Raw genomic sequence first — 121896 nt, forward strand, 5'->3', positions numbered from 1 at the left:
AGGAATTGTGTACAGATGCTTGTGACATGGGGCCGTGCATTATTATGCTGAAACATAAAGTGATGGCGGCGGATGAATGAAACGACAATGGGCCTCAGGATCTTGTCACTGTCTCTGTACATTCAAATTGCCATCAATACAATTAAATTGTGTTCGTTGTCCATATCCTATGCCTGCCAATACCATAATCCTACCCCCACTATGGGTCACTCTGTTCACAACGTTGACATCAGCAAACCACTCACCCACATGATGCCATACATGCTGTCTGCCATCTGCCTGGTACAGTTGAAACTGGGATTCATCCGTGAAGAGCACACTTCTCCAGTGTGCCAGTGGCCATCGAAGTTGAGCATTTGCCCATTGAAGTTGGTTGTGACGCCGAACTGAAGTTAGGTCATGACACTGGTGAGGACGATGAGCACGCAGATGAGCTTCCCCCAGACGGTTTCTGACAGTGCAAGCATTTCTGATCACTTTTATAGTAAAATAAATGATGCAGTAGCTGTTTTCATAGTTCTGACAGAACATATTTTGGTCACAAAAATGAAAAAAAATATACCACATTACTTCTTACTAGTAATACATTTGTTTTCGAAACATTACAAAGCATTATCATCCGTTTCTCTGTGTTCTATTGGTGTAATTTTCTCTGGTAAAAAGTCTGACTGGCTGGTAGATTGTATTGATCTACCTGCCACAGTGGCTGGTGGACCAAAAAGTACATTTGATGCCCTGTCCCAAGCACAAGGTCCACCTGTGTAACGATCATGCTGTTTAATCAGTTTCTTGATATGCCACACCTGTCAGGTGGATGGATTATCTTGGCAATTGAGAAATGCTCATGAACAGGGATGTAAACAAAGTTGTGTACATTTTACTTGAGAAATACACTTTTTGTGCTTATGGAACATTTCTGGGATCTTGTATTTCAACTCATGAAACAAACATGGGACCAACACTATTTGTTGCGTTTATATAGGTAGGCCTACATGTGAGTTTGGTTACAATGTAATGTTACTTTTGGTGTTGATGAGTTAATCTAGTGATAAACTGCAGCAAATAATTAGCCTAGGCACAGAAGATGTAGTGAGCTTAGCCAGCTGCACAGAAAGATAAATGGGAAACATTTTCAATTCACTGGTATTGTCAAATGACTGCCTCGCCTGGTTCACCAACTACTTCTCAGATAGAGTTCAGTGTGTCAAATCAGAGGGCCTGTTGTCCGGACCTCTGGCAGTCTCTATGGGGGTGCCACAGGGTTCAATTCTCGGGCCGACTCTTCTCTCTGTATATATCAATGATGTCGCTCTTGCTGCGGGTGATTCTCAGATCCCCCTTTACGCAGACGACACCATTCTGTATACATCTGGCCCTTCTTTGGACACTGTGCTAACAAACCTCCAAACGAGCTTCAACACCATACAACCCTCCTTCCGTGGCCTCCAACTGCTTTTAAATGCTAGTAAAACTAAGTGCATGCTCTTCAACCGATTGTTGCCCGCACCCTCCCACCCGACTAGCATCACTACTCTGGACGGTTCTGACCTAGAATATGTGGACAACTACAAATACCTAGGTGTCTGGTTATATTGTAAACTCTCATTCCAGACTCATATTAAGCATCTCCAATCCTAAATTAAATCTAGAATCTGATTCCTTTTTCGCAACTAAGCCTCCTTCACTCATGCTGCCAAATATACCCTCGTAAAACTGACCACTGGTCATCCCCGAAGCCAACACTTCCTTTGGCCGCCTTTCCTTCCAGTTCTCTGCTGCCAATGACTGGAACGAATTGCAAAAATATCTGAAGCTGGAGTCTTATATCTCCCTCTCTAACTTTAAACATCAGCTGTCAGAGCAGCTTACTTATCACTGTACCTGTACACAGCCAATCTGTAAATAGCACACTTTCATTTTTCATATCATCATAGCACACTTTCATTTTTCATATCATCATACAGTCCTTCTCTCACCCTGGGATTTATGGTATTACTGGTTTAGTACACAAATGGGGGCAATAAAATGCAAAAAAGTAATAATTTCCATGGAAGCTGCTAGCTAAATATGCTAACAAGTGCAAATGAAAATAAATGAATCGCAAAGACAGTCAATCCAGGTCATAAAGTTATACATACACTATCGTTCAAAAGTTTGGGGTCACTTAGAAATGTCCTTGTTTTTGAAAGAAAAGCAATTTTTTTGTCCATTAAAATAACATTAAATTGATCAGAAATACAATGTAGACATTGTTAATGTTGTAAATGACTATTGTAGTTGGAAATGGCTGATTTCTTATGGAATATCTACATAGGTGTATTGAGGCCCATTATCAGCAACCATCACTCCTGTGTTTCAATGGCACGTTGTGTTAGCTAAGTTTATCATTTTAAAAGGCTAATTGATCATTAGAAACCCATTTTGAAATTATGTTAGCACAGCTGAAAACTGTTGTCCTGATTAAAGAAGCAATAAAACTGTCCTTCTTTAGACTAGTTGAGTATCTGGAGCATCAGCATTTGTGGGTTCGATTACAGGCTCAAAATGGCCAGAAACAAAGACCTTTCTTCTGAAACTCGTCAGTCTATTCTTGTTCTGAGAAAGGAAGGCTATTCCATGTAAGAAATTGGCAAGAAACTGAAGAAAAAACTGAAGAATGTCATTTTTGGTGAGTTTGGACATTTGAACAAGAGATATTGTGCAAATGAAGAAAGTTTTGACGCATGCAGTACTGGCTCTCTAACAACATGTCTACAGGCTGTGTCTGTGTGTAGTCTGGAGTTGCTAGGGCAACGGGCCTGACTGCTTGGAGAATAGGGGGAAGGAGAAGACCATGGAGAACTGAGAGGAGAAAAACGCAAGGTAATCAAGATAGCAGTGGCAGCTGTACAAATAATTAATCCAAAGGCCTTTGACTTCTCAAACACGGCAGAAAGCTAACACAATATGATGCCCTGTCACCTTATTAATTTAGCCACTTAAAACGCACAAGTAATATCTTGCTGCGTTTTGTAAACACAGATCTAAAATTCTTGTTATTGTAATTTCTGCTCGGTGTCAGACTAATTTTGCACTTCTAAACTCTGATGAGAATTCACGAACAGGCATTCTATCAGCAGAATGCGCTCTGAATGATGTTTAGCTACTTTTCTCCTGTATGTTTCTCTGTGTAGCCAGCCTATTTATATATTGTTTTTTTACGCAAGATTAACTTTAAGCAAAACATTAGGAAATGTAACTGGCTAAATTCTTTCTATGATAGGGCTAAACGTTACAAATATGATGGCCATGCATCGTTTCTGCATTGTAAGCTCATTTATTTGTATGGCTGCCAGCCAAAATACTATTACACTTCTGTTGTCATCTGATAAAAATGAAGTTATTTTATTTCAAATATGTTGCACTAATGTATTTTCTGTGAAGGAAAACTATAGTTGCACGTCCCTGATCACTCGATTGAAACAAAAACAAAACTTAATTTTCAATATAAAACACTACCCCTGTCAATACACACCTGGGCTCACCTGCTCCCGCTTTCTCCTGTTGTGCTATTTACAAACAAACAAGTGACTGGCTCAACTGTTCTGGGGAACTAAGTCATCTTCACAATGTGAAATAATGTGACAGGTGAAATTAAGAATGTGATCAGCTTTATCTCCTAACGTATTGCACAAATTGACTGCAGGTATTCACTTAGAAAATAGCTACAAATATGAAAATGTATTGAAAAACCATCCCTTGGCTATTTCCAAATACCCTGGTATACGGTATACCGCCCAAGCCTGTTTCGTAACCTAATACAGTACATCCAATAATAATTACTGAGCTTTGTTGACATAGCGGTGCAGGTTTCTCATAACAACTCTTGAGGATGTTACATTTTGTGGTCGTCTTAAAAGTTGTTTCCGTGGGTTGCAAAATTAGTATGACATGAGCTGAATCAATTATAAAAGGCTTTGACATTTTACAGAGATAAGCTTGTTTTTGTGACAAATCTTCGAAAAATAACAGGAAATTCAAATTAATATGAAAGCGCATACTAAAATATGAAAACATGTAATGTCTCAAAATCTATGTCCATCTTACGTCCTAGCCTCTATTGTTTTATGTTCTGCGGATTCCAGAAGAAAGATGACGAGTTCAACGGGAGAGTGAGTCTATCAGGTAGCCAGTAGAAAGATGATGAATTCAACGGGAGAGTGAGTCTATCAGGTAGCCAGTAGAAAGATGATGAATTCAACGGGAGAGTGAGTCTATCAGGTAGCCAGTAGAAAGATGACGAGTTCAACGGGAGAGTGAGTCTGTCAGGTAGCCAGTAGAAAGATGACGAGTTCAACGGGAGAGTGAGTCTGTCAGGTAGCCAGTAGAAAGATGACGGGTTCAACGGGAGAGTGAAACTATCAGGTAGCCAATAGAAAGATGATGAGTTCAACGGGAGAGTGAGTCTGTCAGGTAGCCAATAGAAAGATGATGAGTTCAACGGGAGAGTGAGTCTGTCAGGTAGCCAATAGAAAGATGATGAGTTCAACGGGAGAGTGAGTCTGTCAGGTAGCCAATAGAAAGATGACGAGTTCAACGGGAGAGTGAGTCTGTCAGGTAGCCAATAGAAAGATGACGAGTTCAACGGGAGAGTGAGTCTATCAGGTAGCCAGTAGAAAGATGACGAGTTCAACGGGAGAGTGAGCCTGTCAGGTAGCCAGTAGAAAGATGACGAGTTCAACGGGAGAGTGAGTCTGTCAGGTAGCCAATAGAAAGATGACGAGTTCAACGGGAGAGTGAGTCTATCAGGTAGCCAGTAGAAAGATGACGAGTTCAACGGGAGAGTGAGTCTATCAGGTAGCCAATAGAAAGATGACGAGTTCAACGGGAGAGTGAGTCTATCAGGTAGCCAGTAGAAAGATGGCGAGTTCAACGGGAGAGTGAGTCTATCAGGTAGCCAGTAGAAAGATGACGAGTTCGACGGGAGAGTGAGTCTGTCAGGTAGCCAATAGAAAGATGATGAGTTCAACGGGAGAGTGAGTCTATCCGGTAGCCAGTAGAAAGATGACGAGTTCAACGGGAGAGTGAGTCTGTCAGGTAGCCAATAGAAAGATGACGGGTTCAACGGGAGAGTGAGTCTGTCAGGTAGCCAGTAGAAAGATGACGAGTTCAACGGGAGAGTGAGTCTGTCAGGTAGCCAATAGAAAGATGACGAGTTCAACGGGAGAGTGAGTCTGTCAGGTAGCCATTAGAAAGATGGCGAGTTCAACGGGAGAGTGAGTCTGTCAGGTAGCCAATAGAAAGATGACGAGTTCAACGGGAGAGTGAGTCTGTCAGGTAGCCAGTAGAAAGATGGCGAGTTCAACGGGAGAGTGAGTCTATCAGGTAGCCAGTAGAAAGATGACGAGTTCAACGGGAGAGTGAGTCTATCAGGTAGCCAGTAGAAAGATGGCGAGTTCAACGGGAGAGTGAGTCTATCAGGTAGCCAATAGAAAGATGGCGAGTTCAACGGGAGAGTGAGTCTGTCAGGTAGCCAATAGAAAGATGGCGAGTTCAACGGGAGAGTGAGTCTGTCAGGTAGCCAGTAGAAAGATGACGAGTTCAACGGGAGAGTGAGTCTGTCAGGTAGCCAATAGAAAGATGACGAGTTCAACGGGAGAGTGAGTCTGTCAGGTAGCCAATAGAAAGATGACGAGTTCAACGGGAGAGTGAGTCTGTCAGGTAGCCAGTAGAAAGATGACGAGTTCAACGGGAGAGTGAGTCTGTCAGGTAGCCAGTAGAAAGATGACGAGTTCAACGGGAGAGTGAGTCTATCAGGTAGCCAATAGAAAGATGACGAGTTCAACGGGAGAGTGAGTCTGTCAGGTAGCCAATAGAAAGATGACGAGTTCAACGGGAGAGTGAGTCTATCAGGTAGCCAATAGAAAGATGACGAGTTCAACGGGAGAGTGAGTCTGTCAGGTAGCCAATAGAAAGATGACGAGTTCAACGGGAGAGTGAGTCTGTCAGGTAGCCATTAGAAAGATGACGAGTTCAACGGGAGAGTGAGTCTGTCAGGTAGCCAGTAGAAAGATGACGAGTTCAACGGGAGAGTGAGTCTGTCAGGTAGCCAGTAGAAAGATGACGAGTTCAACGGGAGAGTGAGTCTGTCAGGTAGCCAGTAGAAAGATGACGAGTTCAACAGGAGAGTGAGTCTGTCAGGTAGCCAGTAGAAAGATGACGAGTTCAACGGGAGAGTGAGTCTGTCAGGTAGCCAATAGAAAGATGACGAGTTCAACGGGAGAGTGAGTCTGTCAGGTAGCCAGTAGAAAGATGACGAGTTCAACGGGAGAGTGAGTCTATCAGGTAGCCAGTAGAAAGATGGCGAGTTCAACGGGAGAGTGAGTCTATCAGGTAGCCAGTAGAAAGATGACGAGTTCAACGGGAGAGTGAGTCTGTCAGGTAGCCAATAGAAAGATGACGAGTTCAACGGGAGAGTGAGTCTGTCAGGTAGCCAATAGAAAGATGGCGAGTTCAACGGGAGAGTGAGTCTATCAGGTAGCCAGTAGAAAGATGGCGAGTTCAACGGGAGAGTGAGTCTGTCAGGTAGCCAATAGAAAGATGATGAGTTCAACGGGAGAGTGAGTCTATCAGGTAGCCAGTAGAAAGATGACGAGTTCAACGGGAGAGTGAGTCTGTCAGGTAGCCAGTAGAAAGATGACGAGTTCAACGGGAGAGTGAGTCTGTCAGGTAGCCAGTAGAAAGATGACGAGTTCAACGGGAGAGTGAGTCTGTCAGGTAGCCAGTAGAAAGATGACGAGTTCAACGGGAGAGTGAGTCTATCAGGTAGCCAGTAGAAAGATGACGGGTTCAACGGGAGAGTGAGTCTATCAGGTAGCCAGTAGAAAGATGACGGGTTCAACGGGAGAGTGAGTCTATCAGGTAGCCAATAGAAAGATGACGAGTTCAACGGGAGAGTGAGTCTGTCAGGTAGCCAGTAGAAAGATGACGGGTTCAACGGGAGAGTGAGTCTGTCAGGTAGCCAATAGAAAGATGACGAGTTCAACGGGAGAGTGAGTCTGTCAGGTAGCCAGTAGAAAGATGACGAGTTCAACGGAGAGTGAGTCTGTCAGGTAGCCAATAGAAAGATGACGAGTTCAACGGGAGAGTGAGTCTATCAGGTAGCCAATAGAAAGATGACGAGTTCAACGGGAGAGTGAGTCTGTCAGGTAGCCAGTAGAAAGATGACGAGTTCAACGGGAGAGTGAGTCTATCAGGTAGCCAATAGAAAGATGACGAGTTCAACGGGAGAGTGAGTCTGTCAGGTAGCCAGTAGAAAGATGACGGGTTCAACGGGAGAGTGAGTCTATCAGGTAGCCAATAGAAAGATGACGGGTTCAACGGGAGAGTGAGTCTGTCAGGTAGCCAGTAGAAAGATGACGAGTTCAACGGGAGAGTGAGTCTGTCAGGTAGCCAATAGAAAGATGACGAGTTCAACGGGAGAGTGAGTCTGTCAGGTAGCCAATAGAAAGATGACGAGTTCAACGGGAGAGTGAGTCTGTCAGGTAGCCAGTAGAAAGATGACGAGTTCAACGGGAGAGTGAGTCTATCAGGTAGCCAGTAGAAAGATGACGAGTTCAACGGGAGAGTGAGTCTGTCAGGTAGCCAGTAGAAAGATGACGAGTTCAACGGGAGAGTGAGTCTGTCAGGTAGCCAGTAGAAAGATGACGAGTTCAACGGGAGAGTGAGCCTGTCAGGTAGCCAGTAGAAAGATGACGAGTTCAACGGAAGAGTGAGTCTATCAGGTAGCCAGTAGAAAGATGACGAGTTCAACGGGAGAGTGAGTCTGTCAGGTAGCCAATAGAAAGATGACGAGTTCAACGGGAGAGTGAGTCTGTCAGGTAGCCAATAGAAAGATGACGAGTTCAACGGGAGAGTGAGTCTATCAGGTAGCCAGTAGAAAGATGACAAGTTCAACGGGAGAGTGAGCCTGTCAGGTAGCCAGTAGAAAGATGACGAGTTCAACAGGAGAGTGAGTCTGTCAGGTAGCCAATAGAAAGATGGCGAGTTCAACGGGAGAGTGAGTCTATCAGGTAGCCAGTAGAAAGATGACGAGTTCAACGGGAGAGTGAGTCTGTCAGGTAGCCAATAGAAAGATGGCGAGTTCAACGGGAGAGTGAGTCTATCAGGTAGCCAGTAGAAAGATGACGAGTTCAACGGGAGAGTGAGTCTGTCAGGTAGCCAATAGAAAGATGACGAGTTCAACGGGAGAGTGAGCCTGTCAGGTAACCAGTTGATTATTATTGGAGTCAGTTGTGTTAGCTGGGGCTGGAGGAAAAGTGTGACAACAATCAGGCCCCTGAGGACTGGAGTTGCCCATCCCTGATCTACACAATTAACATATGTGTTTTTGATTGGACACCCTAGAATGTTGAAAACTGTCATTTGAACTTTCCTCGTTTTCCTTATTATGCCGTAGTTAATATCACACTTCAAAAGGCAGGTCAGTGTGTGGCTCTCAGGGTTTGTTGATCACCTGAGGCATGAGAATATAGCACATGGGGATGTGTGAAGCTCACTCCTCAGCCTGAAGTGTCTCCACTTGCGCAGCTGAATAGCTAGCTTTTCACTTTGTGCGACTGCTATGACACTTCAGGAGGGCGGTCACATGTTCTAGCAAGGCAGAGGTCCTGGGTGTGAGCCAAATTAGGAGGAAGTAGTACTCGCTAAGCAAGCGTGATGCCGCTAACAGATCTGACTCAGATCTACAGTTGCACTCAGTCGCTCTGGGGTCGCTGTGGAGTAAGTTTGAGGGGTGAATGTAGCACATGGGGATGTGAAACTCACTCCTCAGCCTGAAGTGTCCCCACTTGCGCCACCGAATAGCTAGCTTTTCACGTGGATCGACTGGTAAGACCCCAGTAGGGTGGTCTCGTGTGCTAGCGAGGCAGAGTACCTGGGTTCGAGTTTGGTGTGAGCCGAATCGGTGTGAGCCAAATCCGGTGGAAGCGATACTCGCTAAGCAAGCAGCGTGATGTCCGTTTCACACGCACAATGTAAGCTAAATACATGCACGCGATGCATGTGTACTAGCCAAGCTTATTCAGGTGTTTACATGGTTTTGTGTCTGTTGGGTGATATAAATCATAATGGCAGTAAAAGTATGTTTGATAAAACTCCTGTTTTTTGTGTTAAATTTCCAACGGCATAAGGACTAAACAGGTGGACAACTGTCAGAATAAGTTTAAAGGACGGTTTCTGGCTATACAAAGCAAATTACAAAAATGTCTATTGCTAAGGTTGTAACATTGGCTAAATAACAGCTATATGCACTGAAATAATTTTCCTTCCTTGTCCAGACATTTGCCTGAAGATGACAGACTGTCACGTTCTGACCAGTAAAGGGGTTATTTGTTATTGTAGTTTGGTCAGGACGTGGCAGGGGGTATTTGTTTTATGTGGTTTGGGGTGTGTTAGTATATGTGTTTATGTAGAGGGGTGTTTGGTTAGAGTATTCCCGGGGTTTTTGGGTTATGTTCTTTATTTCGTATTTCTATGCTCTGTCTATGTTGTGTATTTCTTTGTTGACCTGGTATGGCTCTCAATCAGGAACAGCTGTACATCGTTGTTGCTGATTGAGAGTCATACTTAGGTAGCCTGTTTTCACCTGTCCCTTTGTGGGAAGTTGTTGTTGCACTGCTGTGTGTTAGCATGCAACACTGTTCGTTCAATCGTTTTCTTGCTTTGTTTGTTACGTGTTCAAATAAAGTTAAGATGAGCACTCAACCCGCTGCGCCTTGGTCCATTACGTACGACGACCGTTACACAGACAGCTACAACATTCACAGCCAATTGGAGCATCCTCAACCTAAATACTATGGAACAGGCTATGCGGACACCAGGAAGTGGGAGTGGTTGGTGAACCAACATCGGGACTCATACTATTCATATATGGGTCACTTTGACCTGTTGAATTACTTCTCTGTTGCTGAGAACGAGAGAAAAGCCTGAGTGCGCTTCAATCTCATCCTGGGGCCCCCCTTCGGACATACCTGACAATTCCTAGGCTAAGGACTTAAACTGAGAAGATGTAGAACATTGTGTTTTTACTGTTCGGCTGTTCATAGTTATCCATTGTTGATAAGAAGCTTGAGGCTCGAGATGCATGACACGGTGTGTGATATTTGCATAGAAAATAACGTCGGCCGATAAAGTGGTTGTGGTCAGGTGTCCTTATTTGTCCCCCCAAAATGTTTATTTTCCCTTACCGCCATCATCTTGTGGTTACAACTGACAGTGAGGTTTGAGAATGATAATTGTAAAATGTTCTGTACATTGCACCCCTATAAGAGCTCATTATTAATGACTTCAACAGCTATCTAAACAGTTACTGTTTCTGAATACAGTTTCTGTCAATCTGAGAGTATGTTCCTTTAACTGATATTGATCAAATTTGGCTTAATACCCAGACAACTGGATAGACAGCGCTATGACCACAGACCTGGGTGGAATCTGTTAATACTTGAGGTTCACATGATTTATCTTGCCTGGCATGAATTTGCACTTTTGAGATTATTTGATTGAGTTTATTTGCAGCAGGTATCCTAACTGTTAAAAGCATTGGGCTTATAACCAAAAAGATTCTGGCTCGAATCCCTTAGCCGGCTAAGTGAAAATTCTGCCTATGTGCCCTTGAGCAACGCACTTAACCCTTGTTAGTCGCTCTGGATAACAGAGTCTGCTAAAAGACAAAAAATGTAAATGAAAAAATATACAGACAGGACATACATTAAAAAGTAAATGAGTTATTTCCATTGCAGACATCCTATGGTTCAATACATTATATAATTACATCAACAAACATCAACAGACATCAACAGACACGCCACTGAGCTGCTATGAGCATTCAGTCATAAGCCAGATTTTGACATTCTTTTAAAAATAATTCCTTGTTGTTATTGCTATGAGTTGTTGTGGTTTTGTTCCACTGTGCTGGTATACAGAAAGGTGTTTGAAACAATCAATGTTAGAGTCTCTGGCATGTGTATTGAACTGGTGAACATCTCTAATAAAAGAATTGGCTAGGTAGTTACCTGTGGGCTTAGTCAGTAATTCTGTTGAATTTGTACAACCATTTCCTCCAACTATAGCCAGCATAGATGATTAAAATGTTGACTAATGTTGATTAAAATGTCATTGTTTCTATTGTGTCTGAGAAGCTTAATCAAGCAAAAATATTTAAAATGTCTGAAATACATATTTGACCCAGGTCTGCATGACTGGTTTCAGAAAAGGTTATGATTTCATTGCATAAAGGTGCAGCATACGAGGTGCATTTCAACCTATCCAGTGTTTCCCTGTCAACCAGTGAGATTATTATTGTGGAGGCGATAAGAATCTGTATTATTATTATTATTATTCTGGGGTGATAGCTTCATTCGCTGAAGATGTGGGACTGAAAATTCTCTCTTTTTACTCCCAGTTTGAGGGGAACATGTGGAGGGACAGAGTCATCCAGTTCTAGTTACATACAGGAAGTCAGTGATTTAGCTTCAGTATTCCTGTTAGTTTGTTCATGCAGAAAGTTATCGCCCTGTCTATTCTTGGCCATTTCATCTATTGTCTATTAAACTGTAATGGTTGTGTTGGTTCTGGTTGAAAATATTCACCTCATTATCTTGTCCACCCACACACTACATCTGACCATTCAAACGCCTACACAGAACCATTACTTTGACATGTGTTGCCCTACTGAAAAAAAAGACTGGTTGGTTTTCATTAGCATTTCTTTGCCAAGGAAATGGAGGTACATAGCAGCGGGTATCTTGTTATTCAAGCTAACCTTGTCAGAGGAAAGTATGATTTTAAAAAGTAATTCAACAATCTAAGAGGTGTAAAAGTGTAATGCCTCCCCTCAGATATGTTTTTTGGGGGAAAGTCGTGCAAATCAATATTTCATTTTCGCATTGGTTAAAATTAGGTTACCGTTACAGGGTTTAAGATGAGAGCCAGACTGTCAATGGGATGCTGGTCATCAAAGTCTGCTTGGTCTCTCTCATGTTTTGTCCAAATATCCCCAGGCGAGCGGAAGAGAGGACATTGATGATTCAACATTGAATGGAGCGAGAGGGAGAGATTACGTCTTGGTGCCCCCACTGCTGGGGAAGTCTCCTGTGAAGTGTATGAGTGCCAATTGGCAGGAACATCACCTAGCCAGGTTAAGTCCTCACCAGCTGTCCCCGCCAGCTGCCCCTACAGTTTGAATCATGGATGTGGCGATGCTATTTCTGCTGTGTCAGGGCTGAACACATTGGGATGCTGCAGCATTTTCTGTCCCACTGGGCTCCCTGAGGCCAGATTACGTTATTGTTAATGTTTTCCATTTTCCCAAGCTTGGAAATATGTACGCAATAAAGCCAAGTAAATAGTTGGAGCAAGATCATGAGGTTTCACTACAAAGTATTCTCCATAGTAATTATGTTTCCTGTAATATCTAGGTCTCTAAAGTATATACACTACTGTTCAAAAGTTTGGGGTCACCTAGAAATGTCCTTGTTTTCCATGACAACATACATGAAATTAGTTGCAAAATGAATAGGAAATATAGTCAAGATGTTGACAAGGTTATAAATAATGATTTTTAATTGAAATAATAATTGTCAATTTGTAATCTGGTAATCTGAAGAGATTTCACCCCATGCTTCCTGAAGCACCTCCCACAAGTTGGATTGGCTTGATGGGCACTTCTTACATACCATACGGTCAAGCTGCTCCCACAACAGCTCAATAGGGTTGAGATCCGGTGACTGTGCTGGCCTATCCATTATAGACAGAATACCAGCTGACTGCTTCTTCCGTAAATAGCTCTTGCAAAGTTTGGAGCTGAGCTTTGGGTCATTGTCCTGTTGTAGGAGGAAATTGGCTCCAATTAAGCACCGTCCATAGGGTATGGCATGGCGTTGCAAAATTGAGTGATATCCTTCCTTCTTCAATATCCCTTTTACCCTGTACAAATCTCCCACTTTACCACCACCAAAGCACCCCCAGACCATCACATTGCCTCCACCATGCTTGACAGATGGCGTCAAGCACTCCTCCAGCATATTTTCATTTTTTTATGCGTCTCATGAATGTTCTTCTTTGTGATCCGAACACCTTAAACTTAGATTCGTCTGTCCATAACACTTTTTTCCAATCTTCCTCTGTCCAGTGTCTGTGTTCTTTTGCCCATCTTAATCTTTTCTTTTTTTGGGCCAGTCTGAGATATGGCTTTTTCTTTGCAACTCTGCCTAGAAGGCCAGCATCCCAGAGTCGCCTCTTCACTGTTGACGTTGAGACTGGTGTTTTGTGGGTACTATTTAATGAAGCTGCCAGTTGAGGACTTGTGAGGCATCTGTTTCTCAAAATACACACTCTAATGTACTTGTCCTCTTGCTCAGTTGTGCACCGGGGCCTCCCACTCCTCTTTCTATTCTGGTTAGAGCCAGTTTGCGCTGTTCTGTGAATGGAGTAGTACACAGCGTTGTACGAGATCTTCAGTTTCTTGGCAATTTCTCACAAAGGGCTTTAATTTCTCAGAACAAGAATAGACTGACGAGTTTCAGAAGAAAGGTCTTTGTTTCTGGCCATTTTGAGCCTGTAATCGAACCCACAAATATATACAGAAGCATAAGACCTTTAAGCATAAGGGGGTTAAGGTCTCTATTAAATCCGTATAACTGAATCAAATCAAATGTATTTGTAAAGCCCTTTTTACATCAGCAGATGTCACAAAGTGCTGATACAGAAACCCAGCCTAAAACCCCAAACAGCAAGCAATGCAGACATAGAAGCACGGTGGCTAGGAAAAACTCCCTAGAAAGGCAGGAACTTAGGAAGAAACCTAGAGAGGAACCAGGCTCTGAGGGGAGGCCGGGGGGAAATTATAAGAGTAAATGGCCATTAAGGCTAGATCGTTCTTCAAGATGTTTAAACGTTCATAGATGACCAGCAGGTTCAAATAATAATCACAGTGGTTGTAGAGGGTGCAACAGGTCAGCACCTCAGGAGTAAATGTCAGTTGGCTTTTCATAGCTGAGCATTTAGAGGCCGAGACAACAGGTGTGGTAGAGAGAGAGAGAGACACAGAGAGAGAGACACAGAGAGAGAGACACAGAGAGAGAGATACAGAGAGAGAGGAGCGCTGACGGGCCACCCCCAGGTGGTAAGGGTAGGTAACAACACATCCACCACACTGATCCTCAACACAGGGGCCCCTCAGGGGTGCGTGCTCAGTCCCCTCCTGTACTCCCTGTTCACTCATGACTGCACGGCCAGGCACGACTCCGACACCTTCACTAAGTTTGCCGATGACACAACAGCCTGATCACTGACAACGACGAGACAGCCTATAGGGAGGTCAGACCTAGCCGTGTGGTGCCAGGACAACAAGCTCTCCCTCAACGTGATCAAAACAAAGGAGATGATTGTGGCCTACAGGAAAAAGAGGACCGAGCACGCCCCATTCTCATCAACGGGGCTGCAGTGGAGCAGGTTGAAAGCTTCAAGTTGGTTGGTGTCTGCATCACTAACAAACTAACATGGTCCAAGCACACCAAGACAGTCGTGAAGAGGGCACGACAAAACCTATTCCCCCTCAGGAGACTAAAAAGATTTGGCATGGGTCCTCAGTTCCTCAAAAGGTTCTACAGGTGCACCATCGAGAGCATCCTGACTGGTTGCATCACTGCCTGGTATGGCAACTGCTCAGCCTCCGACCGCAAGGCACTACAGAGGGTAGTGCGAATGGCTCAGTACATCACTGGGGCCAAAATTCCTGCCACCCTGGATTTCTATACCAGGCTGTGTCAGAGGAAGGCCCAGAAATTGTCAAAGACTCCAGCCACCCTAGTCATAGACTGTTCTCTCTGCTACCGCACAAGTCGAGGTCCAAGAGGCTTCTAAACAGCTTCTACCCCCAGGCCATAAGACACCTGAACACCTAATCAAAGGGCTACCCAGACTATTTGCATTGCCCCCTCCCCTCTGCTCTCCCCCTCTTTTACACCGCTGCTACTCTCTGTTGTTATCTATGCATAGTCACTTTAACAACTCTACCTTCATGTATATATTACCTCAAATAACCGGTGCCCCCGCACATTGACTTTGTACCGGTAGCCCCCTGTATATAGTCTCGCTATTGTTATGTTACTGCGGATCTTTAATTACTTGTTACTTTTATATCTTATTCTTATCCGTATTTTTTCTAACTGCATTGTCAGTTAGGGTCTCGTAAGTAAGCATTTCACTGTAAAGTCTACACCTGTTGTATTCGCCACATGTAACTAATACAATTTGATTTGATTCTCTAAACTCAATAGTAAGTATTGGAAAACATTCGAACGGATGAATCTCAGGTTCACAAAGAGGTATACGCTTCTTGTCTTCATCTGTCTGGGTGAAAAACTGATTGAACCAAGATGGCATATTGACGTAGGCAGAGTGCCAGAGGGAAAAAAAGTCCTACTGCCTGTGAAATCACATTTTCCAGGTGCATGACATCTACAAGACACACTGAGGTTTATAACAATAGCTCTAGAGCTGATTGAGCAAACATAACATCATTTAGCAGGGCCTTAGCTAAGATACGTTTATTCACTCACATTGTTCACAAAGGCACTAACATTACACACAGGCCGCCGACGCCCTGAAGATAACTGGCAGGCTGATATGGCAGATGAGCTGTTTCAAAATTCTGTTCTCAATTTATCCTTTCAAACTTCTTCAGGATTGGTGGGTCCCCTGCGGGATTGTTGAGCTAACGTAGGCTAATGCGATCAGCATGAGTTTATAAGTACACAAGAAAATTTACCAGGACATAGACATATCTGATATTGGCAAAAAGCTTAAGCTTCTTGTTAATCTAACTGCACTGTCCAATTTACAGTAGCTAATACAGTGAAATAATACCATGCTATTGTTTGAAAAGAGTGCACAGTTTTGAACGTGAAAAGTTATTAATAAACAAATTAGGAACATTTGGGCAGTCCCTGATACAACATTTTGAACAGAAATGCAATGGTTCATTGTATCAGTCTAAAACTTTGCACATACACTGTTGCCATCTAGTGGCCAAAATCTAAATCGCACCTGGGCTGGAATAATACATTATGGCCTTTCTCTTGCATTTCAAAGATGATGGTACCAAAAAAATGCAAAAAATAAATGTTTTTTTGTATTTTACCAGATCTAATGTATTATATTCTCCTACATTCCTTTCACATTTCCACAAACTTCAAAGTGTTTCCTTTCAAATGGTACCAAGAAAATGCATATTCTTACTTCAGGGCCTGAGTTATAGGCAGTTAGATTTGGGTATGTCATTTTAGGCAATTTTTAAAAAAAAGGGTCCGATCCCCTTAATGTATTTTAGTAGCAGTCTGTGACCTATTAAAGTGTTATGCAGTCTGTGAGGAGCACAAAGAGGACTTGCGGTTCCTTTAGCAAGCTTTAAAAAGAGCATTTACCTGCTACAATACAGTAACTTTCAAACTTGTATAGTGGTATTTAGTAGGGGGAAGAATTGATTTCTCTTGTAAATTAATTTGCAACCTGTTCAGGGCAGTATATCACCATACCATAGATTTAGCTAATCTAGTCTGAAATTACTACCAAGACCATCTATTCATATTCACGCTGGATTTGTACCGACTTTGGAATTAGCCTTTCATTTTTGTACTTGATTAATTTCACTCCAGTGCCGTCGTTCATTTAATTAAAATGTAAATTGCTAATGGGAAAGCACAGAAATTATTTTCATGGCATGGGATTTTTCATGCATTGGTGTATATGTAATTGCAAGCTTTATCAACTTCAATTGGAGTGGGCCTGCATTGAATTTGTATAACTATTAGTCAAGGAATGTTTACTCCTCCTACTCAAATATGAACTACACAATTCTATTGTAAGGACAGACATTAAAAAAAAACTGACAAGAAACAAAAAAGGACAGCATCTGGACAGGGAAAACATAACGACAATAATGCTGACACAGGGATCTAACCGAGGAACAGACAGATATAGGAGGGGCAATCAACAAACGTGAAGGAGTCCAGGTGAGTCCAATGAGCACAGATGCACGTAATGATGGTGACAGGTGTGCATAATGAAGGGCAGCCTGGCTCCCTCGAGCGCCAAAGAGAAGGAGCAGGCGTGTCATCTATTTAGAATATTATAACTAGTTGTACAAATGTTGCATCAGGAAGAGCAGTGGTCTATGTATGGTTGTACTGATAACTTTCCCCAAATTTGGACGATTACCGGAATCAGGAACAAACAGAAAATCCAGAATGCTCCAACCAAGAATTCTGTAAAACCTTGTATTTTTGGGAATGTTACCAGAATTTTGCAACCTTATGTCTGTGTTATACACTACATGACCAAAAGTACGTGGACACCTGCTCGTTGAACATTATATTCCAAATTCATGAACATTAATATGGAGTTGGTCCTCCCTTTGCTGCTATAACAACCTCCACTCTTCTGGGAAGGCTTTTCACCAGATGTTGGAACATTGCTGCAGGGACTTGCTTCCAATCAGCCACAAGAAAATTAGTGAGGTTGGGCACTAATGATGGTCCTTTAGGCCTGGCTCGATGTCGGCGTTCCAGTTCATCCCAACGGTGTTTGATGGGGTTGAGGTCAGGGCTCTGAGCAGGCCAGTAAAGTTCTTCCACACCGATCTTGACAAAGCATTGTCATGCTGAAACAGGAAAGGGCCTTCCCCAAAATGTTGCCACAAAGTTGGAAGCACAGAATTGTCTAGAATGTCACTGTATGCTGTAGTTTTAACATTTCCGTTCACTGGAACTAAGGGGCCTAGCCCGAACCATGAGAAACAGCCCAAGACCATTTTTCCTCCTCCACCAAACTGTACAGTTAGCACTATGCACGGGGGCATGTAGCGTTCTCCTGGCATCCGGAGCCAAACCCAGATTTGTCTGTTCGGACTGCCAGATGGTGAAGAGTGATTCAACACTCCAGAGAATGTGTTTCCCCTGCTCCAGAGTCCAATGGCGGCGAACTTTACACCACACCAGCCGACGCTTGGCATTGCGCATTGTGATCTTAGGTTTGGGTGCGGCTGCTCGACCATGGAATCCCATTTCATGAAGCTCCCGACTAACAGTTCTAACAGACATGTTTAAAAGAGCGTTAAATGACCATGAAACACTAAACATCGTAAAGGTCAATGTATAGTCTAGGAGGTCAAATAAAACTTTCTATAGTTGTGAAATAATTCGTACAATAATTCAAATGATCAAGTCAGGCCACAGTTATTTTTAAATTCAATTTCACTCTTCAATCTCCACCTGAACAAATTGTTGCGATTTCAGAAGCAGGGGAGTAAACAGTGTGGCTAACACCAAGCTGTCTTCCTGCCTTCAGAGTCTGGCAAGGCTCCTTGTTGTAGGCACGACGTGTCGATAATGAAGGGGGCTTTGCTTTTTTACTGATTTGGTTCTCTCCACAGTCTTTCTCACACAAACACCCACATGGCCCCCCACCCCCTAACAATACAACCAGGTATGTGCACAGATAGGGCACATACTCCTTTGCCCTTCCAGTCTCCAGTGGCGATTTTAGCATGTAAATCTTGGTGGGGCAAACAAACAAAAAAATGCCAGCAAAGACACTACACAACACTAAACACTAAACAAACTAAACAACAAGTGGTGCCCACAAACTGTTAGGGCACCTAAAGCTGTCCCAACAGCAGAGCTTTCTTTCCAGCATGATGGAGTGAATCCTTACCACCGCTACACCTGGCAATCAGCGGAGCCTTGTCTGGCAGCGAAACAATTAAGCCTTGTTTACTGCCTTTTTAAAAAACAAATGTACAGTGACTGAATGCAGAACATGGGCTGCTCTTACAGTATTTTCCCTGTACACTAAGTCAGAACTGTAGGATAAATGAAGGGGCATATAAGCAGACAATGAAACCTCTTACAATAGATTACATTTCTCAGAAACAGGTCATCGGCTACATGTGCAGTACCACCGAGTCAGAACAGTAACATTAGGCGAAATTAAGAGCTGAAAATAGACCAAATTAATAGCACATGGGCTACCAACAGCTTACTTCCCAACATACAGTTGAAGTCGGAAGTTTACATACACATTAGCCAAATACATTTAAACACAGTTTTTCACAATTCCTGACATTTAATCCTAGTAAAAATTCCCTGTCTTAGGTCAGTTAGGATCACCACTATTTTATGGATGTGAAATATCAGAATAATAATAGGGAGAATTATTTATTTCAGCTTTTATTTCTTTCATCACATTCCCAGTGGGTCAGAAGCTTACATACACTCAATTAGTATTTGGTAGCACTGCCTTTAAATTGTTTAACTTGGGTCAAACATTTCAGGTAGCCTTCCACATGCTTCCCACAATAAGTTGGGTGAATTTTGGCCCATTCCTCCTGACAGAGCTGGTGTAACTGAGTCAGGTTTGTAGGCCTCCTTGCTCACACAAGCTTTTTCAGTTCTGCCCACAAATGTTCTATAGGATTGAGGTTAGGGCTTTGTAATGGCCACTCCAATGCCTTGACTTTGTTGTCCTTAAGCCATTGTGCCACAACTTTGGAAGTATACTTGGGGTCATTGTCCATTTGGAAGACCCATTTGCGACAAAGCTTTAACTTCCTGACTGATGTCTTGAGCTGTTGCTTCAATATAGCCACATAATGTTCCTGCCTCATGATGCCATCTATTTTGTGAAGTGCACCAGTCCCTCCTGACGGCTGCGTGGTCCCATGGTGTTTATACTTGCGTACTATTGTTTGTACAGATGAACGTGGTACCTTCAGGCGTTTGGAAATTGCTCCCAAGGATGAACCAGACTTGTGGAGGTCTACAATTTTTTTTCTGAGGTCTTGGCTGATTTATTTTGATTTTCCCATGATGTCAAGCAAAGAGGCACTTAGTTTGAAGGTAGGCCTTGAAATACATCCCACGTCATCACCTAATTTGCATAATTTGCCATGTGTGATGGATGCTGTAGGAAAGAGGAATAATGTCGTGGGAGAGACAAAAAGTGAGTAAAAAACACCCTAAATATGTTTACAACTACAAATGAACTTTCTTCTGTCGATTCTTGTTTTTATTTATGTCACAATTCCAACCCTCCTCCTTTATCCAGGCTTGGGACTGGCAAAAGTGACCCAAAAGAGACACTCTGGTGGAGTTACTTAGTTTTTAATTTTTTGTTACATTTTTTTGTTTAGTTTTCTTAATTTGGTTTGGTTTTTAACCTTATGGTCCACTTAGGAGCCTACAACAAGTCACAGTAAAACATAAACATTTTTAAGCATAACATTTAAAAAAAAAATTGTATACAATCTACATTAACAATCTAAATGGACCAAAAAGAGACAATAGACAAAACTGTCAATGGCAATGTGAGAAAATTATGGTAACTAGTCTGGCCCTAATTCAGGTATTTTTTATATTTTTTTATGTAAGCCAGGGTGGGATCAGCCAGCGGCAGCTTCCCGCATGCGCGATTCATTTGCAGTCTGGACGCGGAGGGGTGAAGATCTCCTGCTCTGACTGCAGCTGGGAGGGACTGCTGCGCGAGGACTGGGCCGCCTGTGAGTGCTTTGGGACGGGGGTGGGGCCCACGGCAGCACCCGCTGCTCGTTGAGAAGAGCAAGAACGACACGTGCTTTCACGTCAGAGTCTCCAAAAGTCTCCAATAACACCAGAAAAAGTGGCTAGATTTGTCACTAGTCGCTTTTTTGAAAATGTGTCGCTAGAGGGGTCTGAATACTAAATATAGCGACAAAGTCGCTAAGTTGGCAACACTGTGACCACAGGTACACCTCCAATTGACTCAAATTATGTCAATTAGCCTATCAGAAGCTTCTAAAGCCATGACATCATTTTCTGGAATTTTCCAAGCTGTTTAAAGGCACAGTCAACTTAGTGTATGTAAACTTCTGACCCACTGGAATTGTGATACGGTGAAGGCTTGGAAAATTGTGATAAGTGAAATAATCTGTCTGTAAACAATTCTTGGAAAAATTACTTGTGTCATGCACAAAGTAGATGTCCTAACCGAAATTGTTGCATGTTGCGTTTACGGAATATATACTGTGTGTATATATAGCCTAATCGAGGTGTAGATTACATCTCGCATTCCAGTGTTTGTACTTGTAAACATGGCTGCATGGGATTTCTCTTAATGTGTAGCCAATATCAATGTCCAGGTATAATGCCAGGAGCCGCTTGTGGATTTTACAGCTCTAATGCAGTTCCACCTCTTACATCATCAAAACATCATCTATGCGGATGTCGGCTAAAGCGTATCTAATGTGGTTCCCAGCGTTGTTGGACATTAGACTGTCAAAGCGCCAGCAATTCAGCTCGCAGTGATTTTAATTTGGGCATTTTGTTTCAAAGTATTCCCACGCATAATAGGCACGTGATCATATACAAATGTAAGCAAGGCTTTAAATTATTATGATTTATTCATATTACATCTGTTTGGGCTTCTTGTGGTCAATTTGCAGTCTACAAATGATTTCTAATTATGTTCTGCACCCTTGAACATTGGTTCAAGTAAAAATCAGCCTGCACTGAATTTAGTTGATGATCCCTGGACTTGTGCATCACGGCTCTCCTTAGCTGTGTACCATGTGAGTCGCGTCAGCCAGGCTAGTAAACAACAGGCAGATTCTTTCTACATATCCATGAAATCTTCTATTACAGGCCTGGCGCCTCTGACGATAGAAGGGTACGCTGTTTTGATCAAAACAGATTTGATAGGGGAGTTAGTAGAAAGAGTTTCACTATTTCAAGGGAAGGGTGTACAATATGGACATTGTCTCTTAGGTTTCTCCACTGGTTACAGCTTACTCATCAGTATGACATCCTCTGCTTATAGAGGTCAATAACCAATCTGCCAAGTCTGCTGCTATTGGCTCTTGCCATTGTAGACATGGAGGGTGCAGTTTGGAAATAGTTCCACAAATATAGTGCCTTTTCTGCCCCTTTGATATTCTAAGTAGAACTTGTGCACTAATAAGGCTGTTATGTTAAATTAAGTTCAATTTAATATAGACCACATGTACAATTCAATAAAATAGATTTTGCTATATGAATAAAGACTTGCTAAAGTGCCAAATTTCAGCATTTGACATCCCCCCTGCACCCTCTGACTTCCAGGAAGATTTTAACCCACTTAACCACTCTGAATTCTCAATTGCCACTCCATGTTGCACACAACAAGCTTCCATTCCCCCTTTCACAAGGGGGTTTATGGCTGATTTAAGATCATCAACCCTGTTACTTTATTTGGCATTAATAGGAACTTATAGTATATTTTTTATTTAACCCTTTGAGATGGGAAAACTATTTTTTTTATTAAGTTGAACATATGTGCTTTATGACAGAATGTTAATTAGGTGAAATGAAATTATTTTTTTTACCAAGTTACGCTCTTCCAAACGGCACCGAATTGGTGGAACGACCCAGGCAATAGAGACAGTTTTGAATTGGGCGAGCTTGTTTTGCATAACCTAATGTAACAGGCGTAAAAGAAACGCCTGAAGCTAGATCCCTTAGAGCAGCGTTTCCCAAACTCAGTCCTGGGGACCCCCCTGGGTGCACCTTTTGGTTTTTGCCCTAGCACTATACAGTTGATTCAAATGATCAAAGCTTGACAATTAGTTATTTGAATCAGCTGTGTAGTGCTAGGGCAAAAACCAAAATGTGCACCCCTTGGGGTCCCCAAGACCGTGTTTGGGAAACCCTGCCCTATATTCTGGTCAGGTTCTCTCTCCATTATTTCCATTTCTCCTGAAAACCGGAACATCTGGTTGTTGGGGACTGCGAGGGGTGGAGTTGGAACTAGATTTGCAATTAAAGCCTTGTTTATATCTGGTGCTAACATGCATCCTTTGTCCTGATATTGTCCACATTCTGATTGTGCCCACATTGTATCTGTTGCACAAATGTGTCTCATTTCCCTCCACTGTGCCTGCATTGTAATCAGATATCGGTCCCCCCGTATGCAAATTATTTGACATATTCTTCTAAAATAATATTTAATTATTCATTTTAAGACATATATTGATGCCATAAGTCAATGGCGTCACAGGGCAAAGATGTTAGAAGACGGGATAATGATGATTTAAATGGTTTCACTGTCTTAAACCGTCTACACTTGTAAGATATCCAGACACAATGGATCCCTGACAACCTTCGGATCTGATCACAATCAGATCACAATGAGATTTAATCGTCTACACCTGTCTAAAAATGTGGGCACAATCAGAATGTTGACAAGATAAGGACAAAGGACGCATGTTAGAACCAGATATAAACAGGGCTTTAGGGGCCCGGCGGTGTACACTGACCATCGACGACAAGGCCAGCTATCAGGGGTGGTGGATACAAACCAACTTCTAATCATTGATTGACAAACATTAACAGTCATTTGCATTGTAGACAAATGGAAGTGTCATGGTGGTGTCTGAGACGCAAGTCTTGCTTTTTTGATCTCTCTGACAGTTTTTCATTATCTGTCGTGTTTTAGTTTGAGTTTGAGTTTATTTTATTTTTACAGGGACAGTGCACATTAATCAACGTTTCAGTAAAAGTGCCGGTTTTAGCCAGCCGGCTAATTTTCAACCGCAGTCCCTGGGCAGGTTATTAAAAACAATTACAATATAGACAATCATAGAACAGTGAGCACACGCAGAGTAACATAGGACAAGCAAGACATAGCATACAGACAGAGCAACATAGGACAAGCAAGATGTAGCATACAGACAGAGCAAAATAGAACAAAAAGCAACAAGACAAAATCCATAAAAACAACAAAGTGTTTCCACACCTCACAAGCTACAGACAACAGACAACATGGAAAGCAGCAATACACAGCTAGGGATTATGTTCACAAATCTGATTGACCTTTAGCCATGTCTTTATGCATTTTGTGAAAGTGTGATATGTAGTGCAGTTATGTGTGTCTGATGGCAGTGTATTCCAGAGATGGGATGCTCTCACAGAGAAAGCGGATTTACTAAAGGTGCTTTTCCTTAAGGGAACTATACAGTCACCTCTCATGGCAGACCTTGTGGATCTGCTGCCATATGTTTGGATTTTCTGTTTAACAAAAATACTGAGTGGAGGGGGAGCTAGGCCATTTAGGATCTTGAATACAAGACATGCGTCTGTGTATTGCACCAGATTTTCCCAACTCAGGAGCTCATGCTTTCTGAGGATGTAACAGTGATGATGGCTATTGGGCTTCCTATCGAGCACTTTGAGAGCCTGTTTGTAGACAGACTGAATAGGTTTTAATGTTGTATAGCAAGCTTGGGTCCAACTAGTCAAGCAGTATGTTAAGTGGGGGAGTATCATCGATTTGAAGTACAGTCTTGCTACCTCTGTGGTCAAACAATTTCGTATAAATCGGAAATTAGCTAGGTTGAATTTGGTTATTTGAATTACCTTTTTCACATGCTTTTTAAAAGAGAGGTTGGAATCAAGTATGATTCCAAGGTACTTAAAATCAGATACCACCTGGAGCTTCTCCCCTGACACATAGACATCTGGCTCAGTAGCATCTGTTGCCCTCTTTGTGAAGAACATGCAAACAGTTTTTTTCACATTGAGATGCAAACACGAGTCACTGAGCCACTTTGTAACCTGGACCATTACAGTAGTGAGTTCTTGTGCAGCTTGTTGTTTGCTCTTTGCATGCACATATATCACTGTATCATCTGCATACATTTGAACTTCAGACCCAGTGCAGACGGAAGGCAGATCATTAATGTACAGGCTGAACAAGAGGGGCCCCAGTATTGACCCTTGGGGCACGCCCACATCATAGCTAAGAGTGGGCGACAGCTCATAGCTCACTCTGACACACTGAGTTCTGCCTTCAAGGTATGATTTCATCCATCTCAAGGCATCGGGGGAAAAGTTGAACTTGGACAATTTTGTGATGAGAATCTCATGGTTAACAGTATCGAAAGCCTTCCTTAGGTCCAGAAACACAGCCCCAACAACGCCCCCTTTGTCCATCTTGGACTTTCTGTGGAGTGTTTCGCTCTGAAGCCAAACTGCATGGAGTGTAATGTGAAGGGGCTGTTGTTGAGGTGGGAAATCAGTTGTTCTGCTACACACTTTTCAACAACCTTCGACACTACAGGTAGTATACTAATGGGCCTGTAGTTACTCACGTCAGCAGGGTCGCCCGATTTAAAGATGGCCGTTATTATTGCTGACTTCCATACCCTTGGAAACACCCCCAGACCAATAGATGTGTTGGTGACCTTAGTAATGGGGCCAATGAGTGACTCTTTGTAGTTTTTAAGAAAGGTAGAGTCCAGCCCAAACACATCTTTGGATTTAGAGTTCTTTAGTGAGCTAATCACCTTGTTCACCTTTGACTCAGAAACCTCCCTTATGATGAAGACAGGTTCAGCGTCATTCACTAGCACTGAGCCCAATAAACCAGTGGAGGGGTTCTGTGTCAGTATCTTGACAGAGTGAATAAAGTAGGAATTGAAGGCTATTGCTATTTCGACTGCATCCTGTGTTAGATTGTTATTCACCATGATTTCTAGTCTTTTTGCAGTGTTACTATGGTCTTTCCCTGTTAACTTTTTTAGATTCTCCCAGATCAATTTTGAATTTCCCTTTGCCTCACCAATTATGTTAATAAAAAAGTTTGCCTTGGCCTGTCTGATTTCTTTCATCACCTTATTTCTCAACATGGTAAACCTACGTCTGTCATGCTCTAATTTGGATTTTAGGGCTGTTTTTAGAGCATAATCTCGTTCTTTCATCAATTTCCAAATTTCTCCATTTAGCCAAGGAAGAGTGCTCTTTTGGACAGGTTTGGATTTGATTTTCTTTAGGAAACCATTTATTGTAGCCTGGATTGTGGATAGAAAAACCTCACTATCAGCTTCCAATGTTAGTGACCATCATTTGCCGCCCCCGGGTCTACAGCATTCGATTACAACGGCAAACTCCGCCTTGGCCGCTTACATAGTTCCGGGTGCCCCGGCTGTGCAAAATGAGCTTACCCACTCTGTTGTTGTTCATGGCTGTAAACAGGAAGTCGCCTGGCTGTGTACCGTATGATGATGTTATATTGCTGAGCTTGGCAACCAGTGGAAAATGTGACATATGTACACTAATGTAAGTGCAAGCAATGTCTGTTTGACTGCTTCTCCCACATTAACCTGAAACCAATAAACCCCAACCCCATCCGAGTTTTATTGCTGTAACCCAATGGAAAGTGATACAAATTGACATACTCCATCTACCTTAGGATACTTCTAGTAAAATGAGACATTTAAGTGAGTTTTAAACCATCTGTTAACATAAAATGTGGGTTTAGCAGTTGTGACAAAAGGCTGGCCAGTAACCCACTCCAGTAGATGCCCACACACATATTAGCTACTCATATTTCCCTCACAGAGATATGCTGCTTCAAAATATTACGCAATTAATATTACTTGAAAACTTGTGTTTTCATGGCTTGGTCTGTCAATACACAAAACTTTACACAATGATGGTGAAACAGTGTGTCTATGTATACATAGTTGAAGTCGGAAGTTTACATATACTTTGGTTGGAGTCATTAAAACTCGTTTTTCAACCAATCCACAAATTTCTTGTCAACAAACTATAGATTTGGCAAGTCAGTTAGGACATCTACTTTGTGCATGACACAAGTAATTTTTCAAACAATTGTTTACAGACAGATTATTTCACTTATAATTCACTGTATCACAATTCCAGTGGGTCAGAAGTTTACATACACAAAGTTGACTGTGCCTTTAAACAGCTTGGAAAACTCCAGAAAATGATGTCATGGCTTTAGAAGCTTCTGATAGGCTAACTGACATCATTTGAGTCAATTGGAGGTGTACCTGTGGCACTTCAAACTCAGTGCCTCTTTGCTTGACATCATGGGAAAATCTAAAGAAATCAGCCAAGACCTCAGAAAAACAATTGTAGACCTCCACAAGTCTGGTTCATCTTTGGGAGCAATTTCCAAATGCCTGAAGGCACCACGCTCATCTGTACAAACAATAGTACGCAATTATAAACACCATGGGACCACACAGCCGTCATACCGCTCAGGAAGGAGAAGCGTTCTGTCTCCTAGAGATGAACGTACCTTGGTGCGAAAAGTGCAAATCAATCCCAGAACAACAGCAACGGACCTTGTAAAGATGCTGGAGGAAACAGGTACAAAAGTATCTATATCCACAGTAAAACGAGTCCTGTGTCGACATAACCTGAAAGGCCGCTCAGCAAGAAAGAAGCCACTGCTCCAAAACCGCCATAAAAAAGCCAGACTACGGTTTGCAACTGCACATGGGGACAAAGATCGTACTTTTTGGAGAAATGTCCTCTGGTCTGATGAAACAAAAATAGAACTGCTTGGCCATAATGACCATCGTTATGTTTGGAGGAAAAAGGGGGAGGCTTGTAAGCCAAAGAACACCATCCCAACCGTGAAGCATGGGGATGGTAGCAACATGTTGTGGGGGTGCTTTGCTGCAGGAGGGTCTGGTGCACTTCACAAAATAGATGGTATCATGAGAAAGGAAAATTATGTGGATATATTAAAGCAACATCTCAAGACATCAGTCAGGAAGTTAAAGCTTGGTCGCAAATGGGTCTTCCAAATGGACAATGACCCCAAGCATACTTCCAAAGTTGTGGCAAAATGGCTTAAGGACAACAAAGTCAAGGTATTGGAGTGGCCTTCACAAAGCCCTGACCTCAATCCTATAAATAATTTGTGGGCAGAACTGGAAAAGCGTGTGAGAGCAAGGAGGCCTGACTCAGTTACACCAGCTCTGTCAGGAGGGATGGCCCAAAATTCACCCAACTTATTGTGGGAGGCTTGTGGAAGGCCATCCCAAAACGTTTGACCAAAGTTAAATAATGTAAAGGCAATGCTACCAAATACTAATTGAGTGTATGTAAACTTCTGACCCACTGGGAATGTGATGAAAGAAATAAAAGCTGAAATAAATCACTCTCTCTACTATTATTCTGACATTTCACATTCTAAAAATAAAGTGGTGATCCTAACTGACCTAAGACAGGGAATGTTTACTCGGATTAAATGTCAGGAATTGTGAAAAACTGAGGTTAAATGTATTTGGCTAAGGTGAATGTAAACTTCCGATATACACACACACACACACACAGACACACACACACACACACACACACATATATATATATACATCGGAAATATATATATATACACACACACATACACATATACACACATATATATATATACATACACATATACACACATATATATACTGCTCAAAATAATAAAGGGAACACTAAAATAACACATCCTAGATCTGAATGAATTAAATAATCTTATTAAATACTTTTTTCTTTACATAGTTGAATGTGCTGACAACAAAATCACACAAAAATAATCAATGGAAATCCAATTTATCAACCCATGGAGGTCTGGATTTGGAGTCACACTCAAAATTAAAGTGGAAAACCACACTACAGGCTGATCCAACTTTGATGTAATGACCTTAAAACAAGTCAAAATGAGGCTCAGTAGTGTGTGTGGCCTCCACGTGCCTGTATGACCTCCCTACAACGCCTGGGTATGCTCCTGATGAGGTGGCGGATGGTCTCCTGAGGGATCTCCTCCCAGACCTGGACTAAAGCATCCGCCAACACCTGGACAGTCTGTGGTGCAACGTGGCGTTGGTGGATGGAGCGAGACATGATGTCCCAGATGTGCTCAATTGAATTCAGGTCTGGGGAACGGGCGGGCCAGTCCATAGCATCAATGCCTTCCTCTTGCAGGAACTGCTGACACACTCCAGCCACATGAGGTCTAGCATTGTCTTGCATTAGGAGGAACCCAGGGCCAACCGCACCAGCATATGGTCTCACAAGGGGTCTGAGGATCTCATCTCGGTACCTAATGGCAGTCAGGCTACCTCTGGCGAGCACATGGAGGGCTGTGCGGCACCCCAAAGAAATGCCACCCCACACCATGACTGACCCACCGCCAAACCAGTGATGCTGGAGGATGTTGCAGGCAGCAGAACGTTCTCCACAGCGTCTCCAAACTCTGTCACATGTGCTCAGTGTGAACCTGCTTCATCTGTGAAAAGCACAGGGCGCCAGTGGCGAATTTGCCAATCTTGGTGTTCTCTGGCAAATGCCAAACGTCCTGCACGGTGTTGGGCTGTAAGCACAACCCCCACCTGTGGACCTCGGGCCCTCATACCACCCTCATGGAGTCTGTTTCTGACTGTTTGAGCAGACACATGCACATTTGTGGCCTGCTGGAGGTCATTTTGCAGGGCTCTGGCAGTGCTCCTCCTGCTCCTCCTTGCACAAAGGCGGAGGTAGCGGTCCTGCTGCTAGGTTGTTGCCCTCCTACGGCCTCCTCCTCCATGCTCTGGACACTACGCTGACAGACACAGAAAACCTTCTTGCCACAGCTCGCATTGATGTGCCATCCTGGATGAGCTGCACTACCTGAGCCACTTGTGTGGGTTGTAGACTCCGTCTCATGCTACCACTAGAGTGAAAGCACCGCCAGCATTCAAAAGTGACCAAAACATCAGCCAGGAAGCATAAGAACTGAGAAGTGGTCTGTGGTCACCACCTGCCGAACCACTCCTTTATTGGGGGTGTCTTGCTAATTGCCTATAATTTCCACCTGTTGTCTATTCCATTTGCACAACAGCATGTGAAATTTATTGTCAATCAGTGTTGCTTCCTAAGTGGACAGTTTGATTTCACAGAAGTGTGATTGACTTGGAGTTACATTGTGTTGTTTAAGTGTTCCCTTTATTTTTTTGAGCAGTGTATATATATTTATACACACACACACATATATATACACACACACACACATATATATACACACACACACACACATATACATACATATTTTTATATATTTATATATACAGTGCATTCGGAAAGTATTCAAACACCTTGACTTTTTCAACATTTGTTACGTTACAGCCTTATTCTAAAATTGATTAAATTACTTTTTTCCCTCATCAATCTACACACATTTACATTTTTTCATTTACGTCATTTAGCAGACGCTCTTATCCAGAGTGACTTACAACACACATTACCCCATAATGACAAAGCAAAAACATTAGAAGCTTTGCAGGTAGCCTAGTAGTTAGAGTGTTGGGCCAGTAACCAAAAGGTCACTGGTTCGAATACCCGAGTCAACAAGGTGAAAAATCTGTCAATATGCCCTTGAGGAAGGCACTTAACCCTAATTTGCTCCATGGGCACTGTACTACTATGACTAACCCTGTTAAACAACACATTTCACTGCACCTATTCAGTGTGTGATTTTTTACAATTTTGAAGCGGATCTGATTGAATAGAGCCCTAAGTCAACATATCACACCATTTCAGTGGCCATGGGGTCACTTTTAGTCTATGTAGCTAATACTGAAGGGTTATGGCATCTTCTTCCTGAGCATACACATTTGATGTTTCGCATAAATGGTATCTATGTATGTGATCAACAATGGAACAATAAATCAATTTAGAGGCATATAATGCACGTATAGACCTCCTACATGCATGATGGATATGGGAGTGGCAATACATGTACAGTACCAGTAAAAAGTTTGGACACACCTACTCATTCAAGGCTTTTTCTTTATTTTGACTATTTTCCACATTGCAGAATAATAATGAAGACATCAAAACTATGAAATATCACATCATGTTATAACCAAAAAAGTGTTAAACAAATCAAAATATGTTTTAGATTCTTCAAAGTAGCCACCCTTTGCCTTGATGACAGCTTTGCACTCTTGGCATTCTCTCAACCAGCTTCATGAAGTAGTCACCTGGAATGCATTTCAATTAACAGGTGTGTCTTGTTAAAAGTTAATTTGTGGAATTTCTTTCCTTCTTAATGCATTTGAGCCAATCAGTTGTGTTGTGACAAGGTAGGGGTGGTATACAGAAGATAGCCCTATTTGGTAAAAGACCAAGTCCATATTATGGCAAAAACAGCTCAAATAAGCAAAGAGAAACGACAGTCCATCATTACTTTAAGACACGAAGGTCAGTCAATAAGGAACATTTCAAAATTTCTTTAAGTGCAGTCGCAAAAACCATCAAGCGCTATGAAACTGGCTCTCATGAGGACCGCCACAGGAAAGGAAGACCCAGAGTTACCTCTGCTGCAGAGGATAAGTTCATTAGAGTTACCAGCCTCAGAAATTACAGTCCAAATAAATGTTTCAGAGTTCAAGTAACAGACACATCTCAACATCAACCGTTCAGAGGAGACTGCATGAATCAGGCCTTTATGGTCAAATTGCTGCAAAGAAACCAGTACTAAAGGACACCAATAAGAAGAAGAGACTTGCAGGGGCCAAGAAACATGAGCAATGGACATTAGACTGATGGAAATCTGTCCTTGGTCTGATGAGTCTAAATTTGAGATTTTTGGTTCCTTCAAGACTGTTGGAAAAGCATTCCTCATGAAGCTGGTTTAGAGAATGCCAAAAATGTGCAAAGCTGTCATCAAGGCAAAGGGTGGCTACTTTGAAGAATATAAAATCAAAAATATATTTAGATTTGTTTAACACTTTTTTGGTTACTACATGATTCCATATGTGTTATTTCATAGTTTTGATGTCTTCACTATTATTCTACTATGTAGAAAATAGTAAAAATAAAGAAAAACCCTTTAATGAGCAGGTGTCCAAACTTTTGACTGGTACTGCATATACATGAATATTATGTACTGACATAATTCAAAGATACAGTACTCACATATGAACAGCACATAGCGCCATCAATACGAAACTCATCCTGTACATCACATCAATGTAAAAATCTATCGGATAATTGGCAGTAAACTTGTGATCATGCATCTGATATACATTATGTACAAAAAAATCCATAGAGTGAGAAACACATTGGCATGAATACTATGGTTCTCCTCCTATATTCTACAGCTGCCGTTAGCAGTCTGAAATGAATGTAAATTGATTGGTGCACCTCATCACAGAAATATCAAAGAAATGCTTCACATTTTATGACCAGGAAAAAAGCTTAATGGATTCATCTGGGACCGTAAAATACTAACATTTATCATATACTTTCAAACTACACAGACCATCCATTATTAACAGCTCAGTATCCAATCTGAAGGGCAGACCAACTGAACTTGCTCTAAATTAGGAGAGAGAGAGTAGAAGAATAGCCCACATAGATCAGTAGGGTCCACTCTGCTCTGTCCCTGTAAAACATATACTCAATAATGGTAAGTGTTCCAGAAAACATGACAAATACAGTAACAATACATATTCCTTACTATCTAGGCAAAATTCATGTAGTCCCAGCCACTTTGAGATCAGCATCAACAATCACCCCTTAAATCAAGACCCAAACACCTTCATTTCCACCATCAAGACCACATGGCAGTAAAAGTAACCATTTCTTCTTAACACCTTGCCATGCACTTCCATGATTACGTTAAGTTAAGGACTATGTGTCTGATTTGGTTATATTTGTCATTGCACTGTTGAGGAAGCTTGCAAGTAAGCATTGCATTGCACGGTTTACGTTGTATCCTGTGCATATCACAAATAAACATTGATTTTATTACTGTTACCTTTGGCTGGACTTGCCTAACCTACAACATTGTCATAGTTGCAAAACCACTTCCCTTCCAGTCCATGGGGACTTGGTCAAGGCCTGTTAAGGTGCTTTAGGGAAGCCAAAAAGGTATGTGGGTAATTAAATCAGTGCTGTGTTACAAAGTGCAACAGTTTTGTCCTTCATGGATACTGGCCTCTCTCTCTCTCTGTCTGTCTATCTTTTCACACAGCACTAAAGCCCAGTCTGGTCTGGTCTGTGTAAGCAGGTGTGGCCCAATGTAATCAACCTCTATTGATCTGTAGAGCTGGAGACAGGTTGGCCCTGGGAGACGGTGTCCATGTGTCCGTGCCTAGGGGCATCCAGGCCCGAGGCCCCGGGGAAAAGCCAGATGGTGAAGCCCGCAGCGGGGAGACAGAGCCTTTAGGCAGTGCCGGCAGCCGACCAGCACCCCCACTGGAGAGAGAAATGCCTCAGGGCCGATGGAATCTGCCAAGGCACAGGGAAACAGACACTGTTGGATCAGAACTGCAGTCTGCACCTCATAGCACACTGTTACTCGGATTAAATCAATCAACAGTTTATTATCTTGTATGACTCATAATGAAGTGTAATGGCTGGGGATCAATAACGTTCAAGTTGTCATTACCTGGTAAATTGCTTGCTCTCTTCATGAACTTCCATCTCTTTGCTTTTGAACTCATTCAGTTCTTTACGGATAGCAGCCTGCGGGAATATAAACATTCAGTTCTTTATGGATAGCAGCCTGCGGGAATATAAACATTCAGTTCATTACGGATAGCAGCCTGAGGGAATATAAACATTCAGTTCTTTATGGATAGCAGCCTGAGGGAATATAAACATTCAGTTCTTTATGGATAGCAGCCTGAGGGAATATAAACATTCAGTTCTTTACGGATAGCAGCCTGAGGGAATATAAACATTCAGTTCTTTATGGATAGCAGCCTGAGGGAATATAAACATTCAGTTCTTTATGGATAGCAGCCTGCGGGAATATAAACATTCAGTTCATTACGGATAGCAGCCTGAGGGAATATAAACATTCAGTTCATTACGGATAGCAGCCTGAGGGAATATAAACATTCAGTTCTTTACGGATAGCAGCCTGAGGGAATATAAACATTCAGTTCTTTATGGATAGCAGCCTGAGGGAATATAAACATTCAGTTCTTTATGGATAGCAGCCTGAGGGAATATAAACATTCAATTCTTTATGGATAGCAGCCTGAGGGAATATAAACATTCAGTTCATTATGGATAGCAGCCTGAGGGAATATAAACATTCAGTTCATTATGGATAGCAGCCTGAGGGAATATAAACATTCAGTTCTTTATGGATAGCAGCCTGAGGGAATATAAACATTCAGTTCTTTATGGATAGCAGCCTGAGGGAATATAAACATTCAGTTCTTTATGGATAGCAGCCTGAGGGAATATAAACATTCAGTTCATTATGGATAGCAGCCTGAGGGAATATAAACATTCAGTTCATTATGGATAGCAGCCTGAGGGAATATAAACATTCAGTTCATTATTGATAGCAGCCTGAGGGAATATAAACATTCAGTTCTTTATGGATAGCAGCCTGAGGGAATATAAACATTCAGTTCATTATGGATAGCAGCCTGAGGGAATATAAACATTCAGTTCATTATTGATAGCAGCCTGAGGGAATATAAACATTCAGTTCTTTATGGATAGCAGCCTGAGGGAATATAAACATTCAGTTCATTATGGATAGCAGCCTGAGGGAATATAAACATTCAGTTCTTTACGGATAGCAGCCTGAGGGAATATAAACATTCAGTTCATTATGGATAGCAGCCTGAGGGAATATAAACATTCAGTTCTTTATGGATAGCAGCCTGAGGGAATATAAACATTCAGTTCTTTATGGATAGCAGCCTGAGGGAATATAAACATTCAGTTCTTTATGGATAGCAGCCTGAGGGAATATAAACATTCAGTTCATTATGGATAGCAGCCTGAGGGAATATAAACATTCAGTTCATTATGGATAGCAGCCTGAGGGAATATAAACATTCAGTTCATTATGGATAGCAGCCTGAGGGAATATAAACATTCAGTTCATTATGGATAGCAGCCTGAGGGAATATAAACATTCAGTTCTTTATGGATAGCAGCCTGAGGGAATATAAACATTCAGTTCATTATGGATAGCAGCCTGAGGGAATATAAACATTCAGTTCTTTATGGATAGCAGCCTGAGGGAATATAAACATTCAGTTCTTTATGGATAGCAGCCTGAGGGAATATAAACATTCAGTTCTTTATGGATAGCATCCTGAGGGAATATAAACATTCAGTTCATTATGGATAGCAGCCTGAGGGAATATAAACATTCAGTTCTTTATGGATAGCAGCCTGAGGGAATATAAACATTCAGTTCTTTATGGATAGCAGCCTGAGGGAATATAAACATTCAGTTCATTATGGATAGCAGCCTGAGGGAATATAAACATTCAGTTCATTATGGATAGCAGCCTGAGGGAATATAAACATTCAGTTCATTATGGATAGCAGCCTGAGGGAATATAAACATTCAGTTCATTATGGATAGCAGCCTGAGGGAATATAAACATTCAGTTCTTTATGGATAGCAGCCTGAGGGAATATAAACATTCAGTTCTTTATGGATAGCAGCCTGAGGGAATATAAACATTCAGTTCATTATGGATAGCAGCCTGAGGGAATATAAACATTCAGTTCTTTATGGATAGCAGCCTGAGGGAATATAAACATTCAGTTCATTATGGATAGCAGCCTGAGGGAATATAAACATTCAGTTCATTATGGATAGCAGCCTGAGGGAATATAAACATTCAGTTCTTTATGGATAGCAGCCTGAGGGAATATAAACATTCAGTTCTTTATGGATAGCAGCCTGAGGGAATATAAACATTCAGTTCTTTATGGATAGCAGCCTGAGGGAATATAAACATTCAGTTCATTATTGATAGCAGCCTGAGGGAATATAAACATTCCGTTCTTTATGGATAGCAGCCTGAGGGAATATAAACATTCAGTTCATTATGGATAGCAGCCTGAGGGAATATAAACATTCAGTTCATTATGGATAGCAGCCTGAGGGAATATAAACATTCAGTTCTTTATGGATAACAGCCTGAGGGAATATAAACATTCAGTTCTTTACGGATAGCAGCCTGAGGGAATATAAACATTCAGTTCATTATGGATAGCAGCCTGAGGGAATATAAACATTCAGTTCATTATGGATAGCAGCCTGAGGGAATATAAACATTCAGTTCATTATGGATAGCAGCCTGAGGGAATATAAACATTCAGTTCTTTATGGATAGCAGCCTGAGGGAATATAAACATTCAGTTCATTATGGATAGCAGCCTGAGGGAATATAAACATTCAGTTCTTTATGGATAGCAGCCTGAGGGAATATAAACATTCAGTTCATTATGGATAGCAGCCTGAGGGAATATAAACATTCAGTTCATTATTGATAGCAGCCTGAGGGAATATAAACATTCAGTTCTTTATGGATAGCAGCCTGAGGGAATATAAACATTCAGTTCTTTATGGATAGCAGCCTGAGGGAATATAAACATTCAGTTCATTATGGATAGCAGCCTGAGGGAATATAAACATTCAGTTCATTATGGATAGCAGCCTGAGGGAATATAAACATTCGGTTCATTATGGATAGCAGCCTGAGGGATTCATAGATTAATTGTCAAATTTATAGATTCATTGTCAAACTATCAGACCATCAATAGCTTCAGACAGGCAACATATTTAATATAACTGAAGATTAAATGGTAGATAACTCATTATCTGTGAATAATGTATTTACAGCATTGTTTAGGTAGCTGGAATACATGAGGAAGAAAATGCTAACAAAACATTTTTTAATTATGCCTTTTTATAACCTCTCTTATTCCAAGTATTTAATGGCATTATGAATGTCATGTGTTTTAGTCGCTTTAGCAATAACATTATACGGTAGGAGTCTGGGACCCACTTTGTCAGCTGGCGTGAGCCTGGTCCAGGGTTTGTCTGCACGGCGGTCATAGTCCTTAGCATCTGTGCACTCCACATACTCATTGAAGCGCAGAATCCGCCGAGCCACCAGCTCTGCTACTGTCGGCCTCACACTCAGCTATGCAAACACAAACGAAATAAACAGAGTGGACAAAACATTAGGAACAACTGCTCTTTCCATGACATAGACTGACCAGGTGAATCCAGGTGAAAGTTATGATCCCTTATTGATGTCACTTGTTAAATCCATTTCAATCAGCGTAGATGAAGGGGAGGAGACAGGTTAAAGAAGGATGTTTAAGATTTGACACAATTGAGACATGGATTGTGTATGTGTGCCATTAAGAGGGTGAAAGACCAAGACAAAAGATTGAAGTGCCTTTGAACGGGGTATGGTAGTAGGTGCCAGGTGCATCAGTATGTGTCAAGAACGGCAACGTTGCTTGGTGTGTATCAAGAATGGTCCACCACCCAAAGGACATACAGCCAACTTGACACAACTGTGGGAAGCATTGGAGTCAACATGGGCCACCATCCCTGTGGAACGCTTTCGACACCTTGTAGAATCCATGCCCTGACGAATTGAGGCTGTTTTGAGGGGGTGTTCCTAATGTTTGGCATATTCAGTGTAAGTAGCCAGTGATTGACAACTGTAAAGTGTGACTTGTAGACAAGACAGCTGGGGCATGGGAGATGGATAGAGAGTTGTTGGAAGAGTTTAAGTCCTTCCACAATGCCATACAGGAGCATTGTGTTGAAACTACACTCCAGTTCTCATTATATCTAAGGTCAAGCAGTGTTGGCCTAACCCTGGAACCACAGGGGCGAGAAATCTGAGGAATTTCAAGCAGCCCGATACTACACTGAGGCATGCTTCTCACACAGAGCTGGAATGCCCTACAGTATGCACTGTGGCAACTGAGTCATACAGTTGCTGCAATTTGGCTTGTCAAAAAACTCTAAAATTATGAGTTTGTTATTTTCTATTATACTTTTTTAAAACAATGGAATAAACACAATCATCTTCCTCCACCTTCAATGTGGGTTCTGAATGTGACATTGTGTGTACCCCCCCACGTTGTGTGCACCCCCCCACATTGTGTGCACCCCTCTCACATTGTGTGCACCCCCTCACATTGTGTGCACCCCCTCACATTGTGTGCACCCCCTCACATTGTGTGCACCCCCTCACGTTGTGTGCACCCCCTCACATTGTGTGCACCCCCCCACATTGTGTGTACCCCCTCACATTGTGTGCACCCCCTCACGTTGTGTGTACCCCCCCACATTGTGTGCACCCCCCCACATTGTGTGTACCCCCCCACCACATTGTGTGCACCCCCCCACATTGTGTGCACCCCCCCACATTGTGTGCACCCCCCCACATTGTGTGCACCCCCCCACATTGTGTGCACCCCCCCACATTGTGTGCACCCCCTCACATTGTATAACCCTAAATGAGTTTGACATTTGTTTGGTAATTCATAAATCGTTTGGTAATTCAGTCAATGAGATTAACATTGTATTGCTAATTCAGAAACGAAGACATTATTTGGTAATTCAGTGAATATGAGTCTGAAATGTGTTTGGTTCCAGTTAATTCAGTTCCGGCTATGTCCACCAGATGGATCTGTGTACCACAAATATCATCAGACATAAAATCAATGAGATGCAGACATTCAGCAGGCTTACCTAAACATAGTATAAATGACAGTACCTTTCGGGAGAGTCTCCTTTTAATCTCTTGTATGGCTTCATGTTGATCAGCTTCATTTGTCTCTGTAGTGAAATGAAAAAGAAGTTGTAAGTAGGCTGGGGTGGTACTTTACGACCCAATATAGCGATTATTAATTAAGCAATGTGGTCATCTACAAATGGATGGAAAAGATAGATCTGGAAATGCTACGGTGCTTATCTTTCCAATTGATGTTGGAGTGAGCCGTATGGCTACATCTACAAAACAGATGTCCTGGAATATGGAATTATCTCAACAGAAGTCTGCTTTTGAGGTCTGAAAACATCTGACAAACTTTGATTTTAGAGTTGTATTTTGTTAACCATACATAGTCAACCCTTTAAACCCGAGCCCAGCATAGACCATTGTTCTATTCTTCAACAGGTCGTTGTTGAGTGTCTAACAGATGTGCACCCTGAGAGGCTATGCGACCTTTGCCGTTAGCAGTTCCGCTGGAGGGCTACTCATCTGCTTTCAATAAGGCAACAGCCAGTTAACTGTTCTCTCTCTCTCTTAGTATTATGATTCCACTACAAAGATCTCATAAATAATGCAGTAACACCCAAGCAAGATGACAACAACAAAATGGCCCCCTTTCACTGCTTCCTGTTTAATAGACAGGAAGTCTCCATGTGAACATTGACCGTATTACAGGAACATGTTTGTGCCTGTTCGTCAAATGGTACTAGGATTTTTCTGTGAAGTGTTCCGATGCACTTCAGATAAAGTTTGATTTGATTAGAACAACGTTAGCTTCTAGCAGATATAGAGCATGATCAGGTAAACATACAGATGTAGGATCTTTATTTGAGACAGTTTGCTACATTAGGAAAATAATCCTACAGCAACAGAAAATTTGATTCATCATGTGGATTACACTTAATGGACATTATTCTAGGGGTTGATACATTTTTCGTAAGGGAAAATCTATCAGAAATGTCAAAGTGGAAATTACAAACTTCAGAAGCCTTTTAAAACCTAATATGCACTAAGTTCTACTGCAACTGGATGGTCAAGTTAAGATTGTAGATCTGTAAAGAACACATTCCTATTGACTTTTATCCTGCCATTCTCTGACCAACAATGTTTTAACACTGTCTGGCACAATAAGAGCTCAAGATGTTGTCCTCTTAAATTGTTTTATTTTGACTGGTCATGTTCAATCTGCTGTAATGTGTTTCCCCACATTGATTTACTAACCAATAAACTGGGCAAGCAGATGGGCCATCAGTCAATAACTGGCCCTCCCTCCATATCAATGGACCACAGGAGGTACGTGGCACCTTAATTGGGGAGAACTGGCTCGCGGTAATGGCTGGAGCGGTTTCAGTGGAATGGTATCAAATACATCAAACACATGGTTTAATGCCATTCCATTTGCTCCGTTCCAGCCATTATTATGAGCCGTCCACCACTCAGCAGCCTCTACGGCAATGCACCGATAGACTTTGATACACAACTGTCCAAGCCAGAAGAACAACTTCACCTTTGTCTTGGATTCCAGCCGGGCTAATTTATTCACATACAATGTCTTCTAACGAAAACCTGTAAGGATAATTCATTCACATACACCCTCTCCTTATGAAAACCTGTAAGGCTAATTCCTACACTACCGGTCAAAAGTTTTAGAAAGCCTACTCATTCAAGGGTTTTTCTTTATTTTTTACTATTTTCTACAATGTAGAATAATAGTGAAGACATCAAAACTATGAAATAACACGTAGTAACCAAAATGATGTAGTAACCAAAAAAGTGTTAAACAAATCAAAGCATATTTTATATTTGAGATTCTTCAAATAGCCACACTTTGCCTTGATGACAGCTTTGCACACTCTTGGCATTCTCTCAACCAGCTTCATGAGTTCATTGGTTCATTGGTTCTCCCCAGACCTGACTGCCCTTAACCAACACAAAAATATCCTGTGGCGTTCTGCATTAGCGATATGCAACTTTTTAGGGAAGTTAGAAACCAATACACACAGGCAGTTAGAAACGCCAAGGCTAGCTTTTTCAAACAGAAATTTGCTTCGTGCTACTCCAACTCTAAAAGGTTCTGGGACACTTTAAAATCCATGGAGAATAAGAACACCTCCTCCCAACTGCCCACTGCACTGAGGATAGGAAACTCTGTCACCACCGATAAGCCCACTATAATTGAGAATTTCAATAAGTATTTTTCTACGGCTGGCCATGCTTTCCACCTAACTACCCCTACTGCATTCAACAGCACTGCACCACCCACAGCTACTCGCCCAAGCCTCCCCCATTTCTCCTTCTCCCAAATCCATTCAGCTGATGTTCTGAAAGAGCTGCAAAATCTGGACCCCTACAAATCAGCTGGGCTTGACAATCTGGACCCTTACTTTCTAAAATTATCTGCCGAAATTATTGCAACCCCTATTACTAGCCTGTTCAACCTCTCTTTCGTGTCGTCTGAGATTCCCATAGATTGGAAAGCAGCTGCTGTCATCCCCCTCTTCAAAGGAGGTGACACTCTTGACCCAAATTGCTACAGACCTATATCCATCCTTACCCTGCCTTTCTAAGGTCTTCGAAAGCCAAGTCAACAAACAGATTACCGACTATTTCGAATCCCACCGCACCCTCTCCGCTATGCAATCTGGTTTCAGAGCTGGTCATGGGTGCACCTCAGCCACGCTCAAGGTCCTAAACGACATCGTAACCGCCATCGATAAGAAACAATACTGTGCTGCCGTATTCATTGACCTGGCCAAAGCTTTTGACTCTGTTAATCACCACATCCTCATCGGCAGACTTAGTAGCCTTGGTTTCTCAAACGATTGCGTCGCCTGGTTCACCAACTACTTCTCTGACAGAGTTCAGTGTGTCAAATCGGAGGGCCTACTGTCTGGACCTCTGGCAGTCTCTATGGGGGTACCACAGGGTTCAATTCTTGGGCCAACTCTTTTCTCTGTATACATAAATGATGTCGCTCTTGCTGCTGGTGAATCTCTGATCCACCTCTACGCAGACGACACCATTCTGTATACTTCTGGCCCTTCTTTGGACACTGTGTTAACAACCCTCCAGACGAGCTTCAATGCCATTCAACTCTCCTTCCGTGGTCTCCAACTGCTCCTAAACACAAGTAAAACTAAATGCATGCTCTTCAACCGATTGCTGCCTGCACCTGCCCGCCCATCCAGCATTACTTCTCTGGACGGTTCTAACTTAGAATTTGTGGACAACTACAAATATTATTTTTTTCTACCATATTATTGACTGTATGTTGTTTACTCCATGTGTAACTCTGTGTTGTTGTATGTTGTCGAACTGCTTTGCTTTATCTTGGCCAGGTCACAATTGTAAATGAGAACTTGTTCTCAACTTGCCTACCTGGTTAAATAAAGGTGAAATAAATAAATAAAATAAATAAATAAAATGAGGAGTGCTTTTCCAACAGAGTTCCCACATATGCTTTTCCTTCACTCTGTGGTCCGACTCATCCCAAACCATCTCAATTTGGTTGAGGTCGGCGATTGTGGAGGACAGGTCATCTGATGCAGCACTCCATCACTCCCCTTCTCTGTAAAATAGCCCTTACACAGCCTGGATGTATTTTGGGTCAATGTCCCGTTGAAAAACAAATGATAGTCCCACTAAGCCCAAACCAGCTGGGATGGCGTATTGCTGCAGAATGCTGTGGTAGCCATGCTGGTTAAGTGTGCCTTGAATTCTAAATAAATCACAGACAGTGTCACCAGAAATGCACCCCCACACCATAACACCTCCTCCTCCAAGCTTTACGGTGGGAAATACACATGCGGAGATTATCTGTTCACCCACACCTCGTCTCACAAAGACACGAAGGTTGGAACCAAAAATCTCCAATTTGGACTCCAGACCAAAGGACAAATTTCCACCGGTCTAATGTCCATTGCTTGTATTTCTTGGCCCAAGCAAGTCCCTTCTTGTTATTGGTGTCCTTTAGTAGTGGTTTCTTTGCAGCAATTCGACCATGAATGCCTGATTCACGCAGTCTCCTCTGAACAGTTGATGTTGAGATGTGTCTGTTACTTGAACTCTGTGAAGCATTTATTTTGGCTACAATTTCTGAGGCTGGTAACTCTAATGAACATATCCTCTGCAGCAGAGGTAACTCTGGGTCTTCCTTTCCAGTGGCGGTCCTCATGAGAGCCAGTTTCATCATAGCGCTTGATGGTTTTTGCAACTGCACTTGAAGAAACTTTCAAAGTTCTTGAAATATTCCATATTGACTGACCTTCATGTCTTAAAGTAATGATGGAATGTCGTTTCTCTTTGCTTATTTGAGCTGTTCTTGCCATAATATGGACTTGGTCTTTTACCAAATAGGGCTATCTTCTGTATACCACCGCTACCTTTTCACAACACATCTGATTGGCTCAAACGCATTAAGAAGGAAAGAAATTCCACAAATTAACTTTTAACAAGACACACCTGTTAATTGAAATGCATTCCAGGTGACTACCTCATGAAGCTGGTTGTGAGAACGCCAAATGTGTGCAAAGCTGTCATCAAGGCAAAGGGTGGCTATTTGAAGAATCTCAAATATAAAATATATTTTGATTTGTTTAACACTTTTTTGGTTACTATATGATTCCATATGTGTTATTTCATAGTTTGATGTCTTCACTATTATTCTACAATGTAGAAAATAGTAAAAATAAAGAAAAACCCTTGAATGAGTAGGTGTTCTAAAACTTTTGACCGGTAGTGTACACCGTCTCCTTATGAAAACCTGTAAGGCTAACTCATACACCATCTCCTTATGAAAACCTGTAAGGCTAACTCATACACCGTCTCCTTATGAAAACCTGTAAGGCTAATTCATACACCGTCTCCTTATGAAAACCTGTAAGGCTAATTCCTACACCGTCTCCTTATGAAAACCTGTAAGGCTAACTCATACACTGTCTCCTTATGAAAACCTGTAAGGCTAACTCATACACCGTCTCCTTATGAAAACCTGTAAGGCTAACTCATACACCGTCTCCTTATGAAAACCTGTAAGGCTAATTCATACACCGTCTCCTTATGAAAACCTGTAAGGCTAATTCATACACCGTCTCCTTATGAAAACCTGTAAGGCTAACTCATACACCGTCTCCTTATGAAAACCTGTAAGGCTAACTCATACACCGTCTCCTTATGAAAACCTGTAAGGCTAACTCATACACCGTCTCCTTATGAAAACCTGTAAGGCTAATTCATACACCGTCTCCTTATGAAAACCTGTAAGGCTAACTCATACACCGTCTCCTTATGAAAACCTGTAAGGCTAATTCATACACCGTCTCCTTATGAAAACCTGTAAGGCTAATTCATACACCGTCTCCTTGTGAAAACCTGTAAGGCTAATTCATACACCGTCTCCTTATGAAAACCTGTAAGGCTAATTCATACACCGTCTCCTTGTGAAAACCTGTAAGGCTAATTCATACACCGTCTCCTTATGAAAACCTGTAAGGCTAATTCATACACCGTCTCCTTGTGAAACCCTGTAAGGCTAATTCATACACCGTCTCCTTGTGAAAACCTGTAAGGCTAATTCATACACCGTCTCCTTGTGAAAACCTGTAAGGCTAATTCATACACCGTCTCCTTATGAAAACCTGTAAGGCTAATTCATACACCGTCTCCTTGTGAGAACCTGAGATGCTAATTCATTCACATACACCGTCTCCTTATGAAAACCTAACTATATACTCTAGGTCCTGTTAGCAGACGCTTTTATCCAAAGCGACTGACAGTCATGCGCACATGCATTTTTCCCGGGACTACCTCAATCCAGCCATTATTATGAGCCGTCTTCCACTCAGCTGCCTCCACTGCAGTGCACCATTAGACCTTGATGCACAAGCCAGAATAACAACTTATTATGAGCCGGCCATAATAATGGCTAGATTGAGGTAGTCCTGGGAATTGAACCAACTATCCTGGCATTGCAAACTAGAGGACCACTAGTCTAGCATCAACCTTTGACTGAATGGGATAATGTCATCAGCCTATTAAGGTCATGTGGAACTGAACTGATCTATAATGACCAAAGACAAACAGACCTTGGGGGAATGTCTTGTTGTGCTGCTGTAGCCTGACTGGGGCCAGTGTGGTCCTGTCTATCTGTAGCCTGACTGGGGCCAGTGTGGTCCTGTCTGTCTGTGGTCTGACTGGGGCCAGTGTGGTCCTGTCTGTCTGTGGTCTGACTGGGGCCAGTGTGGTCCTGTCTATCTGTAGCCTGACTGGGGCCAGTGTGGTCCTGTCTGTGTGTGGTCTGACTGGGGCCAGTGTGGTCCTGTCTATCTGTAGCCTGACTGGGGCCAGTGTGGTCCTGTCTGTCTGTGGTCTGACTGGGGCCAGTGTGGTCCTGTCTGTCTGTGGTCTGACTGGGGCCAGTGTGGTCCTGTCTGTCTGTGGTCTGACTGGGGCCAGTGTGGTCCTGTCTGTCTGTGGTCTGACTGGGGCTAGTGTGGTGCAGTCTGTGGTGCTGTCTGTCTGTGGTGCTGTCTGTCTGTGGTGCTGTCCGTCTGTGATCACTCACGTTTCAGAATGTTCCTCTGCTCCAGTTCCTCAGTACTGGGCCTCTGACTAAGTCGTCTGTGAGGCACAGAGAGGGAGAAGGAAGTGAGACAACACCACTGTGATTTGTTCCCCAAAAGCTTTATAGCACTAGGATCATTTTAAGTCCCTTGGATGAAAGATGATTTTAGTGCTACCAAATTTTCAGGAATATCACACCAGAACAGTTATTTCAGATTAGATACAATCTTGATGACAAACAAATACTGTTATGAGAAAGTAGGTTTAAGAGACTTGGCTCCATCACATCTCATCATTCTATCCACAACTTTAATAGCCCAGGGTAATGTTATCAACCCCCCGCTGATGAGTGGAATCTTCGGGTTATGGTGGATCCCAAAGCTAGAGATACCTACTGCTGCTTCACACAGTGGTGTGTCAGTGTTTCCTCTGGAAACATGTGTAGCAGTGGGGGGAAAAGGTCGCGGAGGGGGGTTGAAAGGGGTGGGTCCCTCCTATATATATTTTTATGTAGAAGGACTGAGAAGCTCAGTTCTGGTGACTTTTTAAAATGATTCATTAAAATAATTATGCTGACACCATCTAAAGTAGAATTTCCACCTCCAAAAATTAGCCCAATAACACATTAGTAAAATGATTTTAACATATTGGGCCATGTACAGTATATAGCCAATGCATGGTCCATATTATCAGGTATGCTATTAGCAATAAACATTATCACCTTTTGCCCAACTGATGCTGCCAAGCGCAAATAAATAGGCTGAAGCATGGGTTTGCCTATCTGCATTTACCCTATTGGGCTAATCATTAGCCAGATCTCAAATGTGATCTTTTAACTAGTTATTATCATATTGATTCATTTTATGTCCCAAAATACTTGCATAAACACTGAATATAATGTAGGCCTACCTGTTAGGGTAACTTAGGGTAACTTGCCACCTGGGGTAAAAAGCCCCCTGGCTGTATTTCTCACAGAAACCACTTCATGTCACAATTTTTCCACCAACACTTTCCCTGTTTCCACTACTCTTGCTCAACAAAAAATATTATCTCATCACAATTTTTTATGTCATTCCAAATAAATTATTTTGAGGTAGAGGCCTACAACTAACCAGTGTTACATTTAGCCCCACTCTCCCCTATGCACACTGCAAATTGCGGAGTGGTAATGTGTAACCATGCGTCTGTTAAAAACCCCAGGTTTAAAATGGCGTATTTCGCACATATTTATGAGTTGAGAAATAAATAAAGTAGGAATGGAAAGCTGGGATTCCCAAACAAAAGCCATTAAAACGGTTGTTTTCATGATTGCAAGAATTGTTGTGCATTGACTACTTGTCAGAATGCATGTTTCCCTCCCTGTGGCACTTATAACATGAATGCGCCACGAGATGAATATTTATTTATCCGACTAGGTAAATAGATTTATATAGCCGACTAGGTAAATAGATAAAATATTCTACTATGGGGTTGTTCGATTTTTCTATGAATTGTTCGTTTTGTTTTCACAAGATTTTTTTTTTCATGTTCCATTGTTGCGTGGCGGCAATGATTTCCTGTTGAGCAGCACCACAGGAAAATGAGTGCAGCGGAAACACCGGTGTGTGTGTGTCTGTGTGTGTATATGTGTATGTGTGCATGACTCCAGGGGTGTACTCTGTACCTCACTAGCTTGGAGTGAATCTGCTGGCGGAGTTCCTGCCTCTCGGTCTCAGAGGTACGAGGCAGGATGTTCTTCTCCTCCAGCTCTCTCTTGCTGGGCCGGTTGCCAAGTCTGATGGCCAGGGTGTCCCTGCGGTGGATCTTATTGGCTAGAGAGCCTACAAAACCAATAATAATCATGTAAATCCAGCTAGCCCCCCCAGTTTTATACTGTAGGAATGTGTTCTGTGCAGTAAATATAATAGTACATATAAAACCTCACAGAAAGAAACACAAGGAGTGACATTGTTTTCAACTGTGTTTTAGTTGTTTCTAGTCCATGTGTCTAGTCCATGTGTCTAGTCCACGTGTCTAGTCCACGTGTCTAGTCCACGTGTCTAGTCCACGTGTCTAGTCCACGCGTCTAGTCCACGCGTCTAGTCCAGTCCATGCGTCTAGTCCATGCGTCTAGTCCATGCGTCTAGTCCATGCGTCTAGTCCATGCGTCTAGTCCATGCGTCTAGTCCATGCGTCTAGTTTAAGCAAGCCTAAATATCTAATAGAGGGATAATTCATTTAAAATATGTTTATTTTGTTTTTTTACCAAGCTAAATTATCTCACATCATTGGCAGATCATTTTTTGTTGTTAATTAAAATAAGCAAAATTAAGATATTTTTCAAGATTTTTTACCTTAAGGCAATTAAAATATCTTGGTTAATAAAATAAAATAAAATAAGCAAAAAGATCTGCTGTATGATAATTTAGCTTGGTAAGAAAAGAACAACACTTATTTTAAGTTAATTATTCCTCAATATAAGATATTTAGGCTTGCTTAGATTTCACGTTTTGCAGTGAGTGCACTAGTGGCTATGGATTAATTTGTTGCAAAGGCTGGACAGCATACAAGACTGACTGACTAAAGGCTAGAATACAATTAGCTGTAAGCTTCTATATCTGCGACGGATTCCTTACTTGTGGTATACTCGTCCTCCTCATCCTCGTCCTCTTCTTCGTCTCGGTAGAGGATGGGCCCATCTGAGTCGGAGTCGCTGACTGTGGACTGGTAGTCAGACTCCGTAGTGCTGTCTGGGATGACTGTAACCTCTGGGCTCTCCAGGTTAACACTGTGGAGCTTCTCACCAATCCCATTGGTAGGCCTGGAATCATATCATCAAAACTCTGATAAAGCGTTCTTACTTGATTGATTCTTGTCTATTGATTGATTTATCATGTCCATTGTTGTCCTTGTTGCATAATGGAAAATGGCGATTAAAAAATTCAGATGAAGGGTGTATTGACCAAAACGCTGGTGAAAACAGGCCTTTTCTATCCCAAAAGGTTTTTCCTCATGAACCTGGCATCATGCAAGATAAACTATCCTCTTTCCAATGGTTGAAGGCATACATCACAGACAGGGTTCCCAAACGTTTCACTCAAGCCCCTCTTCCAGCACTGGAGAACATCCCATGCATGACCAAGTGCAATACCCCTGGGAAATGATCCAGCTTCTCTGGGAGAATAAGTGTATATCAGTAAATGATACAGTACAATATTCCACACAGAATAGCTTTTTACACTGCTGTGCTGTCTTCTGAATCTGCAGTACTGTTTGACTCCCAATGCTGCTAACCATCTCAAGCTGGAAAACACAGACAATGAGGGAACAACGTTGTTATTGGGTAGGTTGCCACACCGTGCTCCATCCCGTGATCCTGTTGGAACTGTCTGATCCATTTACACCTGCAGTAAGACTTACATCATCCCTTCAATGGAGTTTTGTAAAGCATACTGTATGATTATGGTAATCGTGATTGCGGTAAAGAGCTTTCCCACCAATACCACCTGATTTCATTCCAAAGTTTCGTAAGAGTAATCATGATGGAAGACACCTTTTTATTTTCTTCAGTTACTACCAGCCTGGGTCAAATATATAACTTAACTACTTTCAAATACTTGAAATGCGCTTGATTTAATTGGCCTGGTTTGATGGAACCAATGGAATGGTCCCAAAAGTGCAGAATTCAAGCGACATCAAGTGTACCTCAAATATCTCAAATACTTTGAAGTATTTCTGCGTTTGACCCAGGTCTGCTTCACTTTATGAACTCAGACCTGCTATATGGATGCAAAGTGCACAACTCAAAAGCCTTGTAGCAGGAGACAGCAAGAACTTTCCCTTCCATTCCTGCATGTACAATATGACGGAGTGTGTTTCCCGCATACAGATGTAAGATCTTAATTTGAGCCAGTTTGCTACAGAAGGAAAAAAATCTTGCAGCAACAGGACATTTACATTTTAGCAGACGCTCTTATCCAGAGCGACTTACAGTAGTGAATGCATACATTTCATTTCATGATTTTTAATTTTTTTGTATATATTTTTTTGTACTGGCCCCCCGTGGGAATCGAACCCACAACCCTGGCGTTGCACACACCATGCTCTACCAACTGAGCCACAGGGAAGCAGGAAATGTGAAATATTATGTGGATTATAATTAATGGACATTTTTGTAGGGGTTGATAGATTTTTCGTAAGGGATAATCAGGTCTAACATTTGGAAATTACAAACTTCAGAATACTTTTTAAACCTCAAGCACACTATAAGTTTAATATGTCCTGCATTGCAGGAAAGTTCTCAAGTAACAGGGTGATCAAATTAAGATCCTACATCTGTAGCAGGGTGCTCATGATAAACAAGGCCATGCTCCACAGATGCGCCACAAAACTCTCAACCTTTTCTGATGAATGTCGTTCTCTGAGATGAACGAACATTGCCATGCCTCAATATAGATTTTCAGCAAGCATCTGTTCAGCTGCTCCAGTAGGTGTTCAGAGTACAGTAGCTAGCAGAAAACCACAGTACAGCCTGGGAACATACTTCAAATATAATGAAACTTCAACTATATGGTTCTGTCTGCAAGAATGTTCATACAATATAAATGTAATTCAAATTCTGTTTTTCATACCCTTATGAAGTGGCTTTGTGGCATTGCTGAACAATAACATTTTCTGTGCTGTTTTTTCTCTGTCTGAAACCCCATAATAAGGCTTTTCTGCACTAGATACATACCTCCGATTTTTCTCTAAGTCATGGTCTTCATCCTCCGACTGTTTCTCATGGTCACCTCCTCTACCTTTCCCAGTCCCCAGGGCTTCATCCGTGGAGCTCTCGCTTTGAGACTCAGTGAAGGAAGTGTCCTCAGTGGTGCTGTTGACAAGGGGGGCTTTCTCTCCAGGGTCCTGAGGACCAGCACCTGAGGCATTATCTTTATCCACCCCAGGTAGAGAGGAGTCATCCTGAGCAGCAGGCCTGCCCTCTGGGCCAGAAGAGGGATCCTCCATACCCCCCTGGTTTTCATCCCCAGGACCCGTGAGCTGTCTCTCGCCTGGTAGGCTGTCTGTGTCTGGGGAGGCCTTGGGGGCTCCAGAGAAGCGGGAAGGGTCAGTTGCTAGTTGGAGCTCGCGCTTGTTGGTCTTCTCTGTCCCGGTTGGATTGGCAGGCCTGTCCTTGGAGATCTTTGTGGTACACGGTGTGGACGATGAGGAGGATGAGGACTGGGCCGTGGTCTTGGATGTGCCTCCAGTTTTCTTAGGATGAGAGGATTTGGCTAAGAGGAGAGGAAACTGCATTAGGTTTATTTTAAACAACAGCAAAAACTGGCTGATGTCCTGTTGTATTTTATGCGTTTTTGTTTCTGCTGTCATTTTAAATGACGAGCCCAGGGACTTCAGACGAACATGAGCCTTTTGTTTAAATCTGGAACATTAACAGTCAATGATATAACAAATGTATATATATACGTTCTATAGAATGTTGTGGTCATGTGATAGAAATAGAAGAGTAAAATAATAATAATAATAATAATAATAATTTGGGTGTATTATAAACATGCATTTTTTGCATATCCCAACTCTCCCTGAGACACCCTCGGAGAGTGGGGTCACAGCCAGGGTCAGGGTAAGATTATTAGTGGCTGTGAAAGAGATCGTATTGTGTATAGTGGTCATATTGTGGATAGAGATCATATTGTGGACAGAGGTCGTATTGTGGACAGAGGTCGTATTGTGGACAGAGGTCGTATTGTGGATAGAGGTCGTATTGTGGACAGAGGTCATATTGTGGATAGAGATCATATTGTGGACAGAGGTCGTATTGTGGACAGAGGTCGTATTGTGGACAGAGGTCGTATTGTGGACAGAGGTCGTATTGTGGACAGAGGTCATATTGTGGACAGAGGTCGTATTGTGGATAGAGGTCGTATTGTGGACAGAGGTCGTATTGTGGACAGAGGTCGTATTGTGGACAGAGGTCGTATTGTGGATAGAGGTCGTATTGTGGATAGAGGTCGTATTGTGGACAGAGGTCGTATTGTGGACAGAGGTCGTATTGTGGACAGAGGTCGTATTGTGGATAGAGGTCGTATTGTGGATAGAGGTCGTATTGTGGACAGAGGTCGTATTGTGGACAGAGGTCGTATTGTGGATAGAGGTCGTATTGTGGATAGAGGTCGTATTGTGGACAGAGGTCATATTGTGGACAGAGGTCGTATTGTGGACAGAGGTCATATTGTGGACAGAGGTCATATTGTGGACAGAGGTCGTATTGTGGACAGAGGTCATATTGTGGACAGAGGTCATATTGTGGACAGAGGTCGTATTGTGGACAGAGGTCATATTGTGGACAGAGGTCGTATTGTGGACAGAGGTCATATTGTGGATAGAGGTCGTATTGTGGACAGAGGTCGTATTGTGGACAGAGGTCGTATTGTGGACAGAGGTCGTATTGTGGACAGAGGTCATATTGTGGACAGAGGTCATATTGTGGACAGAGGTCATATTGTGGACAGAGGTCGTATTGTGGACAGAGGTCATATTGTGGATAGGGGTCGTATTGTAGACAGAGGTCGTATTGTGGATAGAGGCGTATTGTGGATAGAGGTATTTGTATTTGCAATTATTATGGATCCCCATTAGCTGCTGCTAAGGCTGCAGCTACTCTTCCTGGGGTCCAGCAAAATTAAGGCACTTACACAATTTTAAAAACATTACAAAACATTCACAACAGATTTCACAACACATTAAGTGTGTGCCCTCAGGCCCCTACTCTACTACCACATACAGTTGAAGTTGGAAGTTTACACTTAGGTTGGAGTCATTAAAACTCGTTTTTCAACCACTCCACATATTTATTGTTAACAAACTATAGTTTTGGCAAGTCGGTTAAGACATCTACTTTGTGCATGACACAAGTAATTTTTCCAACAATTGTTTACAGACAGATTATTTCACTTATAAATCACTGTATCACAATTCCAGTAGGTCAGAAGTTTACATACATTAAGTTGACTGTGCCTTTAAACAGCTTGGAAAATTCCAGAAAATAATGTCATGGCTTTAGAAGCTTCTGGTAGGCTAATTGACATCATTTGAGTCAATTGGAGGTGTACCTGTTGATGTATTTCAAGGCCTACCTTCAAACTCAGTGCCTCTTCTCTTGACATCATGGGAAAATCAAAAGAAATCAGCCAAGACCTCAGAAAAAAAATTGTAGACCTCCACATGTCTAGTTCATCTTTGGGAGCAATTTCCAAACGCCTGAAGGTACCACGTTCATCTGTACAACAATAGTACGCAAGTATAAACACCATGGGATCACGTAGCCGTCATACCGCTCAGGAAGGAGACTCATTCTGTCTCCTAGAGATGAATGTACTTTGGTGCGAAAAGTGCAAATCATTCCTAGAACAACAGCAAAGGAACTTGTGAAGATGCTGGAGGAAACAGGTACAAAGTATCTATATCCACAGTAAAACGCTCAGCAAGGAAGAAGCCACTGCTACAAAACCACCATAAAAAAGACAGACTATGGTTTGCAACTGCACATGGGGACAAAGATTGTACTTTTTGGAGAAATGTCCTCTGGTCTGATGAAACAAAAATAGAACTGTTTGGCCATAATGACCATCATTATGTCTGGAGGAAAAAGGGGAGGCTTGCAAGCCGAAGAACACCATCCCAACCATGAAGCACGGGGGTGGCAGCATCATGTTGTGGGGGTGCTTTGCTGCAGGAGGGACTGGTGCACTTCACAAGATAGATGGCATCATGAGAAAATAAAATTTACGTGGATATATTGAAGCAGCATCTCAAGACATCAGTCAGGAAGTTAAAGCTTGGTTGCAAATGGGTCTTCCAAATGGACAATGACCCCAAGCGTACTTCCAAAGTTGTGGCAAAATGGCTTAAGGACAACAAAGTCAAGGTATTGGAGTGGCCATCCAAATCCATGACCTCAATTCCATAGAACATTTGTGGGCAGAACTGGAAAAGCGTGTGCGAGCAAGGAGGCCTACAAACCTGACTCCGTTACACCAGCTCTGTCAGGAGGAATGGGCCAAAATTCACCCAACTTATTGTGGGAAGCTTGAGGAAGGCTACCTGAAACATTTGACCCAAGTGAAACAATTTAAAGGCAATGCTACCAAATACTAATTGACTGTATGTAAACTTCTGACCCACTAGGAATGTGATGACAGATATAAAAGCTGAAATAAATCATTCTCTCCACAAGTTTTCTGACATTTCACATTCTTAAAACAAAGTGGTGATCCTAACTGACCTAAGACAGGGAATTTGTACTAGGATTAAATGTCAGGAATTGTGAAAAACTGAGTTTAAATGTACAGTTGAAGTCGGAAGTTTACATACACCTTAGCCAAAGACATTTAAACTCAGTTTTTCACAATTCCTGACATTTAATCCTAGTACAAATGTCCTACCTTGATTATATTGGAGAGGCTTCCATTAGACAAGTAACTCTTTATCCACAATATAGCAGGGTGTGTAAAGCCATAACACATATGTTTTTCCAGCAGCAGACTATGATCGTTAATGTCAAAAGCCACACTGAAGTCTAACAAAACAGCCCCCACAATCTTTTTATCATACATTTCTCTCAGCCAATCATCAGTCATTTGTGTAAGTGCTGTGGTTGTTGAATGTCCTTCCCTATAAGTGTGCTGAAAGTCTGTTGTCAATTTGTTTACTGTAAAATAGCATTGCATCTGGTCAAACACCATTTTTTCAAAAAGTTTACTAAGGTTTGGTAATAGGCCGATTGGTCTGCTATTTGAGCCAGTTAAAGGGGCTTAATTGTTCTTAGGTGGGGGAATAACTTTTGCTTCCCTCCAGGCCTGAGGGCACACACTTTCTAGTAGGCTTCAATTGAAGATATGGCAAATGGGAGTGGCAATATCGTCCACTATTATCCTCAGTAATTTTCTATCCCAGTTGTCAAACCACCAGTGGGTTGTCATTTTTGATAGACAACAATAATTTGTTCACCTCTTCCACACTCACTTTACAGAATTAAATATTACTTGTCTTTCATAATTTGGTTAGATATACTTGAATGTGTAGTGTCAGCGTTTGTTGCTGGCATTGTTAATCTGAATGCGCAATCTGATTTAGTGAATGATGGAAGTGGAATTTGCCTTTTTACCTCAAATTTAATTTAAGGTGCTCCAAATGTCATATTGTGGATAGAGGTCGTATTGTGGATAGAGGCCATATTGGGGATAGAGGTCGTATTGCAGATAGAGGCCATATTGGGGATAGAGGTCGTATTGCAGATAGAGGCCGTATTGCGGATAGAGGTCGAATTGTGGATAGAGGTTGTATTGTGGATAGAGGCCGTATTGTGGATACAGGCCGTATTGTGGATAGAGGTTGTATTGTGGATACAGGCCGTATTGTGGATAGAGGTTGTATTGTGGATAGAGGCCGTATTGTGGATAGAGGTTGTATTGTGGATAGAGGTTGTATTGTGGATACAGGCCATATTGTGGATAGAGGTTGTATTGTGGATACAGGCCGTATTGTGAATAGAGGTTGTATTGTGGATAGAGGCCGTATTGTGGATAGAGGTTGTATTGTGGATACAGGCCGTATTGTGGATAGAGGTTGTATTGTGGATACAGGCCGTATTGTGAATAGAGGTTGTATTGTGGATAGAGGTTGTATTGTGGATAGAGGTTGTATTGTGGATAGAGGTTGTATTGTGGATACAGGCCGTATTGTGGATAGAGGTTGTATTGTGGATACAGGCCGTAATTGTGGATAGAGGTTGTATTGTGGATACAGGCCGTATTGTGGATAGAGGTTGTATTGTGGATACAGGCCGTATTATGGATATAGGTTGTATTGTGGATAGAGGTTGTATTGTGGATACAGGCCGTATTGTGGATAGAGGTTGTATTGTGGATACAGGCCGTATTGTGGATAGAGGTTGTATTGTGGATAAGCCATTTGGTAGATTTACAGAACCAAATTAACTACTGTCACTCAACAAGAGAACAATGCGAACTCAAAGATTACTATAGCCAGAGGATAACAATGGACATAAAACAGAAATATGGAGAGCCCAAAATATGGCATTTCTTTAAAGAAACTCATAAAATACAAAGTTTGGCAGGCATGCCCATCACATGCAATACTATTGGCCCTGAGTAGCATAGTTTATTCTAATGGGGTCAAATGAGACATGTGCACAGAAGACAGACAGACAGACAGACAGACAGACAGACAGACAGACAGACAGACAGACAGACAGACAGACAGACAGACAGACAGACAGACAGACAGACAGACAGACACAAACACAACATAGTCACGCAGGACCTGGGGAACCAAACGATCCATGAACCAGATCCTCATGGAACAAAGACAAAAAGAAACCACATGAGCAAGGGTTCTCAGAGGCAGGCAGCAGGCAGACAGCAGGCAGACAGCAGGCAGGCGACAGGCAGCAGGCAGGCAGCAGGCAGACAGCAGGCAGACAGGCAGCAGGCAGACAGCAGGCAGGCAGCAGGCAGACAGGCAGCAGGCAGGCAGCAGGCAGGCAGCAGGCAGACAGCAGGCAGACAGCTGTGCTCTGCTGTGTAAAAGTCTTTGCAGGCAACTCTCTGTACACACTCTTCTCACTTCCCTTTTTACTACAAGAAAAAAAAAAACCTTTCAACTACTGTAAATCCTCAGCCTATTCTTGTATGGACACTACCATTCATTCCTGAGGGGGGACAAGGATGGATGGACTGATGGACGGAGGGAGGCCTTACACATGCGAAGATGAGTTTTGCATGCAAACAGGCTTCTCTCACCCAACCAACCAGCACCACTGATACTCACCGCTCCCACGGTAATTGTTTCGAGGGTTTTGTTTGTGGGACAGAGCAGAAGCTTGCTTGCCTGTGCTTTTGGTCAGCTTTTTACTGCCCGAGGTCCCGTCCCTGCACCCTGCTGTAAACCCACCAGCTGATTTGGGAGGAGCAGTGCTAGGGCTTTTTAGGGGGGGCTCCCACGTTCTGGCCTGGTTCGTTCTGGCCTGGTTCCCATTTGGAGTAGCTTTGTTTCCATTTGTCACTACGGGGATAGAGGAGGGGGAGCAGAGCAACCTCTCCTGTCATTTACCAACACCCAGATGGAGGGAGTCAGACAGATACATTTGTCTCACTAATAATCGTAAAAGTGGAGAACATAAAGTCGGTGCATTATGTGCATATCGGAGGAATGAAGAAAGGTCTAACAAACCCTTAAGATGTGACCTGACCTCCAACCTAACGTGTGTTTACAGTGCCTTGCCAAAGTATTCACCCTCTTGGCATTTTTCCTATTTTGTTGCATTACAATCTGTAATTTAAATGGATTTGTATTTGGATTTCATGTTATGGACATACACAAAATAGTCCAAATTGGTGAAGTGAAATGAAAATTCAAATAAATAAAAAACTGAAAAGTGGTGTGTGCATATGCATTCACCCCCTTTGCTATGAAGCCCCTAAATAAGATCTGGTGCAACCAATTACCATCAGAAGTCACATAATTAGTTAAATAAAGTCCACCTGTGTGCAATCTAAGTGTCACATGATCTGTCACATGATCTCAGTAGATATACACCTGTTCTGAAAGGCCCCAGAGTCTGCAAAACCACTAAGCAAGCGGCACCACCAAGCAAGCGGCACCATGAAGACCAAGGAGCTCTGCAAACAGGTCAGGGACAAAGTTGTGGAAAAGTACAGATCAGGGTTGGGTTATAAAAGAATATCCGAAACTTTGAACATCCAACAGAGCACCATTAAATCCATTATTAAGAAATTGAAAGAATATGGCACCACAACAAACCTGCAAAGAGAGGGCCACCCATCCAAACTCACGGACCAGGCAAGAAGGGCATTAATCAGAGAGGCAACAAAGAGACCAAAGATAACCCTAAAGGAGCTGCAAAGCTCCACAGCCGAGATTAGAGTATCTGTCCATAGGACCACTTTAAGCCGTACACTCCACAGAGTTGGGCTTTACGGAAGAGTGGCCAGAAAAAAAGCCATTGCTTATGAAAAAAATAAGCAAACACGTTTGGTGTTTGCCAAAAGGCATGTGGGAGACAAGAGGAATACCTATGTAAGAATTCTGTTCATCGACTACAGCTCAGCATTTAACACCATAGTACCCTCTAAACTCGTCATTAAGCTCGAGACCCTGGGTCTCCACCCTGCCCTGTACAATTGGGTCCTGGACTTCCTGACGGGCCGCCCCCAGGTGGTGAGGGTAGGTAACAACATCTCCACCCCGCTGATCCTCAACACTGGGGCCCCACAAGGGTGCGTTCTCAGCCCTCTCCTGTACTCCCTGTTCACCCATGACTGCGTGGCCATGCACGCCTCCAACTCAATCATCAAGTTTGCAGACGACACTACAGTGGTAGGCTTGATTACCAACAACGACGAGACGGCCTACAGGGAGGAGGTGAGGGCCCTCGGAGTGTGGAGTCAGGAAAATAACCTCACACTCAATGTCAACAAAACAAAGGAGATGATCGTGGACTTTAGGAAACAGCAGAGGGAGCAGCCCCCTATCCACATGGATGGGACAGTAGTGGAGAGGGTGGGAAGTTTTAAGTTCCTCGGCGTACACATCACAGACAAACTGAAATGGTCCACCCACACAGACAGCATGGTGAAGAAGGCGCAGCAGCGCCTCTTCAACCTCAGGAGGCTGAAGAAATTCAGCTTGTCACCAAAAACACACAAACTTTTACAGATGCACAATCGAGAGCATCCTGTCGGGCTGTATCACCGCCTGGTACGGCAACTGCTCCGCCCATAACCGCAAGGCTCTCCAGAGGGTAGTGAGGTCTGCACAACTCATCACCGGGGGCAAACTACCTGCCCTCCAGGACACCTACACCACCCGATGTCACAGGAAGGCCAAAAAGATCATCAAGGACAACAACCACCCGAGCCACTGCCTGTTCACCCCGCTAACATCCAGAAGGCGAGGTCAGTACAGGTGCATCAAAGCTGGGACCGAGAGACTGAAAAACAGCTTCTATCTCAAGGCCATCAGACTGTTAAACAGCCATCACTAACATTGAGGGGCTGCTGCCAACATACTGACTCAATTCTAGCCACTTTAATAATAAAAAATTGGATGTAATAAATATATCACTATACACTTTAAACAGTGCCACTTTATATAATGTTTACATACCCTACATTACTAATCTCATTTGTATATACTGTACTCTATACCATCAACTGCATCTTGCCTATGCCGTTCGGCCATCACTCATTCATATATTTTTATGTACATATTCTTATTCATTCCTTTACACTTGTGTGTATAAGGTAGTTGTTGTGAAATTGTTAGGTTAGATTACTTGTTTGATATTACTGCATGGTCGGAACTAGAAGCACAAGCATTTCGCTACACTCGCATTAACATCTGCTAACCATGTGTATGTGACAAATAAAATTTGATTTGATTTGAGAAGGTACTCGGGTTAGATAAGAACACCATAATGCTGTGGGGATGTTTTTCATTGGCAGGGACTGGGAAACTGGTCAGAATTGAAGGAATGATGGATGGTGCTAAATACAGGGTAATTCTTGAGGGAAACCTGTTTCAGTCTTCCAGAGATTTGAGACTGGGACGGAGGTTCACCTTCCAGCAGGACAATTTAATTTCAGATTGTAAGGCAACAAAATAGGAAAAATGCCAAGGGGGGGCGAATACTTTCACAAGCCACTGTATATCGGAGGTATGAAGAAAGGTCTAACAAACCTTTATGATGTGACTTGACCTCCAACCTAACGTGTGTGTTTATATCGGAGGAGACAAAAGTAGAAGACAAATGTTAATCTAGTATGGACTAATAAAGTATATCTTATGGGGTCAACATAGGATAATTTCTCTCCACATTCTTACTCATCTGAGCTGTCACGACCAAGCTCCCGATGCATTCATTAAAGCAGCACATTATTGCCAGACAGTGCCCTCAGTGCTTGGGCACCGTAGATGAGGCATAGTCTGGGTATCTGCCCTGACAGGGCGCCAAATGGCTCTGTAATGAACTGAGAACACAATTGAATCAGTTTTCCTGACCTGCATTGACCAGCTAAACCACTCTGAATGTGTCGTTGGAGAGAGATCTAGCCGGTCATTCCAGTTTGTCTTTGGTCTAAGTGGGGAGCAGTGGAGTGGCTTACTATTGATCTGAAGAGGCCAGAGCTCTGGCTCCAGTGGTATAATCAGTAGAGTACAGAAGGCATTTGATCATTGCAAAAGTGACAGACTACATTGACCTGCAGGTCTTAAGAATAGGGGATTTCTACTCTTTCATTTCTCTATCCAAGCATCAAGGGGATTTAACACAGAAGGTGTATCTGGATACATTCTGCTGGAGTGTGCAGCCTTGTGCCGATCAGCCATCTGCTAAAAGATGAACAGCGATGGAGACATCTTAATGGATATGGGATGGAAAAAACAATAAAAATTGAATTGAGAAACCCCCACAACACTTTAAAAGCTTCAGATGGCAATACTCCTGCAGGTCTAACAGGGTAATATTGGTCATCAGTGGATGGGTTATTGCTCTGTTCAGACTCATGCTTGGAGGTCAAAGCCAAAATAGGAAGCGCTAGTGGACACATTATTCAATCAATCACTGAATGGATTTAGACCATGCCATTTCATTTAGCTTTGGCCTGCTTGCAGACAAACATGTTAAAAGCATTCCAGTATACCTGCTTTGTCTTCAGAATTCTCTGACTCTTCGGTCTTCTCCTCTGAAGGCGTTTCAGGAGACTCTATGTCAACTTTGACCTCCTCTGACCCCAGACTAAGCGTGGCGTGGCCATTTAGAGTCTCAGGGTTCACTGGGTCCTCTGGTCCTAAGGAAACATTTAACAGTTAGCAGGGGATGGTATGAAGCTATTTTACTATTTTACATCCACTCAGTATACAGTACACACGAGGAATACAAGAAGGAGGCTTCTGGCTTGAGACATTTACGTTTACCATGAGATTAACTCCCTTAAGAACAAAATGTCCTTTTTCATGCTTGCAGATTTGAGGTAATGTTAAATTAGAATGTAACAATGTAGGGCGAGGGGGGTGTTAGTGAGGGCAGCAACAGGGTCCTCTCCTGGGCCTTATTACTCTTGCTCTTCAGTGACTACCAGGATGACAAACAACTTAGATGGTTCTGCAGTTTGGGTTTCTTCCCCATCGTAGCAACAGCTAACATCAGGGAGTTTTCCACTGGTTATAAAAACACAAACTTGTTGATGCAGGTAAATTGTTAGTAGAGGACAGCAGCTCTTGTGAGAGTGGTTTTTGGCATGACAATGCCACAGAGGGAAACAGGGGGTTGGGGGAGGGACTTAAACAAATGCACACTGTTACTTACATTCATTTTCCCACCGTAACTCACCTTGATCAGGAATGAGGACTCCTCGTCTTATCAGCTCCTCTCGACTTTGCCTCGTGGAGATTTTCCTCTCCAGAACTATGGAGATGAGCAAGGCAGAGTTAATCATTGGCCAGATGCAGTCATTCATTCTGTGATCTTTGCAATGACAGGGTAGGAAATTACCCAGTGTGTACACACGCACACACACGCACTATATGTACGTCAGGGATAAAATAAAAGTCCGTGACAAATTACACAGAGGAATAAAATGAGAACAGACCATGTGACAGATGGACAGCTTAGGGTCATGGAGCCATGATGCAGAAGGGAAAGTAGACCATTAAATATGTAAATTATGTAAAAAAATAATAATAACAGCATTTGTGTTCAAAAGTCGATTATCACACCAAGAGATGAACTTGAGAAGGCCTTCCTACTACTAGCCAGACAGGGATGACACAGACGACAGAATTGGGATCCAATAGTATTGTTTTTCTTTCCAATAGCTGCCATTCTTTAAATAGCCGCCCCACCCAGCTGGCATTCAGACAGGCTCAATCAAATGGTCAAACTATTTGAAATAAAACAAACTATTTGAAGCCAGGTCTAGTATGACATGAACAGCTGAACATGACTGCATATGATGATCAGATATCACTTCATTTAGTTCTGTGTTACATCATACATAGTACAGAAACAGTGGAGGATGCTTGATAAATTAAACCCATGATTACACTCACTCCTGTCAAACCTGCCCCTAGTCTGCTGATATTCTTTTAATCAAGCTTCAAATTTTTACAGAAATGTGTCACGAATCCCACCGAAGGTGGCTCCCCTGCCTGCTCGGGCGGCGCTTGGCGGTCGTCGTCGCCGGCCTACTAGCCGCCGCTGATCCCCTTTCTCCTTTTCTGTTTGTAATGTCTTATTGGTTGCACCTGTTCCCTATTGTGTGTCTTGATTTGTGTTTATTTAAGCCTGCTTAGCCCGCCCAGGTTTGTGCGGGATTATTTTGCTGTCGTTGTGTTTTTTGATGTGTTGGCTATTCGCTTTGTATTTCTCTCTCCGGACTGTGTGCCCGTTGTTCTGGGTTGGTCGTTTTGTTCACGCGCCCGTTTGTGTTGGCGTTGACCATTTTTGTGTCGGGAAGATTAAAGGACATTATACCTTACCTCTGCTCTCTGCGCCTGACTCCTACCACCACTCCTAGCATTTTGTGACAAAATGTCAAAACCACAAGATGTACTTTAGTTAGGGTATACACTATGTAGCTTGCCCGGCATGGTAGAGTCACGCAAGATGCAAACCAATAGATGAAAACTTTGTGGGGATGTTAATCATGTGAGAGGATAGCGAATGGCACAAGTTTCATGTCATGTTTGACATGAAAACATGTGGAATGACAACGATGGAAGAGTTGTCTACAGCATAATACATGAAAACATATGGAATGACAACGATGGAAGAGTTGTCTACAGCATAATACATGAAAACATATGGAATGACAACGATGGAAGAGTTGTCTACAGCATAATACATGAAAACATATGGAATGACAACGATGGAAGAGTTGTCTACAGCATAATACATGAAAACATGTGGAATGACAACGATGGAAGAGTTGTCTACAGCATAATACATGAAAACATGTGGAATGACAACGATGGAAGAGTTGTCTACAGCATAATACATGAAAACATATGGAATGACAACGATGGAAGAGTTGTCTACAGCATAATACATGAAAACATGTGGAATGACAACGATGGAAGAGTTGGCTACAGCATAATACATGAAAACATATGGAATGACAACGATGGAAGAGTTGTCTACAGCATAATACATGAAAACATATGGAATGACAACGATGGAAGAGTTGGCTACAGCATAATGAAGCAGTATGTATCCAGGCTACTTCAGACATACCTATGGATAGGTCCTGAAACTTGGCGCTGGTTTTCTTCTTGCGCCACTTCCAGGGTTTGAAGATCTTCCCTATAGTGGAGAGCTTCCCCTTCTGCTTCAGTGGAGGAGTCTGGGTGCTGCCCACCACAACATCACAGTTGGCCAGAGAACATTTTTCCAGTCCGTCAACTGTGGGAAATCACACAAGAACACCTGATCAGAAATAATGAACATATTTACTGTCCATTACTATGTGGAACATAAGGCTTCAAGAATCACTGAACACAAAATTAGAAATAGTGGATATTGAACAACGGTATATTGAAGTCTTCTGATACAGGGACACCAGGGTTTTCACAGTGATTCACTTGCTTAGGGACCAGATTCTTGTCTTTCCCTTTCCTTTTTGAAAGTAAGAAGCTCGGGGAATGGAAACAGACTGGAACACTGAGGCTGGAGGGGAAAGATAAGGTGTGGCATTTACTCATGCCTCACTTTTCAGGAATAGGGAGGTTCTATGGCCCATGGCTGCTGAATGTTTTATCTGCACCATTAATTCAAACATTACATACATACTGTACATACAACACTGCTACCACTGAGCACTGCCACAGAGGACTACCACAGAGGACTACCACAGAGAACTGCCACAGAGAACTGCCACAGAGAACTGCCACAGAGGACTGCCACAGAGGACTGCCACAGAGGACTGCCACAGAGGACTACCACAGAGGACTAACAGAGGACTACCACAGAGGACGACCATTAAGGACTGCCACAGACACTACCACAGAGGACTACCACAGAGGACTGCCACAGAGGACTAACAGAGGACAACCACAGAGGACGACCACAGAGGACTGCCACAGACACTACCACAGAGGACGACCACAGAGGACTGCCACAGAGGACTAACAGAGGATGACCACAGAGGACTGCCACAGACACTACCACAGAGGACTGCCACAGAGGACTAACAGAGGACTGCCACAGAGGACTAACAGAGGACTGCACAGAGGACTAACAGAGGACTGCCACAGAGGACTGCCACAAAGGACTACCACAGAGGACGGCCACAGAGGACGGCCACAGAGGACTAACAGAGGACTACCAGAGAGGACGACCACAGAGGACTGCCACAGAGGACTAACAGAGGACTGCCACAGAGGATGACCACAGAGGACTGCCACAGAGGACTACCACAGAGGACTGCCACAGAGGACTAACAGAGGACTGCCACAGAGGACTACCACAGAGGACTACCACAGAGGACTAACAGAGGATGACCACAGAGGACTGCCACAGACACTACCACAGAGGACTGCCACAGAGGACTAACAGAGGACTGCCACAGAGGACTAACAGAGGACTGCACAGAGGACTAACAGAGGACTGCCACAGAGGACTGCCACAAAGGACTACCACAGAGGACGGCCACAGAGGACTGCCACAGAGGACTAACAGAGGACTACCAGAGAGGACGACCACAGAGGACTGCCACAGAGGACTAACAGAGGACTGCCACAGAGGATGACCACAGAGGACTGCCACAGAGGACTACCACAGAGGACTGCCACAGAGGACTAACAGAGGACTGCCACAGAGGACTACCACAGAGGACTACCACAGAGGACTACCACAGAGGACTGCGGAAGATTTTCCACCTACTTCTTCAAAAAGATTAACACCACAAGAAGTGCAATCATCACCTGTGTAAACTCAGACTGAGAATTTCCAATCCGGTTTCAGGCCTAACCAGAGTAGAGAAACAGCTAGGACCAGGACGATACCTGTATCGCGATACATTTTAGTATCGTGGCAAAGGAACAAAACACAAAGCAGATTTAACTTCTCTAGGAAAACAGCCCTAATGCTGGAAACAAACATCATTATCGTCCAGAGTCACATGTATTTATTTTCCAAGCTATATCACACAATATTTTACATACAGCAGGTTTTTAAGATTCAATAAGTTTGGTCTGCTTCATGTTTTCAGTTTTGCCATGGAAAAAATAATGCAATACTGATATCGTCCAGGCCATAGAAATGGCCCTCGTCAGCATGGTAAACAACCTCCTCATGTCAGCTGACAGTAGACTTCCGAACATCTTCGTCCTCCTTGACCTCAGTGCCGCCTTCAACACAGTTGACCACAGCATTCTCCTGGGTCGATTGAAGGAATAGATAGGTCTCTACAGTATCGTCCTACACTGGTTCACCTCCTACCTTTCCAAATGCACACAATATGTTTTCATAGGAAATGACAAGTCAGAACCCACCACGATCACCTGGGGTGTCCCTGAAGGCTTCATCTTAGGCCCGTATTCCAAAATGGATTAAATAAAAAAGACATTTTTGCAAATGTAGAAAAACAATATTTAAAGAATAGCTTATTTACATAAGTATTCAGACCTTTTGATATGAGAGTCGAAATTAAGCTCAGGTGCATGCTGTTTCCATTGCTAATCCTTGAGATGTTTCTACAACTTGATTGCAGTCCACCTGTGCTAAATTAAATTGATTGGACATGATTTGGAAAGGCACACACCTGTCTATATTACGTCCCACAGTTGACAGTGCATGTGAGAGCAAAAACCAAGCCATGAGGTCGAAGGAATTGTCCGTGGAGCTCAAAGACAGGATTGTGTCAAGGCACAGATCTGCAGAAGCGGAGCAAAAATTGTCTGCAGCATTGAAGGTCCCCAAGAACACAGTGGCCTTGATCCTTCTTAAATGGAAGAAGTTTGGAACCACCAAGACTCTTCCTAGAGCTGGCCGCCCGGCCAAACTGAGCAATCGGGGGAAAAGGTCCTTGGTCAGGGAGGTGACCAAGAACCCGATGGTCACTCTGACAGAACTCCAGAGTTCCTCTGTGGAGATGGGAAAACCTTCCAGAAGGACAACCATCTCTGCAACACTCCACCAATCATGTGTTTATGGTAGAGTGGCCGGACGGAAGCCACTCCTCAGTAAAAGGCACATGACAGCCTGCTTGGAGTTTGCCAAAAGGCACTTAAAGGACTCACAGACCATGAGAATCAAGATCCTCTGGTCTGATGAAACCAAGATGGAAATCTTTGGCCTGAATGCCAAGTGTCATGTCTGGAGGAAACCTTGCACCATCCCTACAGTGAAGCTACAGCTACAGCAAACCTGGCACCATTCCTACAGTACAGTGAAAAAAAATCACTGAAGCTGGAGACTCATATCTCCCTCACTAGCTTTAAGCACCAGCAGTCAGAGCAGCTCACAGATCACTGCACTCGTACATAGCCCATCCAACTACCTCATCCCCATACTGTATTTATTTATTTATCTTGCTCCTTTGCACCCCAGTATTTCTACTTGCACATTCATCTTCTGCACATCTACCATTCCAGTGTTTAATTGCTATATTGTAATTACTTTGCCACCATGGCCTATTTTATGACTTACCTCACTTATCCTACCTCATTTGCACATGCTGTATATAGACTTTTTTTCTTTTTTCTACTGTATTACTGTCTGTATGTTTGTTTATTCCATGTGTAACTTGTTGTTGTATGTATCGAACTGCTTTGCTTTATCTTGCCAGGTCGCAGTTGCAAATGGCCTACAGCGCCCTGGAGCAGGTCAGGCTCAACTAGCCTACCTGGTTAAATAAAAAATAAACATTTAAAAGCATGGTGGTGAAAGCATCATGCTGTGGGGATGTTTTTCAGCGGCAAGGACTAGGAGACGAGTCAGGATCAAGGGAAAGATGAATGGAGCAAGAGATCCTTGATGAAAACCTGCTCCAGGGCGCTCAGGACCTCAGACTGGGGTGAAGGTTCACCTTCCAACAGGACAACAACCCTATGCACACAGCCAAGACAATGCAGGAGTGGCTTCGGGACAAGTCTCTGAATGTCCTTGAGTGGCCCAGCCAGAGCCCAGACATGAACCCGATCGAACATCTCTGGAGAGACCTGAAAATAGCTGTGCAGCGACGCTCCCCATCCAACCTGACAGAGCTTGAGAGGATCTGCAGAAAAGAATGGGAGAAACTCCCCAAATACAGGTGGGCCAAGCTTGTCGCGACATAGCCAAGAACTCAAGACTGTAATCACTGCCAAAGGTGCTTCAGCAAAGTATTGAGTAAAGGGTCTGAATACTTATGTAAATGTGATATTTCAGTTTTTTTTATAAATGTGCAAAATTTTCTAAAAACCTGTCATTATGGGTATTGTGTGTGGATTGATGAGGATTATTTTTTTAATCCATTTTAGAATGAGGCTGTAACGTAACAAAATGTGGAAAAAGTCAAGGGATCTGAATACTTTCAGAATGCACTGTATCTACATAAAACAACCCCGGACTCCCTCTCCTTCAGAAACACCCTCAGTAACTGTCTGGATGACACCCGTGTGGCTCAGTTGGTAGAGCATGGTGTTTGCAACGCCAGGGTTGTGGGTTCGTTTCCCACGGGGGACCAGTACGGAAGAAATGTATGCATTCACTACTGTAAGTCGCTCTGGATAAGAGCGTCTGCTAAATGACTAAAATATAAATGTAAATCAAGGCCCGGAAGACAACTTCCTACAACTCAACAACACTAAAGCAGAAGCAGTCCTCATCTGCCCACACCATCACACCACAACCAGTTCCTTCACCACCCTTAACCTTGGCAGCCACTCCATCCCACTCTCCATCTCCAACCTTGGATTGTTACTGGACCCCTCCCTCACTTTCTCTGACCGCAAAAAAAAGAGTATTTTACCTGAGAAACATCACCCGGCTCTGTCCTGTTCTTTCCAAATTTGATCTGGAAAAATGGGTGAATTCCTTCTTCACCTCCCGACTCAACTGCAATACCCTCCTTGGTGGTCTCCCCTCAAAAAGCATGCACAGGCTGTGTCTTGTGCAGAACAGCGCTGCCAGGGTCCTCGCAGGAACCCAGAGATCTGCCCACATCACCCCCATTCTAGTTTCTCTCCACTGGCTACTCATCTAGAATCAACTTCAACATCTTCCTGTTAGTCTTCAAAAACCCTCAGTGCCTCTGGTCCCTAATACCTCAGTGAACTCCTCAGCCGCAAACAGTCTTCACGTTCAATCCAGTCTCCTTGCAGTCCCAAAGACACATTCTACGGCACTGGAACTCAAGAATCACTTCTTCAAACTGGCTTTAGCTTCATGTGATCTACGTTGTGTTGTCTGTTGGTCATGTCCGTTAGTTTCAAGGTCTATTATTTTGTCCTTGTTGCCTCCTGTATTATTTAATGTATCTTGTATAGTACTACTGTAGGCCACTAGCTATCTTTTAATTTCTCGCCTAATGTTTTTTTAGCCATTTTAATAAAGTTTTTTTCTTTAAATGGTTGCTCTAAATGTAAATAACTTTGCAATTTCTGCCTGTAAGTGAAAAGCGCTCTACAAATGCAATGTATTATTAGTATTACAGTTTGTTTGATGTTTGTTTTGATTGCTGAAAGAGCAGATCCTTGTTCAGGACTGTTAATACCCTACAGCTGATTCATTCAAACTGAATGAAAGAATAAAGGGGTGTTTGAACACATCGTGGGATAGAATCCCAGACCATCTCAAGAACAATGCAAGCTCAGTTCAATTAAATGTCCAAGTAGCTGTAAATAAGCAGAACTAATGTATATGAAACCGTGGGTCTCTGTCTGGTGGAGGGGAAGTGGATGAAGGCCTGTCCAAATAAAGGAAACACAAGAGCAACACATGGGAGGTTCCCATTGACACAGGAAAACATGGAAGTTCCCATTGATACAGCAAAACATGGGAGGTTCCCATTTACACAGCAACACATGGGCGATTCCCATTGACACAGCAACACATGGGCGATTCCCATTGACACAGCAAAACATGGGCGGTTCCCATTGACACAGCAAAACATGGGCGATTCCCATTTACACAGCAAAACATGGGCGATTCCCATTGACAGCAAAACTTGAGAGGTTCCCATTGACACAGCAAAACATGGGCGGTTCCCATTGACACAGCAAAACATGGGAGGTTCCCATTTACACAGCAAAACATGGGAGATTCCCATTTACACAGCAAAACATGGGCGGTTCCCATTGACACAGCAAAACATGGGAGGTTCCCATTGACAGCAAAACATGGGCGGTTCCCATTGACACAGCAAAACATGGGAGGTTCCCATTGACAGCAAAACATGGGAGGATCCCATTTACACAGCAAAACATGGGCGGTTCCCATTGACACAGCAAAACATGGGAGGTTCCCATTTACACAGCAAAACATTGGAGGTTCCCATTTACACAGCAAAACATGAGCGGTTACCATTTACACAGCAAAACATGAGAGTTACCATTGACACAGCAAAACATGGGAGGTTCCCATTGACACAAAGGAAACATCAACAAGACAGTGTAAAAATGTGCTTGAGAAACAGGAAGTGTCAAAAATTCAAGCCATGGTACTTACAGCACACCAACGTCTCTGTATTAATTTACACTTCATTGTTGATTTGCTGTTCACTGCTGTTCACTGTTGTTCAGTGCAAAATGATGATGCCTGTAAGTAAATTGTTCTCAAGTTTTCAAAAGCAGAAAGTAGGTTCAAAGGTTGATTTCTGAAGGTGACAACTTGAGCATCAAAAAAGGCTATATAGGTTAACATTATTACCTCAGGAGGTTTGGCTCTCCAAAGATCATGAGAGACGAGGGGAGGGGAATACTACAAACCAGGATCAATTAGTTAGCCAGCTTATTTGCCAAAATATTCAGAAATAACTTTTATTTTTTTAGAAAGATAAGCTTAAAATGGACATGATCTACTTGACTCAACAACCAAAAACACATCTCTAAGATTAGCATTCTAAATGAACCAGAAAATAAGTGGTTGATTCTGGTTGTTTATCAGAGTTAGCTGGCTAACTCATTGATTCTGCTTTGTTGTATACCCCTCTAGGGTATCTTATCACCAACAACGTCATTACCAGGAACCTTGTGACAGTCACCTTATGATAGATTTCATTAGTGGTTCTATGCTGTGTGAGGGGTCAGACATGGAGACTAAGCAGCACTCCTCCACACCAGTCTGAGAGGAACACACCCACATTCCCTCCCAAGGACACTCCCCCAAGATCTAGTGAGCAGTCAATTCACCTGCCTGTAAACAACCATAGAGATAGTTAGAGGATGCAACATTGTATCCGTCCCATTATGGTGTCTGTGAGAGCAAGGGCAGTGCCAATGAGGCCATCTCCATTTTGAAGTAGTCCATTTTCTTATTCTACTACTTCTATGAGTTGGTAAACAAACTAAAAGGTGATTTACTGCCAATTGCAGTTTTGGAATGTTTGCTCATGATTATAATTCATTGGCTGACTCCTGGTGACCTGGATGGAATTATGTGATTCTTCCTTAACCCATTGGAAGTCCCATCCAGTTGACTACTTTAAAATGGTGACAGTCCTCAATGGCCCTGCCCATGCTAAATCTGGCATTTGGGCACTAGAGTCCTCTATATATCTCTATGTAAACAACCCACTGCTGATCTAGGTTGCTTTCAGATTCCTAGGCTGTAAAATGTGACCTTATTTCTTTCAATATGACTTTTACCTTGAACTAAAACATAATTTAGTTCAAGGTAAGGAGTTGAGGAACAGTCATAAGGAAAAGACAAGCAGAAAGATAATGGCATTTCAATTGATCAGATAATCCTTGTTCACTCCGTTCATTCAGTCACACACAACCTTAGAGTATACATCTATAGTACAACATAGTAGTATACATCTATACAGTACAACCTAGTAGTATACATCTATACAGTACAACCTAGTAGTATACATCTATAGAGTAGAACCTAGTAGTATACATCTATACAGTACAACCTAGTAGTATACATCTATAGAGTAGAGCCTAGTAGTATACATCTATAGAGTACAACCTAGTAGTATACATCTATAGTACAACATAGTAGTATACATCTATACAGTACAACCTAGTAGTATACATCTATAGAGTACAACCTAGTAGTATACATCTATTGAGTAGAACCTAGTAGTATACATCTATAGAGTAGAACCTAGTAGAATAGATCTATAGAATAGAACCTAGTAGAATACATCTATAGAGTAGAACCTAGTAGTATAGATCTTTAGAGTACAACCTAGTAGCATACTTCTATAGAGTAGAACCTAGTAGAATACATCTATAGAATAGAACCTAGTAGAATACATCTATAGAGTAGAACCTAGTAGTATAGATCTTTAGAGTACAACCTAGTAGCATACTTCTATAGAGTAGAACCTAGTAGAATACATCTATAGAGTAGAATATGTCTATAGAGCAGAACCTAGTAGAACACATCTATAGAACCTAGTAGAATACATCTGGCAGGTAGCCTAGCGGTTAAGAGTGTTGGGTCAGTACCTGAAAGGTTGGTGGTTTGAATCACCCAGCTGAAAAATCTGTTGATGTGCCCTTGAGCAAGTCACTTAACCCTAGTTGCTCTGGATAAGAGCGTCTGATAAATGACAGAAAAAGAATATGTATATAGAGTAGAATCGAAGACAGATGTATTTGATGGGTCTGAATGGTATCATGTCTGCATGACATTTTGAGTGAACAAATGACCGGTAACAAGCTAAAGAAATAATGATTATGTCTCAGCCAGTGGTTATATATGGCAAGTGTTTCAATGTGAAGAGAAGTACAGCATGAGGCAAGTGTGATTTCCAACAGCTTGAGCTAACACCTCCATTTCAGCTAAGCTTGTTATAGTCTAACTAACTTTTGTGACTCTGTTCGAGCGCAGGGTTTTGATTTGAGCACGACATAATTGTCCATCATTCTAAGGCTAATAATACCTTGTTATGTCATTGCAATGAAAACAACATTTAAAGCCATCAGGCAGCTTTATAGCCCAAATTGTGTTTACACAGGCGACATATCATTTCCAATTTCTAATCATCTTTCCAACAGAGCTCCAGTTCCAAGTCTAAACATCCTACCCATATAAAAACTGATTAGCTATATAAAAACAGATAACTATACAACTATATATATATCATTGCAGATGGCAGTTACCAAACATTGATACGATAAAAAGAAAACACACAACCATGATAACTAATGATTATTCCCATGACTGACCAGACCAGCAGGAATAACAACTTCTTGCCTGAGGCCTGACATTCAATATTAAAAAGGCCTGAGGTGAGGAGCATTGAATAGTGTAGGAACATGTCATACACCACTACAGTAGATCAGTTTATACTTTCCTATCAGACTTTGCTCCTCAATTCTGACATGGAATTTTAAGTGAATGTTCATTTCTGATTCAAAGTTTTATTAGAAAGATATTATTAGAAAGATATTTTTCTCTAGCACAAGGGAGGGACAAAACAGTGGACACTGAAGTAGTTGTTAATCAGGTCCTACTAATTACCCAGAATGACAATCAATACTCCAAACAGCTACCAAAAACAACCCCAAACTGTTTGGGGCATTTTGGGTTAAGCCTATAGAAGGACACATAATGTCCTTCCGCAGTTATCACATGTAGCCTCAATTAATCAAGCTAACAAACAAATATGAAAGAGGTGTGGCCCATGAGGGGCCAGCTGCACTCCAAACTTCCGATCCCATGGTTTCATTTCCAGATTGATATAAACTAAGAACAATGGGAACGTTACAGCAGGTTCTTTGTGTGGTTAATGGCAGGAAAATCTGTAATGCTCACAATTATCACCATTAGACTCTTCAATAAAAAGACTAGAACTGCCTGGGAGAAAATGGACAACGGCTTCACTTGTTGCTGCTTAGTGGAGTGTTACAGAGGTTGACTATTAGGAAGAACTGATTTAGGACAGAGCTCTATATCCACATGACATCAAATCATTAATAGTGTTGTTCTAGTAGATGGGCATTCCGCTGTCACAACTGTCATGTCACCTGTCTTCCATTCTTAGACAAGTTAACTTAATTGACAGAGGAAACAGTAGCCCTTCTCAATTTTTGCTTGGATTGTGTTGTGTATTAATTGATGGTGCTAAACCAACCAAACAATGATTGAGACTGCACTGACAGCACAAACATCTAGGCCATATACAGCGAAATGCCCATCTGCTAGGAGAACAACATAATAAATGATTTGTTGTCATGTGGATCTGCTAGCACATTCAGCCTAAAATTTGTGCAGCGTTAATCTCTGTTATAGTCCAGGCGGCAGCTTCATGATTGAGGTGGAGGTATAACTCACACACAGTATCAAACAACGTATTGCAGGACAACAATAACTCAAACAGCTGCTGGCCAGGGGAGAAAATGGTTTAGGGACACAGATGCAGAAAAAAAGTGAATAATCCTCAGCTCTTACATTGCCCAAGGAGAATGGCTTGGAGCCATAATGAAATGAAAGTCACAGAAAATGGCACCTCTGTATAGCCCCAGTCATACATCAAATCAAATCAATCGAATGTTCTTTGTCACATGCGCCGAATACAACAGGTAAAATGCTTACTTACGACACCTTAACCAACAATGCAGTTCAAGAAAAAGAGTGAAGAAAGTCTTTACAAAATAAACGAAAGTAAAAAATACAATTAAAAGTAACACAATAAAATAACAATAACAAGGCTATATACAGGGGGTACCGGTACCGAGTCAATGTGCGGGGGTACAGGTTAGTCGAGGTCATTGGAGGGAGGGGGGGGGGGGTAGTATATACCTGTATATAGGTAGTATATACCTGTATATACTAGGTATATACTACCTAGTATATACAGTGCCTTGCAAAAGTATTCACCCCCTTGGCATTTTTCCTATTTTGCTGCATTAGAACCTGTAATTTAAATTGATTTTTATTTGGATTTCATATAATGGACATACACAAAATAGTCCAAATTGGTGAAGTGAAAGGAAATTGAAAAAATTGAAATGAAATGAAAAAATTCTAAAAAGTAAAAAACGGAAAAGTGGTGCGTGCAAATGTATACAGCCCCTTTGCTATGAAGCCGATAAATATGATCTGGTGCAACCAATTACCTTCAGAAGTCACAAAATTAGTTAAATAAAGTCCACCTGTGTGCAATCTAAGTGTCACATGATCTGTCACATGATCTCAGTAGATATACACCTGTTCTGAAAGCCCCAGAGTCTGCCACACCACTAAGTAAGGGGCAACATGAAGACCAAGGAGCTCTCCAAACAGGTCAGGGACAAAGTTGTGGAGCACAGATCAGGGTTGGTTATAAAAAAATACCTGAAACTTTGAACATCCCACGGAGCACCATTAAATCCATTATTAAAAAATGGAAAGAATATGGCACCACAACAAACCTGCCAAGAGAGGGCCGCCCACCAAAACTCACAGTCCAGGCAAGGAGGGCATTAACCAGAGAGGCAACAAAGAGACCAAAGATAACCCTGAAGAAGCTGCAAAGCTCCACAGCAGAGATTAGAGTATCTGTCCATAGGACCACTTTAAGCCGTCCACTCCACAGAGCTGGGCTTTATGGAAGAGTGGCAAGAAAAAAATAATCAAACATGTTTGGGGTTCGCCAAAAGGCATGTGGGAGACTCCCCAAACATATGGAAGAAGGAACTCTGGTCAGGTGAGACTAAAATTGAGCTTTTTGGCCATTAAGGAAAATGCTATGTCTGGCTCAAACCTAACACCTCTCATCACCCCGAGAGCATCATCCCCACAGTGAAGCATAGTGGTGGCAGCATCATATTTTGGGGATGTTTTTCATCGGCAGGGACTGGGAAACTGGTCAGAATTGAAGGAATGATGGATGGCGCTAAATGCAGGGAAATTCTTGAGGGAAACCTGTTTCAGTCTTCCAGAGATTTGAGACTGGGACGGAGGTTCACCTTCCGGCAGGACAATGACCCGAAGCATACTGCTAAAGCAACACTCGAGTGGTTTAAGGGGAAACATTTAAATGTCTTGGAATGGCCTAGTCAAAGTCAAAAGACCAATTACTGAAAAAAAGATTGGAATTGGGCTGTCTGTGTAAATTTCAGCCATAGACAAATGAATGACTGGGACTATACAGAATCCATCTAAGATTTGAGATGACTTAAATGTCATCAGTAGTTCTATATCAGTTTCAGCTGTAATGAGACAACAATCAAGACATTTCAGAGAAAACAACAGGCCTATAAGACTTTCAAAAAAGGACCAGCATGCCTCAGTTAGGGTGATAATTCATGTTTATGAGGTATCTAGAGAATCTGCCAAAATAAACATCACAGATGTAGTACACAGAAATCATGAATAGTATGAAATTGCTACTTCCACAATGCTACGTTAGGAGGGTCAAAACACGTCTGCTCCTATGTGTTTACTGATGCACTTACATACAGTTTAGTAAACCCGTTTTGTCAACTCCAGGCTGTGACTCATACTGATGGGATTCTAGTTCTGTGATGAGGTTATTAGAAAGGAGTCTCATAACCAAAAACACTAATACTGTTTGGGCCTTCGAAAACAGAACTTCAAGTAGCCGAATAACATATGATGAAACTACACACCAAATCAAAAAGCATTCATTCACATCCATCTGTTTGCTTTAAATGCGATCAGCCATGCTGTTTGCTCACCAGATGTTTTTCCCATTGTCTTTCTTTATGTGCCACGGGCAACAAGAAAAACATTTGGTCAAGGGGAAATAAGGAGAGGTTTCCTCAGTTGAAGCCACTGGGGAGGGTTTATCCAGTCACTTTGGATGGCTTACGCACTTAAACGCCAAGGTATTTTACGATCCCATGCTATTTGATGTGTAATAATTTTCTCACATTTTGTGTAATTGACAAAACATGTGAAAAGCTGACATTGTTATTACGAATAGTGAAAATGATGGACTATGATTGCTTATAGGAGGGAAGAGGGAGAGGGAAAGAACAATTTTGTTAAAGAGAATACATGCCTTGCAAGGTAAACTCATAACTATAACACCTTAGGTTATGTTTTATTTAACCTTTATTTAACTAGGCAAGTCAGTTAAGAACAATGTCGGCCTACCCCTGCCAAACTCTAACCCAGACAACGCTGGGCCAATTGTGCATCGCACTATGGGACTCCCAATCACAGCCAGTTGTGATACAGCCTGGAATAGAACCAGGGTCTGACACCTCTAGCACTGAGATGCAGTGCCTTAGACCGCTTCGCCACTCGGGAGCCCCAATGTGGCTGCACTATAAGCTTATTTAGGCCCTGGAGAATTGAAAAGTCAGGCATGCATTAACTTGTTAGTAATGTTAATGTTAAAGGTTCAATGCAGCCATTTTTATCTCAATATCAAATAATTTCTGGGTAACAATTAAGTACCTTACTGTGATTCAATACCATAGTACCCTCCAAGCTCATCATCAAGCTGGAGGCCCTGGGTCTCAACCTCGCCCTGTGCAATTGGGTCCTGAACTTTCTGACGGGCCGCCCGAAGGTGGTGAAGGTAGGAAACAACATCTCCACTTCGCTGACCCTCAACACTGGGGCCCCACAAGGTTGGGTGCTCAGCCTCCTCCTGTACTCCCTGTTCACCCACAACTGCATGGCCATGCACGACTCCAACTCAATCATCAAGTTTGCAGACGACACAACAGTAGTGGGGTTGATTACCAACAACGACGAGACAGCCTACAGGGAGGAGGTGAGGGCACTCGGAGTTTGGTGTCAGGAAAACAACCTCATCAAAACAGAGATGATTATGAACTTCAGGAAACAGAAGAGGGAGCAACCCCATATCCACATTTAGTTTTTACCTTTATTCAACTAGGCAAGTCAGTTTACAACACATTATTTGCAATGACGGCTTAGGAACTTGTTTAGGGATTTGAACTTGCAACCTTTTAGTTATTAGTCCAACACTCTAACCACTAGGCTACGCTCCGCCACATCAAAGAGACAGCAGTGGATAAGGTGGAAAGTTTTAACCTGATATGGGTAGGGGGCAGTATTTTCACAGCCGGATGAAAAAATGTACCCGATTTAAACTGGTTACTACTTTAGATAGAAAACACTCTGAAGTTTCTAAAACTGTTTGAATGGTGTCTGTGAGTATAACAGAACTCATATGGCAGGCAAAAACCTGAGAAAAAGTCAACCAGGAAGTGTAGGATCTGAGAAATGTAGTTCTTCTTTCTAGTCCCTTTCGAAACTACACTATCTGTGCTGTTACATTGCACTTTCTAAGGCTTCCAATGGCTGTCTAAAACCTTCAGAAAGTGGATTGAGCCTTCTCCTGTCTCTGGGCAGAGTATAGGAACTCAGTTACTGAGTGGTCTGCCTGAGGACAAAGAGATTGGATATGTGCGTTCCCGCGAGCACTCTGTTTTTTCTTTTCCTCCTTGAATGAAAACACTATTGTCCGGTTGGAATATTATCGCAATTTTACATTAAAAATACCATAAAAATGTATTTTAAACAGCGTTTGACATGCTTCTAAGTACGGTAATGGAACATTTTGACTTTTTGTGTCTCGAATTGCGCTCGTGCGTTACCCTTTGGATAGTGACCTGAACGCACGAACAAAACGGAGGTATTTGGACATAACTGTGGATTATTTCAAACAAAAACAACATTTCTTGTGGAAGTAGCAGTCCTGGGAGTGCATTCTGACGAAGATCAGCAAAGGTAACACAATATTTCTAATACTAATTCTGAGTTTAGGTTGCCCCGAACTTGGCGGGTGTCTGTATAGCTCGCCGTGATGGCGAGCTATGTCCACAGAATATTGCAAAATGTGCTTTCGCCGAAAAGCTATTTTAAAATCTGACACAGCGATTGCATAAAGGAGTTCTGTATCTATAATTCTTAAAATAATTGTTATGTATTTTGTCAACGTTTATGATGAGTATTTTTGTAAATTCACCGGAGGTGTTTGATGGGAATACATTTTCTGAACATCACGCGCCAATGTAAAAAGCTGTTTTTGGATACAAATATGAACTTGATTGAACAAAACATACATGTATTGTATAACATAATGTCCTAGGAGTGTCATCTGATGAAGATCATCAAAGGTTAGTGCTTCATTTAGCTGTGTTTTGGGTTTTATTGACATATATGCTTGCTTGGAAAATGGCTGTGTGGTTATTTTGGTCTATGTACTCTCCTAACATAATCTAATGTTTTGCTTTCACTGTAAAGTCTTTTTGAAATCGGACAACGTGGTTGGATTCGGGAGAGGTTTATCTTTCAAATGGTGCAAAATAGTCGTATGTTTGAGAAAATTGAATTGTGGTATTTTAGTTATTTTTGTATTTCGCGCCATGCGATCCCATTGGCTGTTGGCTAGGGGTTCCGCTGGCGGAACGGGGTTCCGCTAGTGGAACGCCTAGATGTAAGAGGTTTTAAGTTCCTTGGCATACACATCACAGACAATCTGAAATGGGCCACCCACACAGACAGTGTGGTGAAGAAGGTGCAACAGCGCCTCTTCAACCTCAGGCAAATCACAGGCAAATCACATTTCTGATTGCACTGGGCCTTTAAGTAAGCTTTGTATGCTACAGAAGTTGCATCCCTGATCCAACCTGTTGAACACCTCCCACTGCATTGACTGTGCCAATACAGACCATTATTCAACACCACTCACATACTAACTTTGACATCAATACAGTAATGTCTGTTTGCTTGGGCATGTGTGACCAACTGGGTTTTGAACCCAGGTTGTTGGCAAGACTGTGTTATCCCACTGAGCTAAAACCTTAAGGCATAAGCTCTTAGGTCTCAGTCAAGATTAGGTTACTTATTGTGTAGGCTAGCTTGTTCACCAAACCTATATGTCCCTGCTCTCTTTTGAAAAGACAACAGATGTGCTGATCAGTATCTCTTCCATTGAATATGTAGTTGATAGCGCTATAGCCCAGGGGTGGGCAAACTTTTTGGCTCAAGGGCCACATCGGGATTGTGAAATTCAACGGAAGGCCACATTTTTTGGATGACCAATTATTTGTTAAAATCAGTTTGCAGGGGCCTCCCGAGTGGCGCAGCGGTCTAAGGCACTTTAATGCAGTGCTTGAGGTGTCACTACAGACCCGGGTTCGATTATATTTTTTATATTTTTTATTTTTTGTCTCGCGGGCCAGATTGAAGTGCAAAACATTGATTATTTGTTCAATAGTGAACTGTTATTGCGCCGTAAAAAATCGAGTACAACCCGTACGTCCCCCGAGCCAGAGCTGTGTTGTACCCGATTCTTTACGGGTTAGGGTTAGTTCACTATTGAACAAACAATCAATGTTTTGCATGTCTTCCAGTTTGCATTGTCATTTAGTTGTGTCTATATTAAACAGGGTTCAAATATTAGTAATTGTTGAGTCCATCACTGATGACCATAACGTAACCCGTTAGTGATACAAAGTATCCGATTCTTGTAAAAGTAAATGTTACTTTCGTTTCGCCTGATGGAAGACAATTACTTCCAGCAGCTTGTTACATATACATGCATTCAGAATCAGCTGCAATGATGTTGCTGCATATACACGTGCACATTGGAGTGATGGAAAATAAGACAGATCCTTTCCGGCAAACCAACTCAAACTTGCTGAAAAGCTACATTTCAATAGGGATAAAGTTAGAAAACATAATATAACGAGTGAAAATTGTCAGACATCGACTTCCTAAACAATAAGATAGCGGTACGCGCTTGAACGATGAAAGCAGACTCACCACCGCTCGCATTTTGAGACAAGGTAGAGACAGACGTCTGGCCCATGCTGTCTTCAATTGACCGAAAAAGCAACAATCACGCGGTCCCCGAGGAACTTTTTTTTTCACCACAAAATCGTAGCCATCGCCTAATCCTAAAGTTCATTTCACCTACTTCAGGCAGTGGACAATTGTTGGGATAAAACTCTTGAAAAAACCGCTGGGTCTCAGAACCACTGATTCAGCTCAAGAATGCCTGTCATTCTTTATGCAGATTAGTCTACTACCCGTCAGAGGTCTAGGGAGGAAGTCTCTGTAGCCTACCTCCCCAACAGCCTACAACTGAGATGTAGATGCCAGGATTTCATCCATACAGTATGGAGACATTTTCCTAACACAGAGTTACTGACATCACAATATCATTCCAGTGTTCAAGATCTTGAAATTCATGGCAGTTTGATGTTTGCAAACATCAATTTCTAAAATCCAAATAATCATGGCATAGTTTTAGTAACTTAGTAATGCATATACAATCAACACAAATCTTCAAACAGGTCTTTGAAAACTGAATAGAAAGTTAGTTCAATACTATATTTGGCCAATGGAAATCTTAAATCTACATATTATGGCTACCTGCAAAACTTTCTTACACTGTTACAGCCATCTGAATTGTTCCTCTTAGGCTACGGTTTCCTGAGAAGAAGAACAAAGCCCTGAGTGAGCTATATGGTCTCAGGAAGGCTCTCCAATTCCTGCCCAGAGCTGACGGAAACCAGCCCTCTCCTGCCTCCAGACCCTCCCTGAGCATTGTGTCACAGGCAGCTACACTGTGAACGCCTCACCATAACCCATCTCCTCGTCCTCCCACCTCCTAAACCGTCCTCCTAAACCGTGTACAGTATCTCTGTTATTGCAGCACACAAAGGCAGCACTGTACAATGAGTATATGCTGTTACTTTGGCCGTAAATGCTAATACTAAACTAAAAGATCACCAGCCCTGAGCTTGTTCACACCACTTAAAAATACACCAAAGATGGCTGGCTCTATTTCCTTTCGAGGCATGAGGCTCAACCCCTGAGTGTATCTCAGTTGCGGTGAACTCCAGCTTTTGACATGGGCGATACCATTCTGATGTCATAGTACTCGCAGGGGCCCTATGGCAGGGGCTCAGCTGACACTCTAGCTGTGTGATGTGTGTTATCAGGAAATAAAATACTTTCACATACCAAAACATGGATATACTAAACCATCCAGCACTGTCGCACACACTGATTACAGCCTACATGTTGAGTAAGAGCATTGCCATTGTACATATAGGGAAACTGTGAGTGTGGATACATTGTAATGTGCAAACTACTATATATAGAAGCTCAATTAAATAACTATTGTAATGTTGACAAGAGAGATCATTATAATCATGATTAATGACATGAATGTATGTACACAGTAGGGTCTATGGTGAGTTGATAAATACAGAGTATCTGAGAGAGGTTGTAAAAATACATTGACCTTTGCAGACTGTTTGGTTTTAGGTGCAAGGCTGACATCTACTGTTCAATGAACATTCTGTCAACAAGGATATTCTACAAACCATACCATCGATCAATTTAACGGCAAAAAGGTATGGACAAATCTTTAAGTAAAAGGCTAAATCTTGAAGAAAAGTCTTACCAAAATGTCCCAAAGTACATAGAGAAACATAACATTAGCCTTATATTATCAAACACGAATCAAGGCTCATAAATGCATCTAACAAGTAAAGCATTGCCAGTCAGCTTTAAGTAAAGTGGCACATTGCTCTTGAGATGAAAGCCTGCCGTGGCATAGGGAGGATATCACTAACGACTATAACCAAAGAGCAGTCTAAGTGCATATGGCAGACTAGATCCTCTACCACTCAACCTCCCCACAAGAACCCAAATACAGCCCTATGAATTTATCAATGCTAATACACTGATCCCCCAGACAGCCTCACTACTTATCCCCTGTGCCTTCCTTCAGTTCCTTAATGTATTGATAGGAGATGTTGGCAACACATAGCCTACTTTTACAAATCACTAGGTAAATACTTTAAATACTAGGTTATAATCCATGCAAAATGTATATTGTTTCAATACGTGAAAGGTAGTTCTGTATGGCCTAATCACTATTCTATTCTAGTATCAATTACTACTCAGTATAATCCTAGTTATTCATTACGAAGAAGGCCCAGTAGTAGGAATGGAAATGGATAACAGATATACAGGGTGGCAGGATAGCCTAGTGGTTAGAGCAATGAGCTAGTAACCGAAAGGTTGCAAGTTCGAATCCCTGAGCTGACAAAGTAAAAATCTGTAAATTTTTCCCCTGAACAATGCCGTTAACCCACTAATCCTAGGCTGTCATTGAAAATAAGAATTTGTTCTTAACTGACTTGCCTAGTTAAATATAAAAAAAGTTTGGACACACCTACTCATTCAAGGGTTTTTCTTTAGTTTTACTATTTTATACAGTGTAGAATAATAGTGAAGACATTAAAACTATGAAATAACACATACGGAATCATGTAGTAAACAAAAAAGTGTTAAACAAATCAAAATATATTTTATATTTGAGATTCTTCAAAGTAGCCACCCTTTGCCTTGATGACAGCTTTGCACACTTTGCATTCTCTCAAACAGCTTCATGAGGTAGTCACCTGGAATGCATTTCAATTAACAGGTGAGCCTTGTTAAAAGTTAATTTGTGGAATTTCTTTCCTTCTTAAATGCATTTGAGCCAATCAGTTGTGTTGTGACAAGGTAGGGGTGGTATACAGAAGACAGCCCTATTTGGTAAAAGACCAAGTCCATATTATGGCAAGAACAACTCAAATAACCAAAGAGAAACGAAGTCCATCATTACTTTAAGACATGAAGGTCAGTCAATACGGAACATTTCTAAAACTTTGAACGTTTCTTCAAGTGCAGTCGCAAAAACCATCAAGCGCTATGATGAAACTGGCTCTCATGAGGACTGCCACTGGAAAGGAAGACCCAGAGTTACATCTGCTGCAGAGGATTAGTTCATTAGAGTTACCAGCCTCAGAAATTGCGGCCAAATAAATGCTTCACAGAGTTCAAGTAACAGACACATCTCAACATCAACTGTTCAGAAGAGACTTTGTGAATCAGGCCTTCATGGTCAAATTGCTGCAAAGAAACCACTACTAAAAGAGACCAGTAAGAAGAAGAGGCTTGTTTGGGCCAAGAAACACGAGCAATGGACATTCATTTGGTGGAAATCTGTCCTTTGGTCTGATGAATCCAAATTTGAGATTTTTCCAACCGCCGTGTCTTTGTGAGATGCAGAGTAGGTGAACGGATGATCTCCACATGTGTGGTTCCCACCGTGAAGCATGGAGGAGGAGTTGTGATGGTATGGGGGTGCTTTGCTGGTGACACTGTCTGTGAGTTATTTAGAATTCAAGGCACACTTAACCAGCATGGCTACCACAGCATTCTGCAGCGATACGCCATCCCATCTGGTTTGCGCTTAGTGGGACTATCATTTATTTCTCAACAGGACAATGACCCAAAACACACCTCCAGGGTGTGTAAGAGCTATTTGACCAAGAAGGAGAGTGATGGAGTGCTGCATCAGATGACCTGGCCTCCACAATCAACCAACTTCAACCCAATTGAAATGGTTTGGGATGAGATGGACCACAGCCTGTTGGAAAAGCATTCCTCATGAAGCTGCTTGAGAGAATGCCAAGAGTGTGCAAAGCTGTCATCAAGGCCAAGGGTGGCTACTTTGAAGTATCTCAAATCTAAAATATATTTGTTTAACACTTTTGTCACACTCTGACCTAGGAGAGCTGTGTTTTCTCTGTTTAGTTAGGTCAGGGTGTGATAGGTGGGTGGGCATTCTATGTTTTGTTTTCTATGTTTTGGCCGGGTATGGTTTCCAATCAGAGGCAGCTGTCTATCGTTGTCTCTGATTGGAAGCCATACTTAGGCAGCCTGTTTTTCCCTTTGTTTTTGTGGGTAGTGGCTTTCTGTTTAGTTTGTAAACCTGACGGAACTGTTGGCTGTCATTTTGTTATTTTGTCTAGTGTTCGTTTCCATTAAAATATATAACGATGAGCACTCTACACGCTGCGCTTTGGTCTCCTCTATACGACGCCCATAACAACTTTTTTTGGTTACTACATGATTCCATATGTGTTATTTCATAGTTTTGATATCTTCAATATTATTCTGCAATGTAGAAAATAGTAAAAATAAAGAAAAACCCTGGAATGAGTAGGGGTGTCCACACTTTTGACTGGTACTGTATGTCTTTATGTTGTTACAGTATACGTCACTCATTGACTAATGGATATATGTATTTATGTTGTTACAGTATACCTCACTCATTGACTAATGGATATATGTCTTTATGTTGTTACAGTATACCTCACTCATTGACTAATGGATATATGTATTTATGTTGTTACAGTATACCCCACTCATTGATCAAAAAGGTAACAGGATGTCCAAATGGAGGAAAAAGGGAAAGAGTCATAAATGATTAACCAGCAATCTCAGCAAAAATCCAAGGTAATTATTGTTTATGTGGTGCTTCTTAGTTCTTCCTCTTTTTAGATGATTTCCTTATTAACCTCAAACTTCGAGGTGAGTTCCAAAGTGTTGGTAAACTGTGTTTTATATTACCTAGACTGTATCTGTCTAAAATGACAGTAAAACCATAGTTCTAATCTGTATTGTAGAGTAGAGAGTATCATACTTTGTCTATGATGTAGTCTACAATAAGGTGAATATTTTCATAACAACATTTGATACATTCAGATAGGTCTCATACTATAGGACCTGTTCTGCATATAGATTAAGGGGAGCAGACAGGGCCATTTGTCTATACAAGTAATTGCTACTAGATCCGAAGAGCAAAGGTCTAGCTTCTCTATCAAGCACTGGGAAATAATGGGATGGTCGTTGAGTGTGTCTAGTTGCTAGTCACTGAGTGCATTCAGATTACCGGCTGCAGTACAGTACACACTGATGTGAATGTTATGTGATGGACCCAGCTAATATTTTCTGTTATGGAGGTTTTTAAGAAATGATACATACCACTACTGCATGCCATTCCATAGCTAGCCACAGGTTAAAGGCAAAAATGCCTATCATAATATGAGACAGAGAGGTGCAAGCATGTCCTCATTCCAGTGGTAGAGACTTGATGGTAGTTGTGCATGAAACACAATTTCTTTTAAATGTCATAAAATTTAAACAACTGTATGTTTTGGATGTGAAATTTGCACCATAGTTTGAATTGTCTCACCATTAATGTGGGATAATTCAAAGTATGCTGCAACTTCAACGTTTCTGTCACGTCCTGGCCAGTATAAGGGTTAATTGTTATTGTAGTTTGGTCAGGACGTGGCAGAGGGTATTTGTTTTATGTGGTTCAGGGTGGTGTGTTTGTTAAAAGGGTGTTTGATTTAGTATTTCCGGGTTTTTGGTTTATGGTCTATGTTTGTGTTTCTATGGTTGATTAATTGGGGTTGGGACTCTCAATTGAAGGCAGGTGTTTTCTCTTTGCCTTTGATTGAGAGTCCCATATATTGGGGTGTGTTTGTGTTTGTCATTTGTGGGAGATTGTTCTGTGTGTAAGCCTTATGCTTTGCCAGACTGTTTTGTCGATCGTTATTTCTGTTTGTTATTTTGGTGTTCATTTTTGTATTCATTAAAACGTCGAGATGAGCATACACATACCTGCTGCGTTTTGGTCCTCCATTACCGACGACAAGCGTGACAGTTTCATATAATTTTACATACACAAATCAAATGTGATTACATACAAATACTGTATGTATGGTATGGTACAGTATGTTGAGAAAACCTTAACATTGACATATCAGAAAGGGTTACTTTATACACAGATTAGATTTGACCTTCTCCACAAGCAAACTATCATTGAAACTGATATCAGTTACTTTGTTACTTTGTTTGGATAACAGGTATCTCTCATTACTGGACCACTTCACTTCCTACACTGAAATGTTGTATGTACTGTATACAAATCAATGCGTCATCCTGTCAGTCTGTAGTTTATTTTCCCTGGTCTGGATGGCTCTTATTTTGAAATCTAGGCTGTTTAAAAATAGATCATTGCAGACCGAATCGAGAGCATTATATTTCACAGTGCAGAGACATTGGGGCTAATGATCACATAAAGGTTCAATATGAAAGAGAGGAGAGCAGCAGCAGACAGCCAGAGACAGAGGTCTACCCACCCATTGCTCATCCACATCAAAATAAACCATGACGATGTCGGACTGTTTGTCTTCATTGAAAAATCACTACCACTATCTGAAGCAAATGACAGATCTGATTTTCCTCAATTGGAATCCAATTGTTTTTGTTCAGACATGCTGCTTAGCTTATTGATGTGTTGTACATTAAAGATGTGGATTGGCTCAAAACCGTCGGCTTAGTGTCATTGATTTTCACGATTCTTACAGTTACTTTGGTCCATTGCACTGTTTGGACTGAGACTGGTCTGTTACTTCATATGCTGTCACACTGTACTAAACCCAGACTGGACTGTTACTTCATATGCTGTCACGCTGTACTAAACCCAGACTGGTCTGTTACTTCATATGCTGTCACGCTGTACTAAACCCAGACTGGTCTGTTACTTCATATGCTGTCACGCTGTACTAAACCCAGACTGGTCTGTTACTTCATATGCTGTCACGCTGTACTAAACCCAGACTGGTCTGTTACTTCATATGCTGTCACGCTGTACTAAACCCAGACTGGTCTGTTACTTCATATGCTGTCACGCTGTACTAAACCCAGACTGGTCTGTTACTTCATATGCTGTCACGCTGTACTAAACCCAGACTGGTCTGTTACTTCATATGCTGTCACGCTGTACTAAACCCAGACTGGTCTGTTACTTCATATGCTGTCACGCTGTACTAAACCCAGACTGGTCTGTTACTTCATATGCTGTCACGCTGTACTAAACCCAGACTGGTCTGTTACTTCATATGCTGTCACGCTGTACTAAACCCAGACTGGTCTGTTACTTCATATGCTGTCACGCTGTACTAAACCCAGACTGGTCTGTTACTTCATATGCTGTCACGCTGTACTAAACCCAGACTGGTCTGTTACTTCATATGCTGTCACGCTGTACTAAACCCAGACTGGTCTGTTACTTCATATGCTGTCACGCTGTACTAAACCCAGACTGGTCTGTTACTTCATATGCTGTCACGCTGTACTAAACCCAGACTGGTCTGTTACTTCATATGCTGTCACGCTGTACTAAACCCAGACTGGTCTGTTACTTCATATGCTGTCACGCTGTACTAAACCCAGACTGGTCTGTTACTTCATATGCTGTCACACTGTACTAAACCCAGACTGGTCTGTTACTTCATATGCTGTCACGCTGTACTAAACCCAGACTGGTCTGTTACTTCATATGCTGTCACGCTGTACTAAAGCTGTTTCAATTACAAGTTCAATTGAAAGGACAACATAAGACTAGACAAAATAACACCTGTAAGACTGCATTGGTTAATTCCCCAATGGAAGTAGTATCACATTTCCCTCCATTGAGGGTTGGGGTTGGTTGGGACAGAATAAAGTAATTCCACAGGGAAGTTGAGAAATCAGTTTTGTGAAATGAACAAATGTGTCAGCAGATCCTATCAATCACTGTAGGGTTTTCTACAACACAACGACACTGCTGAATCACTGTAAATGACTTTAGCCTTGTGGAGCATTAGGGTTTTCTACAACACAACGACACTGCTGAATCACTGTAAATGACTTTAGCCTTGTGGAGCATTAGGGTTTTCTACAACACAACGACACTGCTGAATCACTGTAAATGACTTTAGCCTTGTGGAGCATTAGGGTTTTCTACAACACAACGACACTGCTGAATCACTGTAAATGACTTTAGCCTTGTGGAGCATTAGGGTTTTCTACAACACAACGACACTGCTGAATCACTGTAAATGACTTTAGCCTTGTGGAGCATTAGGGTTTTCTACAACACAACGACACTGCTGAATCACTGTAAATGACTTTAGCCTTGTGGAGCATTAGGGTTTTCTACAACACAACGACACTGCTGAATCACTGTAAATGACTTTAGCCTTGTGGAGCATTAGGGTTTTCTACAACACAACGACACTGCTGAATCACTGTAAATGACTTTAGCCTTGTGGAGCATTAGGGTTTTCTACAACACAACGACACTGCTGAATCACTGTAAATGACTTTAGCCTTGTGGAGCATTAGGGTTTTCTACAACACAACGACACTGCTGAATCACTGTAAATGACTTTAGCCTTGTGGAGCATTAGGGTTTTCTACAACACAACGACACTGCTGAATCACTGTAAATGACTTTAGCCTTGTGGAGCATTAGGGTTTTCTACAACACAACGACACTGCTGAATCACTGTAAATGACTTTAGCCTTGTGGAGCATTAGGGTTTTCTACAACACAACGACACTGCTGAATCACTGTGGTCTGAGGCTATGCAAATGTGGACAACCTGACTCATATGATACCATGTAGACATTCTGTTTTGCATTGTAAAACACAGATTGAAGAACACAATCTAAGAACACATCTAGTCAAATGGCTACCCAGACTATTCACATGGCCCCCTCCCCTCTCCACACCACTGCTACTCTCTGTTGTCATCTATGCTTGGTCACTTTAATAACTCTACCTACATGTACATACTACCTCAACTAACCGGTGCCCCCACACACTGACTCTCTACCGGCACCCCCCTGTATATATCGTAAGCTCGTAAGTAAGCATTTCACTGTAAGGTCTACACCTATTGCATTCGGCGCATGTGGCTAATACAATTTGATTTGATTTGACAATCTACTGTTAAGAATCCACCTGAACCATATGAAATCATATGTAAAGAAATATACATACTGTACCTATAACAGACTCACAAAGTCATGACATATGGCTTTGTATCTTATCTTTCTATACATCACATCATAGATCAATACTGCAGTATTATCACAGGTGAACTTGACTTCTATTACTGTCTGGGAGATCCATGTACCTAGCCCTCCGTGTCAGTCCAATTTCTCCACTACAAAGTGTATTTGAACAGGAGTTATGACATGAGTTAATACACAGTGAAATGTTAGGACATTCACATAGTGTGGCAAACAATTAAACCTATCAAATGGCATTGACTAAATACAGACTGACTGTAATCCACTACAAGACACTGAGTCATCATACCCTGTCACTAACTGTGACTACCCTGTCACTAACTGTGACTATCCTGTCACTAGCTGTGACTATCCTGTCACTAGCTGTGACTACCCTGTCACTAACTGTGACTATCCTGTCAGTAGCTGTGACTATCCTGTCACTAACTGTGACTATCCTGTCAGTAGCTGTGACTATCCTGTCACTAGCTGTGACTATCCTGTCACTAGCTGTGACTACCCTGTCCCTAGCTGTGACTATCCTGTCAGTAGCTGTGACTATCCTGTCACTAACTGTGACTACCCTGTCACTAGCTGTGACTATCCTGTCAGTAGCTGTGACTATCCTGTCACTAGCTGTGACTATCCTGTCACTAGCTGTGACTACCCTGTCACTAGCTGTGACTATCCTGTCAGTAGCTGTGACTATCCTGTCACTAACTGTGACTACCCTGTCACTAGCTGTGACTATCCTGTCACTAGCTGTGACTATCCTGTCACTAACTGTGACTACCCTGTCACTAGCTGTGACTATCCTGTCACTAACTGTGACTACCCTGTCACTAGCTGTGACTATCCTGTCACTAACTGTGACTATCCTGTCACTAACTGTGACTACCCTGTCACTAGCTGTGACTATATAATATGGTATGAGATGATGAATATAATACTCTTAGAGGTAATCTCTCTAAGTGATAAGGCTTTATTTTTATCTTTAAATAATCAAATAAGTACAAAACAAACCAGGTTTTTAACAATTTAGGCACAAGCTAAGTTATTTAAACAACTCTAATCCAACAAAATGACATTACATGAATGGGTTTTTGCCTGGCAGTGTTCCCTAAACAGCTGATCTGAATACACAGAGGGAAAGTCCAAAAGTTCCTCCTCAATAAGTAGGGTAGATAGCAATCCCAACTGTCTCTAGGCAACCCTCTTCATGCATAGTCCAGGGGCAATGTATCCCACAGAGAACATTTAGAGAACTCCTACTACCAACTACTGTAACACACAACAATCACAAAGACAATCAATTCTCTCTCACACACAAATACACACAAGTACACACAGAAACACACACAAATACACAGACACACACAGGAACACAGACACACACAGAAACATAGACACACTAAGAAACATAGACACACACAGAAACATAGACACACACAGGAACACAGACACACACAGAAACACAGACACACACAGAAACACAGACACACACAGAAATATAGACACACAGACACACAGACACACACAGAAACATAGACACATAGACACACAGACATAGACACACAGACACAGACACACACAGAAACATAGACACATAGACACAGACATAGACACACAGACACACGGACAGAAACATTGACACACAGACACACAGACACAGACACACAGACTAAAGGGGACTCACGAGCATGCTCCATGACTGGATGAAAATGATCCCCCTTGTGAGCTGATCCTTTCTTTTCCTCATAACTCTCTTTCCCTCACTCCCTCCCTCTCTCTCTCCTCCTAGCCCTCTCTCTTTCCCTCCCTCCCTCCCTCTATCTCTCACTCACTCACTCACTCACTCACTCACTCACTCACTCTCTCCTCCACCTCTCTTTCCCTCCCTCTATCTCTCCCTCCCTCTCTCTCTTTACCTCCCTCCCTCTCTCCCTCTAGCCCTTCCTGTGCAGGAAGCTGGCTCTCTAATGTTTGTCAGTGTTCCTTGCTGCATGCCTCTCTGCAGTGGACCTGACCATGAAGCCAGTGGAGGCTGCTGAGGGGAGGACGGCTCATAATATTGGCTGGAATGGAGCGAATGGAATGGCATCAAACACATGACAACCATGTTTGATGTATTTGATACCATTCCACTGATTCCGCTCCAGCCATTACAACGAGCCCGTTCTCCCCAATTAAGGTGCCACCAACCTCCTGTACATGAAGCAGCCCAGTGAGCACAGGCAGGGGACACAACAACCATTTCCTCCATTAACAAGGCTTGATTGAGCCAGTCGGGAACCATCAAATGGAGCCTCCCTGTCCACTGAGGCTTTTAGCTGCAACCTGAGGCCACAGGGAGGAAGAGAGAGAGGGGGGGGGGGTCTGCAACCATCATTAAAGCCAGACTCATTTTATTACTGTTATTCACCTAAAAAAGATATTCTCTCTGCACCTCAGACTCCATGTGTCAATACCCATCACGACGTTCAGAGGCAGAATGGAAAGTTATGTGAGGTTGAAGTCGGTGAACAAGTGGGTTTGTGTGGAAACTCTCTGAAAAACAGTTTAGTCTATTTTGAAGCGCAGTGTTGAAATTAGCCAACGTTCTCAAAGGAATGAGTCATAGTAGCTGATATTTTCTTCTCTTGCAACAGACACATCAGAGTGGGCTTTCAGAGAAAAAACACTTGAGGGTATTTAGATCTCTGGCTCAGCCAGGAGTCTATAAGAAGGCTGTAAATGGCATTGCACTATAGAACTGAGCAAGTATACAGTATGAAGCCTGGGCAGGGGATGGTACATTTCACTGTTAGGATCATCTCTCATGGACAGATGCAAGTAACCTAATCAAGAATCTTACACAGTTGTCCTAGATTATTGTTAGGCTATTGACAAGATAACGACTGCAAGTGCTGCCACTTATGTATTTCACTCACAACCTGTCTAGTCTCCCGGGGACCAGCACCTGATAAGGTAGCTAGTAGCTAAAGAGCTATGGGGTTGAGATGAGAAGAAGCCTCCAAGGCTTCAAAAAGCTGCCAAGTCCTTAGCCCTTTATGGTCCTAACAAGTCCTTAGCCATTTATAGCCTCTAACAAGTCCTTAGCCCTTTATGGTCCAAACAAGTCCTTAGCCATTTATAGCCTCTAACAAGTCCTTAGCCCTTTATGGTCCTAACAAGTCCTTAGCCATTTATAGCCTCTAACAAGTCCTTAGCCCTTTATGGTCCTAACAAGTCCTTAGCCATTTATAGCCTCTAACAAGTCCTTAGCCCTTTATGGTCCTAACAAGTTCTTAGCCATTTATAGCCTCTAACAAGTCCTTAGCCCTTTATGGTCCTAACAAGTTCTTAGCCATTTATAGCCTCTAACAAGTCCTTAGCCCCTTATGGCCCCTAACAAGCTTGATGACTAATTTAAAGCGTCAAGTAAATTATAGCAATCCGAACAAGGTGCAAACGTGTGCCCTGCTAACTCTCCCTGATGGTTCAACAACTGAACTGCATTATTAAAGTAGCTGCATATACTCAATACTCACATAGGTCATATTTGAGAGTCAAAGTCCATGTTAAATTTCTGCCAGTGTTTCAACACATGATGTAATTGAATGTATTTAATCATTATTGTGTGAACAGCATTATTACAAGTTATGTTGACAATATCCTGCATGTCCTTTTGGTCTTGCGGATATTAATGACCAACGGTGTGACATTAACTGAGCTGGGTTACTGTTTGGCAACTGGGTCAGCTCGACTGGGATGGAAATTGCATTTACATAGTTTTGAAAGTGACAGCGGAAACAACTTTGTATTTTTAGACTCTTTAAGGAATGATAAACACAGTGAGCCACTGACCTGGCACAGTCAGGTTGTTGTGTAACTTAAAGTCACACCGCACCGTATTAAAGGTTGAGTTTTGCTATGTTGGAACTTAGAACCCATGGTCATTGGACAAAGTATGTGGCCGCAGAATAGATGCAGACCCATGATGACGAGTCATAACTATATATCTATAAAGACATCAGAGCAAAATAAACCTTTTATAAGCAACTGAAAAACATAAGGTAAAATATCCTATCGGCTTTCAAAGACAACCAGGGCAGATTGGAAATCAGTGACGAAAGACCCCTCTCATAAAGGTAACCAGGGCAGATTGGAAATCAGTAATGAAAGACCCCTCTCATAAAGGTAACCAGGGCAGCATGGAAATCAGTGATGAAAGACCCCTCTCACAAAGGTAACCAGGGCAGCATGGAAATCAGTAATGAAAGACCCCTCTCACAAAGATAACCAGGGCAGCATGGAAATCAGTAATGAAAGACCCCTCTCACAAAGATAACCAGGGCAGCATGGAAATCAGTGATGAAAGACCCCTCTCACAAAGATAACCAGGGCAGCATGGAAATCAGTAATGAAAGACCCCTCTCACAAAGCGACCCTTTGTGGTTTTGATGCTGAGTCTTTTGGCATCGCCATCTCACAGGGCCACGATTTTGCATTCAAGGGAGCACTTTAGGCTTTGGAAAGATGATCACTTTAGGCTTTGGAAAGATGATCAATTTAGGTTTTGGAAAGATGATCACTTTAGGCTTTGGAGAGATGATCACTTTAGTCTTTGGAGAGATGATCACTTTAGGCTTTGGAAAGATGATCACTTTAGGCTTTGGAAAGATGATCACTTTAGGCTTTGGAAAGATGATCACTTTAGGCTTTGGAAAGATGATCAATTTAGGCTTTGGAAAGATGATCACTTTAGGCTTTGGAGAGATGATCACTTTAGTCTTTGGAGAGATGATCACTTTAGGCTTTGGAGAGATGATCACTTTAGGCTTTGGAGAGATGATCACTTTAGGCTTTGGAGAGATGATCACTTTAGGCTTTGGAGAGATGATCACTTTAGGCTTTGGAGAGTGTATGCAGGCTGATGTGTGGGTGCAGATGGCTGCCTCTAACTAAGATCAGTTCAGAGTGATTCCGTGTCACAACTTTCGCCGAAGTCGGTCCCTCTCCTTGTTCGGGGCGGCGTTCGGAGGTCGACGTCACCGGCTTTCTAGCCACCACCGATCTACGTTACTTTTTCTATGTGTTTTGTCTTGATTGTACACACCTGGTTTCCATGATGTTATAATTTATTCCCTATTTAACCCTCTGGTTCCCACATGGTTTTGTGCGTGTTTGTTCTTTGTTATGTGGTCGCTCTTTTGTGTTGAGCTGGATTATTATTCCCTGTATGGAATTAGTTTGTGATTATTTGCGAGTAAAGTACGTTTTTACTCAGTTCTGTGTCTTGCGCCTGACTCCGTCCTACCCGCTGCACACTGACACATGACATTCCGCTGAAGTGCAATATTAATTTGTCTCTAGCTGGCTTGGACTATTTCAATGCCGCTGAACAACATCACATAATTCCCTTCCCCTGAAATGATCTTCCCTCAGATGGCGATCATATCCGCTCATCGATTTGAGGACCTGGCTGATATTCGTTCCAGGTCCATTCCATTCCTGTTTCATTGTCAATATTTTGGAGCCATACCCTCATCTTGAGTTGTGATGATCAACACATATAGAGGGAAGCTTCTGGAATAAAGACATTGAAGTTCAAACTTCAATATCTCCTCTGTTTTGAAGAGCCTGCCATTATGAAGAATTCATTCTCCCTGCGTAACGTTACAGTAAATAAGTATTTTGGAGCCTGTACCTCAGGCAGCGACATGAGAAGACATGTATTCCTGGGTTTACCCCCACTGACCTGTGGGGGAGGCAGGGAAAACACCTCCAACATCTTCCTTCATCATCTTTCCAAAGCCTAAAGTGATCATCTTTCCAAAGCCTAAAGTGATCATCTTTCCAAAGACTAAAGTGATCATCTCTCCAAAGCCTAAAGTGATCATCTCTCCAAAGCCTAAAGTGATCATCTTTCCAAAGACTAAAGTGATCATCTCTCCAAAGCCTAAAGTGATCATCTCTCCAAAGCCTAAAGTGATCATCTCTCCAAAGACTAAAGTGATCATCTCTCCAAAGCCAAAAGTGATCATCTTTCCAAGGCCTAAAGTGATCATCTCTCCAAAGCCTAAAGTGATCATCTCTCCAAAGACTAAAGTGATCATCTCTCCAAAGCCTAAAGTGATCATCTTTCCAAAGCCTAAAGTGATCATCTTTCCAAAGCCTAAAGTGATCATCTCTCCAAAGCCTAAAGTGATCATCTCTCCAAAGCCTAAAGTGATCATCTCTCCAAAGCCTAAAGTGATCATCTCTCCAAAGCCTAAAGTGATCAACTTTCCAAAGCCTAAAGTGATCAACTCAATCGCTGGATGAAAACTGTTTTCTGCCCCTCGCAAAAGATAGAATTTGTAGATAACCGGCCCTCTTTCTGGGATTCACCCACAAACAGGACCAAGCCTGGCCTGCTGAGGAGTGACGGACTCCATCCTAGCTGGAGGGGTGCTCTCATCTTATCTACAAACATAGACAGGGCTCTAACTCCTCTAGCTCCACAATGAAATAGGGTGCAGGCCAGGCAACAGGCTGTTAGCCAGCCTGCCAGCTTAGTGGAGTCTGCCACTAGCACAGTTAGCCTAGTCAGCTCAGCTTTCCCCATTGAGACCGTGTCTGTGCCTCGATCTAGGTTGGGCAAAATTAAAAATGGCGGTGTTCGCTTCAGTAATCTTACTAGTATAAAGACCTCCTCCATTCCTGCCATTATTGAAAGAGATTGTGATACTTCACATCTCAAAATTGGGTTACTTAATGTTAGATCCCTCACTTCCAAGGCAGTTATAGTCAATGAACTAATCACTGATCATAATCTTGATGTGATTGGCCTGACTGAAACATGGCTTAAGCCTGATGAATTTACTGTGTTAAATGAGGCCTCACCCCCTGGTTACACTAGTGACCATACCCCCCGTGCATCCGGCAAAGGCGGAGGTGTTGCTAACATTTACGATAGCAAATTTCAATTTACAAAAAAAAACAATGACGTTTTCGTCTTTTGAGCTTCTAGTCATGAAATCTATGCAGCCTACTCAATCACTTTTTATAGCTACTGTTTACAGGCCTCCTGGGCCATATGCAGTGTTCCTTACTGAGTTCCCTGAATTCCTATCGGATCTTGTAGTCATAGCAGATAATATTCTAATTTTTGGTGACTTTAACATTCACATGGAAAAGTCCACAGACCCACTCCAAAAGGCTTTCGGAGCCATCATCGACTCAGTGGGTTTTGTCCAACATGTCTCTGGACCTACTCACTGCCACAGTCATACTCTGGACCTAGTTTTGTCCCATGGAATAAATGTTGTGGATCTTAATGTTTTTCCTCATAATCCTGGATTATCGGACCACCATTTTATTGCGTTTACAATTGCAACAAATAATCTGCTCAGACCCCAACCAAGGAAGATTAAAAGTCGTGCTATAAATTCTCAGACAACCCAAAGATTCCTTGATGCCCTTCCAGACTCCCTCTGCCTACCCAAGGACGTCAGAGGACAAGAATCAGTTAACCACCTAACCGAGGAACTCAATTTAACCTTGCGCAATACCCTAGATGCAGTTGCACCCCTAAAAATTAAAAACATCTGTCATAAGAAACTAGCTCCCTGGTATACAGAAAATACACGAGCTCTGAAGCAAGCTTCCAGAAAATTGGAACGGAAATGGCGCCACACTAAACTGGAAGTCTTCCGACTAGCTTGGAAAGACAGTACCGTGCAGTATCGAAGAGCCCTCACTGCTGCACGATCATCCTATTTTTCCAACTTAATTGAGGAAAATAAGAACAATCCGAAATTTCTTTTTGACACTGTCGCAAAGCTAACTAAAAAGCAGCATTCGCAAATGGAGGATGGCTTTCACTTCAGCAGTAATAAATTGATGAACTTCTTTGAGGAAAAGATCATGATCATTAGAAAGCAAATTACGGACTCCTCTTTAAATCTGGGTATTCCTCCAGGGCTCCATTGTCCTGAGTCTGCACAACTCTGCCAGAACCTAGGATCAAGGGAGATACTAAAGTGTTTTAGTACTATATCTCTTGACATAATGATGAAAATAATCATGGCCTCCAAACCCTCAAGCTGCATACTGGACCCTATTCCAACTAAACTACTGAAAGAGCTGCTTCCTGTGCTTGGCCCTCCTATGTTGAACATAATAAACGGCTCTCTATCCACCGGATGTGTACCAAGCTCACTAAAAGTGGCAGTAATAAAGCCTCTCTTGAAAAAGCCGAATCTTGACCCAGAAATTATAAAAAACTATCGGCCTATATCGAATCTTCCATTCCTCTCAAAAATTTTAGAAAAAGCTGTTGTGCAGCAACTCACTGCCTTCCTGAAGACAAACAATGTATACGAAACGCTTCAGTCTGGTTTTAGACCCCATCATAGCACTGAGACTGCACTTGTGAAGGTGGTAAATGACCTTTTAATGACGTCAGACCGAGGCTCTGCATCTGTCCTCATGCTCCTAGATCTTAGTGCCGCTTTTGATACCATCGATCACCACATTCTTTTGGAGAGATTGGAAACCCAAATTGGTCTACATGGACAAGTTCTGGCCTGGTTTAGATCTTATCTGTCGGAAAGATATCAGTTTGTCTCTGTGAATGGTTCGTCCTCTGACAAATCAATTGTAAATTTCGGTGTTCCTCAAGGTTCCGTTCTAGGACCACTATTGTTTTCACTATATATTTTACCTCTTGGGGATGTCATTCGAAAACATAATGTTAAATTTCACTGCTATGCGGACGACACACAGCTGTACATTTCAATGAAACATGGTGAAGCCCCAAAATTGCCCTCGCTAGAAGCCTGTGTTTCAGACATAAGGAAGTGGATGGCTGCAAATTTTCTACTTTTAAACTCGGACAAAACAGAGATGCTTGTCCTAGGTCCCAAGAAACAAAGAGATCTTCTGTTGAATCTGACAATTAATCTGGATGGTTGTACAGTCGTCTCAAATAAAACTGTGAAGGACCTCGGCGTTACTCTGGACCCTGATCTCTCTTTTGAAGAACATATCAAGACTGCTTCAAGGACAGCTTTTTTCCATCTACGTAACATTGCAAAAATCAGAAACTTTCTGTCCAAAAATGACGCAGAAAAATTAATCCATGCTTTTGTTACTTCTAGGCTCGACTACTGCAATGCTCTACTTTCCGGCTACCCGGATAAAGCACTAAACAAACTTCAGTTAGTGCTAAATACGGCTGCTAGAATCCTGACTAGAACCAAAAAATTTGATCATATTACTCCAGTGCTAGCCTCCCTACACTGGCTTCCTGTTAAGGCAAGGGCTGATTTCAAGGTTTTACTGCTAACCTACAAAGCATTACATGGGCTTGCTCCTACCTATCTTTCCGATTTGGTCCTGCCGTACATACCTACACGTACGCTACGGTCACAAGACGCAGGCCTCCTAATTGTCCCTAGAATTTCTAAGCAAACGGCTGGAGGTAGGGCTTTCTCCTATAGAGCTCCATTTTTATGGAATGGTCTGCCTACCCATGTGAGAGACGCAGACTCAGTCTCAACCTTTAAGTCTTTACTGAAGACTTATCTCTTCAGTAGGTCCTATGATTAAGTATAGTCTGGCCCAGGAGTGTGAAGGTGAACGGAAAGGCTGGAGCAACGAACCACCCTTGCTGTCTCTGCCTTGTCGGTTCCCCTCTTCCCACTGGGATTCTCTGCCTCTAACCCTTTTACAGGGGCTGAGTCATTGACTTACTGGTGTTCTTCCATGCCGTCCATGGGAGGGGTGCGTCACTTGAGTAGGTTGAGCCACTGACGTGGTCTTCCGGTCTGGGTTGGCGCCCCCCCTTGGGTTGTGCCGTGGCGGAGATCTTTGGGGGCTATACTCGGCCTTGTCTTCGGACGGTAAGTTGGTGGTTGTAGATATCCCTCTAGTATTGTGGGGGCTGTGCTTTGGCAAAGTGGGTGGGGTTATATCCTGCCTGTTTGGCCCTGTCCGGGGGTATCATCGGATGGGGCCACAGTGTCTTCTGATCCCTCCTGTCTCAGCCTCCAGTATTTATGCTGCAGTAGTTTATGTGTCGGGGGGCTAGGGTCAGTCTGTTACATCTGGAGTATTCTCTTGTCTTATCCGGTGTCCTGTGTGAATGTAAATATGCTCTCTCTAATTCTCTCTTTCTCTCTTTCTTTCTTTCTCTCGGAGGACCTGAGCCCTAGGACCATGCCTCAGGACTACCTGGCATGATGACTCCTTGCTGTCCCCAGTCCACCTGGCCATGCTGCTGCTCCAGTTTCAACTGTTCTGCCTGCGGCTACGGAACCCTGACCTGTTCACCGGACGTGCTTGTTGCACCCTCGACAACTACTATGATTATTATTATTTGACCATGCTGGTCATTTACGAACATTTTAACATCTTGACCATGTTCTGTTATAATATCCACCCGGCACAGCCAGAAGAGGACTGGCCACCCCTCATAGCCTGGTTCCTCTCTAGGTTTCTTCCTAGGATTTTGGCCTTTCTCAGGAGTTTTTCCTAGGGAGTTTTTCCCAGCCACCGTGCTTCTTTCACATGCATTGCTTGCTGTTTGGGGTTTTAGGCTGGGTTTCTGTACAGCACTTTGAGATTTCAGCTGATGTACGAAGGGCTATATAAATAAATTTGATTTGATTTGATTTGATCATCTTTCCAAAGACTAAAGTGATCATCTCTCCAAAGCCTAAAGTGATCATCTCTCCAAAGCCTAAAGTGATCATCTTTCCAAAGACTAAAGTGATCATCTCTCCAAAGCCTAAAGTGATCATCTCTCCAAAGACTAAAGTGATCATCTCTCCAAAGCCTAAAGTGATCATCTTTCCAAAGCCTAAAGTGATCATCTTTCCAAAGCCTAAAGTGATCATCTCTCCAAAGCCTAAAGTGATCATCTCTCCAAAGACTAAAGTGATCATCTTTCCAAAGCCTAAAGTGCTCCCTTGAATGCAAAATCGTGGCCCTGTGAGATGGCGATGCCAAAAGACTCAGCACATTCTAATTATATTTTTATGGCCAACTGCTTAGATTACCCCTCTTTCACTTTCAGGTCCTTCCCAGTCTAGAGACTGATTAGTGTCAGAGGAAGATCCCTTCCCTTGGCTCAACTCTACCAACACTGCAGTGACTACAGGTCCTTGGGAAGGATTGTACTTTCCCAGAAAATGGGGTTAACTTCACTAATCCAGTTGTAACCATAGTAATTAACACACAAACACAGCATGTTTTGATGTTCATTGATACTACCTTACCAGACCAGTTAGCCTTGTTGAGAAACCAACAAGACTGCTACAGTACAAACTCTCTCAGAATGTAGTCTGAGAATCTTTTACATGATATGCAGTACCACTCAAAAGTTTGGACGCACCTACTCATTTAAGGGTTTTTCTTTATTTTTACTATTTTCTACATTGTAGAATAATAGTGAAGACATGAAAATTATGAAATAGCACATATGGAATCATGAGAACGCCAAGTGTGTGCAAAGTTGTCATCAAGGCAAAGGGTGGCTATTTGAAGAATCACAAATATAAAATATATTTTGATTTGTTAAACACTTTTTTGGTTACTATATGATTCCAAATGTGTTATTTCATAGTTTTGATGTCTTCACTATTATTCTGCAATGTAGAAAATAGTAAAACTAAAGAAAAACCCTGGAATGAGTAGGTGTTTTAAAACTTTTGACTGGTACTGTACATTGTTATTGACCTGGCTATGATTGAATGCAGTGCTGGATATGTTGGAAACACAATTATGACCAGCTGCATTGTGTTAAATACAGGCAGTAGCAAAGGGCACAGAAAGTGTGATACTTAGTAATTTGGAGTGTCAAATTCAAACTGAATGTCTATTTTGGGACTATTGTCCAGAAAGGGTACGATGTGCACAGCGTGCTACACTGCCTAGCTCCCATACAGTGTAATTACATGACTAACTGAGTGTAGGGAGGAACAGTATTCAACCCCTCACTGATTCTGAAGGGGAAAAAACCTAGAATGATCACAACAAATCATTACTTCCCAGAGCTTCTCTAAGAGTCTGAAACCCCTTCATTATTATTTGAGAGAGCAAAACAACTCTGAGTTGGAAAGGTCAGAGGTACTCAAATGAGAGACAAAGATTACGCTTTCAAGACAAGTTGTTATTAAGCAAAACAATAAATAAATGGTATATGAACTAGATCATTTCCATGTAGGCCTTTATTGTGGTGATGTGTGGCCCTGTACTGTTATATTTATTAGAAGACCACATACTGTATATATCTTTATAAACTGGGTGGTTCCAGCCCTGAATGCTTATTGGCTAAAAGCTGTGGTACATGAGACTGTATACCACGGATATGACAAATCATTTATTTTTACTGTTCTAATGACATTGGTAACCAGTTTATAATAGCAATACGACACCTCAGGAGTTTGTGGTGTATGGCCAACAGACCATGGCTAAAGGCTGTATCCAGGCACTCTTAAGAACAGCTTATAGTCATGGTGTATTGGCCATATACCACACCACACCCCCTTGTGCCTTATTGCTTTAATATACATTACCGTTCAAAAGTTTGGGGTCACGTAGAAATATCCTTGTTTTTTAAAGAAAGGCAAATTTTTTGTCCATAAAAATAACATCAAATTGATATAGTTTAGACATTGTTGTAAATGAGTGTTGTAGCTGGAAACTGCAGATTTTTAATGGAATATCTACATTGGCGTACAGAGGCCCATTATCAGCATCCATCACTCCTGTGTTCAAATGGCACGTTGTGTTAGCTAATCCAAGTTTATCATTTTAAAAGGCTAATTGATCGTTAGAAAACCCTTTTGAAATTATGTTAGCACAGCTGAAAACTGTTGTGCCGATTTAAAGAAGCAATAAAACTGGCCTTCTTTAGACTAGTTGAGTATCTGGAGCATCAGCATTTGTGGGCTCGATTACAGGCTCAAAATGGCCAGAAAAAAAGAACTTTCTTCTGAAACTCGTCAATCTATTCTTGTTCTGAGAAACGAAGGCTATGCCATGCAAGAAATTGCCAAGAAACTGAAGATCTGGTACAAGGCTATGTACTATTCCCTTCACAGAACAGCACAAACGGTCTCTAACCAGAATAGAAAGAGGAGAAGGAGGCCCCAGTGCACAACTGAGCAAGAGGACAAGTACATTAGAGTGTCTAGTTTGAGAAACAGATGCCTCACAAGTCCTCAACTGGCAGCTTCATTAAATAATACCGCAAAACACCAGTCTCAATGTCAACAGTGAAGAGGCTGCTCCGGGATGCTGGCCTTCTAGGCAGAATTGCAAAGAATAAGCCATATCTCAAACTGGTCAATAAAAATAAATGATTAAGATGGGCAAAAGAACACAGACACTGGACAGAGGAACTCTGCCTAGAAGGCCAGCATCCCAGAGTCGCCTTGTCACGGCCGGGGCACTTTCACCGGAAGCTCTGGACGGGGAACTGTCACCGGAAGCACTGGACGGGGAACTGTCACCGGAAGCTCTGGATGGGGAACTGTCGTTGGAAGCTCTGGACGGGGAACTGTCGTTGGAAGCTCTGGACGGGGAACTGTCGTTGGAAGCTCTGGACGGGGAACTGTCACCGGAAGCTCTGGACGGGGAACTGTCACCGGAAGCTCTGGATGGGGAACTGTCACCGGAAGCTCTGGACGGGGAACTGTCGTTGGAAGCTCTGGACGGGGAACTGTCGTTGGAAGCTCTGGACGGGGAACTGTCGCCGGAAGCTCTGGACGGGGAACTGTCGCCGGAAGCTCTGGATGGGGAACTGTCGTTGGAAGCTCTGGACGGGGAACTGTCGTTGGAAGCTCTGGACGGGGAACTGTCGTCGGAAGCTCTGGATGGGGAACTGTCACCGGAAGCTCTGGACGGGGAACTGTCGTTGGAAGCTCTGGACGGGGAACTGTCGTTGGAAGCTCTGGACGGGGAACTGTCGTCGGAAGCTCTGGACGGGGACTGCGCACTGAAGGCCTGATGCGTGGGGCTGGCTTTGGAGACGCCAGACTAGGGACACGCACCACAGGGCTAGTGCGAGGAGCAGGAGCAGGACGAACTGGAATGGGCTGACGCACTGGAGGCCTGGTGCGTGGGGCTGGTACTGGAGGTACCAGACTGGAGACACGCACCTCAAGGCTAGTGCGAGGAGCGGGAACAGGACGTACTGGACAGGGCTGATGCACTGGAGGCCTGGTGCGTGGTGCTGGCTTTGGAGGCGCCAGACTGGAAACACGCACCTCAAGGCTAGTGCGAGGAGCGGGAACAGGACGTACTGGACTGGGCTGACGCATTGGAGGCCTGGTGCGTGGTGCTGGCTTTGGAGGCGCCAGACTGGAAACACGCACCTCAAGGCTAGTGCGAGGAGCGGGAACTGGATACACTAGGTCATGAGTAGGCACCGGCGGTCTGAAGCGCACCGCCTGCACAACCCGTCCTGGGTGGATGGTAACAGTAGCCCTGCATGAGCGGAGTGCTGGCACAGGGCGAACTGGGCTGTGCAGAGGCCTGATGGCTGCCGTGCGTAGAGCAGGCGTAGGGTAGCCTGGGCCTAGGAGGCGCACTGGTGGCCAGATGTGCTGTGCAGGCATCCTCCTACCCGGCTGGATGCCCACTCTAGCATGGCACTTGCGAGGAGCTGGGATCGCTCGCACCGGACTGTGCGTGCGCATGGGCAAGATCGTGCGCGATACACCGGTGCTCTCATGATCCGTTGCTCCCCATAATAAGCATGGGAAGTTGGCTCAGGTCTATTGCCTCACCTAGCCAATCGAGAGGCACCCCCAAAACCTTTTTGGGGGGTGCCTCTCGCACTTGCTCCTCGGTGCGTATAACGCCTCGTAATGGCGCCTTGCCGCCTTGGCTGCCTCCAGCTCCTCCTTAGGGCGCTGGTACTCCCCAGCCTGATGCCATGGTTCTGCCCCGTCCAGGATCTCCTCCCATGTCCATGAATCCTTATATTCCTCCTGCTGCTCCTTCCTCTGCTGCTTGGTCCGTTTGTGGTGAGTAGTTCTGTCACGATTGTCGTAAGGAGTGGACCAAAACGCAGCGGGAAAATGTATACTCATCTTCTTTTTTTATTTGAAGAAGGAAAAACAAAATAAACACGTATACAAAAACAAATGACTCCAAACAGTCCCGTCAGGTGCAACAAACACTAAACCAGGAAATAACTACCCACAAACCCCCATAGAACAAACACCCCTATAAATAGGACCTTCAATCAGAGGCAACGAGAAGCAGCTGTCTCCAATTGAAGGTCAACCCAATAAACGCCACATAGAAATAGACCAACTAGAAATAACATAGAAATACACTAACATAGAACATAACCCAAACAACCCCGAAACACCCTAAACAAACACCCCTCTGCCACGTCCTGACCAAACTAAGATAACAAACAGCCCCTTTACTGGTCAGGACATGACACGCCTCTTCACTGTTGACATTGAGACTGTTGTTTTGCGGGTACTATCTAATGAAACTGCCAGTTGAGGACTTGTGAGGCATCTGTTTCTCAAACTAGACAGTCTAATGTACTTGTCCTCTTGCTCAGTTGTGCACTGGGGCCTCCTACTCCTCTTTCTATTCTGGTTAGAGACAGTTTGTTCTGTGAAGGGAATAGTACATAACCTTGTACCAGATCTTCAGTTTCTTGGCAATTTCTTGCATGGCATACCCTTCATTTCTCAGAACAAGAATAGACTGACGAGTTTCAGAAGAAAGGTCTTCATTTCTGGCCATTTTGAGCCTGTAATCGAACCCACAAATGCTGATGCTCTAGATACTCAACTAGTCTAAAGAAGGCCAGTTTTATTGCTTCTTTAAATCAGCACAACAGTTTTCAGCTGTGCTAACATAATTTCAAAAGGGTTTTCTAATGATCAAATAGCCTTTTAAAATGATAAACTTGGATTAGCTAACACAACGTGCCATTGGAACACAGGAGTGATGGTTGCTGATAATGGGCCTCTGTACGCCTATGTAGATATTTCATTAAAAACAGCCGTTTCCAGCTACAATAGTCATTTACAATATTAACAATGTCTACACTGTATTTCTGATCAATTTGATGTAATTTTAATGGACCAAAAAATGGCTTTTCTTTAAAAAATAAGGAAATGTCTATGTGACCCCAAACTTTTGAACGGTAGTGTATATATACCCTTTTCAAAACAAGTTGGCCTGAGTTACAACTGAGGTACAACAGACACAGGAAATGAGCTCCAACAAAAGGAGCTTTACCCCCCTCTTATGGCTATTTGAGAAACTACCAGACAATAGCCAGCATTTCCTGCCATTACTCTACATGTGTTATCACACTTCCTACTGCAATAAAGTGCAAGGAATGAATGATGGCAATACATAACCCAACTTTTGTCTGCAAAATATTTCTGGTTTAGGTAATGTGATCTAGATCATTTAGTTTCAAGGTATTTTATTATTAAGGCAAGGCAATATCACATCCAATCGGCAGACTTTGGCTAGATAAAGACTATGATAATATACAGATGTAGAATCTTAATTTAAACACCCTGTTGCAGGAGGAGTTTCCTGCAATGCAGGACCCTGTTGCAGAACATTTAAAACATGTGTATTTGAGGTTCAAAAAGACTTCTGAAGTTTGTAATTTCCATTTAGACATTTCTGACTTGATTTTCCCTTACGAAAAATGTATCAACCCCTACAAATGTATAATCCACATAATCATTCACATTTCCTGTTGCTGCAGGATTCTTTTCCTGCTGTAGCAAACTGGCTCAAATTAAGATCCTACAGCTGTACTGTAGCATGCATGAATTCAAGATCCACTTAACTAGACTGCTCTGAAAGGGCAGATGGACTGAAGTGGAAAACAAAGTTGACTGATGACAGGAAGTGGACTGTCTGTAGACATAATGTACTGATGTGACATTTGATAGAGGAGGCATGGTAAACTGGGGACTAATGTCAGTAAATTGTTTGCAAAAGCCTTGACATTGTACGTACTGTATGAGAACCTTGTGACCACATCAATGGGAAATGTGAACATTTAACCCACACAGCTGTGACAATTAAGAAATAATACAGATATGGTGTTCATAATGCACTTCTGAACGATATGGAATATCTCACAAACAAAGTCCTTCTTCTATAGGAAATAATCTATGTGGAATAAAGAGCATGGCCTTTACTGTGACGATTAACAGCCCATTCTCACCAGAGCCTATTAAACCTCAGAGGAACACAGCTCCATAGGACATCAAGACTAGAGGCATTATAGATCTTTGAAGGTCTGTGCACTTTGCAGAAATGACAACAGGAAACCACTGCAGCACTGGGCACCTTAGTTCTACGTCAGGGCCATTCTAGAGAAGGGGCCTCAGCAACTTCTCTCTTGGAAACGTGATCTCATTATGCTATCTTTGTCATTGTCAGTTCATGATATCAAGTACATCCATTCATTGAAAAACATGAGGGCAGTGGTGGAAAAAGTACCCAACTGTCATACTTGAGTAAAAGTAAAGATACCTTAATAGAAAATGACTCAAGTAAAAGTAAAAGTCACCCAGTAAAATTCTACTTGAGTAAAAGTATAAAAGTATTTGGTTTAAAATATTCATAAGTATCAAAAGAAAAAGTATAAATAATTCCAAATTCCTTATATTAAGCAAACCAGATGGCACCATTTTCTTTTTTTAATTTATGGAAAGCCAGGGACACACTCCAACACTCAGACATAATTGACAACCAAAGCATGTGTGTTTAGTGAGTCTGCCAGATCAGAGGCAGTAGGGATGACCAGTGATGTTCGGTTGATAAGTGCATGAATTTCTTTATTTTCCAGTCCTGCTAAGCATTAATAATGTAACGAGTACTTTTGGGTGTCAAGGAAAACATGTGGAGTAAAAAGTACAATATTTTCTTTAGGAATGTAGTGAAGTAAAAGTAGTCGAAAATATAAATAGTAAAGTATGGTTAAGATACCCCAAAAAATTACTGAAGTAGTATTTTTGTTCACTTTACACCACTGCATAAGGGAAATCATGATTCATGATTGATTGATAATCAGCAACAACACATTATACATTGTTGGACTTTTTATGTCGAGGCCTGCCTATATTAGATAGAAAACATAAATGTAGGTGTTTTAAAGTTGAAGTTTGTGACTGGAATTACAAATGGGGGGCATCAGATGCCTTGCATGTTTAAAACAAATATATATATATATATATATATATATTTACAGTTGAAGTCGGAAGTTTACAAACACCTTAGCCAAATACATTTAAACTCAGTTTTTCACAATTCCTGACATTTAATCCTAGTAAAAAGTCTCTGTCTTAGGTCAGCTAGGACCAACACTTTATTTTAAGAATGTGAAATGTCAGAATAATAGTAGAGAGAATGATTTATTTCTGCTTTTATTTCATTCATCACATTCCCAGTGGGTCAGAAGTTTACATATACTCAATTAGTATTTGGTAGCATTGCCTTTAAATTGTTTAACTTGGGTCAAACGTTTCAGGTAGCCTTCCACAAGATTCCCACAAAAAGTTGGGTGAATTTTGTCCCATTCCTCCTGACAGAGCTGGTGTAACTGAGTCAGGTTTGTAGGCCTCCTTGCTCGCACATGCTTTTTTCAGTTCTGCCCACACATTTTCTATAGGATTGAGGTCAGGGCTTTGTGATGGCCACTCCAATACCTTGACTTTGTTGTCCTTAAGCCATTTTGCCACAACTTTGGAAGTATGCTTGGGGTCATTGTCCATTTGGAAGACCCATTTGCAACCAAGCTTTAACTTCCTGACTGATGTCTTGAGATGTTGCTTCAATATATCCACATAATTTTCCACCTCATGATGCCATCAATTTTGTGAAGTGCACCAGTCCCTCCTGCAGCAAAGCACCCCCACAACATGATGCTGCCACCCCCGTGCTTCACGGTTGGGATGGTGTTCTTCGGCTTGCATGCCTCCCCCTTTTTCCTCCAAACATAACGATGATCATTATGGCCAAACAGTTCTATTTTTGTTTCATCAGACCAGAGGACATTTCTCCAAAAAGTACAATCTTTGTCCCCATGTGCAGTTGCAAACCGTAGTCTGGCTTTTTTATGGTGGTTTTGGAGCAGTGGCTTCTTCCTTGCTGAGCGGCCTTTCAGGTTATGTTAATATAGGACTCCTTTTACTGTGAATATAAATACTTTTGTACCTGTTTCCTCCAGCATCTTTACAAGGTACTTTGCTGTTGATCTGGAATTGATTTGCACTTTTCACACCAAAGTACGTTCATCTCTAGGAGACAGAACGCATCTCCTTCCTGAGTGGTATGACGGCTGCATGGTCCCATGGTGTTTATACTTGCGTACTATTGTTTGTACAGATGAACGTGGTACCTTCAGGCATTTGGAAATTGCTCCCAAGGATGAACCAGACTTGTGGAGGTCTACAATTTTTTTTCTGAGGTCTTGGCTGATTTCTTTGGATTTTCCCATGATGTCAAGCAAAGAGGCAGTGAGTTTGAAGGTAGGCCTTGAAATACATCCACAGGTACACCTCCAATTGACTCAAATGATGTCAATTAGCCTATCAGAAGCTTCTAAAGCCATGACATCATTTCTGGAATTTTCCAAGCTGTTTAAAGGCACAGTCAATTTAGTGTATGTAACCTTCTGACCCACTGGAATTGTAATACAGTGAATTATAAGTGAAATAATCTGTCTGTAAACAATTGTTGGAAAAATTACTCGTGTCATGCACAAAGTAGATATCCTAACCGACTTGCCAAAACTATAGTTTGTTAACAAGAAATTTGTGGAGTGGTTGAAAAACTTCCGACTTCAACTATATATACACAGTTGAGCCCGTCCTCATATAGCTCTTCCCAGCAGCCTCTGTTATAAATACCATACTATTCACTGTAGTGTTTTGCGGACTAAAGTGTACTGTAGTGTACTGTAGTGTTTGCACTTAACTATAGTATAAATACTGTAGTAAAAGAAAACTGTTTTTGATTGTAGGTTTATTATATATATATATATATATATTGTGGGTTTATCTGTGATCAAATGAGGATATGCAGTCATTTTGATTGTATGTATGTATATATATATATATATATATATATATATATATATATATATATATATATATATATAATAAACCCACAATCAAATGTATTTTTTATAATAAACACACAATCAAAATGACTGCATATTCTCATTTGATCACAGAGAGGTGTAGCATAATGCATTCAAAAACTTTAATTATGAATTCTATGCATGTCAAGCCCTGCCATTCAATTTCTTCCAAATATACTTTTAACTAACTCTGCTTTCATCTGTGGTACAGTGTTGTTCAGTGTTGTTCATTAAGTTCTATCTTTTTCATTTTGACTGCAATAATTAACGATTATTTAAACTTCAGCAAACAAAACTAAATGTGCGAAATATGGACGAGGTCATACATATTTGGCGCGTGTAGGCTATTGAAATACTCACCTGAACGTGCGCCTCGCAGTCTGAACAATATTCTCGACCTGAAACCAGAAGTGTCACTGTGAGAACGAACTCTGCAAATCGGAGAGAACGTCTTCAAATCGGGGAAACTGTCTTCATTGGCCATCTGATCCATTGAACACCGAGCGATATATACAGTATTGTGGAGTGTGCTGAAAATGACAGGGGAGTACTGTTGGGTGTGCTGAAAATGACAGGGGACAGCGACAGCTTTTTAGAAGATCAGTAACCCCTCCCCTCGACTTGTTGTTCCGCTCTAGAAGGTTGCTGTAAAATTCACTCAATTCACGTTCAATGTACTTGTACAAAAATACAGTATTTGGGTTAATAGTGTGTCATAAAGTTGGGAATTAAGAAGATATGAGAGGGAATATGATCTGTCTAAAAAAAAGACTAAATAAATAAATATATAGCAACCGCTCTCCTTCCCTTGCTGTTCCTCCCTAGAAGATTGTTGTTGATACAGTGATAGTGGGCCTGTCTATTCAAAGAACACCTTTACAGAGAATATCCCGCCTGTCACCGTGTAGGCTTTAAATTCATCTTCAGAGTCATAATATCTACATTAGTGATAAAGACAAAATAACATAATCCACCCTAAACTACTAACATAATCCACCATAACCCAACTTTATATTACAATAATTTTATCAATAAGGATTTAGGCCTGCCATTTTAATTGTGGTATAATTTGCCACAAGTGAAGTTACCAAAACAATTCATTTGGTGGCAGTATTGTTTCAGCAAAAGAGCCTGATTTTTGTCAGTTATTATTATAACAATTGTGTGTGACACTTATTGGGGCCCTTCTGAGACTATTTTACAAATTCTTTAATAAGTAATGCATAACATGTAGTGGTTGACATAAGCTGACATTTGCAGTTATTATATCGATAAATAAAATGCATGATATAAACCTTTTTAGGGCCCTGACAACAAAGTGTTTTTTTGATGTAAGAACAATAGATATTCAGAGGGTGTAGCCAAACTATCATGTTGACCTTTTCCTATAAAGGTTTGCTGCAATGAACCAAGAACGTGTGACATTTTTCAATAACACTCCTTCCACAGATATACACAAACATGCTGTATTCTTCTTACACACGTTGTGACTCCAACCCAAGATATAGAAAACCTGGCTTTAACACAATTTTCTGGTTTCCTCTTGTCAAAACCAAACTCCTGCTTGGGTCATGTTTTGAGTAACTACTGTACATTGGGCACAAGGACAACAGGGTGGTCTTCTGCTCTGACCCATTTATTTATCAGCAAGTACAACCCACATGAAAAGATACAATAGTATACTAAATAACTCAGAGGAGGCTGGTGGGAGGAGCGATAGGAGGACAGGCTCATTGTAATGGCTTTATTCCATTCCAGCCATTACAATGAGCCCATCCTCATATAGCTCCTCCCAGCAGCCTCTGTTATAAATACCATACTATTCACTGTAGTGTTTTGCGGACTAAAGTGTACTGTAGTGTACTGTAGTATTTGCACTTAACTATAGTATAAATACTGTAGTAAAAGAAAACTGTAGTATATGCTATAGTAATTGCTGTGGTGTTTTTACAGACTGTAGTATACAGTGCCTTCAGAAAATATTCAGAAACCCTTGACTTTTTCCACATTTTGTTACGTTCTGAAATGGATTAAATAAATAAAAAATCCTCAGCAATCTACACACAATACCCCATATTCACAAAGTGGAAAACAGGTTTTTAGACAATTTAGCAAATAAATATATATCTTGGCCAGGTCGCAATTGTAAATGAGAACTTGTTCTCAACTTGCCTACCTGGTTAAATAAAGGTGAAATAAAAAAAATAAATAAAAAATTCAAACCCCTTGCAATGAGCCTCGAAATTGAGTTCAGGTGCATCCTGTTTCCATTGATCATTCTTGAGATGTTTCTACATGTCACGACTTCAGCTGAGGTCGGTCCCTCTCCTTGTTCGGGCGGTGCTCGGCGTCACCGGTCTTCTAGCCATCACCGATCCACTTTTCATTTTCCATTTGTTTTGTCGGTGGGTTTTCACACCTGGTTTCAATTCCCCCATTACATGTTCATTATTTAACCCTCTGTTTCCCACATGTAATTGTGCGTTTGTTCTATGTTGATGGCTGTATCTGACGGCTGGTATTTTATTGCCGGGTTTTGTAATATGCACCCGTGTAATTTTCGTGGTACCGGTATATTTCACGCACCGTTGTATTGTTTCTATACTGGTGTTTTTTCCTGTATTAAATACCTTGTCCACACATCTCAGCTCTCCTGCGCCTGACTCCTTTTCACCAGCTACCCAAAGCCTTGACACTACAACTTGATTGGAGTCCACCTGTGGTAAATTCAATTTTTTTAACATGATTTGGAAAGGCACACACCTGTCTATATAAGATCCCACAGTTGACAGTGCATGTCAGAGCAAAAACCAAGCCATGAGGTTGAAGGAATTGTCCATAGAGCTCAGAGACAGGACTGTGTCGAGGCTCAGATCTGGGGAAGGATACCAAAAAATGTCTCCAGCATTGAAGGTCCCCAAGAACACAGTGGCCTCCATCATTCTTAAATGGAAGAAGTTTTGGAACCACCAAGACTCTTCCTAGAGCTGGCCGCCTGGCCAAACTGAGTAAGGGCCTTGGTCAGGGAGGGGACCAAGAACCCGATGGTCACTCTGACAGAGCTCTAGAGTTCCTCTGTGGAGATGGGAGAAGGACAATCATCTCCAAGATTCGACTCTTTGGCCTGAATAGCAAGCGTATTTTGCCAAATGTTCTAACAACTTGATTTTGTTTTGTCATTATGGGGTATTGTGTTTAGATTGATGAGCAAAAAATGTCAGAAATTTTAGAATAAGGCTATAACGTAACAAAATTTGGAAGAAGTCAAGGGGTCTGAATACTTTCTGAAGGCACTGTACTCTATAGTAATTACTGTTGTGTTTTTACAGACTAGTATACTGTAATATTTACTGTAGTGTTTTTGCAGACTTATTTGTAATATTTACTATGGTGTTTTTGTTTTGTATCTTTGATATAGAAGTGAAGGTTTTCTTCTTCAAGAAACCTACTGGAGAAATACTGAAAGAGCTAATTTTCCATAACCTGTGTGTAGGTAGGACGGGGGTCTGAATGGACAGTTCAGCACTTCTGCTTTTTTCTATAACCTGGGTGGCACAAAATGTGACCTGGGGGAGGAGAATGGGCAGGGTATATGTAAATTGAATACTGTAGTACTTACTATAGTTAAACAAGTGTAGTGTTTTTGCAGACTGCAGTGTTTTTGGACATTACTGTAGTATTTACTACAGGTTTTTTGTGGATAATATTGTAGTATTTAGTGTAGTATTCTACAACATTATATAGTACGTACTATACATGATTGAGGGATACTACAGTGCACTACAGTTTACTATAGATTTCTATAGTAAGTACTGTTATGCTATAGTAAACTGTAGTATTTTTCATGTGGGAAAAGACTCTGGATCACCACAGAATACTCAGTGACTCAATGGTTAAAGAGTAACTCAGGGGGGTGACTTAATTTGTTAAAACAGAAAGCAAGTCCACTGGTGATCTCAGTTAGGCTACAGCATCAGCAAGCCATCCACAAGGTAAGGAAAAGCATTCTCAATTCACTTTCAATGTACTTGTACAGAAATTGTTTTGGGTTGTTTTAGTGTGAAATCGTTTTAGTGTGTCATTAAGTGGAGATTGAGGAGACCTGTACACTGTTTATCAAGATAGTGAATGTCTTCAAGTTTTAAATTAAAGTAAGTAGATCTACTCTAGCAATATTTCTGGGTTTAATTAGTAATACTGTATTTGTTGGAAAAGTGTTGTGTGCCTTGTTTTAGAAAATGTAAGGAGAAGGGAAACATTAAAACAAAGTGTAAGGAAAAAGGAATTTCAGAGTTTTTATTTTACCATCTCTTTGCTTGCTGTAAACCTTATCATTAATCCAGGCCATGTACTCCTAGAATGAGGAGGATCTTGTGTTTGTTCTGTATTTCCAGCACTCTCATCACTTGGTAGTCATCCAATACAAAGAATAAAGTACATTTCATTGGCTATGTTTATGTAACAATATGGAGTGAAGTGATCATTAAAAGCTAAAGGTGGTATCTATGGATAAGAAGGCCTATTTAATCACCAGTATAAGTGAAATAACTGTGTTCATATGTTGAGCTTAAATTTCACATGTTAACACCACCTTTTCACATGTGAGGAGAAAAACATGTTTATTTTTTATTGCATTTTCACATGTGAAAGTGAGATTTTCATGTGAACTTGCAATTCCACATGTGAAAGTTTTAGCACAGTTGCAAGCTTTAGCACATTGATTCCAGCAACATAGCACCCTGCATCCCTCTGCTGGTGTGCTCTGAAACCCAGCACAGTTAGTCCTGGTTGGTCACTGGATGGGAGACCAAAGTGGTATCCTGAGAAGCAGGTTTGAGGTGTTAGTGACAGCGGTGTGTATTCATGGATGCAAAGGGAAGCCAGGCTTTCCCAAATATTTGACCAATAAAATGTTTTAAATTATAAAATCATTTATCTTTCGTCTCTTCGTGTTTTCATAATTTCCCGTCAATTTGCAATTGGCTTAATCTCACCGGAGAAATCATCCGAGTGAGGGAAACAGCACCCCTCTGTCCATGTATCTGATGCTGTCTGGACCAAAAGAGTATAACATGTTGCACTTGATTGATTGATGCCATCAAGCATTTGGTCTCACTTGATATTGTTTTACAAATAAAATAAGCAAATCAGCATTGAGCTGAGCTCAACTGTTGGTTGTCCTGGTGCAACAAAACACCTCCCAATGGAGGCCAGTTTGGATTTGGCTTCAGACCAATCAAATCACAACCCTTGAAAATGTAATTTTCAGAAAAACATGTCTGTTTCTGGTCTGCTAGTGTTGATGTCCTGCTAGCTTGCTAAGTTGGCCCTTTCCTTATATGGGGATTTGGACTTGTGGTTTTGTCTTAATTCTCTGCACAGGCCAATGATTATGATGGCGATTTTGATCTAACCATAAATCAATATGTTGTGCCACTGGCCTGAAACGATTGAAGTTCAATATGTAGCCTAGTAGGCTCACGTTAGCTAGCTAGCTACTCTTAGCTGGTTCATTGTTGCCCATGCGAGGCAGTCAGGCTAGCAAGCATTTTAGCTAGGTAGCCTATTAACAACAACAAAAATTAAAAGTGTACTGTATGAGAGAACCATAGATCGTTTTGCGAACTACTCTACAAGTAGGGTGAGTCAAAAAAAATGTTTTAATTGCTGTGTGAACACACACAGAAATCAGTACCATAAAGATCCACATGATATTTGGCAATATTGATTGGGCTAAATTGTTTGTGGTATATTTAAGTTTGCTTTCAGTGTATTAAACTAAGCATATATAGCCTTATTGATTTAATGTTTAAATTGAAATAGTGCTGGAATAGCGGTGCTCCTGTTGTTTTTGAGCTGACTGTGGTAACTCTGTGGTTCTAAATCAGTAGTTGTTTAGTAAACTGTCGAAAACATGAACTTGTTTGACCATGCAGCAGGTGATAGCTGTTTTTAGCACCCGACAGATGTTGCTCTCCGGTTTTGGGATTAAACAAACGTACGCGTAGTTGAATTTATTCCACCACTGTGTGACTGTTGTCCTTTTGTTGTATGGCCTTATTGTATATCACGTGGTGTATGAACAAAGGGTTATAGAGCAAACAATGCAATTATCACAAAATACACTATACAGTGCATTCGGGAAAGTATTCAGACTACATGACTTTTTCCACTGTTACGTTAATCTTATTCTAAAATGAATGAAATAAAAAAAATCCTTGTCAATTAACACACAATACCCCATAATTACAAAGCAAAAACTGGTTTTCAGAAATTTTTGCAAACGTATGAATAAAATGAGAAAAGAAAAAAGAGGAAACCCGCACACAGCTCTTGATAGTATCACTGATCTTTAATAAGCTTATGTAACGGCCTCACGGCCTTCATCAGACCTTCTGTGACTTTTTTAAATTAGCACCCTTATGTAGACCTAGCCCCAACCACATCCGTTCCACGCAACGAAAGGGGTTGGAGGTGAGGGAAAACAAATAAGTGCTACCAAATATAACAATATGCATTTCATCAATATTCTAATAAAGTGTGTACATAAAATGTATTAAACACGTCTGTAAAACCACAATGAGGACATAGACCTACCGAGCAAGTTTTCATAAATCATTGGGTACAGTGCAAGAAAAACTTCAGAGTAATCTGAAATAGGGGCATGTTCATGTTCATGTTCGAATTTACAACATAACACACGTAGGCATTTCATCATTAAGTCCTTTAGGAAATAATGTCTGGAGGGTGAAAATCACAAAACATTCTCTTTTACTCAGAGTATTATTCATATCACCTCCCCTGTCTGATATCTTAACTTTCTCTGTGCCACAAAATCTAAAGGTAGAAATGTCATGTTTTAGGTCATTAAAATGTACTGCGACTGGATAATCCCTGTCCTTTCTCCTGATTGAACTTTATGTTCACAGATTCTCTGTTTGAGAGAACGAGAGGTTTTACCTACATAGCACAGCCCACATGGACATTTAATAATGTAAATAACATGGGTGGTGGAGCATGTAATAATGTCATTTATTTGGAACGTTTTCCTGTATGTGGGTGGCAGAAATATTCACACTTCATCAGATTGTTGCACTGTGCCACCTCTGCATTTATAGCTACCATTCGGAAGAGGGCGTAAAAGAGCCTGGCTGATTTTCTTTTGAGGCTGGCAGTTGGCATGGACCAATTTATCGCATAAATTGCGACCTCTCCGATATACAATAAGTGGTGTATTCATAAAGTCAGCTGGAAAAGCTGGGTCCGATGATAAATCATGCCAGTGTTTCTTGACAGCATCTCCCATTTTTCGCGAGTTGAAAGTGGTTGTGAACATTACAGATTTCTTTAGCTCTAGTGGGTCTTTTTTTATTTTATTTATTTAACCTTACTTTAACTAGGCAAGTCAGTTAAGAACAATAAAGGCCTACTAAAAGGCAAAAGGCCTCCTGCGGGGACAGGGGCCTGGGATTAAAAATAAAAAATAAATACAATATGAATATAGGACAAAACACACATCACAACAAGAAAGACAACACTACATAAAGAGAGACCTAAGACAACATAGCAAGGCAGCAACACATGACAACACAGCATAGTAGCAAGACAACATAACAACAACATGGTAGCAACACAACATGGTAGCAGCACAAAAAAAATGGTACAAACATTATTGGGCACAGACAACAGCACAATGGGCAAGAAGGTAGAGACAACAATACATCACACAAAGCAGCCACAACTGTCAACAAGAGTGTTCATGATTGTGTCTTTGAATGAAGAGATTGAGATAAAACTGTCCAGTCTGAGTGTTTGCTGCCGCTCGTTCCAGTCAATAGCTGCAGCGAACTGAAAAGAGGAGCGACTCAGGGATGTATGTGCTTTGGGGACCTTTAACAGAATGTGACTGGCAGAACGGGTGTTGTATGTGGAGGATGAGGGCTGCAGATATCTCAGATAGGTGGGAGTGAGGCCTAAGAGTGTTTTATAAATAAGCATCAACCAGTGGGTCTTGCGACGGGTATACAGAGATGACCAGTTTACAGAGGTATATAGAGTGCAGTGATGTGTCCTATAAGGAGCATTGGTGGCAAATCTGATGGCCGAATGGTAAAGAACATCTAGCAGTTCGAGAGCACCCTTACCTGCCGATCTAGAAATGATGTCTCCGTAATCTAGCATGGGTAGGATGGTCATCTGAATCAGGGTTAGTTTGGCAGCTGGGGTGAAAGAGGAGCGATTACGATAGAGGAAACCAAGTCTAGATTTAACCTTAGCCTGCAGCTTTGATATGTGCTGAGAGAAGGACAGTGCACCGTCTAGCCATTCTCCCAAGTACTTGTATGAGGTGACTACCTCAAGCTCTAAACCCTCAGAGGTAGTAATAACACCTGTGGGAGTAGGGGCATTCTTCTTACCAAACCACATGACCTTTGTTTTGGAGGTGTTCAGAACAAGGTTAACTGTAGAGAAAGCCTGTTGGACACTAAGAAAGCTTTGTTGTAGAGCATTTAACACAAAATCCGGGGAGGGGCCAGCTGAGTATAAGACTGTATCATCTGTATATAAATGGATGAGAGAGCTTCCTACTGCCTGAGCTATGTTGTTGATGTAAATTGAGAAGAGCGTGGGGCCTAGGATTGAGCCTTGGGGTACACCCTTGGTGACAGGCAGTGGCTGAGACTGCAGATTTTCTGACTTTATACACTGCACTCTTTGAGAGAGGTAGTAAGCAAACCAGCCCAAAGACCCCTCAGACACCAATACTCCTTAGCTGGCCCACAAGAATGGAATGTCCTACCATATCAAAAGCTTTGGCCAAGTCAATAAAAATAGCAGCACAATATTGCTTAGAATCAAGGGAAATGGTGACATCATTGAGGACCTTTAAGGTTACAGTGACACATCCATAACCTGAGCTAAAACCAGCTTGTATACCCGAGAGAATACTATAGACATCAAGAAAGCAAGTCAATTGATTATTGACAAGTTTTTCCAACACTTTTGATAAACAGGGCAAATAGAAATAGGCCTATAACAGTTAGGATCAGCTTGATCTCCTCCTTTATTAAAAGGACAAACTGTGACTGCCTTCCAAGCAATGGGAACCTCCCCAGAAAGGAGAGACAGGTTAAAATGGTTGGAGATAGGCTTGGCGATGATAGGGGCAGCAACCTTAAAGAAGAAAGGATCTAAACCATCTGACCCAGATGACTTTTTGGGGTCAAGTTTAAGGAGGTCCTTTAGCACCTCAGACTCAGTGACTGCCTGCAGGGAGAAACTTTGTAGCGGGGCAGAGGAAAAAGAGGGAGAAGCATCGGGGATAGTCGCATTAGAAGGGGTGCGAGATGAAGAAATGTTGGACGGGCAAGGAGGCATGGCTGAGTAAAATAGGAATCCTAACTTAATGAAGTGGTGATTAAAGAGCTCAGCCATGTGCTTCTTGTCAGTAACAACCACATCAACATTAAGGGACATGGGCAGCTATGAGGAGGAGGGTTTATTCTCCAGGTCTTTAACTGTTTTCCAGAACTTCTTGGGGTTAGACCCACAGAGAGAACTGCTCCTTAAAGTAACTAACTTTGGCCTTCCGGGATAGCCTGAGTGCACTTATTTCTCAATAGCCTGAACGATAGCCAGTCAGCCTGAGTATGCGTGTGCCGAGCCTTTAGCCAAATGCAATTCTTGAGGTGGAGTAACTCTGCAAGATCACGGTCCAACCAGGGGCTGAACCTGTTTTTAATTCTCCTTTTCTTTATGGGAGCGTGTTTGTTAACAATACCACTGAACATATCAAAAAAGAAGGTCCAAGCATCTTCGATAGAGGGGATAAAGCTGATTCTATACCATTTTACAGAGGCCAGTTCATGAAGGAAGGCTTGCTCATTAAAGTTTTTTAGCAAGCGTCTATGGCAAATCAGGACAGGTCATTTCACTGAGCAGCCATTGCGAACACAGGCTGTAAAACAGTGATCACTAAGGTCATTACAGAAACACCAGACTAATACCTATCAGGGATATAGGTGAGGATAACAGCGAGGAGAGTAGTCTTTTCTGGGTATTTGGAGTCATACCTTGTGGGATTGGTAATAATCTGAGAAAGATTTAGAGAATCCCATTGCTTTAGGACTTGGTGAGGTGGTTTAAGCATGTCCCAGTTTAGGTCACCTAGCAGGACAAATTCAGACTTAGTGTAAGGGGCCAGGAGAGAGCTTAGGGCAGGTAGGGTAGAGGCCGGTGCGGATGGAGGACGATAGCACCCAGCAACAGTCAACAAAGAGCTATTTGAAAGTTTAATGCTTGAAACCAGAAAAACAAATTGTTTGGGGACAGACTTGGTGGAGACAACCGAGCACTGAAGGTGATCCTTGGTAAAGATTTTCACTCCCCCACCTTTGAAAGATCTGTCTTACCAAAAAAGGTTATAACCAGAAAGGATAACATCAGTATTCAAAACACTCTTCCTTAACCACGTCTCAGTAATGACCAACACATCTGGATTGGAGCTCTTAACCCACACTTTCAATTGATCCATTTTAGGTAATAAGCTTCTAGTGTTAACTTGTTATGGATAGGGGACAGTATTTTCACGGCCGGATAAAAAACGTACCCGATTTAATCTGATTATTACTCCTGCCCAGAAACTAGAATATGCATATAATTATTAGCTTTGGATAGAAAACACTCCAAAGTTTCTAAAACTGTTTGAATGGTGTCTGTGAGTAAAACAGAACTCATTTGGCAGGCCAAAACCTGAGAAGATTCCAAACAGGAAGTGCCCTCTCTGACTATTTCTTGGCCTTCTTGATCATCTCTATCCAAAACAGGGGATCTCTGCTGTAACATGACATTTTCTAACGCTCCCATAGGCTCTCAGAAGGCGCCAGAACATTGAATGATGACTTTGCAGGCCATGGCTGAAAAACAGTAGCGCATTTGGATAGTGGTCGATCTGAGAACAATGAGACTGGGGGCGCGTGCACGAGACGACTCCATGTTTTTATTTTTTCGTCTTTGAACGAAAACAGGGTTTCCCGGTCGGAATATTATCGCTTTTTTTACAAGAAAAATCGCATAAAAACTGATTTTAAACAGCGTTTGACATGCTTCAAAGTACGGTAATGGAATATTTAGAAATTTTATGTCACGAAACGCGCCGGGCGCGTCACCCTTCTTTACCCTTCGGATAGTGTCTTGAACGCACAAACAAAACGCCGCTATTTGGATATAACTATGGATTATTTGGAACCAAACCAACATTTGTTATTGAAGTAGAAGTCCTGGGAGTGCATTCTGACGAAAAACAGCAAAGGTAATCCAATTTTTCTTATAGTAAATCTGAGTTTGGTTAGTACCAAACTTGGTGGGTGTCAAAATAGCTAGCCCGTGATGGCGAGCTATCTACTCAGAATATTGCAAAATGTGCTTTCACCGAAAAGCTATTTTAAAATCGGACACTGCGATTGCATAAAGGAGTACTGTATCTATAATTCTTAAAATAATTGTTATGTTTTTTGTGAACGTTTATCGTGAGTAATTTAGTAAATTTACCGGAAGTGTTCGGTGGGAATGCTAGTTCTGAACGTCACATGCTAATGTAAAAAGCTGGTTTTTGATATAAATATGAACTTGATTGAACAAAACATGCATGTATTGTATAACATAATGTCCTAGGAGTGTCATCTGATGAAGATCATCAAAGGTTAGTGCTGCATTTAGCTGTGGTTTTGTTTTTTGTGACATTATATGCTAGCTTGAAAAATGGGTGTCTGATTATTTCTGGCTGGGTACTCTGCTGACATAATCTAATGTTTTGCTTTCGCTGTAAAGCCTTTTTGAAATCGGACAGTGTGGTTAGATAAAGGAGAGTCTTGTCTCTAAAATGGTGTAAAATTTTTGAGGAATTTGTAATTCGAGCCACACCTATCATTGGATATTGGAGCAGGTGTTCCGCTAGCGGAACGTCTAGATGTAAGATTAACGTAAGAAAACCCAGGCTTTTACGAGAGCAGAAATCAGTGAAGCAGATATCAGAGCACAAGTCAGAATTGGAGTAAGCAACAGTAGATGGGCCAGGGTGTACATGCACATTTCCAGGTATCATCAACAGTAATACAATCAAGGCACGGCAGAGGACAGGGAGAGCTCTGCAGTGCTGATTTATGACATCTGAATGTGCATCAGATGGCAACAAGATCATATTGTACAGCAATTTCATCAGGTAACATGAATACAAAGCCGGTGAGAGGTGGTTAGAATGAGATGGGAAGCCAAAAGTCTGTGAAACCAATAGAGAGTCAGAGTCCTGAGTGTGGGAACAAACATAGTCTGTCCCACGGTTGGGTAAAGAAAGTTTGTAGTCAACAAAGTATGCAGCAGTCATGAGGGAAATAGCAAAATGCACAAGGAAAGAAATTAAATATATAATGACATGGGGCTAGCCATTGTAAGTTCAGTGTCACTCGCCCCAACAGTACTTGAGTGCTGGAGGCGAGTGAAAGCTCGGGAGAGAGGAGTGAGTGTGGTGGGGGTACCTGTACCAGACAGAGGGAGATAGGCCAGGGCAGATGGTGAACAGATCACCAGGTGTAATCCAAGCAGCAGTGCAGCAGGCAACAGGAGTAGGTGTCACACCCACTTGGGAGAAGCTTTTATTTCTGGAGGCAGATTTCTTGTAGAAAATGCCAGTGAATGGTATTTAAACGGCAGGAGGGGGTTTCAGAGGATGCTTCAAAGACTACTGCCACTTGTTGGGCCCAAATAACTTTGCTGTACATTTACAGCAAAGTTATTCATATTCAGGTTTTAAGATAAGATAGCTCAGATGTGCGAGTGCCTTATGAATTTTGCAAATGTATGAATAAAACCTCCCTGAAATATCACATTTACATACAGTGGCAAGAAAAAGTATGTGAACCCTTTGGAATTACCTGGATTTCTGCATACATTGGTCATCAAATTTGACCTGATCTTCATCTAAGTCACAACAATAGACAAGCATAGTGTGCTTAAACTAATAACACACCAATTATTGTATTTTTCTTGTCTATATGAACCCCTAGGCTAATGACTTGTCCAAAAGCTAATTGAAGTCATGAGTCAGCTAACCCGGAGTCCAATCAATGAGACGAGATTGGAGATGTTGGTTAGAGCTGCCTTGCCCTATAAAAAACTCTCACAAAATTTGAGTTTGCTATTCACAAGAAGCATTGCCTGATGTGAACCATGCCTCGAACAAAAGAGATCTCAGAAGACCTAAGATTAAGAATTGTTGACTTGTATAAAGCTGGAAAGGATTACAAAAGTATCTCTAAAAGCCTTGATGTTCATCAGTCCACAGTAAGACAAATTGTCTATAAATGGAGAAAGTTCAGCACTGTTGCAACTCTCCCTAGGAGTGGCCGTCCTGCAAAGATGACTGCAAGAGCACAGCGCAGAATGCTCAGTGAGGTTAAGAAGAATGCTAGTGTCAGCTAAAGACTTACAGAAATCTCTGGAACATGCTAACATCGCTGTTGACTAGTCTACGATACGTAAAACACTAAACAAGAATGGTGTTCATGGGAGAACACCACGGAAGAAGCCACTGCAGTCCAAAAAAAACATTGCTGCACATCTGAAGTTTGCAAAAGTGCACCTGGATGTTCCACAGCGCTACTGGCAAAATATTCTGTGGACAGATTAAACTACAGTTCAGTTGTTTGGAAGGAACACACAACTCTATGTGTAGAGAAAAAAAGGCACAGCACACCAACATCAAAACCTAATCCCAACTAGAAAATATGCTGGAGGGAGCATTGTGATTTGGGGCTGCTTTGCTGCCTCAGGGCCTGGACAGCTTGCAATGAGACGGAAAAATGAATTCCCAAGTTTATCAAGACATTTTGCAGGAGAATGTCAAATCAAATCAAATGTTATTTGTCACATGCTCCAAATACAACA

The 121896-nt window shown here is 42.0% G+C and overlaps 1 protein-coding gene and 1 non-coding gene across 5 annotated transcripts; both read right to left on the reverse strand.

Moving 5' to 3' along the window:
* Positions 1-32048: 32048 nt before the first annotated feature.
* On the reverse strand, positions 32049-109644 carry LOC115152848 (phosphatase and actin regulator 2). 4 transcript variants are annotated; one of them, XM_029697725.1, is made up of 13 exons: positions 108316-109644; positions 62280-62447; positions 60378-60452; positions 59689-59835; positions 55796-56029; positions 49680-50217; positions 47581-47765; positions 46629-46785; positions 44967-45022; positions 38408-38469; positions 36671-36808; positions 33283-33359; positions 32049-33122 (listed from the first exon to the last, which is right to left on the reverse strand). In XM_029697725.1, exons 1-13 carry the CDS (start codon positions 108446-108448, stop codon positions 33107-33109), a joined length of 1986 nt encoding a protein of 661 aa, XP_029553585.1. In that variant the 5' UTR covers positions 108449-109644; the 3' UTR covers positions 32049-33106. The 4 variants fall into 4 exon arrangements, with proteins under 4 accessions (XP_029553585.1, XP_029553587.1, XP_029553586.1 ...); XM_029697727.1 differs by lacking the exon at positions 108316-109644 and adding an exon at positions 89530-89621; XM_029697726.1 differs by lacking the exon at positions 108316-109644 and adding an exon at positions 78897-79303.
* Positions 109645-111377: 1733 nt separating this feature from the next.
* On the reverse strand, positions 111378-111432 carry LOC115153670 (U7 small nuclear RNA). The gene has a single exon (XR_003867728.1). It is a non-coding gene; the product is annotated as a U7 small nuclear RNA (small nuclear RNA).
* Between the last annotated feature and the right edge of the window lie 10464 nt (positions 111433-121896).

This window comes from Salmo trutta, chromosome 18 (genome assembly GCF_901001165.1).
Source record: "Salmo trutta chromosome 18, fSalTru1.1, whole genome shotgun sequence".
In the NCBI taxonomy this organism is placed as follows: domain Eukaryota; kingdom Metazoa; phylum Chordata; class Actinopteri; order Salmoniformes; family Salmonidae; genus Salmo; species Salmo trutta.

What these genes read in the sequence shown, in the direction of transcription:
- LOC115152848 (XM_029697725.1), bottom strand. Translation starts at nt 108,448, where the DNA reads ATGGATCAGATGGCCAATGAAGACAGTTTCCCCGATTTGAAGACGTTC. An exon ending in GTTTCAGGACCTATCCATAG is followed by an intron (nt 60,453 to 62,279) that starts GTATGTCTGAAG and finishes TCATCTCCATAG; the next exon opens with TTCTGGAGAGGAAAATCTCC. An exon ending in ATTCACTCCAAGCTAGTGAG is followed by an intron (nt 45,023 to 46,628) that starts GTACAGAGTACA and finishes TGTGCCTCACAG; the next exon opens with ACGACTTAGTCAGAGGCCCA.